Source organism: Akebia trifoliata, chromosome 14 (assembly GCF_017979445.1).
Source record: "Akebia trifoliata isolate Shusen 1 chromosome 14, ASM1797944v1, whole genome shotgun sequence".
Classification (NCBI taxonomy): Eukaryota; Viridiplantae; Streptophyta; class Magnoliopsida; order Ranunculales; family Lardizabalaceae; genus Akebia; species Akebia trifoliata.
The window spans coordinates 25,514,216-25,658,394 of NC_141388.1; the positions used below are offsets into that span (position 1 = coordinate 25,514,216).

The following is a 144,179-nucleotide window of genomic DNA, read 5'->3' on the forward strand; positions in this document are numbered from 1 at the left end:
AGGAGCTATGAACTTTTTTTTTTATATAAAAAAATTGTTACTCAACAAACTTCTCAATGAGAACTTAGGTTACTTTGACTACCACATTAAGATTTCAAATTTTACAAAGAGTCATAGGGCCCACATGATTGATAATCCAATGCCACGGCTTTCTAAATTTCAAGAAAAATATTTAGATCCAAAAATAATAGTCTTAGATCCAAATATAGAGAATCCTAATATTCTACATTGAAAGAGAGAATATATATGTATATATTGAAAAATTTTCTTTCAAAATTCATTGCATTGGTGACATTGGTCATGCTAGGTGCGAGCTTAATGGCCTACAATAAAAATAAAATCTTACTAAGTGAGTTAGGTTATACCGTTCTAGTCAAAAATGCTTATTAAAGAATTTGATTTCCAAAATTTAGGGTGGGACCCACTGTAAGATTTGTGAAGTAAGAAACCTGATAGATAAAATTTAATCATTTAAAGATGTGGGTTGGTATTAACCACGGTTTCTTAAACAACAAACTTAACAGAACTTTAACCTTTTATCTTTTTGCTAAGATGTGGGTCCCAAATTGTTAAGTAAAAAACTTGTAAACAAAAATTTAATCTTTCAACATGTGGTCCCAGTTAAAGTGTCTTGAATAACAAACCCATAAAGCAAAATTTATAAAAAAAATTGCAATAACAACGTTTGCTTTGGTAAGATCTTTTTTTTTTTTTTTTTAAACATTTTTCTTTTTGTTCTCTCCTCAGCCACATGCTCACAGCACTCACTCACTCTCCTATTTTCTCTATTTGAGTTTTACCTCTCTTCTTTGTTATTCCCAACTTGGGCCCTCTCTGGTTGCCTGTGGATTAGAGAGGAATCTGAATTGGATCTGACCATTTCCCCATTTTTGATCTGGATTTTGGGGGTTAAAACAGGGATAGAGGTATTGGTGTGTTCCGGAAGGGAGTTGGGAATAAAGGACACCGTTGTAAGGCTCCACAACAAAGTGGAGACTTGAGGCGAGGGGTAAACAGTGAAGACAAGCCTTGATTTTGTGTTTGCCTCGGCCAATGGATTTGGTTTCTCTTTTCTAGCCATGCGCACATCCCAGAGCCTTATCACCCCGTCTGATGAAGCTGCTATTACTAGATATGGGTAATCAGCATCATCACTACCACCACTCCTGTTAGCGAGAACAACAATACCTTTCACACGGGTGGAGTGCGCATTCTCAATGCAATATGCAACCTTCCCACTAGCTGTGTCCCATGCTATGACATTTCGGTCTTCTCCACCAGCAAATAACAGTCCATTCGCTGCAGATGCAATGCAAAGAACTCTCTTTTGGTTCTCCATCTCAAAAATCATCCTCGCATCCTCTGACTCATGAACCGAAACCGTCTCCTCCATTACCATAAAGAACCTCTCCCTTTCAGAATTAAATTTCACCATTGACGCCTCCTTCTCCAACCTACAACAAAAACTCCCCCGCCCTCTCACAAGATTCAACATTGCCAAACACGAATCTCTCCCAACTATTAAAACCAATTTCCCCAATGGATGTATAATGAGATCGTTAACTCCCTTCCTGTGAGCGGTGATGGTCTTGAGATGAACGAAATGATCGGCATCATATATACAGACAGTTCCATCGACGGATCCACTGAGGAGATTGCGAGGGAAAGATAGAGAGGGAGAGGGATTAGAAGATTCGAACGACATCTGCTGCTTCATTAATGGTGGTGGAAAGAGAAAGAGAGAGACAGAGAGGGAGAGAAGGAAAGGGAGTGTTTTTTTATTTTATTTTATTTTCTTTTATTTTTGAGTAAGAAGAAGATAGAAACAGTAAAACGATCCCTTTTCTAATCGCACACCAGCCATCAAATAGTCCTGACAGCAATTACTTTATAAATTTTTTTTTCTTACTTCTTTTTATTTGCTGTCAATGGGCAACATGTCTTGCCTACTAAAAAAAATTGAACACCTAAATAATAAATGAAAAATAAATAAATAATAAAAATAATGTTTTTTATTTTAAACATTATCAAATAACATATCAACCATGTTTCTAAAAAAAATCTTTTGTTATCCAAAAACGGATCGACATACCTTAAAAGGAAGAATAACTTAAAATTATCCTTTGGAATTTAATATTATTTAAAGTCACCCTAAGTGACTCTCGATTGAACTATAAAAACAAAATAATATACCAGATTAACGTACCCAAAATTGAACCGAAATTAATGATTGAATCAACAAATATATATAAAAAAAATGATAAACGAACAATAAAAAGAAACTAACTAAAAATTAAATAGAATAAAATAAAATAAAATAAAAAACTAGGTCATTGGCAATGTTCCCATACTTGGGGTTTTTCAAGTCTGATCCTCAATAGTCCCCAGTGGAGTCGCCACTAAAAGCGCCCTCGATCCGAGGGGTGCGCGGATCCGCTTTTGACCTTTGAGGTTTGGGAGTCGCCACCTAGTTATTATGGTCTAGGAATCAACTTGGATTCTAAACGGATAAAACCAACTAATCTACTTTTAAAAAAAAATTGAGTTCGGGGATCAAGTTACAGGGTTGGAAGGTGTTAGGCACCAACCCCGCCCAGCAAACGCCGGTCTCTACTAATTCTCAAATAAACTACATTGCTAGAAGACTTAAGTAAGAAAAAAAATTAAGAAATTTATACCTTTCCGAAGACAACGTTTTCGTTCCCTCAGATCTGATAGAGTAACTCCTTGTATAGTACTCCTTGCTTCGTTCTGTCTTCGGATCTGATTTCTGATCTTCGAGGCGAGATATCTCTTCCTTAGATCTAGATTCTTCGGATTTATTTATAAATTTTTGGGTATTTTTGAAGGGCTTTTATGTGTTTTTCGAGCTAAAATCGAAGTATAGGTGTTAGGTAAGGAGTTGGGTTTCAAAATTAGGGTTTATGGGAGGCTAGGGAAGCTTTTTGACCTACTTCTCTTAGGGTTTATTATTTGATACGAAAATAGGTTGTGAGGACCCCTATTTATAGATTCTTTAAGTATTTGTTTAGATAGAATTAGTGTTTAATTATAATTCTTTTAGTTAGAGTTATATTTTAATTAGAATTATTTTATGTAGAGTTATATTTTAGTTAGAATTCTATTAAATAGAGTTATTATTTAATTAGGATTGTTAAATATAATTATTATTTAATTAGAACTCTATTAGGATTTTGATTTTTGGTCTTATTTGATTGACTTTAAGATTTTGACTTCAGTCTTACTTGATTGACTTTAATATCTTGACTTTTGTCTTACTTGATTGACTTTAATTTTGACTTTAGTCTTACTTGATTGACTTTAATATCTTGACTTTAGTCTTACTTGATTGACTTTATTTTTTTGGAGAACCACCCTCTATTATATCTTTAATTCTTTGGACCCCCAAATGGAGGGATCTTTGAATAAATATCTTGGCAACCATCAACAATTTTGTCTGAGAGCCTGATTGATCGATTTTTTTGTTTCAAAATTTTAAATTAATTTTATTAATGTTTCACTTTAATTATTTAATATTTTATTTATTAATTTTAAAATTTTTAATTATAAAAATTGTAAAATTATCGTTTTACCCCCAAAAAGGACTTTTTGTGTTTCAAGTCGGTTTTTGATGTTTTAAGATGTTTTAGAATCAATTTTTCGTAAGAAATTCAATAGAAATATTGGTTTGTGTCATTTATGAAATTTTGTGTGTGGAATGGTCGTGAACTTTATGAGTGGTATTTTCGTAATTTTGTCGAATTCTTATGATAATTGGCGAAATGATTTATTTGATTTCGGTTTGTTATTTTATGTGTTTGAATAGATTTTTCTAAGCGTAACGTAGGCTCTAGGAATATTTTAAGGTTAAGGGTATTTTGGTAATTTGATCATTTTTTAGTGATTTTTATCGTGAAGCTTATTTTTGTCTGAAAAATAATGATTTCTAAGCTTTTGGGGTTATATTTTTCTATCGTAGCGTGGTCTCTACAGTTTTGTTAGTTCGAGATACCTCATCCAGATTTCTAAAACATATCTAGTAACAAAATAAAGCATTGTAATGATCATCTATCATTGGGAACCGTTGCAATCGAGTTGACGAGTTGATTAATCAGGCGAATGCAAAAGTGGGGTGTCTGCAGGCTTGTCTTGCATTGGCTCATGTCATTGGACTCATCTCATGTAAAGACGTGACATGAATTAATGAAGAAAATTGACGGTCGATATTCATTCAACACAGACATCGAACTCACAAGAAGGGATTTAGAAATGACTAAGCAAAAGTACAGTAAAGCCTTCATTGAATTCATCACCTGATAGAAAGATAAAATTACTCAATTATGGAATCGACCTTAAGAAAAAGAACAGGTCAAGATCATCCTCAATAATCTCACTCCCACATATGCCAAGTACTTGATGTTTCAGTCCCTTCCCACTTTTCAGTCCCTTCCCACTTTTCAGTCTCTTATTGAAGTTTGAAATCAGGTGGAAGATGTATTCTTTTTGGGATACTTTGATAACTCATCTAAGTCAAAACCCAACAACTTCAAACCTAATGCCAATTCTTTACAACTAGCCAATGCCTCTTTCACACCAGCTTCCTAAGATATTCAACCCTTGCAACCTAGGCTCCAAGGAAAATTTTCAAGTCTTAAAATGTCTCTTAGTATCACATATCAAAAGTTATTAAAAAAGGGTCTTCTCACACCTCTATAGCCTAGGCCTTGACCTAATCCTCTTATCTAAAATTATAGGGCCAACCAATTCTACAACTACCATCAAATGCCTAGTCACCACACTAATAGGTGTATGGATTTGTACAATGTAATTCAAAATCTAATTGATCAGAAGAAAGTCACCCTTAGTGTTATAACCAATCTTTGACCTACATATCAAAATCAAACTCCACCCATTTTGAACCTGATCTACTTAGTCCAACTCAAGTCGATTGATCCAATTTCCTTTATTCACTCGATTGATCCTAACGGTCTATATTCATTCCATCAGAATGAGTCCATCTACCTCATGACAGTGATAAAGTTAGAAGATAGAATCTATTGAAGCGAAGGGTTATTCAACATTTGACATGTTTCAAAATAGAATAGGAAACGATGAAAAAAGTAGATGAGCTCAAGTCGTCCATCATGAAGATATCTAAATGGCATAAGCTCTACTATTATATCCATCCATTCTAAATGATCTCTCAACTTTGTAGTCAAGCGTTTATGAGTTTTTCTAGTCTCAATTCAGCTGCGTAAATCGTTAAATTCAGTTAGTCATCTTAGTCATGTTAGTCCTTATTAATTTACAAGTTTTAGTTTAGTTTATTAGTTTATGTTTTCTTAATTCCAATAAAATAAGGGAGTCTTCTGATTATCATACGGGTAATAATGATTTGAACATAAAATCTAATATGAAGAAAGACTTAGACATTAATCATCGACTGGATAAATATTTAAATTAAAGAATATACTTAAGAAGTGCGATTTGATACTGCCTTGTCCCCAAAGGAACATGAGAAAATAATAAACTTAATTGAGAAATTTAATAATATTTTTGCATAATTCTATGAAGATATTCAGGTGTTAGTGTTACGTTGTCTAACATCAGACTTGGTTGTACCCAAACTGGGCATATCAAGACATGAAGGCAGAGAGGATTCTCAAAGAAAAGGTTATCAATCAATAATGATGCAGTTGAAGTCACCAATAAAGATGTCAAGATCCATATTTGAAAATAGGAGCCATTATACTTTTCACTTGTGAAAGAAAAGTTTTCATTTATAAAAAGTAAAAAGATTTTTTGAAGTTCTTAAAAGTTGAACGATTCAAAGTCAGATACAAAGAACTCAACTTCGTGAAAGGAAAATGACTTTATAACACTCAATTTCACAGAAGAAGTGTTGTCCATGTTTTTGTTTGAAAATGTTAAGGATTAAAGATTAGCTTGGGGCATGTCCATTCGTTATCAAGAAGAAACCTTACTCGACAAAGTAATAAATACATTGAGTTTTCAATACCTTGACCAAATCAATTGGTATTTCGCTAAAGGAGGCCTTCTTTGGCCAAATTATTTTTTCTTCTTTTCCAAAAAAAAAAAAAATCTTTATCGACCCCTTGTAGCCTATGTAAAATCAATGGTCTCTTCTTTCTAAACCACAACTACCAACCTTGGTAGGGTAGTTTTGTTTGAACTATGTTTTACCTTATTCTAAAGAGAAAAAAATGGGGTATGTATGCAACCTGAGAAATTACTTTAGGTCCAGTCACGCAAAAAAATAAAAATAATTTTTGAAGAAAAATGTCATTCAAAAGAAAATCTCATATTGAAATATATAAAAAATAAAAATGCCAAATTAGGGGCATTATGGGAAGTTGAGCCTTACATACTTTTTTTGGTTATGGAAATAAGGAAAATTATAGAAAAAAGTAAAAAGTAAAAAGAAAAAGAATTATACTTAGTTTTAGAAAACTAAGAAACTAAACTAATAAGCACGCTAAAACAAAAATATTGTTTACTGGAATTTTTTATGAGCCTAGGATTTTGGTGGGAATCCACATGAATTTCACTTGCTTGGATCCCAAGGCTCTTTTTGAGGGTTATGTGCTCACTTGGGAGCATATTTTTGTTGATTAAACCTTTAGGAGGTGTCCATGAGTTGGACACCACCATGAAAATTCTAAGGACCTTATGTATAAGATATGTTCTCTTTGGGACTATTTTTTCTTAGGTTAAAAAGTTAGGTGTAGATCTAGGTAGATCCTCACCTTTGGCCTTTAGATATTTTAGAAAAGTATAATGTGAAGTGTGTGTACATAGTATATGCATGTAATGGACTTAAAAAGAGAAGATTACCTCCAAAGAAGGATTACTCTCTAAATCTTATGGTATTAGAAAATAAAATAAGAAAATCTATTCTAGGAATTTAAATTTACAAGAAAAATAAAAAAACAATTAATCTAAGAATTTAAAGCTGGCTAGAATATAAATAAATAATTATTCTAATGCTCTTGAGAGCTTATTGAGAGCTTATGGGAGGAGATTACCTCTAAGAGGTTTTACTCTCTACCTCCTAGCTTCACACCAATAAAAATCTACATTGTTACAAGCAAAGAAAATAGGAAATAAGTTTACTTAATATAAAGAGGTTTAGAAGGGATTACATAGAAAAAATTAGGAAGTTACAACCACACCGCACCTTGGTTTCTTATTTTTTTTCTTGGTTAGATATTCTTAGGTGTTTTGGAAAGGATTTGGATAGAGTTTGGGTAGGCTAGAGGGCTTTGAGGAGAGACTTGGACAAAATTTTGGATCACTTAAACTCATCATCTTTTGCCTTGGAAAGATCTTCTATTTATAGAATTTTGGGAATCCCTTGGGGATAAACTTGTCATAAATCATAGGATTCTCAATATTTTCAATAAAATTTCTATAAAAAACCAAAATTACTTTTCCTCACCTTAGATTTGATGGTTTTTCATTCATTTATAAGTCTCACAAATCATGATGATCAAGAAAATAAGATTTTAAAAGATTATAGTTTCGAGAAAATTCTTTGAGGAGGGTACAAGGGTCCTAGGTCATTGGCTTTGGGTCAAATCTTAGAGAATTAGGTTAGATGACATGTAAATATGAATTGAGATCTTGAACATTAAGGTTATTTAGCCCAATAAATGCTTTAATAACCTAAGGTTAAGAATGTCTTTACTAACAAGTTTTAAAGAATTCTATGGGTTGGGTAAAATTATCAAAACCTCTTGAACTTGGTCTAATTACATTGACTCTTCTAAGATTGAGGATAAACTTGGGGGATATAATGATAATTTACCTTAGTTTATTTATAACAATATGGGGTTATGATAGTAATTATACTCATATGGAAATCAATTTGACCAAAGCTCTTGACTGGAAGAATAAGAAAATTACAAGAAGACCAAAGTAGTGGAATTGTTGAAAAATTGAAGAAAGGTTAAAAGAATATGAAAGCGCCCTCGATTCGCTTTCAACCTTTGAGGTTTGAGAGTCGCCACCTAGTTATTACAGTCTAGGAACCGGATACTGATTCTAAATGGATAAAGAAACTAATCTACTGAAGAAAAACTGAATCCGGAGATCACATTACGGGGTTAGAAGGTGTTAGGCACCAACCCCGCCCGGCTAATGCCGATCTCTACTTATCCCAAATAAGATTACATTGCTAACAAAATACCTAGATAAAAAAAAACTAAAAGAAATTTTACCATCGATACGCAAATATTATATTCCCTTAGATATTATAAAACCGTTTCTTGTACCATACACATTGCTTCGTTCTGTCTCCGGATTTGATTTCTGATCTCCGAGGTAAGATATCTCTTTCTTAGATCTGGATTCTTCAAAATTGTTATGTATTTTGGGGTGTTTTTAAAAGGCTTCTAAGTATTTTTCAAGCTAAAATCGAAGTATGGGTGTTATGTAAGGAGTTGGGGCTTCAAAATTAGGGTTTATGGGAGGTTAGGGAAGCTTTTTTACCTAATTCTCTTAGAGTTTATTATTTGATACGAAAATAGGGTGTGGGGACCCCTATTTATAGATTTTTTTAAGGGTTTGTTTAGATAGAATTAGTGTTTTATTATAATTCTTTTAGTTAGAGTTATATTTTAGTTAGAGTTGTTTTAGGTAGAGTTGTATTTTAATTAGAATTGTTTTAGGTAGAGTTGTATTTTAATTAGAATTGTTTTAGGTAGAGTTATATTTTAATTAGAATTCTATTATATAGAGTTATTATTTAATTAGAACTCTATTAGGGTTTTGACTTTTGGTCTTATTTGATTGACTTTAAGATTTTGACTTTAGTTTTACTTGATTGACTTTAATATCTTGACTTTGGTCTTACTTGATTGACTTTAATTTTGACTTTAGTCTTACTTGATTGATTTTAATATCTTGACTTTAGTCATGCTTGATTGACTTTAATTTTTTAGACCCCCAAATGGAGGGGTCCTTGAATAAATATCTTGACAACCCTCAACAATTTTGCCTAAGAGCCTGATTGATCGATTTTTTTAGTTCAAAATTTTAAATTAATTTTATTAATGTTTCACTTTAATTATTTAATATTTTATTTATTAATTTCAAAAATTTTAATTATAAAAATTGTAAAATTATCGTTTTGCCCTCGAAGAGGACGTTTCGCGTTTCAAGTCGATTTTTGATGTTCCAGGATGTTTTAGAATCGATTTTTCATAAGAAATTCAATGAAAATATTGGTTTGTATAATTTATAAAAAATTTTGTGTGAAATGGTCGTGAACTTTATGAGGGGCATATTTGTAATTTTATCAAATTTTGTAAAAATTCGCGAAATGATTTATTTGATTTCGATTTGTTATTTTATGTGTTTGAATGAGTTTTCTTAAGCGTAACGTAAGCTCTAGGGATGTTTTATGGTTAGTGGTATTTTGGTAATTTGGTCATTTTTTTAGTGATTTTTATCGTAAAACTTCTTTTTGTCTGCAAGGTGATGATTTCTATGTTTCTGGGGTCATATTTTCCTAGTATAGCGTGGTTTCTACAGTTTTATCAGTTCGAAATACCTCATCCAGATTTCTGAAACATATCTGGTAACAAAATAAAATATTGGAATAATCATCCATCATTGGGAACCGTTGCGATCAGGTTGACTAGTTGATTAATCAGGCGAATGTAAAAATGGGGTGTCTACAGATGCCCCTCTTTGGCAGAGGGTTGAAGCAAACTAGATAGCAAATCTATTTTAAGAGATAGTGCGATATCCGAATGTCAAAGCTAGTGACAGTTCATTTTACAGTCTGATTTAGCAATTCGTCGGGGTGTTCGGATCCTTGAGCGTAAAACTCTTCCTGAACTAAAAGGTTGTCTGGTCGTTGAGTAAGAGCTCTCACTGACAGTGTCAGATCCTTGAATTTTAGAAAATTTTCCTTGACTAATGAAACAAATTGCAAGTGTGTGCACTGTGTGAAACTGAGTAAAACAAAACTCGAGAAAATTTGAATAAGATTTGAGACAAATCTGAGCAAAAGTTGGGAGAAAGTTGAATGTCCTACTCTACCTACTCTGGGTGAAAGAGTAATGAATTTATATTTTTTTTAGAGTCTTACTCTACCTACTCGGAGTGAAAGAGTAATGCACTAATTTTTTTTGGGAAGTTCTACTCTACCTACCCAGAATGAAAGAGTAATGAACTATTTTTTTTTGGGAAGTTCTACTCTACCTACTAGGAGTGAAAGAGTAATAAACTAAACTTTTTGAGAGTCCTACTCTACCTGTCCAGGGTGAAAGAATAATGAACTAATTTTTTTGGGAAGTTCTACTCTACCTACTCGGAGTGAAAGAGTAATGAACTAATTTTTTGGGATTTCTACTCTACCTACTCAGAGTGAAAGAGTAATGCACTAATTTTTTTTTGGGAAGTTCTACTCTACCTACTCGAGGTGAAAGAGTAATGAACTAATTTTTTGGGAGTTCTTCTCTACCTACTCGGAGTGAAAGAGTAATGAACTAAGCTTCTAGGAAGTTCTACTCTACCTACTCGGAGTGAAAGAGTAATGAACTAATTTTCTAGGAGTCCTACTCTAACTACTCAGGGTGAAAGAATATTGAACTAATTTTCTTGGGAAGTTCTACTCTACCTACTCGGAGTGAAAAAGTAATGAACTAATTTTCTAGGAGTCCTACTCTACTACTCAGGGTGAAAGAGTATTGAACTAATTTTTTTTTTTGGAAGTTCTACTCTACCTACTAGGAGTGAAAGAGTAATGAACTAAACTTTTTGAGAGTCCTACTCTACCTGCCCAGGGTGAAAGAGTAATGAACTAATTTTTTTTGGGAAGTTCTACTCTACCTACTCGAAGTGAAAGAGTAATGAACTAATTTTTTGGGAGTTCTACTCTACCTACTCGGAGTGAAAGTAAAATGCACTAATTTTTTTTAGGAAGTTCTACTCTACCTACTCAGGGTGAAAGAGTAATGAACTAATTTTTTATGAGTTCTACTTTACCTACTTGGAATGAAAAAGTAATGAACTAAGCTTCTAGGAAGTTCTACTCTACCTACTTGGAGTGAAAGAGTAATGAACTAATTTTCTAGGAGTCCTACTCTACCTACTCAGGGTGAAAGAGTATTGAATTAATTTTCTTGGGAAGTTCTACTCTACCTACTCGGAGTGAAAGAGTAATGAACTAAGTTTCTAGGAAGTTCTACTTACCTACTAGGAGTGAAAGAGTAATGAACTAATTTTCTGAGAGTCCTACTCTACCTACTCAGGGTGAAAGAGTATTGAACTAATTTTTTAGGAGTCCTACTCTACCTACTCGGGGTGAAAGAGTAATTAACTAATTTTTTGAGGAAAACAAACGGGGGATTAACACCGCATTTGATTCTTTCTTTTGAAAAAAAAAACAAAGAGTTGGATTTTATGAAGGTCCGGTCAACATTTTAACTTGCTTTTGATCCTCAGGGGTTTTCAACAAATTGCTATCAAGAGGGTAACCTTTTAATTCAGAGTTAACCTTATCCTTTGGGGTTGGAATTGACCAAGTTTCAGAACCAGAATGCCCCTAGTTTGACAGGGAATATTGTACTGGGGATAATTGAACATAATTTGAAAACGAATGCCCCTAGTATAAGGGGGGAAACTGTACTCTTTAGAAAAAGGAAGTGCCTTGTTATGAAAATTTGAAATTCTTGATTACCACAAGCGCAATAAAGGTTTAACTTTTAATTTTGACTTTTTATATTGAAGATTTTGAGTCAGGCTCAAAGAAATTGGAGCAAAATATTTCTTTCTGAAATTCATCATAGAATTTGTTCTTTCTCCCCGTCGGTTCGCTTAGGGACATGAAACTCTTCAGATCAATCATAGACAAGATATTTGTATCCACTGAGTCTATATTTGGTTCAAACTTAGTATTGAAACTTAATCATTCGGACTTCTGATGTTTCGGCTCGGACAGCCTTTTCAGCTTCTCAACTCAACGGAGATTTTCTTTTATTGGTTGCTCTGAGTTTTGCCTAGATTGCCTTTTCAGGTTTTCAATCTAGCAAGCATGCTCTAGCTTTTGCTTAGATCACCTTTTTAGATTTTCGATCTAGCGAGCTTACAATTTTTTCTCTTTTATTTGCTCTGATTGTTGTCAAGGTGGTCCTTTCAGATTTTTAACCTTGCGAGCTTACCTTAATTTTTGCCTAAGTTGCCCTTTTGGGTTTTCAACCTAGTAGGCATCATTTTTCTTTTTCTTTCATTTTGCACTTCTGGAGAGTTACTGCCTGATCAAGCTTTGCTACCTTCCTTGAATTTTTGCACGGTACTTAGGAGGACTTTCAGGGGTATGCTTAGGACTGGGTATAAAAAGAAAGGAATATTGAGGCTCAAAAACCCAAATGCCCCTTGTGTGGCATTTTTTTTAAAATTATTTTCTTTTTCCTTGAATTTTCTTCCCCACTTTGACAATATTTTTTCTTTTGAATTTTTTTCATTTAGATTTTTTCTTTGTCGAGGAATCTATTTTTTTATTTTGATGTGGTCGGGCCTGAAGTAACTTCTCAGGTTGCCTACGTACCCCAGAATTTTGGGATCAGACCAAAACGTAGTTTGAACTTTTCCCTCCCCTGGGTTAGGTGATTGGGCTGAGAAATAAAAAAGTTTTTTTTTCTTTATTTTTTGAAAAAGGCTGCAAAGGGCTGAGAAATGAGATATTGAACTTTTGAACTAGGTAACAGGAAATTGGTTCGGTCAACAATGGCCTCCTAAAATGTAGTACTGTTTGATTTGGTCAAGGTTGGTTGGTTCTAGTAATTAAATTCCATCATGATCTTGAAGTCTAATAGTTTTTCCAAATAATATTTCTTTAATGATTAAATCTCTCCAATTGGGTTCAAACTTCCTCCTATGATTGAGGAAGAGTGCTCAATTTTTTTTTGGTAGTCTGATAGTTAGATCCTTGACTTATAAGTGATGAACTTTGACTTTCTTGTCAAACATGCGAGTGACTCCTCTCCATTGACAAACCCAATCTGTTTCTAACAATTGACTTCCATCAAGACCTTAAGGTACAGGATTTTCCCTTTTAACCGGTAAGATTGCTTCCATATCATACACTAGAATGACTCTAGTGGAAAACTGTATTAAAGTGTAATATGTCCATAACGCGAATGGTAACTTCTCTGGCCAATCCCGGTGTGATGTGTGATTGACACATTTTCACGATGATTGTCTTGAGATTTTTACTGACTGCTTCAACTATTCCATCGATTTTAAAAGTCCAACACTGATACATTTTGTAATCTCTCCTCTGACTATGTGAGTCTATTCTGGTTTGTATATGTGGTGTTCTCAAGGATGGGTATATATTTCATGTTGAACAACACTCCAAATTTAATCGACATATCCTCATCGGACCATGTAAGCAAGTCTTTTGAATTTTCTGAATAAATTCATCATCTTTTTGTGCTCCTCTAGGGATAAGTTAGTTCCAATTTGAATTTCTTGGGAATTATTTTTGTTCCGAGGTCAATGACCTTTTCTTTCTCATTCAAGAGGGGGTTCCTTATTAGAGGAATTTCTCCTTGAAGCTAGTTATTAGTTAATTCGTTAATGCGCTCAAGGTATTCAAAAATTTTCTTTATTCAATTAAATTTAGATGGGGCGATTAACACCATTGCAGACTCAACAAACTAACTTGACTAGAACCAAAATAAGAAATAAAAAGACAAACTTGATTACTAAATTGATAGAAAGAACTGGACTCAAGACTCATAAACAACTAAAGACAATTACCCACAACGGGCTTAATTACAGACTGAGAACTCGAGAAACTATTTCCAAGCGATTGGACTGAGTCTTCTTCTTCAGATTATTTGCATTCTTCAAACTTACTTCTTCTCTCTTGGCCAAGACTGCATTTGGTGGTGAAAACTTCATTAGGGACCGTCACTCTGGTAAGAGGGGGACTAGGAGGTTTATGATTGACTTATCGGATGAGAAGGATTGGGTCAAACGAGAGTTGAGTATTGGATACCATGTTCAAAGTCTGAGGAGGTTGGTAAATGGGTAGAGAGTTTGTAGTAACATTTGGCTGCTCAGGGGCAGGGACAGTAACTTTTTTGACGTCAATGAGGTCTTGAACTGTATGACGAAGAACGACGCAACGATCAGTAAGATGACCGGAATTTTGGTGAAACTCACAAAATAGGTTGGGATTGTGAGAAGTGGGGAGTGGATTTGGTAAAGGTCAAAGTTGGAGAGGTGCAATGAGCCCTTTACTTAATTGTTTTTGAAAGACAATGCTCAAAGGCATACCAAGATTGGTGAATTTCCTACGTGGTCGAGGTTGATTAGGGTTAACTTGGTTACTAGGCAGGATAGTAGATTGGACGGGTGTAGTAGACGTATTGGCTACATAGGCGTAATCAGCGTTAGACTTGGAATTGGTGAAAGGCTTTTTGAACTTGTTGTCATACGGATTGGAAAGGATTCTGGAAGTGAAAGCATCTTCCAATTGGCTACCAGCTTGCAATAGAGACTTGAATGTAGGAAGATATTGGGAGACTAGATGTCGGGCATACCCTTGCAAGAGGTTATTTAAGATAATAGCTACTTGTTCTTTCTCTGAAGGCCTATCCCACATTTGTGCAGCCTTGGCCCTCCAACGACCGATGAAGTCAGTGAATGTCTCCCCATTTTTCTGTTTAGTTGCCTCCAAATCCCTTCTTGAAGTCTCAATCTCGGTACTATATTTATACTGATGCTAGAAAACTTTTGACATGTTCTCCCATGTACCTACTATAGTTGGGTCTTGAGACATCAACCATGGCAAAGCTGACCCGAATAGAGTTCGTTGAAATAACAATGTCATCTGTTCATCATTGAGCCCCATATTGCGCATGTTAGTAACATAAACCTTAAGATGCGTTTTTGCACAACCTACCCCACTGAACTTGTCCATTTCTAGCATTACAAGCTTCTCTGGCAAATGAATTCTAGAGATGCAGTTTAGAGCTTCAATGCCTGCTGCAATTTCATCGATACCCTTTATATTCTTCAGAACTAACTCCAGTTGAGACATTCTGTTGGCTAACACTGGATTTTCATCAACATACTCTTCGTCTCCATCGAGTTCGAAGACTTCACGTGGACGTTTCTCTTCTACCTTATTTCCTTTTGGGTCATCTAGGGGATTGCCCATTGATTCCGAGGTCTGTTCTAACACTTCTACTTTGCTTCTTATACTGTTGATATCATTGGCAAAGGCTGCCAAGATCTTATGGATCTCTATGAGCTCAGATTCTGAAGTCATTTTTACTTGTTGACTTAGTACTGACGTTTGTTCTAATTTACTGGACTTACGACTCCAACTAGGAGGTGAACGCTTGAGTTTGGGTGCAATGATAACCCTAAAAATCCCATCGAAGGTGGATTACTAGTTACGAACCCTAAAGTAGACTTTTAACAAATAAAGGTTTCTTTTGATAGCATGGGTTAAGTTAACCCCTAGATTCAAAATCTCTAACCAATGAAATATTTCCATCAAGAAATATTACATGAAAATGATTTACTGATCTTGTTAAGTATGAAATATTCAGTCCATAGAATTAAATTGGCTGATGCAAGGTGATTGGGACTATGTTCCCATTTGAGTTTGGGCCGGTTCGACCCAATGGATTTGAGTATTTCACTTGCATCATTTTATCCAATATTTTTAAGCCAATTAGTTCAATCGATCTATATACTGATCCATAAGATCCATTTACCAATAGGCCTAATTGGTTTAACTTGATATTGACCAGTATGTCTCATCAATTAAGTTTATTGGGTTGGATCGATATTGCGGGTTTGATTGGAGCGGTGTGGACCGGTCCACCTACTTAGCTTTTGGTTGGATTAAATAGAGCAACCAGGGAACACCCACAATAAGTTCGAGTCGTGGCTTATAGGGGAGGTTTCTAGACTCTAAGCTTACTATATGCAATGCATTTTTATCTGGCTACCCTTGCCCAAGTACACCTATATACCTCTCGAGCGTACTCAATCAGATGGTACGTGATGACTTGATTTGCTATACCGTATAGGTGATAATCTAAAACTTCAACTCACTTCTCTGAAACCAAAAATAGCCAGTTTGATCTCTAGTTGAGAGGTGGTGCACGATGCTGAGCAAGGGCCCACTTAAATACCTCTCGTCTAGAATAGACGTGGTCTATCCCCCTCGTACAGTAGGGTACAGCGGGGCAAGATTTCACTTAGGCACCGGTTTTGACCAAGAAGTGCAATTGATATACTTGGATTATCTTTTACATACCTATGGGTACGAGTCAAGAGTTGTAGCTTTCATAAATGGTTTGGCATCCCGCAAGGGGACCGACCACGTATTAGTACTACATTGGCAATCGGGACATGTGACTGTGTGGCTTACAATAGGTCAAAGGCTCAGGTCGCTCCAGCCTAGGTGCATCGATATACCTTTCAGAGTTACCTGATCAGGCGGTACTAATGCCCCAGTTTGATATACCCTAAGGTACGTGACTAGAGTTGTGGTTTTCATTAATGATGTCGCATCTCAGAAGAGACCGGGCTACGCACTAGTGCCACGTTGGCTATTGGGACGTGCAAACGTACAAAACAGTAAACGTGCATGTGGTATGTGCAAAATAGGGTGGGGTGTGCCTGGGGCCTTTTTCAAATAAATGGGCCTATGGGCCTGATCATATCTTTACAACATTGATACCACATAAACATGAATCAAAATAAACATAATTCCAATCACATTATTAAAGATACGCACATCAAACCTATCAAGATCATAGCACCGTTAGATAGGCAATTGGGACAACGAATAATAATTGGATCCAATCATTGGCAAAAGCTCATTATTTTTAGTCCAAACTAAGGAGATTCTTTTTATAGTCCAATCAAGGGTGATTTTGGGTGACCCGAAATAAATCGAGGCTTCAATGAACATTAAATTGAAGATAACATGATAGTTGTTGTGATTTGGAGTGATGAATCCCTTTTTTTTTAATTTTGTTTAAAAAAACTTATAAAAAAAACCTAATTGATTTTAAAGAAAAGAAATTCTTTTTTTTTATGGTTTCCAACACACAATTTTTTATTGCTGCCAAAACATCAAACATGCCGTCAGCACATACAACACTCATTTTTTTCGTAAATGTTGCTGTCTAGCAACACACAACAACAACAGCACAACAGCAACACACAACATACAACAGCAACACCCAACAGCAACAACAACACACAACAGCAACAACAACACAACAACAACACCCAACAGCAACACCCAATAGAACCAACACAATTTTTTTTTTTTGTTGCTGCCAACAACACACAACAGCACATTTTTTTTTAGAAGCAATGAAAAAAACAATATGCTGCCAAAGGTCAAATCGACACGTACCTAATGAACAGTCAATAAAATTTTCTTCTCTTATGTATACCATCAAGGAACAAATCGGCACACACCCAAAACCTCTTTTTTTTTAAAAGGACAAATCTAGATAAAAAATAAAAAATAGAGAAAAAAAAAATTAAATAAATAACCTGATCCGATAATCATTATTCTACCATCAACAAAAACCACCTCTTTGCAATCTCGCATTATTTTGGATCATCTTAAACGACCCTCAATTGAACAACAGAAATAATACTTGATTGAACCAAAATAATATGCTAAAAAAAAAAAAATTTGCCGAGAGAATATAATACAAACCTAAAAAATAAACGAGTCAAATAAACTAAAAAAATAAATTAAAAAAAATTTAGGTCTAAATGGCAATGTTCCCATACTTGGGACTTTTTACGTTTGATCCTTAAAAGTCCCCAGTGGAGTCGCCACTGAAAGCGCCCTCGATCCGCGGGGTGCCTAGATCCGCTTTTGACCTTTGAGGTTTGAGAGTCGTCACCTAGTTATTACAGTCTAGGAACCGGATACTGACTCTAAACGGATAAAGAAACTAATCTATTGAAGAAAAACTGAATCCGGGGATCACATTACGGGATTGGAAGGTCTTAGGCACCAACCCCGCCCGACCAATGCCGGTCTCTACTTATCCCAAATAAGACTACATTGCTAATAAAAAACCTAGATAAAAAAAAATTAAAGAAATTTTACCTTTGATACGCAAAGATTTTATTCCCTCAGATCTGATAAAATCGCTCCTTGTACCGTACTCCTTGCTTCGTTCTATCTCCGGATTTGATTTTTGATCTCCGAGGCAAGGTATTTCTTTCTTAGATCTGGATTCTTCAAATTTTTTTATGGATTTTGGGGTGTTTTTGAAGGACTTCTAAGTATTTTTCAAGCTAAAATCAAAGTATGGGTGTTAGGTAAGGAGTTGGGGCTTCAAAATTAGGATTTGTGGGAGGCTAGGGAAGCTTTTTGACCTACTTCTCTTAAGGTTTATTATTTGATATGAAAATAGGGTGTGGGGACCCCTATTTATAGATTTTTTTAAGGATTTTTTTAGATAGAATTAGTGTTTTATTATAATTCTTTTAGTTAAAGTTATATTTTAGTTAGAATTATTTTAGGTAGAGTTGTATTTTAATTAGAATTGTTTTAGGTAGAGTTGTATTTTAATTAGAATTGTTTTAGGTAAAGTTATATTTTAATTAGAATTCTATTAAATAGAGTTATTATTTAATTAGAACTCTATTAGGGTTTTGACTTTTGGTCTTATTTGATTGACTTTAAGATTTTGACTTTAGTCTTACTTGATTGACTTTAATATCTTGACTTTGGTCTTACTTGATTGACTTTAATTTTGACTTTAGTCTTACTTGATTGATTTTAATATCTTGACTTTAGTCTTGCTTGATTGACTTTAATTTTTTGGAGAACCCCCCTCTATTATATCTTTAATTCTTTGGACCCCCAAATGGAGGTGTCCTTGAATAAATATCTTGGCAACCCTCAACAATTTAGCCTGAGAGCCTGATTGATCGATTTTTTAGTTCAAAATTTTAAATTAATTTTATTAATGTTTCATTTTAATTATTTAATATTTTATTTATTAATTTCTAAAATTTTAATTATAAAAATTGTAAAATTACCGTTTTGCCCTCGGAGAGGACTTTTCGCGTTTCAAGTCTATTTTTGGTGTTCAAGGATGTTTTAGAATTGATTTTTCGTAAGGAATTCAATGAAAATATTGGTTTGTGTCATTTATGAAATTTTTTGTGTGAAATGGTCGTGAACTTTATGAGGGGCATTTTTGTAATTTTATCGAATTCTGTGAAAATTGACGAAATGATTTATTTGGTTTCGATTTGTTTTTCTATGTGTTTGAATGGGTTTTCTTAAGCGTAACGTAGGCTCTAGGGATGTTTTATGATTTGGGGTATTTTGATAATTTGGTCATTTTTTAGTGATTTTTATCGTAAAGCTTTTTTTTGTCTGCAAGATGATGATTTCTATGTTTCTGGGGTCATATTTTCCTAGCGTAGCGTGGTTTCTACAGTTTTGTTAGTTCCAGATACCTCATTCAGATTTCTGAAACATATCTGGTAACAAAATAAAGCATTGGAGTAATCATCCATCATTGGAAACCGTTGCGATCAGGTTGACGAATTGATTAATCAGTCGAATGCAAAAATGGGGTCTCTACAGAGTAAAAGAGAAGGATTTTCTTAAGGGAAAATTCATTAAGGAATGGGTTAAAGGGTAATTATCTCTAATCAAATTCGAGTACACATGGGCTTGTAACAGAATTGGCATTAGGTGAACCAAGGTTGATAAATTAGGCCTTCAATCTAAGTCTGACAATACCGCGATTGTATCACCTCAAGTTTGACAACATCGAGACTCCAATTAACTTGAGTCCAACAATACCGAGGCTTTAACTTATCTGATTCCGCCAATATAGTGGCTTCAACAACCTCAAGCCAAACAACACCGATGCACTAACTATTCTGAGTTTAACAATACTGAGACTCCAATCCAGAGTTCGATCATCGATGCTTCAACTAATCAAAGTCCTACAATATCATGACTCTAATCATTTTGAACCCAATCATACCAAGGCTTCAACCATTTCAAACCCAGTCATACTTGGATTTTAACCATCTCAAGCTAGACAATACTAAGGTTCCAACTATTCTGAAGTCTAACCATACTGTAGCTTCAACAAATCCAACTTCAATATCATATCATTACTTTCATTATACACGTGCACTTTAATTTTGTGAACAAAAGGACACCTCTAGCAACAGACAAATTTCAAATCGAAAAGAGTTCCGGAAGCATTGCATTATCACACACGTATACTTTTACATCAATCAGATAGAATCCCTAAAACTCAAAGACTTGACATCCTAATTGTCAGTGAGAGCTCACACTCTAGGACCTAACATCCTCTAGTCCGAAGAGAGTTTTGCACTCAAGGATCCGGACGTCCCAACAAGTTGTTGAATTAGGTTGCAAAATGAAATGTCACTGGTTTTGGGATTCGGATGCCACACCATTCACCAAAGTGAATTTTCCATCTAGTTTGTTTGCATCCTTTACCAAAGAGGGGCATCTGTAAATACCTTATTTTGCATCGGCCCGATCTGACAACTCGTCACCCGTCACCTAGTTGCTATGGTTTCCTAATGATGAGCGTAGAATGATTCAAAAGTTTGAAAGTTGGTAAAAGTCCTTTCCTGATTTTTCTTTAATTCCTTCCCAATCCTCAAAGTTCCCAATGTTTTCTACAACTTCATCATCTTTTTTTTGACACACTCGACATGGAGATTATGCACTCCTAGGATCGTCGCCACATTTTTCATTTGATTTAGAAAGTACGCACGCTTAGGACTAAGACCCATTTCGACAACCCTAGAAACCTTGCAATGCAAGAAAAATGGGATATCGAGACTTAGAAATAATCATATCGGGACCAAACGAAGTCTTTCACAAAATTTTGATAAACTTTAAAAAATAACCAAAACACCCCCATACTCGACATACCCTTGGAGGCTATGCTATGATAGGAAAAATCAACTCAAAAATTAGAGATTAACACTAGAAGCCTAATAAGTTTTACGTCAAAATCTAAGAATTTTATAAAATGATGAAAATGTTTCTGACTCTTGAATTACAACTAAAGACCCTATTGCACTCAAGAACACACTTAGGACAAAACCAACTATTTTACAAATTTTACAAATTGTCCTTCGTGGGGTCCACACTCACATTCCACATCAAAAAATCATGAAAAACTCAAAACCATTATTTTAACAAAATCGTGATAACAATAAATATACGTTGAGACATTTAACCCCCACCCCCTTAAAAAAAATCTATCCTAAGCTTAGGACCACTATCACTCAGGCTGAAGATTAGCACAACCTAAGCTTATTCTGCTAACAGCTTAACAATCTTGACCAAAGATTAAAACAACTTAACAAACTGAACCAAATCCTACTTGACCAGATCTTCTCCACGTCTGCACTTCCAGTTGGCATGTATTCATTGTAGCACATATCATTCCCCCCACTTAAAAATCCTTGTACGCAAGGATGAAATCATGGTATGTTCTGGTAAAGTGCCATTTATTTTCCCACGTTGCATCTTCCACTGGTGCACCTGCCCATTTGACCAATATTTCATATTTGGGACGGTATTTTCCCTTTTAGATCACACGTCGATTGAGGATAACTTCTTACTGTGGAAGGATGGTTGAAGATTTTGTGACTGGTAGAAGTTGAGGAAGATAGGAAAACTCCAGCGTTAGTAGTCCCAAATATTTCTGTAATTGACTCACATGGAAAATATTATGAATTTGGGAGCCAGGAGGCAAAGCAAGTTTATAAGCCACCGAACCTATTTTTTCCAAGATCTGATATGGACTAGAAAAATGTGGGGCTAGCTTCATGGAACCTCAAGAAGACACAGAATTCTATCGATATGAATGTAGTTTTAAATACACATAATCTCCAACATCAAAGGAGACCTCACGCCGATGTTGATCTTCCTAGCATTTCATTCGTTCTCGAGCTAACATAAGGTTGTGACGCAGCTCACGTAAAATGGTATCGCGGTCACATAGGTATTCATCTAGTACTTGGATGCAGGAAGTGTCTGGTATATAAGCAGTAGACTTGGAAGTAGGATGCCATAGATAGCCTTGAATGGCGTCATCTTGGTGGAGGAGTGAAGGGATGTATTGTAGCTATACTCAGCCCATGGAATCCACTCTAACCATTTTCATGGTTGGTTCCCTGCAAAACATCGCAGATATTGCTCGAAGGTGCAATTAACAACTTCAGTTTGTCCGTCGGTTTGTGGGTGGTAACTCGAACTCAAACACAGCTTGGTCCCTTGCAGTTGGAACAGTGTTCGCCAAAAGGAACTGATGAACACCTTGTCTCGGTCACTAACAATTGACGTTGGAATGCCGTGGAGGCGAATCACGTTGACAACAAATGCCTTTGCTATTGTGACGACAGTAAATGGATGTTTCAAGGCCACGAAGTGAGTATATTTTGTCAAGCGATCCACGATGACCATGATGACAGTATACCCATTCGAAGATGGTAACCCTTCAATAAAATCCATTGAAACATCTGTCCATATTCGAGAAGGAATTATGAGTGGCTGAAGTAACCCCGCTAGCCTCATACAGTCAGTTTTGTACCTTTGGCAGGTATCACATTGACTCAAAAAATCCTTCACTATCTAGCGCATATTAGGCCAAAATAAACTTTGTTTGATGCGAGAGGTTTTATGAAATCCAAAATGCCCACCAATTGGTGAAGAATGATAGTCCTCAAGTATCTTTGAAATCAATGTTGAGGTGGGGCCCAAATATACTTTGTCTCATTTGAACCATACCCCATCTCTTTGAAGCAGATGGTGATATAAACGTGAGGGACTATTTTGACCAAGTCTTTATAATATGAATCATGTTGGACTTCTTGTTGAAGAATCGGTCAACAATCTACATGTGGTATAGAAATGGATAATACTGAAACTCAACTACACGTGACAAGGAATCCGCACCTTGGTTTTCAGGCCCTTATTTATACTCAATTTCATAATTGTATCCAAGTATCTTTGGTAGCCATCGGGTTTGTGCCAGTGTAGTAATCCATTACTCTAACAGGTACTTGAGACTTTTCTGGTCAGTGCGGACTGTAAAAGGTTTTCCAAGCAAATAAGGATGCCATTTTTTGATGGATTTAACAATAGCTAACATCTCTTTCTCATAAGTGGATAAAGCCAAGGCTGAACCCTTCAATATTTCGCTAAAATAAGCCACCGATCAATTATGTTGGGAAATGATTGTACCAATGTCGATGTCGCTTGCATCACATTTGATCACGAAGCATTGAGAAAATTTTGGTAGGCACAAAATAGGTGGTGAAGTGAACGCCTCTTTCAATTGTTGGAAAGCCATCTTTGCAGTCTCACTCCATTTAAACCCATCATTGGACAAGAGTTGGTGCAAGGGAGTTGCTATGCATCCAAAATTGTAGATAAACTTCCGATAGTAGCCGGCTAGGCCGAGGAATCCATGAATCCCCTTTGCTATTTTTGGTGTTGGCCATTCAATAACAACTTGTATTTTGGTTGGGTCAACCGCTACTCCTTGCTTTGAAATTACGTGACCCAAATATTCAACTTGTAAAACACCGAAGCGGCACTTCGATTCTTTTGTAAACAAACGATTAGTTAATAGAATCTGTATAATAGTTTGCAAATGTGACAGATGGTCTTCCCATGATTTTGAATACACAAGAATGTCATCAAAGAAAATCAAAATAAATTTTCGGAGATAGGGACGGAAGAGATCATTCATCAAACTCTGGAAGGTGGCAGGGGCGTTAGTGAGGCCAAATGGCATTACTAGAAATTCGTAATGCCCTTCATGTGTATGAAAAGCTATTTTCGGAATATCATCCTCTTTTACTCGAATTTGGTGATATCCAGCCCTTAAATCCAATTTAGAGTAGAATTTAACTCCGTGAAGTTCATCGATCACAGGAATTGGATACTTATCTTTGACTGTAATGTTGTTCAGGGCTCGATAATCCACGCAAAACAGCCAAGCTCCGTCCGCTTTCTTCACTAACAGAACCGATGAAGAGAATGGGCTGTTATTCGGCCTGATCAACCCAGATTGCATAAGCTTGTTCACCAACTTCTCTATCTCAAATTTCTGGTAATAAGGGTACCGATACAGCCTTATACTCACCGATTCCGTGTTCGATTGCAACAAAATTTGATGGTCATGTGACTATGACGGAGGCAAGCCGGTGGGTTGTTCAAAGACATGAGAAAAGTCAATTACGAGATGGGCTATGTCAAGTGGATATGTGTGTGGTTGAGTACTGCTAATAGAAGGAATAATTTGAAAAAAAATCCGGTACCTTTTAAGGCATTGAATTCTTTGTCAGATAATGCTTCCATGCCAGCACGTCTCAAACCCTTGAAGTTGTGAGAAACCTTTCTGACTTTGAACGTCATGCTTAACTGTTTGTAATCTGTCTCGATGGGTCCCAGAGTTTCAAGCCATTGCACACCTAGTATCCAATGGTATGCTGCGACAAGAAGAATGTAAAAGTCTGTTGTAATGGGATGCCCTCGAATGATGAGGTTGAGTGCCTGACATTGCCCAACACAATCTATTTTTTCTCGATTTGCGACCATAACTTGAAATTTCTTGTCCTAATTCACTGGCAATCCGAACTGAGAAACTATGGTCTGATCGATGAAGTTGTGAGTGCTACCGCCATCTATTAACACTACAACATTCTTATTTTTCAATTTATCTAAAATGCGTATGGTTTGTGGATGGTCGGCTCTTACAAGTGCATGAAAAGAAATTTCAGGTAGATCTTCATGGTTTTCTAGTTTTGGGGAAGTGTCGTTGGCATCATCGATGGTGGAATGAGGTAATTCTTCTATCATGAATAGCTGTCGTCGTTCACAACGATGGCTAGGAATGAATTTCTCATCACAATAGTAGCATAATCTTTTCTCCGACGTTCTCGTGCCTCTTGATTGGTGAGTCGACGGGCTGTTGTTGGTAGAGGAGTTGAGCTTTTGCTCATGTGCTGAGTTGGGAAAGGTTCGAGCACTCCAATTGTTGGGTGGGATGGTGCCTTCTGTATTGCTAAAGCAGATTGATATCGAAATTGCTAGCTGGGTTTTCGTTGTAATTGGTTTCGTTCCTCGATCAGCCGAGCCACACCTATGGTATCTGCCAAGGTTCGAGGTTGTTTAATTTTGACATTGAGGCGAATGTCATCTCGAAGTCCTGCAATAAAATAGCCAATTAGAAAACTTTCAGGCAGGTTGTCAACTTGATGGGAGAGGTTTTCGAAGGCTTCTTGATAAGCTGCCAAAGTGGAGGTGTGTTTAAGATGAGTCAAAGCTTCTGACGGGTCCTTGTAATATGTTGGGCCAAAATGAAATAGTATAGCTTTGGTGAACTCATTCCATGTGAGTGGTCCATGAAATTTTGTCAACCACCTGTGCCACTGTAAGGTGATGCCCTCTAGATGGAAGGAGGCCAGTTGAACTTGTTGGGGAGGTACAATATTTTGGAAATCAAAATATTGTTCGATTTTGTAGATCCAGCCATTCGGGTCTTCACCATTGAACTTTGGAAAGGACAACTTGAGTCCATGATTAATATGACCATTGCTGGTGTTGGGACGACCCATAGTTGGTGAGTGTGAGGTTTCACTCGAAGCAAACGGGTTAACGTTGGGTTGAAAGCCTCGGTTGGCTCGTAGAGATTGTAGTTTCGTCAACACTGTTTGTAAGGCAACATGAACCTGATCGAAGCTGGATTCATGTCGTGCCAAAATTTCAGTGACATCATTGTGGAATTTTGCATTTGATTTGCCACAGGTGTCCATGATCGTATGGCTCTGATACCACTGATAAGAATGAATTTGGGTAGAGAAGAAGGAGAACAAAATTGTGTTGGAAGAATAAGGATTCTGGAAAATTAACTTGCTTTATTCAATACTTTTGACTACTTAAATAGCCTTAAGTCCTGAACAAAATACAACTACTAAGCTGGAAAATAGGACCACTATCACTCAGGTTGAAGATCAGCACAACCTAAGCTTATTCTGCTAACAGCTTAACAATCTTGACCAAAGATTAAAACAACTTAATAAACTTGACCAAATCCTACTTGACCAGATCTTCTCCACGTCTGCACTTCCAGTTGGCATGTATTTATTGTAGCACATATCATAATCCAACTTTCTACATTAAGAGATCAACAGCTAGGCCTCCATTGTCACTTTTTTCAATCTCCTACAAAGAATCTCTCTCTCTCTCTCTCCTCTATGTACATCGGCCTCTCACCCTCATACAACTCGAACCCCATACTCCCACTCACCCGTCTCTTCTTTTTCGACTTCTTCTAATTTATATGTCTCCCGCAATCTCTACATCTGTCACCACTCCTTTATGTGATTTGAAGAAAGAAGTAGAAGCTTTGCACAATTAACTCTGAAGGGATACCATAACATCCAATTATTTTCTAAAATATTCACAGTTCATACTTGATCAGAACCAAGAATGAATTTTCTATTTTAGAAGAATCGCAACAATCATATAATTTCAGGTCTTAAATCTAATCATAGGTGAACTTCATTTTATTGTATGATTTTCTCATAATAAGGCACTAACTCAAGTTTACTTACAGGTTTGGATTTAGATCGAAGTTTGTTTCAATTTTAAGTTGAAGGCTCAACTTGATATTAATTAAGTTCTCGAGTTTGACCTGCAAGGCTGAGATGCCGAGGGTCCTCGAGAGACCAAATTCGATATGAATCTTGTGGTTTCTTATAGCTTCTCATTTCTAATCGATTTAAAACCATGCATAAATCATCGAGTGGCTCGAATTTCCAATTTGAAAGACATTGTATTTTTTTTATTTTTGAAATGGTTAGTAAGTCAACTTGATGATTTAGCATGACGTTTCCAAACTCTCCCCAAAGTCTAAGTGATTTCAATGGATTACAATGATTTGGATAATTGTTGAGGGAAGTGGTTCTGTTCGGTCAAGAATCTCGTTAACACATTTTTTCCTTTTTAGGGGTATGTTAAGTTTTTTGTTCAAGATATTCATAAGTCGGCTCATTTTTTTATATCAATTAAACCTCTTTTTTTTAATTGGCCAGGTTATACATTGATTTTTTTTAGGGATTCGTTTAGATCAATTAAATTAATTTCTTCTCAATATTTAAGTGAGTGAACTAACTGATTTTTGGTGGCATGTTCATTGATCTAATTTAATTGATTTTTTTTTATGGTAGTCGACCCATTGATTTTCATGGCTATGGGATCGATTAAATCAAAATGGGTTTTCTTTGCAAGAACGATAAAATTAATTCATTGGTTGCGGGGGTATGATAAGAGAATTGGGATGATTATTGAAATTTTTGCCACATGAAATTTACAATATTGCTCAATAATTGAGGTTTTTTCTAATTTTTCTATGCACAAAATTCGAGAAATTTATGTGGTGAAAATTAATCATAGCTGTAGATGTAAAACTTTGCTCTATCTCATGATCCTTTCTGCCAAAAGAGTTCTCCATATTCCAAAAATAGTTGCAACAACACTACACCAACGCTCAAGTTGGAATTTCCAGGTCAAGTGGTGTAGTATATTTTCAGAGAGAAAATTACATACCTTTTTGGCGTATTGCACCTTTGTATTTAGATGGGTTTCTTCCCTTAGATTTTCCCGGAGTTCCTCCATTATTCACGTTCAAGAGGTTATGCCCGTTTAGGGATTCGCCTTGATTTTTGCAAAAATAGTTATACTCCATATTCCATACTTTACGTGATTTGTTCTGAGATCCACACCATTGAAGCTTGGTAAGTCGACTTCCCTGGTAACTCGGATGATTGGTTAGGTTATCATGTAATTTGGTTCTTCGACTATAATTCCTCGAGATTGTCACATGTCACTTGTTCGAGAAATATCCTCCACAATACCCCTTCTCGGGGTTTTTGATTATGATCTGAGGCCCTGAGACAACATAATTAATGGTGGACACATGGTGATCTCTCGCTGGGTAATTGATCGCTAGACTTCCATTTTCGATCATGTTAATAGGTAGGTGGGAGAACACACCTGGGGATGAATTTCCCCCATTCTCATTCAATAGAGTTGGTAAGTTTTCTTCCTTTAATTCTTTTACAATTACTCATTCTATTTTTCGAGCTTTAATTGTTGTTTTTTTATGGCTGTAGGTTCGGGCAAAGATAAGGGTGTCGGTGACTCGATGATCTTAACACATATTCTTTCCAACTTGGAGCTGTATCATCGTGTTACTGAGTTCCTTACGTCTGTCGATTCCCATGCAAAAGGCGAGCAGGTTCGATGGTCGAATTCATCTCACCAGCTTACCAATGACAAAGACATATCTCTTTGATCAAACCTACTGGCCACCACTCTCAGTTCCGATGCCTCTGATGATGAGGTGGTAGAAGTGCTGCCTTCTCCCCACCTCGAGGTGGACAAAGATGAAATAGATAAGCAGCCTCTCTTGAAGAGGCTGAGGAGGGGCATTAATCCCCAGCCTTCCAATACTGGGCCTATAAGTCCTATCGAGTTCCTACTCCTACTTCAACCACTCCACCCCCCGTCCTTATTAATCCATTGCAAGCCTCAGCCTCCACCACTGGGTGGCTAAGGGAACCGACCTCCTAGGCACTTCCTGGGTTGTTTCCCCATTTGTGGCTAGCTGCTGGTCATGGACCAAGATTTTGTGCTATCAACTTCTCGGGTTGCATGAGCAATGTTCGAATCGTCGTGTTTTTCGAGAGACATGGCGATCACTAATAAGCATTTCATAGATAATCTAGTTCGGTTCTTCTGTGATATGTTTTGAGCTTTGGCTATGGTGAGCCTTCTTGTTTTCCTCGACTTCTTAATATTTATTTGCCAAGTTCTAACCTTTGTTTTCTTTTTTAGGTTTAGCACAGTGTCTTGAGGTTCAGACAATCTAGAGACATGACCCTTACCGATCGCGGCAATGTTGAGGCATCTGCGAAAAGGTTGCAAAATGAGAGGGATGCGGCCACCTCCAACACTTTGAAGATCCAGGTGACCTGGATGTCGTGAGAGCTGATCTTGAATAAGTAAGAAAATATCTTGCCTCGGCAGAGGGAGACGTCATCCTGGTCAAAGGGCAGTTGGAGACTAAGGAAGTAGATGAGGAAAAAGCGTTCAAAGACCAGCTCGCCATCCTCCAGGCCCAATTAGATGACTCGAAGTTGTCTTGGGAGAAGGCTTACAATAAGTTAAAAGCCAAGTTGAAGAAAGCCGAGCTGGCTCTAAAGGACGCTTTTGATTCTACCAACTTGTTGAGTATTGAAGATGCTCCCAATGAAGTTGATCCCTTCCTAATGCTTTGTAAAAACTTTTGTAATCGACTATAATGGATTAGGTTTCTATTAATGAAAGATGAATTTTTTCTTCTTTCTTTAATTTTGCAAAGCAATTTCCTTGAGCCCCATAGTAAACTGAATAAGGTACACCAATGAATTGACTGAGAATCCAAACCATACTTAGGTAAGTAGTAATTAAATCTGATCAATTGAAGTCCCAGATCAGGTTTGGATATCAAAATGATCCAAGACTTAGATAAATAATAGAATAACCGATCGAAGTCCCGGATCGGACTTGGCACCTTTATCGGGTGAAGGCTTTTCGCTAAACTAACCCCATACGGTCGGGCTTAACTTCCATGAAGGGCCAAAGCTTTTGCTAAACTAACTCTATATGGTTAGGCTTGACTCCCATGACGGGCCAAGGTTTTTAATAAACCAACCCCACATGGTCGGATTCGACTCCACTGACGGGCCAAGGCTTTTGCTAAACCAACTCTTTAGTTGGGCTCAACTCCTATGACGGGCCGAGGTTTTACGTTAAACCAACCCCATATGGTCGGGCTCGACTCCCATGATGGGCCAAGGCTTTCACTAAACTAACCCTTAGTTGAGCTCAATTACTATGACGGATCAAGGTTTTACGCTAAACCAACTCCACACGATCAGGTTTGGTTCTCATGATGGGCCAAGGTTTTAGCTAAACCAACCCCATACAGTCGGGCTCTACTCCCATGATGGGCCAAGGTTTTCGCTAAACCAACCCCATATAATCGAGCTCGGCTCCCATGACTGGCCAAGGCTTTACGCTAAACCAACACTACACGGTCGGACTCAACTCCCATGACGAGCCAAGGTTTTCGCTAATCCAACCCCATATGATCGAGCTTGGTTCTCATGACGGGCCAAGGCTTTCGCTGATAGAAGAACCAATTGAAATCCAAGATCGGGCTTAGATTTTAAAATAATCCAAGACTTTAATAAATAATAGAGTGCAGTAAATTTAAAAGGAAAAAAATCTTTATTGATAATATGTTTTAAGGTTAAAGGCATTTCATGGTGCTGTGATTACATCTCTTGTTCTAGTTTTTAGGTAATAGACTCCAACTTCTCTAATTCAATGTACAATATATGGTCCTTCCCAATTTGCTTAGAGTTTCCTACTGTTGAGCTCTCGTGTGTTGGAGAACATCTTTTGTAACACCATATCCCTGACCTTGAACACCTTTTTTGTACTTTTCGATCATAGGATCTCTTTAATTACTATTGATATTGGCCAAGCCTTTCCACTACTCTCTCTCTAGTTTCATCTGACCAATCAAGGTTCTATGCTATCAACTCCTTGTTCATGCTTGTCTCGACAACCTGTATTCTTGTTGTAGGGACTTGTACCTCGGTAGGGATGACGACCTTCGTTTCATATGCTAATGCTAACATGTTTATCTCATGGCCCGTCTAGTCATCATTCGTTATGCCCACAATACGTTGTGTAATTCTTTCACCCATCCTTTCTTATGGTCGGTCAGTCTTTTCTTCAAGTTATCCAATATTGTTTTGTTGGAAGCTTTTGCCTGTCTTGTGATGACTGGAGTGAGCATATCTTGTACGTTCTACAATATGAAAACACTCAATTTCCTTTGAACTGGGTGCCGTTATCTGAGATTACTGCATATGGGATCTTGAAATGTGTTATGATGTGTTCCCACATAAATTTGATATCCTCTTCCTCCTTTATCTAAGTGAGTGGTATGGTTTCTATCCACTTTGTGAAGTGGTCCATTGCTACCAATAGGAACATCTTAGCCCCTCTTCCCTGAGGTAGAGGTCCAATAATATCCATCCCCTAGATTGCAAACGACCAGGGAGATGCCATCGGATAGAGCTCGTTTGAAGGTAGAAGACTCAATCGAGCATATCTTTGGCATTTGTTGCACGATCTTACGTACCTCTTGCAATCTTATTGCATCATCGACCAGAAAAACCTTTGAGTTACTACTTTGTTTGCCAATGATCACCCCTCTCGAGTGATTCCCACATATTCCTTCATGTATTTTTGCCATTACTAACTCGGACTCTTCTAAATTCAAGTATTTTAGGAGTGGTCCCCCAAATGACATTCTGTACAATTCTCCATCGACTAGCGTATATCTTTTGATTTTATAGAGGAGATTCCTAGCCTTCTTTTTGTCTTCGAGAAATTTTTTTGATTAAAGGCATTCTACATAGTCGTTTATCCAATCTATTGTTCGGTCGATCTGCATACATTCTTCCAACTGATAATCAATGCTCGTTTTTTGTTGATATTCCATGGGTATTGCTCGCTACTCCGAATCTTTGAGCATTGAAGTAATGAATGCTAGTGAGTTAGCGTGACTATTTTCATCTTTCGAAATTCTACTTATTTTTATCTCTGTAAACTTGCCGACTATTTCTTCAATACTGCTAAGTATCTTGCCATCCGCTCATCCTTATCCTGGTATTTCCTACTGCATTGATTCATAACTAGTTTGGAGTCGATAAACACCAGAAGCTTGTTGATCTTCAACTCTTTTGCTATTTTGAGCCCAATTATAATAGCTTCGTATTCCACCTCATTATTCAAAGCTCTGTATCCAAGTTTCAACACTTTCTCAAGCCTATTATTGCTCGGGGTTACCAGTATTACACCGACCCTTGACCCAATGCAATTTAATTATCCATCCATGAACATTCTCCATCTTGTTTGGGCGTCCATGCGTTGAACTCTTCCGCTTCCACGTCTTCTTCCTCCCAGTTGGGGTCCTCAATTGGAAAATCAACTAGGAAGTCTACCAATACTTGTCCTTTCAACGTTGTTCGTCCTTCGAACTGCATATCATGTTTTCCAAAAGTTACTGCCCATCTCATCATTCTCCTGGATTTGTCCAACCTATGTAGCATGTCTTTCAAAGGGTGATCGGTTACTAACTAAATTCGATGAGACAAAAAATATGGTTTGAGCTTTTGGGCCGAGTAAACTAGGGCTAACCCAACTTTTTCAATTCTTGTGTACTTTACCTTTGATGGTTTGAGTGTTTTGTTGATTAAATACACCAGATATTCTCGTCCAAGGTCTACCTTGAACAAAATCGAGCTCACCGACAGTGTTGTGGCTGCCAAATAAATCCCTAATTATTTTCCTTCCTCTGGAGTACTAAGTATGGGTGGCTACCTCAAATACTTCTTCAGGTTGTGGAAGGCTATCTCGTATTCTTTGTTCCATTCGAACCCTTTCCCTTTCTTCAGTAAGCTGAATAGTGGTCGGCATCTATCTGAGACTCTTCAAAATGAACCTGTTTAGGACTGTTATCCTTCCGGTTAAAGTTTGCACCTATTTCAGGTTCTTCAAACTCGGCTTCTCAATCAAGGATAGTATTTGATCAGGGTTTGCCTCGATTCCTCTCTTTGTGACCATATACCCGAGGAATTTCCTAGAAGATAACCTGAAAGTGCATTTTTTCGGATTTAATTTCATCCAATATCCCTTCAAGCACTCAAATGTTTTGTCGAGGTCCCTTAAGTGATCTTCTGTCCACTTGCTTGTCATTAGCAAATCGTCGATGTATACCTCTACCATCCTCCCGACCATGTCTTCGAACATTCTGGTAACCAATTTTTGAAGGTTGCCCCAATGTTTTTTAGCCCGAAGGACATCACTTTATAGCAGAACAACCCCTGCTCCATTGTAAAATATGTATTCTCCTAATCTTCCACTGCTAGAGGGATCTGGTTATACCCAGACTATCTATCCATAAAAGACATCCTTTCATGCCTAGAGGTGGAGTCAACCAATCTGTCAATCCTCGATAGAGGAAAACTACCTTTTGAACAGGTTTTATTGAAGGTGGTAAAGTTGATGCAGACTCTAATTCTTCCGCTCGTCTTTGGCATGGCTACTACATTAGTTATCCATTCGGGATACTCGACCTCCCTGATGAATCCCACTTTCAGAAGTTTGTTAATTTTCTCATTTACCCCCTACCTCAAGCACGGAAACAATCTCCTCAGTTTTTGTCCAACTAGTCGGGGATGCCTTGTCTATGTTCAATCGGTGGCACGCAACTAGAAGATCTATCCCTGTCATATCTTCCAAGGACCATGCAAAAACATATTTGTTAGCCTTTATAAATTATACCAACTTATCCCGTTCTTCCTTTGGTAGTGACGTCCCAACATTACTCATCTACTCTTCACTGGTTTTGAGATTCACCTGTTCCACTTCTTCAATCATGGCCACCCATTCTTTTGATAATTTTGTCTGCAATTGCTAAAATTGCTCGGTTTTAGTAGGTGGTTCATTCGTTTTCTTCCGAGGCTCGATTTCATCATGTTTCTCGACTTTGAGTATCGTTGCAAAGTATCGCTATGACATCTCTTGATTTTCTTTGATTTCCATTATTCTTTCCCCACTTGGGAATCATATTACGTGATGGTAAGTTGATGAGACAACTTTCATCTTGTGTATCCACCTCCTCCCAAGTATGGCATTGTACGTAGAGTCTGCATCGATTACTACAAATCTTGTCGTTGAATCCGTACACGGTGGTCTGAGTTGGTTCAAGACTTTCTGACACACCCATTCTTCTTTACTGCTTCTAAGAAAAAGATATCCACCGTGTTCCCTACATCGACCAAGATTATCCGGAGATCTACATTCCCGGTCAGTAATGCTATTATTAGGACATTTTGGTAGGGGATAGCTATACCACGAAGGTCGTCTTCTGTAAATACTATTGCTTGTTTTCTTGAGACATACCCTGATTTTCGTGATCCACCGACCCCTATGAATACCTGTTTAACACTGATCTCATGACATATTTTTTTTATCATTGCCTTTCCTGTTCGTCTGATCTGCTTGTCTGAGTAGTACCTCATATTGATCGTAGACACTACCCTTCGTTCTTCAAGTTCTTGGTGCCTCTTTTTCCTTGGGGGTTGGGGGTAGGTCTCCGATCTTCACCCCTCTAGTTTTTTCATCTCTCCCTAGTGGTGGTTGCTACATACCTTCTGAGTTTTCTATCCTCAATCATATCTTGGATGATATGTTGTAACCTGTAGTAGTCTTCGGTCAGGTAATCCTCTACTCTGTGATATTTGCAGTATGGCTTTCCTAGTTTTCCTTAGTAATCCCGAGGTGGTTGCCCAAAACTTGGGTCATTGCGGATGTGCCTCAATATCTCGGATAATTTTTTGTTAAGTGGCGTGTACACCTACCCTCTTTTCCATTTTGATCGCCCTTTCGGTTCCTAACGTCGTTTCCTGCCATCCCTATTCCTTGGTTCAGCTGTGACTTTTGAGGCTTCAAAATCTATCGTATTGACAACGACTGTATGTGCTACTTGTCCTATGTTTTTTAGTAATTCTTCTACCAGGATATACTTTTTCACCTTTGTACAGAGGTCTTCAAGTCGTGATAGGTTGGACTTGATCAACAATTCATGTAACCAAGTTCCAGGGACAATCACTGCTATATATGCTACATAAGTGGCCAGATTCTTGATGACTAGTGTCTTCGTCCAAAAATGAGTCATGAAAGATCGGATACTCTCCCTGACCTCTTGTCATAGGTAGAAGAGCGTGTTTACTCCTACTTTCCTTTTTCGTAGGTGTATGAACTATTCGACGAAGACTTCTTCAAGCTCGAAAAAATTCGTTATCGATCCTATAGGCAATCCTTGAAACCACGACATAGCTCATTGCCTTAGAGTTGATGGGAAGAGTTTGTAGAGTAATGGATCGTCATTCTGGTACAGGACCATTTGACTCCTACAATGGAGGATATGATCCATAGGATCCCTTGTTCCGTCGTATGCTTCGAACTTTGGAGGATGGAATGCCCTCGGAGGTCGGATCCTATTATCACTGGTGAGAATGGTGTCCCCCCGAGTTCTCTAATTGCATTCCGAGCTCGTTGTCTATGATCTCTTCCTCGAATGAGTTCTTTACCTCTCTTCCATAACATTTTTTTCACTTTTCCTATCGTCATTGAGTTCTGATCTTTGGAGCTTCCCTGCTGCGCTCTCATAGCTTCCGAGGTCACAGTACGTTTACCCTAGGTTTGTTCTGTTGCAGGGGATGGAGGTCCCTGTCTACTTTCCCTTACCAGATCTCCTTCCATTTCAATCTCCTCACCCAGCCTTTGTTTGAGCTCTTCATTTTCCTTCTTTATTGTTGTGATCTCTTCATTTTGTTTATCCAATCCCTTACACATTTCTTCTCTTATTTCTATTAGCAAACAGTGCAGTGCTGGTGGTGGGTCCATTGGTAAGGGATTTACCAACACTTCACATTCTTTACATCTTGTTCTCACCATGTTATTTATTTTTCTCCTTATAATGTTCCCACAGATGACGCCAAATTGTAGATGCAAAACATTTGCTCTACCTCATGATCCTCTCTCACAAAAGAGTTCTCCTTTTTTGTTCTCTTGGGGGGCAGCAACAACACCACTCTGATGCCCAAGTCAGAATTTTCAGCTCAAGTAGTGTAGTATATTTTCAGAGAGAAAATTGCATACCGATTTGGCGTGTTGCACCTTTGTATTTATAGGGGTTTTTTCCCTTAGTTTTTTCCAGATTTCCTCCATGATTCTTGTCCAAGCAGTTACGCCTGTTTAAGGATTTGCCTTGATTTCCACAAAAGTAGTTATATCTCATATTCAATACACTATGGGATTTGTAGTGAGCTCCACACCATTGAAGCTTGGTAAGTTGGCTTCCTTGGTAACTCAGGTGATCGGTTAGGTTATCATGTAATTGAGTTCTTCGGCTACAATTCCTCGAGATTGCCACATGTTGCTTGTTCGAGAAATATCCTCCACAATAGCCATAAGGATTTGATTGGCTAACATAGTATAAAATGATGATGATGAAATGACCATTAACCATAGTTTGACTCTTGTTTTCTTCTCTCGACCTTAGGTTAGTTTTGGATCGTAGTAGAGACTGATCACCTCGATTAGATGAGTTCGATGCCTAACACCTTCTGAGACCCACAACTTGACCTCTTACCCTTTACCCGTGGACCGACCGATTACATATTGGAGTATCTTTGGTTCTTAGACCTAAACTAGGTGGCGACTTCCAAATTTTCTAAAATTCCCCCAAATCCCCAATACTTTTTATTTTATCTTACAAAATGTTGAGGTACTTTGAACTATATCCAACTCTAAAGCCAACAAAAAGACTATCCCCTAGTAGATAACATCTTATGCATAAGGTCTTGTGATCCTTTCATGGTCTTATTCAACTCATGAATATTTCCTATGGATCAAACCAATAAATAAAGGCTCCTAAAAGAGTATAAATTTTAAAATTGAAGCTTGGGCACTCCAAATGATGAAATCCAAGTAGATTTTCATCGAAGTCTCAAGTTCACAAAAAATATTCGACAAACACCTACTTCTAGTAGGGGCTTGCTCATCATCTACTTTTGTCTATTTTGCAAAATTAGAGTATAATCGATTTTAAAATAGTTTTAAAATTTTATTTAATGGCCATTTTAGTAACCATCAATGGATGGGAGGGACAAGGTTCCTAACACCTTCATTGTTCCTCAACTGATCCTTCTTACCTAGCTCTCTTGGTAGAATTTTACCCTTACCATTGAAAGTGAATCACTACAAGCCTAAAAAGTATATTAAAAATAGTTTTAGTTGTGTCCATTAATAGCCAAACTCTTTGAATGGTGGCGACTCCAAAAATCCAAGTAGATGAGATCAAAATGCCAAAAGATTTTGAATCCTCCCGTATCTACATGAACTAAAAGAATTTTGAGGATAATATTAGAAAATTACCACACTAATTTTTAGTAAGGGCACCCCAAGATGTGCACCATATTCTCTTTGGTATCACATGAATTGGGGTGCTCTTAGTAGGCAATAGAATGTCTATATTAAAAACCTTACTTGAATATAGGGTCAGCCAAATTGACCTTGATTATATAAGGTTTAAATGTGGAAGTAACAGGCACTTGTGGGATTTGGATTTGTTAGATTTTTCTTGATTCATATTTAAGGGAAATATGCAATCAAACACTTAAAAATTGTATTTTCAAGAATCATAAAAATAAAAAAAAATCTTATTTCTACCCATTTTTAGGGAATAACTTTTGAATAGGAGTGAACAATTTAAAATTTTGGAAGGTTGAAGTTGATAGAATCTACTTGAAGAGTAGGATACTAAACATGTTTTGAGAAGCAAATCACAAGGCTTTTTTATACTTTAAAATATGGGAATTTAGGTTATTTTATTTGTGAGGGGTCAAGATTTCATGGTAAATGCCGAATTTTAAGAAGATTTAAGAAATAAAAAATAAAAATTGGGCTTGATCCACGATATTGGTTGAGAAGTTGAAGAAGGGACCGGATATGATAGGTATTTGATTTAAAAACAGAAGATGTTACAAGTATTTAATGTTAATCAGTGTCATTGTATCTTCTCTTGTCAAGGAATATTTTTAATTTTCATTTTCTGTTATGCAATTTTTATCTTGGCTCATGATGGCATTGTAATCAATTCACGATAGTACTGAAACAACTAATCTACATTGGGTATTTGTCCCATTCTTGAGAGAATCCTGTGTTTCTCATCTCTAATTGCATGGTATCCGATACCTCTCCAAGTTCATTATCTTCTTCATTTGGAAATCTACTAGTCCTTGACCTCTTTTTAATCCAAACATCGTATCTTCAAACATTTTTTTATGGGTAAAGATGGGTTAGTTGTTAACATAAGAAGTATGGATTCAAAGGGGGCTTGAACCTAAGATGTGGGGACAACTTTCCACATACCTTACCACTTAGCTAAGTGGCTCTTCTTTATATCTTCAAACATTAAATCATCCTACTAATAACAATGAAGCTCGATCCCTCCAATTTTTTGTCATGAAAAACCTAATATTTTATTGGTTTCAAGACTCATTAAATTGAAGATCTTCCCACCACGTCTACACCGCTGCTCACCGTTACCAATGAAAAATGTACATCATTTTCCAACTCTAAGCACTCAGATTGGTTGCTTACATATCAACAATTACTAAGTTGCATTTTAGCTTCCATTTCTCCTTCTCTTGTCCCTATTGATATCGGCTTCAAACATGCCAAAGTGGCATGGGATGCACTTGAGATAACTTTCAACTCTGATTCTAGATCTAATGTTATGGGACTCCGAAACAAGCTTACACCAACTTAAGAAGAGTGAATCAATCAGGGTCATTTATCTTGTTAGTGGCAAAGCAATCACTCATAAACCTATAACAGTCAAAATCTTCATTAACTAATGAAGATACACTTTTTTATACCCTAGCTGGCCTCTCCAACGATTTCAATTCCTTAAAAGCATATTTCCATTAGAACCCGACTTGGTTCTCTTTCCATTGTTGAACTCAACTCCAAGTTAATGGATGAAGAAACCAGTATGTATCATAAGGGGTCCTCCACCCATGGTTTTAAAACTCGTTTGACCAAGTCATCTCAAGTGAGATTACCAATTTATTTGAGTTATCTTGGATGAGATTTAAAAAAAAAAGGCTTAGAATTATAACAATCCATGTCTTTGAAACGACTTGTCAACTCGTCTCATTGGTAGACAATACCGAGACAACTCAGACAAGTCCTCTCGGTCTCAGATGGGATTTAAAATCATGAATCCGACCCCTATGTATGCTACACTCAATGTCACTAGATCTATTTCTCAAGGCTATAGACAATTATTGTTGGATTCATAGTTTTCTTTCATTTATTGGGTTTTGTAGGGGGCAATACTTGAACTCAAGACCTTCTATTCTTGAGTGTGGGTGGTGTAGGATTTTTCTATTTTTGTTGAAACCTTAGCTAAAAGAATTTTTCTTATTTGTGATAATTAAAAAGTCAAAGATTCTTTGATTTTCTTCTCTTGAGAGTTGTAGAGATAACTCTTTAAACTTTAGTTCCACATTGAATAGATAAAAGAATTGTGCTCAACTAATAAATGTTCCCACTCTCTTATTTGCTTGAATGTGAATGAGAAATAGAGTGGGCCTAACACACACATAAGGGCCTAAGGCACCATGGGACTGCAACCCCTTGTTTTTGGGGTCAACTCGTCGAAAAACCTTAATGCGTGCACGTACGCACATCGCACGCAATAACACACGCATGCATTGGATTGGGTTGGGTTGAGTTTCTTTTTACTCAATCTCAACCCGTTGATCTAACTAACCGTTAGAGTTAATGTGTTAACCATTTAGATCCTCCAACATTAAAAATGGGCCAATTAAGGCTCAAATGTCTCTCTCTTTAATCCATTGAGTCATTGGCTTTTTTGTATCATTGGACTTTCTACTATAAAAGAAATGTGTGCCCTAGTGTGGAATATACACAAAAACATAGATTGCATAAACGAAAACATTGTTCTGATCTCCCTTTCTTCTTTCTTTTCATTCCCATTGCTTGTACACCAACTGATTCGATTGAGTTCGTCGAAGATTTGTTATTTTTGAGTGCGTGGTTAATAAATTTTTCTTTTGCTAACCGAGTATCCAAGCCAGCTTGCGCGCACCACAACTAATCTCGATAAGGACTACCATAGCAACTCACCGCCATGGTCCCCCAGTTAAATCATGAGAAAACCCAAGAGGGGAATCAAACCCGTGACGTACGCCTAACCCACATTTCACGTGCTCGCCCTTACCACTTAGGCAACCCATGGGTGGGTACATGGTTAACAAATTTGTGACTATTGAATCTTGGAAACCAACCGATTGGGATCGATTGCACTAGGGATATCATCCTAAGGAGGCAAAATTGGTTTTAAGGACAACGACTTCTCCATGCCTCAGTTACTCGATCAAACCAATAAATTCATTTTAACTATTCTTAATGTTTGATTTAATATAACTTATTTCTGATTTAGATTTATATATTAGGTACAACAATCTTAAAATCAATTTACTTTTGTATTATCTACTATTTAGATCTTGAATCATGGACTTCAAACTTGAACATGTTAAACTAGACATGTTGAAACATAAACCTTTTAATGGAAAATTTTAGCATAGGTGGAGCCAAAAAATGTTGTTTTTCCTCGAAACCTTGAATGAAACCTTTGTACTTAAGATGGAAAAACCTACACAAATCGACCCTACTCTGAAAAATTGGAACATAGTAGATCGGTTCTGTAAGAATTATATTTTGTCTTGCCTTGGGAACGCCTTTTATGATATCTACTACATTTATGAGTCCATCAAAGAAATGTGAGATGTTTTAGAAAAGAAGTATGTCACTAAAAATGTTGGGGTTAAAAAATATGTAGTCAAATTTTTTCTAGAGTTCACCATTGTAGATGGGAAGTCAGTTATGGACCAAGTGAGCGAGTTTCAAAACATCATTCATGAATTTACTTATGGAGGTATTAAATTACCTGAGTAGTTTGTTGTTGGGTCCTTAATTGAAAAATTACCTTTGAATTAGAATGAATACAAAACAAACTTAGGCGAGAAAAAAAAAAAAAGACGAAACCCTTGAAGATCTCATCCTTCACATCAATATAAAAGAAAGCAATAAGCAAAAAGAGAACAATGGAAAGCTGAAAGAACATGTTACCAAAGCTAACCTTGTGGAAGGGAACTCTCAATTCACCAAATTTAAGCCTAAAAAGACATTCAAGAAGGATGGAACTAAGGCAACGAACACTGGTGGATTTAAAAAATCCAAAGGGAATTGCTATGTGTTTGGCAAGCCTGGACACTTCCCTGGAGAATGTAGGTTCAGGAAAAGAAAAGAAATACCAAAACAAAACATAGTGAATTTGACAGAGGCAGACGGAGACACTATAGTGGCAATTTTTTTTCAGAGGTCAACCTTGTGGAAAACACATGGGAATGTGTTGTTGACACTAATGCTACGAGGCACGTGTTTGGAAACATAGAGATGTTTACTTCCTATACTCTAGTAGGGGATGAGGTGGTCTACTTAGCAGACTCGAGGACATCTCAAGTTGTTGGAAAAGGTAAAGTATTGATCAAACTGACTTCTGGAAAGACACTAGCGCTTATTGTTGTTCTCCACGTCCCTATTATTGGAATGAACTTAGTTTCTAGTTCTCTTTTGAACAAAGCAGGTGTAAAACTTGTATTTGAATATGATAAACTTGTATTGACAAAAGTGCGGTATTTTTAGGAAATGGGTATTGTAATCAGGGGCTATTTATATTGAATGTTATGAATGAAAGTATTTCTTCTTCTGCATATCTTGTCAAGTCTACTTTTTCTTTGGCATGTTAGACTAGGCCATAATAGTATAAGAAAATTAAAGAAATTAAAGAATATAGGGATTCTATCCAATCTAGAAATTAAAGAGTTAGAAAAATATGAAATTTATGTAGAATCAAAGCTTACCTGCAAACCACATCATAGCGTATCTAGAACCACTTAAGATCTTTTCAATCTTATACATAGTGATCTTGGAGACTTTAAGAACCTTAAGTCTAGGAGAGGTAAAAAGTATTATCTTTATAGATGATTATTCTAGATATACGAGAGTTTATCTTCTTAGAAGTAAAAAAAATGAAACGAAAGATATGTTTTTGAAGTATAAGAATGTGGTAGAAAATCAATTTGATAGGAAAATAAAGAAATTAAAAATAGAAAGAGAAGGAGAATATGAGTAAAATATTTTAAGTCAAATTTGTGAACAAAATGAAATTATTCATGAAGTAACTCTTCCATACTCACCTGAGTTAAATGGAATAATAAAAAGAAAGAATGAGTCACTTAAAGAAATGTTGAATGCCTTATTTATTAATTCAGGAATGACTATTAACATGTGGGAGAAGCTATTTTGACTGATTTCCATATAACTAATAGGATTCCTTAAAGGAAATTAGGAAAAAATCCTTATGACCTATGTTACCTCAAAATATGGCGGTGTTTATGTATTGTAAGACTCCTAGAAACCAAAAAGAGGAAGATATGTCCTAAGATGGTTGATTGTGCCTTCTTAGGATATTAAAAAAATAACACTTCATATAGATTTTTAACTTTGAGGTCAAATGGAAATGATTATGAAGCTAATGTTATAATTGAAACTAGGGATGCTAAATTTTTTGAAGACATTTTTCCAATGAAGGATAAATATTCTTGGATATTAAAAGGAAAAATATTCTTGTTGAGGACATTAGTAAAATATCAATAGTTGAATCTTCTTCACAAGATCCCAATGAGGTAGTAGAATAAATAAAACCTAGAAGAAATAAGAGGGTTAGAAAAGAAACTAACCTAGGAGATGGATTTTACACTTATGTGAATGTGGGAGTGGAACTGCTCCCTATAAGTACTATAGACAAGTACTCTAGAGCATTCATGAAAGGAACCAAGATTCGACACATGACCGAAAAATGTTAAACCATAAGAACTTGATCAGTCTAAGAAAGAAAGATATGTATATATGATAGTTAACTTACACAAAAAAGGAAAGGGTTAAGTAACCTAATTACACCAAATCCTTGTAAGTTCTGTTTATTCATACTAAATGTCAATTGAGTCCAAAAGACATCAATATTAGAGATCCGTTATTTCACCTTTACGAGCAACTCTTCTTATTTCTTCTAATTATGAATTTGTGGGGGATTGTTGTTTGCTTCATAATTTTCTTTCAATTATTGGATTTTGTGGGGGACAAGACTTGAACTCAAGACTTTCTACTCTTGAGTGTGGTTTTTTCATTTTTGGTGAAATGTTAGCTAAAAAGATTGTCCTTATTTGTGATAATTGCAAAGTCATATATTCTTTGATCTGCTTTCTCTTAAAAGTTGTAGACATAACTCTCAAAATCTTTAATCCTACATTGAATAAATATAAAACTTGTGTTCAACTAATAAATGTACTTACTCTCCTACTAACTTGAATGTGAATGAGAAAGAGAGTGGGTCACACGCACATAGGGGCCCAAAGTATCATAGGACTGCAGTTCATTGTGTTTGGGGTCAATCCGTCAAAAAACTTTAATGCGTGCACATGCACATGTCGCGCACGCAATAACATACACACATGTGCACGTCGGGCTGGATTGGGTTAGGTTGGGTCTTATTGATGTTCTTTTCACTCAAAGATCTATTGCTTTCTTTTTTCTCCAGTCCCAACTGTGTGATCTAATTAACCATTAGGCTAATTAACGTCCAAAATTCTCTCTTCAATCCATTGAGCCATGGGAATTCTTTGTACCGTTGGGCTTTTACTATAAAATAAAGATGTGCCCTAGTGTGGTAGATACGCAAAAACGCAAATTCTATAAACAAAAATATTGTTCTAATCTCCCTCTCTTATGTTCTTCTAATTCCCACTACTCGCACACCAACTGATTCGATCGAGTTTATCGAAGATCTGTTATTTTATGGTATGCAGGTAATAGGTTCGTGACAGTTGAATCTTAGAAATTGCCTAAGACTAATTGTATTATAAGGGAGCGAAATTGATTTTAAGGACAACGACTTCTCCGTTCATCAATCACTCAATCAAACCGATAAATTTATTCCAACTATTTTTATTGTCTGATTTAAATAACCTATTTCTGATTCAGATTTACGCATTAGGTACAACAACAATCTCATAGTTTCAGTCCTAACTATGGTCGCAACAATCATGGTGAAGGTCTTGGTGGCCATCAATATTACCACCACTAGTGTGTAGTGCCAACAGCAAACCCAATCATTCTATTGTTGATTGTTGGTATAGACAAGATCATCCCTCTCATAGTTCTTCTCCTTCAAATACTCAATCTGCCATGGTTGCCTCTAGAACTTCACCAAGTGAGTCCACTCAGTACATTGATTAATTCAGGGAAAATAATCATCTAACCTCTGATCTCTCCAACATGAGCTTCAACAACTCTTACTATAGCAATGGCATAGTGGCCGTTGGTAATAGCCACACTCTCCCAATTCGTCATACTAGCAATGCTATCCTAAACACATCTTAAAGCTTAACCGCACTATGATATGATATTGATCAAGTACCTTTCCACCAATGATAAAATAATTACATAGGTTAAGTGGGTTGACATCCCTAGTGTAGATAAGATCCATCTAATAATTGGGCTAAGATGGGTCAACATGATCATGCCCAAGCATGATTTGGCTTAACCCAAATTCATTAACTTTGTGTCGTTTTCAAGTCATGTTCGTGTTAAGATTTTCACCCCTATCTGAAACCTAAGATATAATTCAATACACTTGAAGGGGACTTTCATAATTTAAAATATTAATTAGGATAATTTTGAATTTGCATCAAACCCTTATCTCATTAAAATTTAAAAGGATTATTATTATTATTATTTTTTTCAATTTACAAATTAACTAACACGATTTGAGAGTCATGCCTTGTAATTTCATTTGTTTTGACCAAAAGGATCCTAATAATTAATAAAGCTTAAATGAATAGTAGAGGCATTTTTTGAAGAAAATTTTGTTTATACAAGATAAGGAGTAAAACCACTATATTTGTTTTTAACAAAAGGATAAATGGATTGTGGACCATTTTTTGAAGAAATTTTTGCTCATCTTTACCATTAGAATGAGAGAAGGCAGAATAGAAATGGTACCACACCAAAATTTGAGTTACCATAATGCCGCCACTTTTATATTTAAATTTATATAATTACTGTCATTTTAATAAATAAAAAAACAAGAAAATTTTAATCTACCGTTACTTAATTTTTAAAATTATAAAAATATTTTTTTTTTATTATATAATCTTCAAAAACCCTTTAATTAATTATTTAAATTATAAATAAATCCTTTTGGTACATGTGCTTTTGCAGGCTCGATCTTGAAGGTCACTCCGTCATTAGATTAAAGAATAGAGAAGGCAGAATAAAGAGGTTCTACACCAAAATTTGGAATCTCAAAGTGCCTACAATACAACTGACATTCGAACGAGAAGATCATTTTCAGCAAAACCCATAATCATCACAAAATAACAGTCAGTTAATTTTCTAAAATTACAATACAAAAGTTAATTAATTGTCTAAAATTACAAAAATACCTTTTTCAAAATCACCTTAATTAATATTTTAAATTATAAAGACAATCACAATATAAAACTACAGCCCACGCCCCTATAAGTTAAGGCGTTCTAAAAATTACAAAGAAATCCTTATATTATGTTTTCATTAAAAATCACCTTACTTAATATTTTAAACTTAAAAAATAAATAAATAACATCCATACCACATACTGAATTATAAAATATGATATAAAATTAGATTACCTATTAGAAAATTTTCAAAGCAATTATAAAATATTTAATAAAGTTTAAATCCTATTTTCTGTAATGCACGCTGAAAGATTTTGTATAAGCTATAAAGGAGTAACAAATGATTTTTATTTTTTTTATGTGCTCACTGACATTTTCTAAAAATGTTTATTAGTAATTATAACAATATTTATCACCAAAAGCTTAAATACCTTACTTTTTTGCACTAAATAACAATATTCAATACAAATAAATGAAATTTTAGAAAAGTGTAAATTGTAGAGAACTTACGTTATATCGAAACACAAAATCCCAACCATTAAAGCACGAGCTTTATCTTTAGATATCTAGACTCAATTCTTCATGCTTATACCCACAAACATCCAGCCCATCCAGACAGCATCACACCCTACCTCTCTGGCTCTCCTTTATATGATTTACAAACATTTGTTGGGAAAACTAGCTCAGAAATCAGATTATGGATGGGGAAGGCAAAAAAGAAAGGAAAAATGTTCGATTGCCTCTTTAGAACCTACATGTGGGGGCCTCGGAAAAGAGACGCACAATCACCTCCACCCACCAATGGAATTAATAATAGAGACTAAGCCCAAAAGATTGCCCAAGTCTGTCCACACTCCAGGATGGGGTGCTTCTAAAGTCAACCATCAGACACATATGCCTTACCCTCGTAATACCTCCTCTCACTTGCTGCCTTCTTCTCGTTACGTTTCTGAAAAGTAAAGATAAAAAACACAACAAATATCAAGCCACATGGCCAACGTCGGATTTAAGCATTCAAGATTACACCTACAAACGTGTTTCCTGGGGAGCCTAAACTCGATCCCATAAGGGTTCCAAGTGTAAGATTTGTGGTTTCAAACCAATATTGATGAAATTCAAGTCATCCATGAGAACATGTAAATAAACAAGCAGAATAACCTGATACGCCTCGTGATTTGATACAATCCTCTTAATTATTGTGGTAGTTGTGATATCCAACGGGCTTTCTAACAATTGATAGATTCCCATACTCATTGGAACAGCATAAGGGTTGCATTTCCCCTGAAACATTAGCAAACCCAAAGTCGTTCATAATCACAATAATTATGGAATTATATCTAATGTCAGAACTCATTTTCCGATTTACCTTCTGAAAATCATTATTCTCTGCAACTGTTCCATGGACAACCAATGAGATGTTGAATGTTGTAGTCTGCAGTTATCAGATTTTTATGACAAGTTAAAGCCGTATGCTGCACCTTAATGAGATCCAGCTTATCTTTTGGTTGGGATCAACAACAAAAAATCATCATAGTTGCATAAACAAGAAGACAAGTCCATAATCCATAATAAATTTTACAGTGCATGACAATGCCTGCAAAGAATGTTCTTTCACTTTCTATAACTACTTCTCATTGTGCTTAGATATGGTGGTGCTGGAAGGGTTTGATGGGTTTCTCGATGGGGCTAGAAGATTCTTGAAGGGTTCAAAACAGAAAATAGAAGGAAAAGAAAAATTTTAACGAAATAATACTAGATTTACCTTGAAATCACCCCCAATGATTTCCATGGTATCACCAAGTTGAATGCATCAACATTCAAACAACAAAGAATAAAACTTCAGTAATTTTTTTATTTTATTTTAAAAACTACACAAAATCAATTACAATAGCCATATATATAGGCTCTCATGTTTTAGACTTTGTTTATTCTTAACATGACTTAAATACTGACGTTTTTACTTCGACAAATCAATCCTGTGTAAAATCGATACCATATCAGTATTTTGACCATAATTTTCTCAAAAGTAATCAAAATTACAAAATCTAGGGCTCGTTTTGACCCCTCAAAATAAAGTCTAAAGAAAAATGACGTGAATAGTTCCTAGACTCAAATAAAATTCTTAAAATATTCTAAAACAAATAAACAAAAGACTCTTATATCTCTAAAATCCATCCAACCCATTAATGGCCTATAAAACTATAAAATTATGATTCATGTTATCCCCATCACAAACTCTCTTGATCTCTCTCCCTGCCATTTCCGTCTTCATATTTTTCCGAAAGTATATTTAAGTAAGACACATTGCATATCTATAATGTGGGAAATGATGGGATCCCTTCAAGGTATGCCTCATGGTTGAAACCATAGTCACCAAAGTCTTCAACTTATTGAAAAAGTCACGATAATCATGACTTTTTTCTTCACCTATTTAATTGTAAATTTGTAATAAGATACGACTTTCAAAAACTCACAGTTAAATCATGAACTTTGTGCGATTAAATCAGGAAAATTGAAATATGACATTGATGCACTAGTAAGAGAATATGACCTTGATGAAGATGGATGATGGTGATCGTTTTACCAATAAAACATAAGACATTAATGATGTAAAAGAGGATAACATTGATTTTGATGTTTTTGACCAGTCGATGAATCCTAACTCGGGCTTATGACTGTTATCTTTTTTCTATTTTGAACAATATAAATCTTGACTATATTGTGGACCTGTAGTTACTTGTTGTGCATGCATGGATGAAATCAATATGGGATTTGGTCATTGATTATTATAGTTCAATATAATATTTATAAATAAGTGTTAAAGGCTTAAGGAGAGTTGATTCCATGACCTAGGTTCAAATCCCATTGAACCCATCTGCACCTCCAGTAACCACTAATCCCTTGCTTGCTTAGCCAAAAAAAAAAAGGGAATTATTATATTATCTTAACCCTAACTTAATTTTTTTTCCCATTGTTACCGAATTTTTTCGATTTTTCCTCTTGCCGACTTATTCACGCAATCCAACTTGGGACTATGGTTGAACCCATCCTTTTAAGGTATTTCCCATGTAGGAAGGTACCATCAGAAGGGGGTGCCTTTTATTTACTCTTAGTTTGGGAATAGATAAAGATGCTAAAATGATGAGTAATTGTGTTTATTTCTTTACATTCCATAATTGTTATTATTGGATCAATATGTCAATATATGGCGTTATAAAGTAATAGAAAGTGTCGGGACTTGATCCAAAAGGATGGTTAATTAAAAGAATAAAGTGACAAGGGGGCTATATGGTATACCTTACGAACAAAAGAAAAAGAAACAAATCTACAAGTAAAGGAAGAAGTTGAATCAAGAAAGATGTAACAACATGAAAGTGCAAAGTGAAAAGACACATTGACGAACATTTTATGAGATAGATCATGAATCTCAAGATAAATGGACCATTGGCTGGCAAGTGTATCTTTTGAGTCTAACCTTTTACGGGAAGGATTCAAGAAAGATTGAGCAAGGATTATTGTTGGGTAACAGCTGGTATGAATTTCATACAGGACAAACTCCTATTTGATAGGTAAATTCCAAGATGGTTATGAACGAGCGATGTACCTCTCCAAACTCTAGGGCTTGTAGGAAATAAATTAATAAAAGTTAGAAATAAAGATAGAAGAATAATAGAAAAAGAATTGTCAAACCTCAATGAGGGCTTTGCAGTGTATTTATAATAATAATAAGAGACATAAATGCCCTTACAAAGAAAAAATAAAAGAAAAACATAACATAAAGACAAGAAACTAATATACTCCCTCTCAAGTTGGAGCAAATATATCAACTAAGCCCAGCTTGACAAGATGAGAGTTAGTAACAGAAGGGCCAACAAACTTTGTAAGCATGTCAGCAAGCTAATCTGAAAAAGATACGGATACTGTCTGAATGACACCAGATCGAACTTTCTCCCAGAGAAAGTGGGAGAAAGTGAACATCAACATCTATATGCTTGGTTCTCTCATGAAGGACAGAGTCAGAAATAGGCATAATAACAAACTTATTGTTGCAAAACAGTGTGGAGAAACTAGAAACAGAAAATCTCATCTTTGTCAGTAAAGATCGAAGCCAAATAAGCTCATACACACCAAGAGCCATAGCTCGATACTCAACTTCAACAGAAGAAGGTGAAATTATACTTTGTTTCTTACTTTTCCACAAGATCAGGTTACACCATGGAAAGTATATAAACCAGAAATAGATCTCATATCCATAATAGAATCAACATAATCAATGTTATTGAAGCAGGACAAATGAGGTTGAGCTATGGATGAATAAAAAAGCCCAAAACCTGAACGTGACTTCAAGTAGCGAAGAATACGATAAACATCAAGATGAGAAGTGTGCGAAGCATGCATAAACTGACTGACCACACTAATCGCAAAAGTAAAATCTGATATAGTGTCAGCCAGATAAATCAGACGGCCCTACGAGTCTCTAATAAGATGGATTAGATAATAAATCGTCAGATTCAGCATGAAGGCGATAATTCTGATTCATAGGAGAATAAGCAAAATAACAACCAAGTATATCAGTGTCTTGAAGAAGATCCAATGTATATTTGCGTTGAGATAGTGAAATACCACAACAAGAGCGGGTCAGTTCTATCCCCAAAAAGTACTTAAGAGGGCTCAAGTCCTTGACCTCAAAAACACTACCTTTTCAATCCACTAGGCCTCATCTCTAGTCAGGATAAAATCATCTACAAAAATCAAAACAATAACACAATGACCATCCAATCCTCGGTGAATAAAGCATGTATGATCTGAATGGCATCTGGAGAATTCCATAGGTAAAATGACCTCACAAAAGCATTGAAAACAGGCTCGCGGAGATTGCTTCAGACCATATACAAATTTGAGAAGGCGATATATCCTTCCCAGAATAACCTCAGTCAGATCACCATTCAGAAATGCATTTTTCACATCAAATTGGTGAAGAGGCCATGAGTGACACACAACCAAAAAGATAATTAGAAAGTTTAGCTACAAGGGAAAAAATAGTACTAAAATCCTTTCTTGGAGTCTACGTAAATCCCTTAGCAACAAGGTAGGCCTTATCGATCAATGATATCATCCACGAGATACTTGACAATGAAAACTCATTTATAACCAACAATCGCTCCCCCGAGGGAAGGGGAACACGCTCCTAGGTATGGTTTTACAAAACATCCATTTCAACAGTCCACTGAGGATCTCGTAAAGTCTTTGAAACAGACCGAGGAACTCGAATAGAATCAGTGGCAGTAAGGTAGGCCTGATAAGACGAAGAGAGTCCCTGATAGGAAACAAACTGGGTAATAAGATGATCAGTAACACCACTGCATACCTTTGCGAAGTGCAATAGGTTAGTGAGAATCAGATACAGAAGGGATATGTGCATGGGTAAGAGAGAATATACCTGAGCCCAAGGAGGAGGTTGGCAAGGTTGGAAAGGGGCGAGGGTGACGAGAGTAAACCTGAAACCAGGAGCAAAGCCAGGATTTTCTTGTAGTGGGGACAAACTATGGTTAGGTGTATAGTTGAAGAACTTGAAGATAAATAGTTTTAAGGAGAAATTTCTAAATTTTTTGGTTAGAAGTTGAAGAAAATGATATTTAGGTCATTTCCAATTAGTATATGAAAAGCCCAGTCAAGAGACAATGTCATCAACAAAAAAGAGAGGGGGGGGGGGGGGGAAGGAGCAAAAATTTGAGGGAGGTGAGGGTGTAGGGGCAAATGGGGAGAGAGGTGAGGGAATGGGGACAAATAAGGCAAGTAATTAGTTGAAAATCTAGGGGTGTCTCAAAGTTTTGTGGGGACAATTACTAGCTCCACCCCTGCCTGACACGTTGGTAAAAATGGAGAGAAAACTGGAAAAGGCATCCCTATAGGAGAATGATCTTACAAAGGAAAGAATCCTGCAAAGAAGATGTGGCAGGAAAGTAGGGAACATTTTCAAAAAAGGATACATCGAGGGAATATTTGACACAATGAGTAACGAGATCATAACACTGATACCCCTTCAACATAGAAGAGTAACCCAAGAAAACACACCGAACAACTTTATTATCTAATTTCATGCGATGAGTAATTCTGTCTTGAACACAACAAGTGCACCCAAAGAATTTAGGTGTAATAAGAAAGAGGGTGATATCAAGACGAAGAACATGTAGAGGCACCTGGCTTCCTAAGGTGCAACTCGGAACGCGGTTAAAAAGGAAAGCCGCAGTGAAGACCATCAAATTCTAATATAACTTAGGAACATGCATTCCTCAAAGAAGACAATAGACAATGTTCATAAGGTGGCGATTCTTGCATTCCGTCACCCCGTTTTGCTCAGGAGTGTAGGAAAAAGTCAACTGATGAGATATATCATTCTCATGAAAATGAGAACGAATCCCATCAAAAATATATTCCCTTCCATTATCAGACTGAAAGTTCTAACAGTAATGTTGTACTGGGTCTAAATCATTTTAAGAAGGTTAACAAAAAATAGGTAGTACCTCAGAACGAAAACGCATTAAATAGACCCAACTACAACAAAAATAGTCATTTATAAATGTAACATAGTACCGATGACTAGTAAAAGTAGTAACAGGGGAAAGCCCTACACATCAGAATGAATCAAATCAAACATTGTATTAAATCGATGCATTCGATGAATATATGAAGTACTTGTGTGTTTAGAAAGCTCACACAAAGCACTCAAAACTTGTGTTGAAAATTAGCATGTCCTAAGCGAGCATTCTATAAGTTTAAACACTAAGAAGAAAACATAAAACCCAAAAGAGGGAAGCACAGAAACCAGAACAGCAGTATGCGGAGATCCAAATAAGTACAGCCCATCCCGCTCATACTCATGCCAAAAATCCTCTTTAAAGTCGAATCCTAAAAAATACAGTTAATAGGAAAAGAGATCACTGAACAATTTATAGATTTGGTAATACTACTCACAGAAGAGAGGTTAAAAGATAGGTGAGGAACATGAAGCACAGAATCAAAAGAAATACCAGAGGATAAAGGTATGGTACCCTTATTGTGTATAGGTGCAAGAGACCCATCAACAAGTTGAACCTCCCTAGAAGTAGCGGAAAAAGTAGAAGGAACAAAATGGCTAAACTTACCGATTATGTGATTAGAGGCGCCAAAATCAATAACCTATGTCAGGGGAGCAAGACTCAACTGAGTGACATGAAATGCAGAAGATGTATTGGAGGCGTGGTAACTGAGGCCACAATCGAAGATGATCGAGTATGGGCATGGATCTGATCCCGAACAATAGTGGTAATCTGGGTCTGAAGTTGCTACAAATCAATAATGCCAGGAGAAATAGGAGGGTCAATGGTAGAAACTGGTGATGAATCTACAATGGCAACACGAAAAACAAATTGCCCCAAAGGAGTAACAGTAAATCGTAACGAGGGTGGAGCTGAAAGCAACAGGCCTTCATCGCTAGTCTTCCCATAATGACTACAAATAAAACTACTCCCTCGACCACGACTCCCAGCTCCCTGACCACGAGAGTCGGAGAAACTCGAATTGGCTGCAAGAGTCATCTAATCTATTGCTAAACTAGAAAGAATACTGGGAGTTTAAGTTTGAGATGGATCTACATACGATAACACTCATCACTATCAATAGTCACAAGTCTCAAATAAGGAAAACAAAGGAGCGGTGTTAAGAATCTGTGTCCGAAGTGCCACAAACTCGGGACGTAAGCCAATGAGAAACTAGTATGTCTGATGTCGAGCAATTCTCTTAACCACATATCCGATTGCCTCTACAGACAACTCAGCGATAGACTCATAATGAGATAGCTTTTCCCATCGGGATCGAAGAAATCTAAAATAATCTACTACACTCTGAAACCCTTGAGTAACCTTGGCAATATTTCGATAAAGTTAATAAATCCGCAAATCATTCTTAGCATGCGCATATGTCTGAGTGAGAGTTGACCATAAAGATGAGACAATCTCATGGTACATAAACATAATGTAGATGCATTGCTCCATAGAATTAAACAACCATCTGAGAAAAGAGCAATTATCGATTTCCCATCGTTCAAATTTGGGATCAATAGTAGGTGGCTTGTTAATGGTACCCAAAAACCATCTAGATTTGCCTCGACTTCCCAAATAGAATCTCACATACCGAGACCAAGACTGAAAGTTTCGACTATCCAAAAGGGCACTAATACTGCGTTGGGCTGAGAAGTTGTGCCCAAAAGAAGTATTTGATTCCTTATTCTCTTGATTCGATGTCATAACTCTCAAAGACAAATAATAAAAAGGAGTAGAACAAGAAGAAAGTGTAGGAAGACTACATGAGATCTCTAGATAACTGGAGGAGAAGAGGGAGAAAAATCGAGGCAAAGAACTGAACTCACAGCAATCTCATATAAACAAAAGTTCTCCAAAACGTTGAAGAACAAAACAAATATCTAGAGATTTGATTTGAAGGGAGGTCACATGCAAACCTATGCCTAATCCTCTCCCTCTAAATTGGGACAATGGGCAATTCTATGAATTCCATCAGATGCCTGGCCATGTTCTTGATAGATGTATTACCCTTCGTCATGCTATTCAAAACCTCATTGAGCAAGGGAAGATCACCATACCCGCTCGTAAAGCACCTAATGTTAATAAGAGGGGAGGGGACAACACTATTCCATAGCAGCCACTTGCAAAACAGCATCACAAAACATCACACAACACTATCACAAGGCACACACCCTTGTCGCACAGCACAGCACTATCACACAACCCTAATCAAGAGGCCAATAGCCTTATCGCAGTCACACAACACTATCACAAGGCCCTCAGCACTGACGCACAACCCACAATACTCTCACACAGCCCTAAACACGAAGCCAGAAACCCTATTGCAGCCCACAGCACTGTCACAATAACCTCCTGGCAGCATGGAACACAGCCTACAGTGCAGGCTTATCGCAAAAAACAGCCGACCAACCCTATCGTAGCATGCAATTAGAACACTTAGGCCAAAAAGGAATAAAAAGGAGAAGAAACCCCTGAAGGAGAAGCCCTTAAACGAACCTGCTGCTAGGTGTGTTTGGTTCCAAGAGCAAACAACAAGGTTGGAGGAGAAGAGAGTAGGGTGATGGTGCTTCAAGGGACCAAAACCAAAGAGAAAGAAAAGCCCAAGGGGAGCTATCGATGGGCTCTGATACCAAGAAGAATAATAGAAAGAGAATTGTCAAGCCTCGATGAGGGCTTGGCAGTGTTTTTATAATAATAATAAGAGTGAATAGATATAAATGCCCTTACAAAGAAAAAAAAACTAAACATAAACATAACATAAAGACATGAAACTGATCATAACATATTCGAATAAAGATAAACGTAAATGAGAAAATATTATGCAAAGATAATAGAGGTTAGCGGTAAATTATAAACATTAAGTTTACTCTTGTTAAACTTCACCTCTTATCGATGTTTTACATCAGTAGATGACGAAAAAGTGGGTGGCACTGGATTGGACTAGAAGTTGTTTTACTGTTTCTTTTAATTAGAAAATACCTTGGATCTGTATAGAAGAATTTGTTGTTGAAAGGGTATGTATATAATGTCATGAAAGACAAAATCGTTTGATGCTCAAGAATACATTTCACATCCAATTAATGTATTTAGTCCCTTTCTAGTAAAGAATCCAGGTATAGAAATTGGGGTCTTGACACAAAGCTTAGCTGAAGCCTAATCGTTTTACTAATTTATTTACCAAAAAATAAGAATAGTACGCAAAACTATTGAAGGAAAAAAGTAATAAATCACACAAATCTACAAAGCAGAAATAGAAATTAAAATAATAATAATAATACGCTAAATGCAAAACCAGAAGGTACTAGCTAGCTTAGTTGGTAAAGTTTGTGGGTGCTGATACCAAAAACCTGGGTTCCTACACCCAACATCACTGGACTTACTGATCTCATTAAAAAAAGGCTTACCCAATGGTAACACAAAATGAATGTGCCATCTTGGTAAGTTGGTTAGATTGATAATTACTAACCCTTTGCTTATCCCAAAAAGAAAATAAAGAAAAAAAAAAAGCAGCAAAAGACCAATAGAAACTAATCAGACAACAAAAGGAGTATTTCAATGTTTCAAATACACAAACCCCACCCTAAAACTCAAAAAAAAAAAAATTTAAATGGCTAGAAGCACAATAAGATCAATTTTTTTTGGTGTGGATGTCTACAGAGTGTTGGTCAAACATTCATAGATTAGTGGAGCCACAGGAGTGCCATGTTTTACAAGATCCAAACTCTTCCATTGATCAAGGTCAAATGTTTCAAGGAGACCTCTCTTTTTTTAAAATCAAGGAATGTATGTCAAATATCATCATTCAATGAGGTAGATAAAAATAAATAAATAAACTTTGTTACTTTGTTACTTATCAGGACAATACTCCCAACATAATTTTTTTTTCCTCTTATTGAAGGTTGCATGCTTCATTTTACCGTTTCAATTAAAAAACCAAATATGAAGTATGCAACCAAAAAGAAATAAGATGGTACGATTAGGGACTGAAAAAAAACGTGTAAATTATCAAAAAAAATAAATATGAGCTCAGCAGATAGACTAACCATGTCTTTTGAAACTTCCCAAGGAGCACCAATTATCACCTCATCAACATATTGACAAGCTAAAACACTCAAGCTCCTCTCGTGAAGGTTCATAATAGGGCGATGTGCTCCTCTATTAGTACTGCAGGAGCCATTATAACAAAAATGAGCAGAAATACTAACTCATTAGGACTTCCTGTATTAATTATAAGACTAACAATCACCATATTCGAAATATTATCAAATATAAATAGTCATTCAATCCAATACACATACTAATAAATTCAAGTATTATATACAAAACCAATGAAGTTATTAACAAGTAAACCAGAGAAACTGGAGTTGTAACTAGTTTGACGAAAGTATGCAGAATCTCAAATTTCCACCCACAAGGGGAATGGTTTATAACCTTCCATCGAGACGTTGTACCAGTTAGAAGAAAAACTGAGTCTCAGACATCTCAGCCAAGACATTGGGATGATACAATTTGCATCTCATCCTATTTTGTACTACTTATAGAGAGAACAACTGCTTACATTCAAGTCCTTTGGTGTATTTTCTTTTGAAAATAGGAGAACTTGGAATCTGCGGTTAACTAATTGTTTAATAAAATTCTGGAGACTAAGAAAATGCCAGATGAACAGAGAAGTACTATAGTCCTTGTAATAACCATAAGCAAGAATTGCAAAATCACATTAACTATTTAGGATAGAACTTATTTGCCAAACAATGAATTTATGAGTGACTGACACATGGTTAAGACCTAGAAAAACAATGATTATTATTATTATCTAAGTGACCCAATCCTTCTGTCAAGGGTGTCGCTCACACTCTCAAACCTTGCTTTGGCGCTTTCGAAGCGAATCCTTCTCCAATCCCTGCTCTCAAAATTTGAGAACCCACTTTCAAAATGTTGAAACCCGCTCACATAAAGAATCTCATTTCATCTATCAGATTAAGTACTTTGAATTTCTTAAATAACTATTAGTCATGTACGTACTAAAAAATAAATAGGATAATGAATTATTACTGAGTATTACAATTAGAAACAACAATATTGTAATGACCAAAAAATTAAAATATTATTGTAATCATAGAATTAATTTGAATCCTTCAAAATGAACGAGCTTCAATCACTAAAACATATGTTGATTATTTAATTGGTAATAATAATATTGATCAAGAATTATTTTGTCATAACTAATTGGAGGTGGTGAGTAGCATAGTATTGGAAATACTAGGATAGTTAGTTCTAGTTTGACTTTCATCAGTTTATTTCTATTCTTTCTATGTAAGGGCATTTATGTCCATTCTCTTATTATGAATTATAAATATATATCAAGCTCTCATTATGAGACTGGTACTTTTTCTCTTCAAAAATTCTTCTTGGTATCAGAGCCAAAAAAAAATAAAAAATCCTACCACAACCTCTCTCCGTTCCTTTTCCCAACGTCCTTAATTCTCTAAACCTAGCAGGAGCCTCATTCGGAGTTTCTCCCCTCTGGGGGGCTCTTTTCTTCTTTAATTCATGTTTTCTTAATCGCATGTTGCAATAAAGAATTTATTAGCCCTTCACATGCTGCAATAGAGATTTGCGCTATGAAAATTATTTTTTTTCCCCCTACGATAAGGTTTCTCTTGGCAATCAATCCTTGAGCTTTTTGGTGCACGTTAATCAGCCCCATTGGTGGTGCGATCAGCCTTCAAGCTCCTACTCTTCTCTTCGACAGCAATAGCAGATAACCTACAGATCTGAATTTGACTTGCGAACAGCTTCTAGGTCTATATTATTCTCTGCGACAGCAACAATAGGTCTGAATCTCACCACCGATCAGATCCACATGCCCTATAATGCCCTGCGACAGTAGCTGTAGCTCTCTACAGGCCTAAACCTCACCTGCGATCAGATCCACATGTCCTAAAGTGACTTGCGATCAGATCTACAAGCCTCAACCTCACCTACGATTAGATTTACAGGCCTAAAACTCACTTGCGATCAGATCTACAAGCTTCTACCCCCCCTGCGATCAAATTTACAGGCCTAAAACTCACCTACGATCAGATCTACAAGCCTAAACCTTACCTGCGACCTGATCCATAGCAGCAGTAGGTCCCTATCTGTGTTGAGATTAGATTTACATGCTTTAGAGTGACTTGCGACAACAGCAGAAGACCTATACAGGTCTGGTTCTACACAACTTGCAACAGCAATATACAGCAGTAGCCAGCTGTTGTGTACACTTCGATTAGCCCTACAGGGCCTAAACTGCTCTACAACAGCAGTACACAGTTGTTGGGTGATTGGTGATAAGCCCTACAACACTTCTAAGGTTGTGCGAAGACCTGCGACAGCAACAGGGGTTGTTTCTGTAACCTACGACATCTCTACTTTGGTTGGTTCAACCTCACGACAGCAGTAGAGGCTATTTCTGGTGTTGCCAACAGTAATCAACAGGATTATCTAGCGTTAGACAGGACTAATACGGGAGATCTCCCTTCAATCCAAATCTTCTTCCTGTTCATAGTGTGCAATGATGACTCACAAGCTTAAGGACTTTACCACAACCCTTAGCACCAATTTCTCAGTTCAACGTATAACCAATGCCCCACTAGATGGCTGTAATTTTCAGAGCTGGTCCCGGTCTGTGCGACTTTATTTGGGTAGTAGAGGAAAATCTGGTTGGCTGTCAGGCGTTATTCCTAAACCACCCCTAACTGATCCCAAATCTGACCAATGGGAAATCGATAATTGCACCATTCTTGGATGGCTATTTAATTCCATAGAGCAACGCATTTACACTATGTTTATGTATCATGAGACCGTCTCCTCTTTGTGGTCAGCTCTCACTCAGACATATGCACATGCTCGCAATGACTTGAGGATTTATGAACTGTACCGAGATATTGCTCAAGCTACCCAAGGAAATCAGAGTGTTTGGATTTCTTTAGTCCCGTTGGGAGGAGCTCTCACACTATGAGTCTATGGCTGAGTTATCTACAGAGGCAGCTGGGTATGTGATCAAGAGGATTGCTCGACATCAGACATACCAGTTCCTCATAGGTTTACGCCCTGAGTTTGAGGCACTGTGGACCCAAATCCTTAATACCACTCCTCTACCTTTCTTATTTGAGACATTCGCGACTATTGATAGCGATGAGCGTCGTTGTCGTGTTGTTCCCTCTCAGACTCAGTCTTCTGTCATTATCTCTGCTCCCGATACAGATCAGATGGCTCTTGCGGCCAATTCGGATTTTTCTAACTCCCGTACTCAAGAATCTGGAAATTGAGGCCGTGGGAGCTGTGGGCGTGGTAAAGGAAGTGGCCTTACGTGTAGTCATTGTGGGAAAATTGGCCATGAGAAGGCCTGCTGCTTTCAACTCTATCCCCACCTGTTGAGATCTTCTGGGGGTCAGCCCCATGCTGCTATTGTGGAATTTACCTCAGTTGATCATGCTTCTCTTGGTACTATTGATCTGCAACATCTTCAGACACAGATTTCAGCTATTGTACGAGATCAACTCCAAGCTCAGACTCCCTCATCCTCCATAGTCGCATCTGTTATCACTCCTCCCAGTACTTCTACATTTCATGCCACTCAGTCTGGCTCTGTTCCTCTGACCTGGGTCATTGATTCTAGTACCTCTGATCACATGACCGGTGAGTCCACTCATTTTATTTCTTCTATTTTTCCCACTACTCATAAGGAGGTTCACCTTGCTGATGGGTCCCTTACCCCTGTTCACAGTAAGGTACTTTATCCCTATCCCCTGGTTTTCCTCTTGATTCTGTTTTTTATGTTCCACACTTATCACTTAACCTTATGTCTGTGAGTAGTATTACAAAATCACTTAATTGTTCGGTATCGTTTTTTCCTACTCATTATGTTTTTCAGGACCTGACTTCGATGAGGATTTTTGGCAAGGGTATGAGAGGGATGGGTTGTACCTGTTCGAAGCTCCACCCATTGCTGTCCCAGCTTCCGTGCTCCCACTATCTGGAAATCATACTTTTTGTTTTTAGACTTCAGACTTATGGCATGCTCGCTTAGGACATGTTAATTTTCAGCACTTATGTTCATTATTTCCTACTTTAAAACAATCTTGTAGTAGACACAAATTTCAGTGCTCTGTGTGTGAGCTTTCTAAACACACTCGTACATCTTATATTCCTCACATGCATAGAGTTAATGTTATTTTTGATTTAGTTCATTCCGATGTGTGGGGGCTTTCCCCTGTTACTGCTTTTAATGGTCATAGATATTATGTTACATTTATTGATGACTATTCTACTTGGGTTTATTTAATGCGTTCTCGCTCTGAGGTACTACTTATTTTTGTTAATTTCCTTAAAATGATTCAAACTTAATACAACATTACCGTCAAAGCTCTTAGAACAGATAATGGCGGGGAATATATTTCTGATGGGATTCGCTCCCATCTCCATGAGCGTGGTATGCTTCATCACTTAACTTGCCCATACACTCCTGAGCAAAACGGGATGGCAGAACGTAAGAATCGCCACCTCATGAACGTCGTTCGTTGCCTCCTGCGAGGGATGCATGTTCCCAAGTCATATTGGAATATGGCAGTTCTTACTGCTGCTTTCCTCCTGAATTATGTTCCAAGTAGCACTTTAGGAGGATGGGTGCCTCTTCATGTTCTTCGACCTGATAGCACTCTCTTCCCTATTACACCTAGAGTTTTTGGGTGTACTTACTTTATTCAAGATAGAACTCCTCATCGCACCAAACTAGATGACAAGGCTACCCGTTGTATCTTCTTAGGTTACTCTTCCATGTCAAAGGGGTATCGATGCTATGATCCCCTCTCTCATCGTATTATTCATTCCTTAGATGTCACATTTTTTGAAAATGTTCCATATTTTCGTACTTCATCTTCTTTGCAGGACTCTTCTCCTTTGCAGGATTCTTCTCCAATAGTGCTACCTTCTCCAATTTTCTCTCCATCTTCATCTTCGCCGCCGCCACTGCAAATTTACTCTCGTCGCCTTCCCCCCTCTCAAACTTTGCCAACCTCCTCCTTGGACTCAGGTATATCCCCTTCTACATTTACGCCTACTCCTATTTCTGACTCACTTACCCATTGCACTTCGCAAAGATAAGCGAGGATGTGTTACTGATCACCCTATCGCTCAGTTTGTTTCTTATCAGGGTCTTCCTCCTTCCTATCGAGCCTATCTTGCCACCACAGACTCTATTCGGGTTCCTCAGTCTGTATCTAAGGCTTTCCGTGATCCTATGTGGACTAGAGCTATAACTACTGAGATGGATGCATTGCAGAAGAACCACACTTGGGATCTTCTTTCTCTACCTTCTGGGGAGCGAACTGTTGGTTGTAAATGGGTTTTCACAGTCAAGTATCTCGCAGATGGTATTGTTGATTGCTACAAGGCTCGACTTGTCGCTAAGGGATTTAAGCAAACTCCGGGAAAGGACTTTGGAGCCACATTTGCCCCTGTAACCAAACTGTCTACTATCCGTTTACTTATCTCTTTAGCGGCCTGTCATTCATGGCCTCTTCACCAGGTTGATGTGAAGAATGCCTTTCTAAATGGTGATCTAATAGAGGTTATTTATATGGACCCCCCTCCTGGGTTTTGTCTTCAGGGGGAGTATTCTGGGAAAGTATGTCGCCTCCTTAAATCTCTGTATGGCCTAAAACAATCTCCGCGAGTTTGTTCTAGTGTTTTTCTGAGGTCATTCTATCTATGGTGTTTTCCAGATGCCACTCTGACCATACTTGCTTTATTCGACGAAGAATAGATGGCCGCAATACCATTGTCTTGGTTTATGTGGATGATATTATAGTAACTGGAAATTATACACAGTGGATTGACAAGGTTAAGAAGCAGTTGGGTAGTACTTTTGAGGTTAAAGACTTAGGTCCCCTCAAGTACTTTTTGGGATTAGAGGTAGCCCACTCATGGCGTGGTATTTCGTTATCTCAATGTAAATACACATTGGATCTTCTTCAGGACACTGGTATGCTTGGTTGTCGTCGTACCTCTACCCCAATGTATCAGAATCATCATCTTCATGATGAATCTGGGGAACTTTTATCTGATCCTTCATCTTACTAGAGACTCGTAGGCCATTTGATTTATCTGACTAACACTAGACTGGATTTGACCTTCGCAGTTAGTGTAGTCAGTCAGTTTATACATGTTCCGCGTACCTCTCATCTTGATGCCGTGTATCGTATTCTTTGCTACTTGAAGTCTCGTCTTGGTCTAGGCTTATTTTATTCATCTACTGCTCAGTCACATCTGTCATGTTTCACTGATGTTGATTATACGGGTTTTCTTACAGATAGGAGATCTACATCTGATTTTTGTACCTTCTATGGTGGTAATCTTATCTCGTGGAAAAGTAAGAAACAGAGTGTTGTTTCTCGTTCATCTGCTTAAGCGAAGTATCGTGCTACGGCTCTTGGCACATGTGAACTTCTTTGGCTTTGAACTTTGCTAACAGAGTTAGGATTTCCTATTGATGGTTCCTCCTCGCTGTTTTGTGACAACAAGTCTGCTATTATGCTTACATCTGACTCAGTCCTCCACAAAAGGACTAAGCACATCGAGGTTGATGTTCACTTTCTCAGGGAGAAAGTTCGATCTGGTGTACTTAAGCCAATCTTTGTCCCTTCTTCAGATCAACTGGCCGATATGCTTACAAAGTCTGTTGGATCTTCTGTCACAAACTCTCATCTTACCAAACTGGACCTAGTTGATATATTTGCCCCAGCTTGAAGGTGAGTATTGGAAATACTAGGATAGTTAGTTCTAATTTGACTTTTATCAGTTTATTTCTATTAATTCTATGTAAGGGCATTTATGTCCATTCTCTTATTATGAATTATAAATATATATCAAGCTCTCATTATGAGACTGGTAATTTTTCTCTTCTAAAATTATTCTCATAGTAACAACAATAATATAGTCAAGCTACATAAATAGCACAAAAAAATACAAGAAGCAATGGATGTAAGGCGTGTGAAAATATAACAACTATGGACCTTGGTCGAGTCATGTAAAGAATCTATTACAAAAGTGTGTTTATTCTATTGAAAATTATTAATTCTTTTTTGCAAAAGAAAGTATGTAGTGATGGATTAATTAAAGCAAATAAAGTATACAATGGTAAAAATGATATTTGAATATATTATATATAACTCAATTCATAATGCTTTGGAGGCGCTCTCAACCTTAAGATATTTTCAACTAGGCATTTTCACGTTCCCGCTCCCACTCCTGCTCTCGCACCCGCACCCGCTCCGCGCACTGGTCACTAAGATTATTATTATTATTATTATTATTAAGTGGTAGTAATAATAGTAGTAGTAGCAGTAAAATCTCTTAATGTTCTATAAAAATAAAACCTCTAGAGGTAGTATTTTTAAAACACTAACTAATTTATATTATGCCCATCAGAATTCATGTTAGAAGATGGCGGATTTTTACACATGCTGCCTGTTGAGTTTAGTCCCATATCAGACACTTATTGCCTTGTCTCTCTCCTTATAAGCTCCTGGGCGCCTCTCTACTCATTGCCAATTGGTTTGGAGTTCGACCCCCAAACTTATCACGATATCAGAGTGGGCCTTTCTCTCCTCCACGTGCTTTGGCCCAATCTAGCCCACACGTGCGGGGGCATGTTGAGTTTAGTCCCACATCGGACACTTATTGCCTTGTCTCTCTCCTTATAAGCTCTTGGGCCTCTCCACTTATTGCCAATTGGTTTTGAGTTGGACCCCCAAACTTATCACTGCCAACCTAACACAACCCTCCCTCTTTACTTAAGCTTAGGACTGGCAATGCAGTGTAGAAGTAACAGTACATGGGAGCTTAATTTTATATGATGCCAAAGAAGCAAAAAAAGTATTTCATATTTGAAGTCCTCCATTACTTGTTCCCATATTTTTTTAATGAGTATAAAGATTTTATAAATTAAGAGAAAAAGTACAATGAAGGCTGACATAGCCCAGAAAACAGAAAAAGACAAAACATGGACAAACCAAAACACTAGCGAAGCACAAACAAAAGGCAAAGAAAAACAATAAGCAAGTAACAAAACTAATACTAAGAGCTACACAAACTGTCCCATATAAACATGAAACTTCGAAGAAAACCCCGGCGAATTCCTTGTTTAGCTTGGTCCAAAAGAACACCAACCATGTTCCCATATGATATTTCTTATCTTTTTCTTCTTTTTTTCATTTGGGGGGGAGGGGGGGTTGGACAAGACTCGAGTGGTTGACCTAATAATAATAACATAAAGTATATATTTTGCTAAAATAAAAAAGAAAAACCTCCTTACCATATAAACACAAATATTTGGATTAAAAGTTTTTCTTGGATATTTTATGCGATTTTCTCACAACTCGTATCCATCTTTACCATTGATGCATACATTACAAAATATTTATTCAATGCTTGTTCTGGTTGTACAAATATCATAAAGAAATCACATGGAGAAAACCGTTCCACCATAATTCTAGATTTGATCAATCTAGATGCATGCATAGAAGATCATAAATCTAAGAAATTATGAATCATTCCGTAATCATCAACAACTGCAGGATACAATGAATTCCAAAATATATTTCATATTTACAGCCAATCATGACAAGTATGTACAAAGGGAGTAGGGAGTGATGGGAAATTGCGCATCAAATGTTTAAAAGATTATCACTTAAAGATCAATATTAGGATATTTAATTTCAGAGTATAAACTTAAATATTAAAAGGAATACAAAATGATATTTAAAAACATAATATTAAAAGACTATCACTTAAAGATTCAATATTAGGATATTTTATTTGAGAGTATAAACTTAAATACTAAAAGGAATACAAAAAGATGTTTAAAAACATAATATTAAATATGGTAATTTATACATACTTCATCCTATAAAATAACAACAAACAACTGAATAAAACAAAGGACATAAAAAATGAAGAAATTTTTTTAATAGAAAATCAAGTAATAACAAAAGCAAAAAAAAAAATTAAAAAAGAAAGAAAGCAGGTGACCTGACTGTTTGATCAGTGTGAATCCCAACGAGTAGAAAATCTCCAAGCCCTCGAGCAATCCTCAATATCTTTGCATCATGGTCAATAAACAAAACCAGCATAAAATTTTGGGTCAGATATAAATGATAAAGAAAGAGTATTTTCATGGAAGAAAACAAATAAAATCCAACATCACATGTAAAGTGAAATAGATACTAGGAGGGGTAAAAACAAGAAACAAAAACACAATATTACCCAAGAATCATTATCATCATCAAAGCAAAGCCTTATTCCAACAATGAGGGATTGGCTGAACAAACCTTGGCCACTCAATCCAAAGGCAAGAAACCACAAACAATGCTATATTTTTATGAGAAGAGTCATCAAGGGGTATAAGAAACAATCATATGTTCACCGAAATTCCGTAGTGCAACATAGACCATAATGAAAACCAGTTTAGACCCTACAGTAATAAGTTGATACAGCACCCCCAACAAATTTGCAAATTTTTCATCATAAACTATAAGAGTTGGGACCCTAGTTTCAAGCCCATAATGAATAAAATCTCAAATCCAATGTCCAAAAACACCAATCAGGCAAGTTTTTGGCGTGCAGATCCATGAATTTGTTAAGGACCAACCCTTTATTTCTATTATATTAGACTATAGGCTCCTAAAAACATTAAGATTCAGAGCATGCACTGAAATTGATAGAGTTGAGACTTTTTCAATAACAAATTTTCTAACATATTGGCATTGAATCTTGAAACCTATGGTCTCTATGGAAGTTTTATCACATGATACTGTAACAAAGAGCACAACCTTTGCTAGTTTTTACTAGTGGTGCAACTCAGTTCGGTTTGGAGCCAAATTGAAACCAAACCGACCTAGGGCTCCACCATACTGGAACCAGAACCAAACTAAGTTGACTCTGGAACCAAACCAAACCAAACTATGGTTGGTTCGGTTCTTAGGTTGAACAAACATAGACACTAACCCCTTTTTCTATTTCAAATAGCAATCCGAAGGGCAATTTAGTAATTTTTGAAATTATACAACTCAATTACTATTTAATCATACAAAATTACAAATAACGAGCAACTCTCTGAAGTCTTAATTATTTAATTTATTATATATTTAATATAATTATGTATCATAATGATTCGATTTGGTTCAATTCTATATTAGTCTTGAACCGAGAACCGAACCGAATTGATTGGTTTAACATTTTCGTAACCCAAAACCAAATCAAAATGTGTTTCAAGCCGAACGGTTTGGTTTGGATCTCGGTTTGAACAGGACCAAGTTGCACCCCTAGTTTTACCACTTATAACGGTTTTTTAGTACATATGCAAAAAAAAAAATGTAAGATTTTTTATGCAGGACATCTGCAATTCTAATTAGAGTTTTAATAGGATTTCTATTTCTAATTCTAGAAGGATTTCAATTTCATAGTTATGTTAGGAGTACAATTTTTTACTAGTTTCTAATTTGTTTTAAAATTCATTTTTATTATTTAGACTCTAATTAGAATTCCTTAGAAGTATCCAAATTGAGTTGCAATTGGATTAGAAAGTTTCTATTGTACTTTCCACCTGTGTGTACCGTCTTACTTGAATTCTACAAGTAAATCATTCAGGGGGAACAATACTTAAGAGAGAGTGAAGCTGTTAGAATCTTAGGTTTTTTCTTTTTAAACACTTTTGTAAGATTTTAATCGGGTGTAAGTTGTGTTAGTCATTCTGGGAATGTTTTCCAGTCTTTTTGGTCTAGTTTAGGGTTTTGTCACGTAATTGACAAAGGGGGAGATTGTAAGTTCCATATTTTGTTAATCCCGAGACATATGTTGAGTGTCGGATCGATTTTCCATTAAAAACATATGAAGACTTCGTTAAAGCTGCCCAACCACATGCGCTCAGCAAAAAGATCCCATGTGTGTGCACAAAGCTTAAAAGGTAATGAGACCACCTAAGACCATTCCCCAACACTTAGATAATTGATAAGTCGACCCGTAGTAATTAGGAAGACTCTTTCCTCGACCCGTTCGCTCATTGGATCGTTCAGGAACCGAAACTGGTCATAGATGGGACATTAAATATTTGACCACCCTAAAATCATTTTCTGTCCTTAAGTGTTTTTTTTCACCTTTGAACCATTTTGACACCAGACTTCCTAAAAGTTCATTTTGACCAAATCATGAATTTTTTGAAAATTTGAAAGCGATGAAACGAGTTGGAACTAAGCAAGGAAATTGATTGGAACTCAAGAATGAACTGGGGAGGGGTCTATGAACCCGAATCTACCAATAATCCCGAGTTCGAGAGGGGTTCAAGCATCGATGACATTGCTCGAAAGCACAATGTAAAAACGACTTAAAAAAAAATTTATGCAAGAGAGGTCATAACCTAGGATATGACTAGAAAGCATAATGGTAGAGCTCAGGGAATCGAGTGTGCCCATATTGGGCGAGAAACCGAAAATTGAGAATTTCCGAGAGTGCAATGTAGCACTCAGCCAATTATCTCGAGCTGGAGGCTCACGTGGAGCACATCCAAATGGATTTCTGAAGATGTTCAAAACATATCGAATCCAAAGGTTTTGTGAGAATGATGGCAAGTTGGCTCTCGGTTGGAACATATTCAAGAGAAATAACATAATCTTCAACAAGTTCATGTATGAAATGATGACGAATATCGATATGTTTTGTCCGAGAGTGTTGGACAGGGTTCTTTAACATATTGATGGCGCTAGTATTTTCACAGAATAAGCTCATCATCTCTTGAGATAACCCGTAGTCCAGAAGCATATGCTTCATCCATAGAAGTTGTGCACAACTTCTAGCCGCAATGTACTCAGCCTCAACGGTGGACAGGGAAATGGAGTTTTGTTTCTTGCTTTGCCAAGTAACGAGACAGTTTCCAATATAAAAATACCCTCCACTGGTGGATTTACGATCATCAATGTTGCCGGCCCAATCGACGCCGGAGTACCCAGCAATAACATAAGATGAATCAAATGGATAACATAAGCCATACTGGGAAGTGCCAGCCACATAACGGATGATTCGTCTAACAGCCGTTAAATGCGATTCCTTAGGATCGACTTGATAGTGGACACAGGTTCCAACAGAATAGGAAATGTTTGGCCGACTGGCTGTCAAGTAGAGAAGGCTACCAATCATACTCCTATAAAGGTGCAAATCCACACTTTTACCAGACATATCTTTAAAAAGCTTGAGTGTGGTGCTCATTGGGGTGTGGTGAGTTCTACCAGATTGAAGACCGAAACGATTTACCAATTCATGAGCATACTTAGTCTGAGAAATAAATATACCATCCTTGAGCAGTTTAACCTACAACCCTAAGAAGAAGTTGAGCTCACCCACCATGCTCATTTCAAATTCAGATTGCATCAAGTGGGCAAACTTGTGGGCCATCTCTTCATTAGTGGAGCCAAGCACAATATCGTCCACATAGATCTAGGCAATAAGGGTATGACCCTTGACCTTTTGAACAAATAGTGTTTAGTCAACACTGCCCCTAGTATAGTTATGGCTGATCAGAAATTGAGTCAATTGCTCGTACCAAACACGAGAGGCTTGTTTAAGACCGTAGAGTGCCTTTTTAAGTCTTAAGACTTTGTGAGGATTTTTAAGGTCAATGAAACCTTGGATTGTTCAACATAAAGTTCACCATCAAAGATGCCATTCAGAAACGCACTCTTAACATCCATCTGAAATAATTTGAATTTCATGGAGCATGCTATGGACATCAAAATCCGAATCGACTTAAGCCTGACAACAGGAGTAAATGTTTCATTAAAATCAACACCCTCAATTTGAGAGTATCCCTGATCTACAAGACAACCTTATTTTCGGACAACATTGTCAAGTTCATCGGATTTGTTTTTGTATATCCATTTGGTTCCGATGACATTCTTATCAGATGGTCTTGGTACTAAGTACCACACCTGATTCCTAGTGAACTGAAGAAGTTCCTTTTACATGGCTAGAAGCCAATATTCATCAGTGAGGGTTTCATCAATATTTTTGGGCTCCATTTTGGATGTGAAGCAAAGATGACTATTCAACGTCTCAAGTTGTCGTCGGGTTTTAACACCGGTACTAGGGTCTCCAAGGATTTGATTGGCGGGATGATCCTTGATGACAGGTAATGTTTCTGGGACCTAAGACGTCGAGGAAGGTGACGGTGAAGCAAGAAATACTCCCTCGTCCTCAACCTCGAGGTCAGAGGGACCATTGTCCTGAATGGGTTGATCATCGATCACCACATTTATGGATTCTTGGATGGATGACATCCTTTGATTAAAGACTCGAAAAACACAATTGCTTGAGGAATATTCTAGAAAGATTGCTTGATCGCTCTTCAAATCGAATTTTCCCAAGTGTTCATGGTATTTTAGAATATAACATTTACTTCCAAAGACTCTGAAGTGCTTGACACTAGGAGTTTTGCCATTCCACAGTTCATAAGCTGTTTTGTTTAAACTTGCTCGAAGATATACTCGATTGATAATGTGGCAGGCAATATTTACAACTTCGGCCCACAGACTTTTGGGAAGATTTTTACTATGAAACATGACTATAGCCATTTCCTGAAGAACGCGATTCTTCCTCTCAGCAACTCCATTCTGCTGAGGGGTCTTAGGAGCTGAGAATTTATGTCGGATTCCATTTTCATCATAGAAATGTGTGAACCGACCGTCCTCAAACTCCCCACCATAATCACTTATAATCCTACCTACGATAGATTCTTTTTCTATTTGGATACGCTTGATAATCTTTTTGAATTCATCAAAAGTGTCAAATTTTTCTCACAAAAACGACCTAGGTGAATCTAGAATAATCATCAACGATCACCAAGAAATGTCTCTTTCCTCCTAGACTTCTAATTTTAGTGGGACCCACAAAGTCCATGTGTAAAAGAGCTAGGAGTTTTGAAGTGGCAAGAATTGTCTTTTTGTGGGTACTTCAAATTTATTTACCAATTGGGCACTCAACACAAACATCTCTTGCTTGTTTACCCAACTTGGGTAATCTTCTGACCAAGCCTTTTGAGGCAAGAAGAAACGAATTCTTGTAGTGAACATGACCTAGTTGTTGATGCCACAGCTGGACTTCATCAACTTGAGCCACATTGCTCACATAAGGGACGGTGGTTTCTCCTGTGTTTTCGATAACATAATAGTTATCAAAAATGCGAATACTTCTCATAATAACTTTGCCATTGGGGGTTGAGATCTCGCAAACTTCACGATTGAAGCTCACCTGGTGATCTTTGTCACATATTTGGAATATGCTACGAAAGTTATGTTTCAAACCATCAACACATAGCACATTTTCCACCGTGGGCAATCCTGAACCACTGACGATTCCTCTTCCAATAATCCTGGTCGTACTGCCATCACCAAAGGTAACGGACCCTTCATCAAAGTCAACCATGTGACTGATTTGACTTCGATCACCCGTCATGTGTCGGGAACAGCCGTTATCAAGATACCATCGCGCAACATTGCCAGCCTTGAGAGTTGTGTGAATTACGAGGCACTTGTTGTCCCCATTATTTACTTTCCATTGTAGAATTGTCTTAAGGGGTTGAGGATTATGTTTAAAAAGGGAAGGAATTTTCCTTTTTGGCTCTGCTTTCTCCTGGACAGATGAGTTCCTCTTAGGGGACCTACTTTTCTTGGGTGATTTTTTCTTTGGATACCTTCTGTCATCTTGATTTCCTCCACTTGACTTAGCAAGTTCTTTAGCTTTTAGGTTCAGGCGAGCGATCTATTTGAAGAGTTCCCCAATATTATTGTTCTGCTTGAGAGGTGATGAATTTTTCGCTCCCTTCCACTTTGGAGACTCCTCTTTCTTAGCATTTTCAACTTTGTTTTGCAGCAGAAACTTCCTTTCATCATGCTTCTTTTCAACCGATTGGGATTTTCCAATAGGGACCTGTGAGGTTGTTTGGTAGATGGTATTGAATTCTATGCATTCAAATTTCATGTAACCCGTTCCACCACAGAAGTTGCATATGATGACTTTCTTGGAGTTCTTCTTAGTGTTAGATGATTCTTCATGAACAAACACAGTAGAAGATGGAAGTGATGTAGAAATATACCTATCATAACCCAACATTCCTTTATCTCCATAAGGTTTTTGAACTCCTAGAAGTTTTTCTAACTACAAACTTCCTTGAGTGTAGTTACGCTCAAGTCTAGCTTTTTTGCTTTTGCAACTCATTGACGTCAAACTTGAGAACTTTGTTTTCATCACGAAGATTTGATAATTCTAAGTTTTGACAGGCTATAGTGGAGTTTGCCATAGTAAGAAGAATGTTTAATTGTTGAAGATTTGAGAGCATTTCATTCTTCTCATTCGTGGCTTTCTCAGATATAGAGTGCATGCTAGACTATCTCTCTAAGGTTGTTGCAAGTTGAATTTTAATGTCTTCTAATTGAAGCCCCAGGGAGTGTTTTGCCTTACTAACTTGATCATATTCAGCGTACCACTGTTATTTTTAAAGTTTCTCAGGACCATTTTTCTTAGTCAGTTTCACATGACTAACGAATAGTTGATCGAATGCTGACTGAAGTTCGAGTTCATTGTCATCAACACCTTATCTTTTCTCATCCGAGGAAGAGGCATCTTTAAGGTGATTCTGATTTTCAAATTCCAGTCCTTCCTCAATTTCATCATCATCAGGGATGAAGGCTGTGGTGGAGGCCATAAGGATTCGAATGGTTTTGTAGTCCTCAGAATCCGAAAATCTTTGTTCCTCATTTCTCGACTTATCTAAGTCATCATCCCAAGTGGCTTTTGTAGCCATAGTATTTCCCTTAGGCTTAGGCCTTTGAGGACCTTCAGATTTTGGTTTGGAGGGACAAACGGTGGAATAATGACCTTTTCCGCCGTAATTGAAGCACTCAATGTCTTCCTTGGATTTGGATGAGAATTTTCCTATTGTTGATCGTCTATCCATGGGATAGACTCTTGGGAATTTATTAAATTTTGAAGCAAGCAAGGCCAAGTCCTCTTCTTCAAGGTCATTCTCATAATCTTCCTCATAAGTGATTTTACTATTATCTTTGAAGGAGGATTCGATAGGAGGACATGATGGCCGTTTAGATGGTACCTTGGACGAGGAGGTTTTAAGGACTAATGTCTTCCATTTAAAGGGAAGACCTTCGAGATGGAGCTTAAAGGTTGTAAATGACCCCATGAGTTCCTCAACTGTCATCGTCTCCACATCTCGGTATTCCTCGATTGAGGTGACTTTAGAGGCGAACCTCTTAGGTAAGGATCTAAGAATTTTAGCACAAATTCTACCCTGTGAGACAGACTCCCCCACATAAAATATGGAATTGCATGTCACTTAACCGTGCATAGAATTCCTGGATAGTTTCACTCTCCTCCATCTTAATGTTTTCAAATTAAGTTCTGAGGACTTTGAGTTTAGACTTCTTAACAATATCAATTCCTTCGTGCGCGAATTCTAAGATTTTCCAAACTGTTTCGGCCCACATACATGTGCATATCCTTTAATATTCATCATTGGAAATGGCACTAGTTATAGCATTAAATAGTTTGAAGTTATTGCTACTGTCAATCTTATCTTGTTCGGACCAATTCTTTGATAATCTCGGAACAGTAGTGGAGACACCATTAATTTCTATGGTGTCAACAGGAGAGTCTCAACCTTCCTCTATCATGTTCCACACATCCCTACTTAGGGAGTTTATGTATATCATTTTATTTTTCCAGAAGGCGTATTTAACACCATCAAACATGGGAGGTCGAGTAGAGTTCCATTTCTCAGATTTATACATGATTCAAAGCTGATAAGATTAGCTCAAGGTTGTTAGACCATTCAAGAGCAACCCGTTCTTATACTAATTGAAATTACGGACTTTGTACCGTGTCTAAACCTAAAGGGGGTGAATAGGTTAATTAAAAATTTCGTATTAAAATCACCCCACGAAGTTACGAATATACTAAAATGGATACAACATAGAAATGCACAAAATTAATTTCTTTTGAGTTATAACATACAACATACAATTATAAAGTTGACATTTTATCAAACACTTGATGTGCATGTCATGGCATCTATGTCATTCACGTAAAATCAAGTATAATGCATAATCAGAAAATAGACATAAGATTTATAGTAGTTCGGCAACTTGCCTACATTCACCACCAAGAACTCTTTTCTTGGGTCTTGGGTTTCACAATCAAATAAAGGTTTTTTGTTCACCTTGAAACCTTACACATAATTTTTACCCTAGGACAAATTCAAACCTTTAAGATCGAGAGAGCGACGTTCTCTCGAAATGTGTGGATTTTGTTTCTCGAAAATCCACTAACCTCTAATCTTGTTACGAATCTTTGATTCGAAAAAGAGTTTGGTCTTTTAGAGCTGAACCAAGTAACCACCTTTTGTTAAAGAAAGAAAGTAACAAAATACTCACAAGGACAAACCTAATTAGATTTATTTGCTAATGTCTTGCACGAGTTATCCATGTCCTTGAGAAGTTCTTCAATCCTAGATGCTCCTTGCTTCAAGTGGGTGCTTTGAGCTCCATGAGGTTCACCAATGTGCGTGCAAGCAAGGTAGATGGAAGAAGAGGTTCAGCTGTGGGAAGGGCTGGTTTTAAAAGATTTTCAACTAAGTTTGAGGCTTTCCATGGCTAGAGAGAAGGTTAGAATGGTTTGGAAAGGGGAGGACTTCTTCTCTAAAGCTTCAACCAACTCAAAGAAATATAGTGAAGTTGGTATTAAGGAGAAGGGGGAAAATTCGTGCCTTAACGATAAAAATTATGACCGTTGAGCGCTTGCTAAAGGCGGCACCATCAGATCCTGACAATAGTGCCATCATACACAAGGGTGGCATATTAACAAATTACAGAAATGCCCCCGAATAGTATTTTGGACATAACTTTCAAACAGAAGCTCCGTTTCACATGTCGTTCAGGGAACTGATAAATCTTACTATGTATAACATCCCCAAACTGCCACCAAGGGGTGGGCCATGATAAAAATGGGTGAAATGACCAAAATACCTTTCTTGCCATTTCTGGTCAAAATGAACTTTCGGAAAGTCCGACGACAAAACAGTTTGAAGGTGTACTAAATTTTACTTATATAATAACACCAAAAAAACACCAAGGATAGAAAATGATTTTAGGGTAGTCAAATCTTTAATGTACCCTCTATGACAGTTTTGGTTCCCGAACGATCCGATGAGCGAACGAGTCGACCTATCAATCATCTAAGTATTAAGGAATGGTCTTAAGTGATCTCATTACCTTTTAGACTTTGTGCACACACATGAGAGCTTTTTGTCGAGGCGCGTGCAGTTGAGCAGATTTAATAGAGTCTTCATATGTCTTCAATGGCAAATCAATCCGACACTCAAACATGTGTCTCGGGATTGATAAAATATGGAATTTACAGCTATTATGTTATAGATAGGTTAGGAATACTAATTTTTAATATTTTAGTAGGATTCTAAGTTGTTATGATGGAGTTATCTATATAAGGAGCTCCAAATCCGAAAATTGAAAATAATAAATAAATAAATTCTATTTTTTTCAAAAGGTTTCAGACCTTTTCCTCTTGTGGGTTCTAGTAATCCTACTGGTTGAAAATAGTGATCTTTTTCCTTGTCCATAATCGTGATTTACTTCACGCTCCGCTACGTCAATTGGTATCAGAGCGAGAATTCCTCGTTCATATGGCAACCAAAGACAGATCAAGTTCGACAAATCTCATGGATGATGCTTTAGACCATCGAGTCGTAGCCATAGCAACCTTCGAATCCTTCCAACGAGAGACTCAACGGTCGTTGTAAACTATGCATACCGCAATTTAGCAAGTAACTTAGGTTTTGCATAAGAATCAAATCCAAGGTAATAAACGAATCATACCTAATGATAAAGATCAGCATGTTCAATGACCGAGGGTTATGAATTCGTATGCGAGCCTGTGAAAGTGAGTCTAATGATGAAGAAATTGATGACATAGTTCTTCAACATGATGAACAAAAGGGTGCAATGCAAGATCGAGACTTCTGTATTAAGGTTGATTTTCCTTCTTTCAACAGTCAACTTCATATAGACGATTTTCTCGATTGGCCTTTGGAGGTGGAAAATTTTTTTTATTACATGGATATTGCAGAAGAAAATATAGTTACGCTTTGTAGCTTACAAGCTTAAAGGAGGAGCTTTAGCTTGGTGGGAGCAATTGCAGTTGTCACGGCCTCAACAAGCCAAAACACCAATACAAACTTTGCAGAGAATGAAACAACTATTGAGGACACGTTTCCTCCCTATGGACTATGATCAGGTACTATTCCAATAGCACCAAAATTGTTGCCAAGGAAATCACTCAATTCAAGACTATGCTGCTGAATTCTTTCGACTATTAACCTGTAATGATCTTACTGCAACATAATCACAAGTAGTTTTTGCGTGGATTGCGCGTGACCATCCAAGAAAAGGTTTTGTTACAACCTGTTTACACTCTGAATGATGCAGATCAGTTAGCAACAAGAGTTGAAACCCAATTGGATTGTCCAAGTTTGCGGAATCAGGCCTTTGGGAAGATTGTGACCACTATGACAATATCAGAATTGAAACTAAATCGAGGTAAAGCACTGTTTCGAGGAAATACCTAAACACATGTTACAAATCGAGATTCGGGGAGTAGTCAAGCTAAGTCAATTGCAAAAACCAACACTAATCGTGGTTCATCTTCAAATCCTTATGCCCACACCCACGCACAACTGAATAAGTGTTATTGTTGCAATCAACCAGAACATCGTTCTAACGAGTGCCCACAACATCCAGCGGCCAATCTAGCAACTCATGTTGAAGTAGTAGATGATGTTGAATCGGATCCTGAAGAAGAAGTGAAAGAAGTAGAACAAGAGACTTGGACTCACGAAGACGAAGGAGTTTCTCTCGTTGTTCGTAGGCTAATGTATACACCAAGACAAGAAATCGATCCACAAAGACATAACATCTTCAAGACTAGGTGTACAATCAACCAAAGGGTTTGTGATATGATAATAAATTGTGGCAGCAATAAAAACATTGTGTCTAAGACCATGGTTGACAAGCTACAGTTGAGGACCAAGAAGAATCCTACCCCATACACAATCGGTTGGATCAAGAAGTAGGTGAAACAAAGATAACTGAAAGATGTCAAATTCCATTTTCAATTGGAAAATTTTATAAGGATACAATTACTTGTGACGTAGTTGATATGGATGCCTGCCATATGCTACTTGGTAAACCTTGGCAGTATGATGTAGATTCTACCCATAGAGGCAAGAGCAACACTTTCATGTTCTATAAGGTGGGATTAAAATTATTCTTACCCCCATGAAAGTAGAGAATCGTCCTAAAATTACTAAAGTGGACGGGCAATCATTTTTAATCGTTACTGACATCTTACAAGAGTCCAAGGAAACAGGAAAGATGTATGCCTTAATAGTGAAAAGCGAAGAAGATAAGGTTCTGGAAGTCCCTAAAAAGGTGAGACCTTTGGTGGTTGAATTTGAGAGGATTGTACCTAAAGACCTTCTAGATAGGCTTCCCCTTATGAGAGATATTCAACACCATATTGATTTGGTTCCTGGTGCAAGCTTGCCTAATCTACCACATTATAGGATAAGCGCAAAAGAGTTTGAAATCCTGCAGAATCAAGTTGAAGAATTAATTCGTAAGGGATTGATCAAGAAAAGTATGAGCCCATTTGTTGTCCCAATTTTGTTGACTCCAAAGAAAGATGGGAGTTGGAGGATGTACATAGATAGCAAAGCCATCAACAAAATAACCGTGAAGTACAGGTTCCCTATACCACGACTAGATGAAATGCTTGATATGCTAGAGTGGTCTAAGGTGTTTTCTAAAATAGATCTGAGTGGGTACCACCAAATTCGCATCAAACCAGGTGATGAATGGAAAACAGCTTTCAAAACCAAAGAGGGTTTGTATGAATGGTTGGTGATGCCATTCGGGTTGTCCAATGCACCAAGTACGTTTATGAAGGTGATGAATCAAGTACTCAAACCCTTCATTGGACGATTAGTGGTTGTTTATTTTGATGATATATTAATTTATAATCGCTCTATTAGGAAACCACCATTTGAGATTATGTACAGTCGACTTCCTACTCACACATTGGATTTAATTCCACTACCAAACTTACCTGGCATGAGCATTATAGTAGATCACATAGTTGAAAAGATTATTTCAATTCATGCTAATGTCAAGAAGTAGTTGGAGGAATCAGCTAGCAAGTATAAAGCTACCGCTAATAAACATCGTCGGCTAAAGGTTTTCAAAAAGGGTGATAGGTTATGGTTCATCTTCACAAGGAGAGATTTCTAGCAAACACGTACAACAAATTAAAGTAAAAGAAAATTGGACCATTCAAGATCTTGCGAAAAATTAACTATAAAGCTTATGTCATTATTCTTCCTAATGACATGGCTATCTCAAAGACTTTCAACATACAAGATTTGTTTAAGTAATACGCACCAAATTCTCACCGGTTACCATTAGTTAACTTGAGGACGAGTTCTTTTCAAGTGGAGGGAACTGATGTAGGACAACTGCAATTCTAGTTAGAGTTTTGGAAGGATTTCTATTTCTAGTTCTAGTAGGATTTCAATTTCATAGTTATGTTAAGAGTAAAATTTATTGTTAGTTTCTAATTTTATTTTTTTTTAAATTCATTTTTATTATTTAGACTCTAATTAGAAGTCCTTAGAAGTATCAAAATTGAGTTGTAATTGGATTAGAAAGTTGTTATTATGTTATAAATAAGTGAGGAATACTAATTTTAGTAGGATTCTAAGATGTTATGATGGAGTTATATATATAAGGAGCTCCAAATCCGAAAATTGAGAATACTAAATAAATAAATTCTATTTTTTTTAAAGGTTTCAGACATTTTTCTCTTGTGGATTCTAGTAATCCTACCAAATGAAGATGGTGATCTTCTTCCTTCTGCATAATCGTGATTTACTTCACGCTCCACTACATCAATTTTATTTTTTTGTTTCAAAATAGTTCGAAACTTTTCAAATTTTCCACATCTCAAGGTTTGTCCATAGTAGTAGAAATCTTCTACTTAACACACTGCTCCTCTGAAATCATGTTCTCACCTCCAAAGATAAAATAGTTCAATTTCTAGTAAACAAGAGTTTATCGCAATTTTTAACTTGACCAAGGCAAAGGCTTGAGACAATCATCTTTGCACGTGTAACATAAACGTAACAACTTTACTATGTGTCCGCTTGTAGTCCTTCTATTGTGTATAGTGACTACATCTTCTCTATCAGGAAGCATGAGGTCAAATATAAGATGAAAGACCTTGGCATGAGATGATTTTGGTTATTCTTGGGTTGTGGTGTTATTGGTGTAAGGTGGATGTGGCCTTCAAAGCGGTCTTTTTTTAGAAGTTTGTGTTTTTAGATGGGATGCTTTGTGCTCCCTATAGATCCTTCTTTTGGTTTGTTTTTGTCTTGTATTAGTCTTTGTACTTTGTGATTGGTCATCTCGATCGCATCTTTCCTTTTTATATTAATATATTTTTGTTTACCTATAAAAAATACATAATATTAATTTTCAAATATTCTACTTCCAAGAAAAAATTTGTTGTTTTCTTTAAGATTTATTTCCGTTCCTCCAGCCACATCTAGCACCTCTTATTGATGTGTCACTAGTGACTCCATTGTCTAAACAATCGGGTTATGTTTGATCTAATGTCAAGCAAATTGCATTCCCCTTCTATGGAAACTGAATTTGTGTCCGGTAGACAGTTCTCCAAATCACATCAACGAAATTCCCATAACACATGACAATGACAACGAGTGTGTCAAGCCTCAACAAATCAAGAGTCATCCCTTTAGACATCAATGGTCTAGGAAAGGAAGGCATAAAACTTCAATAGGGACATGTAGCCTAAATAAACAACATAACTCAACCGAAAGCAGGGGTGTTGGGAGATTGACTCGTAAAGAAACTAATGAGAAATCCAAGGACAAAGGAAACAAGCAAGAGTGGAATGTATACCTCTACATGTCCTGCATGAAAAAGATCAAATGCACCATCTATGTAAACTATACGAGCATCCAGTCCAGGGCCCTGCAACCATGAGCATGAATCAATTCACCAGCTAAAAGCAAGATAAATAGGTTGGTCAAAATTGTCAATCAGTTAACGACATTAAAATAACAAATAAGAATGTTCAAGCTCCAACATCTAAGTCAAGAGTGTCCTAAAATTACAATAAAAGACAAGTTGACTCCCTACCTATATAAGATATGACAACAAATAAGACTTTCACAATACCTAGTAAAAAAAATTAGAAAATGGCAACAAATTATGGGATTGTCTACTATAGCTAACTTTGAAGATTGTAGTAATTGAAAAATAAAATAAAAATAGGTGAGTTCTTTATAGAATGCTCTTAGACTAAGAAGTCTATGAAAAAGTTTGTCTCGATACTGAAGCCTAATTTACCACTTTCCAAACTATGGCATTTATATCTCTCATCACAAGCACATAAAAGAAGTTAACATTAAAAAATAAAAGGGAAAATTACTTAATGGTCTCGGACGCAAACTTTTTCTTTCTAATTAGTCCTTGACTTTTAGGGGTGAGCTAAATAGTCCATTTTATAAATCCCTCTTTTCTAAGCAATCCCTAAACCCCACTCTAGACATTTCTCACGATTGAAATGTCGAAAATAACTTAACCATTCAAACTCACCATTTTCTTTAAAAAAAATTGGATTTCTGACATCCCAATCAAGTTTTGGAGACTTCATTCCAATGAAAAGAAATTAAGAAAGAAGGAGAAGCCATTTTCAAGGGTTTTTTCAAGCATTTTGAAAATGTATGTTTTTTACATACATTTACTTAGTTTTTATCAGAATCGATCAAGGATGGTTCTTTTTATTTGAAATCATCTACACAAATCGTTATGTCAAGTTTTAAGTCGATTTTTCCATGTATTTTAGTTGAAAAAACTCGAAAAAACGAACTCGGGTAAATTTTACAATGCCAAGGTTGGCAATTTTTATTTTTAGGTTCAATATTTTTATTCAAGGTCGACAATTTTTTTTAATTATTGTGAACCTCGAACATAATTATTATCCACCTCAACAGTTTTATTTATTGTCGGCCTCACCAGTTTTAATTAGTGTCGAGGTCGAACAATAATTAAAAACAAATTGCCTACCTCGACACTGTAAAATTTACTCGATTTCATTTTTTTTGAGCTTTTCCAACTAAAATACAGGGAAAGATCAACTTAAAACTTGACATAACAAATTTTGTAGATGATTTCAAACCAAAATAACCATCCTTAATCGATTTTGATCCATGAAAGAAGTAAAAGAATTGAAAAACCCTAGCTTCATTTTTTGCTATAAATCATCAAAATAAATGAATAAAAAATACATTTAAAAGTTCAAAATAAGAAGTATATCATTTCCATTCGTCATTCACAAAAAAAAAATCATCGGAAATGATTAGAATCGCCATTGGAAAACCTAAGTATGTGAAGAAGAAGAGAAAAAGGGGTAGTTTCGGTATTTTAAAAATATTAAAACCTAAGATGAGGTTAAGGGACTGATTAGAAAAGAGAGATTTACTAAATGGACGATTTAGCTCACCCCTAAAAGTCAAGGACTAATCAGAAAAAAAAAAAAAAAAGTTAGCATCAGGGACCGTTAAATAATTTTCCCCATAAAAAAAAATGTTTTTTAACACAATTCTAATTGACCTACCCATCATAACTAGAAGAATCGTGTTGGAGTGACCTCAAGCCGGAACCTCATATCGCACTTCTTGACGTGAAAGTGGATAGCAACCATAGATGATTTTTCACTCATATCTCAATGAAAAGCATCTATGGTTCCCATACACTTTCACGTCAAGAAGAGCAATATGTGGTTCCAACCTGAGGTCACTTCAGCATTATTCTAACAAGAATCAAGTTAAACTTTGAACTTGGTGTCTATTTCGTTAAGCCTAGAAATGAAAACATTTCATGGAAATAATTAAATCAATGAGGAAATAATTAAAATTTCACGAAGCAATGGAAATATAGTGGAAAATTTTGTTAAATAGGAAATGAGGAAATAAACATGAAACGCAGTCCTAAACCATCAAACTACAATAAATAATTGTTTGGAGCACGTAAATGAAGATCAATAGTATTTCTTTTACACACTAGCATATGCATTTGAGTCTTTCAACTTACAATAGTCATAGTTATACATGGAAATGATCATAAATTCATCATCATATCACACTACCTAAATAAATGCAAACTAGAATATCATGACACATGGGAACTAGAATACTATAACCACCAGGCATCCTCGTCATCAATCATCATCGTATCTAGGGCACTAATATAATTGTTGCCCAATATAACTATAGCCACTGTGTAACGGCCACATCATCTGTCACCTAGAGTTAGGTGTAAGCTCGCCCCGGAGCTACCCCGGAGCACTCATGTAACAGTATGTAAGGCTCGTTATGAAGCCATGTCAGCCCCCGTACCAGGGCATATCTGTTAGCTTAGGGTACGTGTCAGCCCCGTGCCAGGGCACACTTGTTAGCTTAGTGGCATTTTAGTAATAAGGGAGTATGACCGGCCTCTACTTTTGATGTTCCCTTCTGGAAATCTAGTAAAGACTTAGCATACACTTTGTAGGAAGGGTGTCAGTGCTATCCCAATCCCCGGCCTACACCCACGTTGTTGAAGCCCTTGAAGCCCAGCTCCGTGGAAGTCCCGCGTGTCATAGGATCATCATTTGCTTGTAACGCATCTATTTGCTTTTATAACGCGTTACACCGTGTAATCAATATTATATCAACAAAGTTGCCTCCGGGCTTTATCTCGTGTTGCCTCGTTTACTTGTTTGCTAGCTACGTGTGTGTGGTGTACGATCATTTTACAGGCTTGCAAGTGGATTTGACCCTCTTGCGCCGCACGACCCCGCTTCGAAAGAATAGGGACGTGACAGTTGGTATCAGAGCAGCAGTTGTTTGAGCACAGTAGGTATTCCCCCTAGCTATTCCCCGAGATTCCATTTGGTTCACGCGAACGATGGTAAGAGGAACTACTAGTACCGCGGATCTACCCGCTCCAAACACACCAGCACCACGTACAAACAAGGAACACATCGAGGTATTGGAGAAAAAGATAGGTATGCTATCCGGTATTGTTGATGGTATTGCACGAATAGATGATCGCCAGAGCACGCTGGAGGAAGGATCCGAGACATTCAGAGCTAGAGTGACAGCCCTCGAGGAAGATACCCGAGACAGTCTAGCCGTCTTACAGGAACAGATTACAGAACTCACTACAAAAGTAGGCCTCCTGGTCCACGCCGTCGGTAACGAACGGCCTACCAACAGTGAAGCTTCTTCCTCGCGCTTGCGAGTACCCGAGCCACGTACCTTTGATGGTGTTCGCGATGCGATAGAGCTCGAGAATTTCCTGTTCGACATGGAGCAGTACTTCCGTGCAGCTCGTCCAGATTCCGAAGAGGTAAAAGTAACAACTGCTTCTATGTATCTTGCAGGTGACGCCAAGCTATGGTGGCGGACAAAGTACACCGAGATGGAAAGTGGCCAATGTTTCATCGATACATGGGAGGACCTCAAGAAAGAATTGAAGCACCAGTTCTTACCAGAGAACGTGGAGTTCATTGCCCGCAGAAAGTTGAGGCAACTCCAACATACAGGTACAGTTCACGAGTACGTCAAGCAGTTTTCCGCCTTGATGCTTGATATCCGTGATATGTCAGAGAAAGACAAGCTGTTCTCATTCCAAGAAGGACTCAAGCCTTGGGTTCAAACAGAACTCCAACGGCAACGTGTGGAAGATCTCGCGTCTGCAATTGCAGCAGCCGAGCGGTTGACTGATTATACTCCCGCAGGAGGGAGCCAACAGTATGTACATCCTCAATCGAAGGGTTACTACCAGCAACCTGAGTACACAAAGAAGTCTTCGAATGGCAATAATGGAAGGCATAGAAAGAGTTCCAGTCCGGGATCATCACGGAACTCCTCTCCTTCACAGAGCAGAAGTACCTCGCCAGTCAAGCGTCGTCACAAGCATGGATGTGTTTTGTGTGGTGGGCCTCACAAGACAGTCAAGTGCCCACAGCGAGCCAAACTGACTGCACTATTAGCTTCCCAGAGTGACCCTAGTCACGAGAGTACGAGTGGGCGAGATTATGAAGATTCTCCTCACATGGGAGCCTTGCATCTTTTGAATGCAATGAAACAGACATCTGAGACTCAGAATAGCCGGAAACGGAAGGGTCTAATGTATGTCGATATTGAAGTTGGTGGGAAGACCACCCAGGCAATGGTTGATACAGGAGCTACTCACAGCTTTATTACCCCTGCAGAGGCGAAGCGTCTCAATATCCGGCTCGATAAGGGTTCAAGCCGTATGAAAGCTGTAAACTCCCAAGCCACTCCTATCCAAGGTTCGGCCAAGTCAGTGTCCGTCAAGATAGGTACATGGAAGGGTAAGCTTGATTTACTCGCAGTTCCGCTCGAGTTCAGAGTTGTCATTGGGATGGATTTCATGCGACAGAACAGGGTTGTACCAATGCCATTTGCCAACACCTTGGGCATGCTAGGTGAATGTCCAAGCTTTGTTCCCGTCTCCACAGGCAAGGAAGAGGGAAATTTGATTTCAGCCATTCAGGTGAAGAAAGGGTTGAAGAAAGGTAAGCAACCGTACATTGCTTCCTTGAGAGTTGAAGCCGAAGAAAAGGACCATAGTTCAACTCCCACACCAGTTACACAGGTTTTAGCAGAAGTTGACGACGAGAGAGCGAATTTGCTTCCGAAGACACTACAGCCACGTAGGTCGAATGATCATCATAATGAATTGCTACCTGTTGCCACACCTCTTATAAAGAGGCCTTATGTAATGACCTGAAAATCCTAAAATGTATCTCGAGGAAAAAAAATTTAGATCCGTGCATTGATTTAAAAGTTATCAAATCCTCGAGTTTCGCGTTAGATATTTTACAATAGGTAAATGACACCTTAGAGACGTAATTTGAGGAAACCGATCATATCATTAGATTCGTGTCGAAAAATCACCCGAAATAGAGTATAAGTTTGTCCAATTCGGCATTTGGGAAAAACAATTCCCAAAATGACAAATATGTCCCAACTTAAGTGATATAAATATCTAAATTCTATTAGAAAAATCAGATTTTTCTTATTCTCCTCTCTAAACAAATCTCAACCATTTTCCTTCAATATTTGAAACTCAGATCTACGTTAAACGAGAACGATCCGAGCTTAGGCGCAAGAAGGAAAGTTGTTCCTCTCGCCGAGGGTTACGCGTGGACGCAAAGAAATCCGATTTTCGCCGGAAGAAAATTTTAGAGATTGGCCGGAGGCGATTTTAAAGTTCGTTCAACCGTTGAAATTAGCTTGAGGTAGGTTGCCTTCCCTTCTACCTTCTAGTTATGCAATAATTTCATAGAAAATCCATATGATTATTGATAAATCGATTATTTCATTAAGTTTATACATATTTGAACGATTTGAATCATGTTTGCATGCTTATTTATGATTGGTTTTAGTTCATTTGATGTAATATAATCATTTTATAGTTAATATGATATTTGGATCGATTTTGGTCGAGTTTCGACGAAAAATCAACAATTCGGAAAAGTATCCGAATGTTGAGTTTGGTTTTAATTTGTTTTGTGTTGCTTCCATATAGTATGTATACCCATTTCCTACATTTATTTCATTAAAAACAATTACGTATTACTTTAAGTTCTTTAATAAATAAATAAATAGTTCATTTTCAATTTCGACTTTGAAAAAAATTATTTTTCAACACTTAGTTAAATTTGCATAGATTTCCAGCTTTTATGTCTTATGGTTTTATCTTCGTTTTCGAGTCTTTCTACTCAACCAAAACCATCGAATGGAATTGGTTGATGCTCTATGGATTTCGAATTTCTTTAAAAGTAAAATTACTTTGATAGATATGTAGGAAATTAGATGATAGATTGATCGATTTAATCGATGGATGGATAGAGAGAACGTATGTTCTCGACTGATTGATGGGACAGTGCCTCCAGTTCTACGTAGTGGCCATGCCACGTAAAACGTGATAGATAGATAGAGGGATGAGATGGTTGATGGATGGATATGACAGATAACTGTCACTGGAGGGCACTACCAGATTTTGTTTGTATTTTCGATTAAAAGAAGATATATTGTATACAAAATAAATTATTTTGTTTACCAGTAAAGATTTGTAGAAAACCCATAAAGAATGACGCGTTGCTATGTATCCGGAAGCGGCGAGTCAATCTAGGATAACACTAGATGTCATATGCTCTTCGGTAGTATGGGATACCTTAGAGCATATTACAGCTTATGAAATCCGGGAATTTCTCCTACTTATTTCCTGGGAAACGTTGTGTGTAAAGGCGGTCTCTGTATAGTGTAGAGCTAGGCGGGGTTCACATGCATTGCCTCTTGATAGGCTTCGACGCGAGGGGTCTCCTGGGCTAGTTAGTGATCACTATTAGTCTGTAGTCGTCAAACGGTCGACCTCACCGTTAGTTGAACTCAGTATTGGGTTCTTGGTCAACGGCCAGTCTGAGCCGGATAAATGGTCATCCAACCGTGGTATGCTAGACCGGCCACAAAATCAGATTAAACGATGGGATTCCACATCGGAGGTTAAGTTTGGAATATCGTATTGCCATAGCCGAGGCGGTTATATCGGCGTGTTCCTTTGCTCTCTTATCGATTACACCGCCGTGTTTTATTATGTATCTTTTTCTTATTTTGTAATGATTGATAGATGTTTTCATTTAAAAGATGCATATGTTACTTTAAATGATAGAAATGATAGGTTGAAATTATTTAACTGTTTATTGAATATGCTTAGACATTTATCGTATGTTACATTATGAAAAACTTACATTATTTAACTGTTCAACTGATTACTCGTGCATGTATGACTCGTTGTTAGAACGGCGTTCATCCTGCTGAGTAACATTCCCCTGTTACTCACCCTATCCTTCCCCTTTCAGATTATTCAACTTTTGAAGAACCGTTCTTTGAGGAGGTCTTCGAGGAAGATCAGATTGATGTCTTGCCGCCGCCATGTCTTTGAGGACTAGTAGAGGATCTTAGCGGTTTTTGGTTGTAGATAAGAAACATGGTAGTTTAGAAATTTTTGTAACCTGATGAATTATAAGATTAAAGATCTTGACTTATATCAGTGTTTGTCGATTTCTTCTGTTTACTCTAGACTCTCGTATAGATGTTAGTTAAATGTTTATTCCGCTGCGTATATTTTCTTTTCATAAGTATTATTATTTATGAATGTTCTGTCAGATTGTGTGATTGATTACCTCACACCTCGAGATTCTAACCGATGAATCATAGGGATTCGTGTTGGGATTTTGGGGCGTGACACCTTACAGGATGAATCATCCAAGACTAGCTGAGTTGAGCAAGCAGCAGTATGGGTCTTCAAGACTTTGTATCGATTATCGAGCAGTGAAGAAGATCACCATCAAGAACAAGTATCCTATCCAGCAGAGTACCGACTTGTTTGATAAGCTTGGGACAGCCAAGTGTTTTTCAGAGTTAGGTCAGAGATCAGGTTACTGTAAGATTCAAGTTGCCGAAGAAGCCCCTCAGCCATTTAGTCAGAGTGTCAGCAAGAATTGTGATGTACCTCAGAGTGTTGTCAGCGTCAGAGATTCAAGAGTAACAGGGAAGTTATGGAACGGACCATGCAGACTACTTAGATTCCAGCTTGATTTTCCGAGCAGTGTACATCATCAATCAGTTTGGCCAACGGAGAGATTCAGTTCTGCGTTGGAGTATTTTAGGCATCTTGCCAATGCCGATCATCAGAATTGGGCGAATTTGTTCAATTCCACCATTCAGAAGAACTCTTCCTCCAACAAGAGTGCTTTTGAACTTATATCAGGCCAACAGTGTTTAACTTCTCACACTATTATTTCAGGCTACAGGAGACACAGTCCAAGGACGTACAGGTTTGCTAAACTCTGGTTACCGTACAGGTTACACAGCATCTACTCTGTCATCCATGCAAGAAGTCTCAAGCCGTACCAAGCAGATCAAGGAGATCCCGCGCGCAGCATTCCAACACGTACCACTTCTCATTCAGCTTTTCAGCCAGAACGTGTTGTCGACAAAGTTCTTGAAGACGTCATTTCAACAACAGTTCCATCCAGCAACAGCAGCAGCAGCACGTGGAATACTTCGTCACACAGGACATGCCAGAATTTGAAGCTACACAGGAGAGTGCAGAGAACCTACAACCTTTCAAGCAGTCGATTGAAGAGTTTGCCAGGTCAATGCGACGAGGACGTCTGCAGAATAAGTGGGGGAGACTGTAACGGCCACATCATCTGTCACCTAGAGTTAGGTGTAAGCTCGCCCCGGAGCTACCCCGGAGCACTCATGTAACAGTATGTAAGGCTCGTTATGAAGCCATGTCAGCCCCCGTACCAGGGCATATCTGTTAGCTTAGGGTACGTGTCAGCCCCGTGCCAGGGCACACTTGTTAGCTTAGTGGCATTTTAGTAATAAGGGAGTATGACCGCCTCTACTTTTGATGTTCCCTTCTGGAAATCTAGTAAAGACTTAGCATACACTTTGTAGGAAGGGTGTCAGTGCTATCCCAATCCCCGGCCTACACCCACGTTGTTGAAGCCCTTGAAGCCCAGCTCCGTGGAAGTCCCGCGTGTCATAGGATCATCATTTGCTTGTAACGCATCTATTTGCTTTTATAACGCGTTACACCGTGTAATCAATATTATATCAACAAAGTTGCCTCCGGACTTTATCTCGTGTTGCCTCGTTTACTTGTTTGCTAGCTACGTGTGTGTGGTGTACGATCATTTTACAGGCTTGCAAGTGGATTTGACCCCCTTGCGCCGCACGACCCCGCTTCGAAAGAATAGGGCCGTGACACACTGGCACATGCAACCAAACCAGTTCCAATAATCTTGAGCGTATGGCCCATACTTTTATAGATGAACACCAAGAATGCTCCCATGAGTGGGTGCTCGAAGTACTACATTGCCATTGTCAACAGCACCTCCATATGTGCACAATAGAAATCATGAGGTCCATAGTGAACCTCAACCCCCAAAGTTGAAGCCAATGGGTGGTATGGCATAAAAACCAACTCCCTATCAAGATGAATGTAATTGTGTCTTAGCTGTGACCACAGACACCACTACCAAAAACTAAAGTATTCCAATGCCCCTAAAACTTGTTGACAATAGCTCCAACAAGAATGATGATCATCATTGTCTCTGCCTCCCTTCACTCTCAGTGTTGTTTGCACCATCCCCACCCTCACTCCTATTAGTGATGTCATGGGTGAGGACAACGTTAAATTAGATTTCTCGACAAAATGTGCCTCATCTCACATAGGCAATCAAGGCATGTGGCCATTACATACTAACATCTATGCTCCTCTTAAGTTCAATCGGCGAAGTTGGTCTATCACATGGCAAGTGCAAAAAAAATGTTTCAATCTCTTTAAACCACTCATGTGGTGGGATATCCTCACCATCGTTGTGAAGACCCATCCGGAATATTGCGTTTCTCAAGGAAATGTTTCGATAAGCACGTGAGGTCAGAGGATTGGGAAGTCTAGCAGAAAATAAGTTTGGACTAAAACATCTTTGGAAGATTTGCTAAAAAGAAATGCACTCGGAAAATTAACGAAGAAACTGAGACAAGTGGGACTAAGACTTATTAACAAAAGATATAAGGGTTGGGAGTTTTTGAAAATGGATGGTACCATTAGATAAGTCTCGGAAAGTTACTCAAAATAGAATATTCGCACATCGAAATCCCCGATAAGAATCAAGCCCAATCAAGAGTATGGAAGCCCGGATTCCGAACCGATCAAACTTGGTCAACCAATGTTGATCGAAGTCAACGTCAGCAAATCAAACCCTAGCCATATTGGGGTGGACCCCACCAACTGAGTTAACTATTTAACTAAACCTAGAACTAGGGTTAGAAGTATAACCTAGATCGATTGATCAAGTCAATTAAGATTTATTTGGGTCAAGGATACATTAGTAGGATAAGACACCTCATCTAACCATGTGTTGTGTGGGTTCACCCATAGACGCATATCAGCTCCTACTTTAACCCCATGCCACATGGAATGCCAATTTTTTTTTTTTTTGATAGATAAAGATAAATTTATTGAAAAAGAGAACGAGGGGGTCGAGATGACCAACCCAAGAAACAAAGAGAAGCAACAAGAAAAAATAAAACAAGGAAGAAAAAGCAAACACGCAAATGACGAGAAACTCTCACGCCAACGAACAAACCCTATCCCATCTCACAATAAAGTCTTCAAAGAAAACCCCCTTAAATTCCTTATGGAGTTTGCTCCAAGAATACAAGAGCTCCAAAATAGACATAACTAGACCTTCCGTTGAAAAACCTTTCCCCTCAAAGATGCATCGATTACGCTCTATCCAAATACCCCGACAAATAGCAAAGGGAGTCAAAGACCAAAGAATTCGTTTCGAAGCCGAGATGAAGCTCCTCACGTCAACCACGATTCCAATGCCGACTTGACTGAGTAAGGAAAGCAACCCAGTACCCCAAATAAAGACAAAAAATATGACCACAAGTGATGTGCCACCCGACAATGAATGAATAAGTGATCCACCGATTCCGCCTGGATTCTACACATACAACATTGGTTTGATGAAATAAAACCTCTTTGTATCAATTGATCTAATGTTGCCAGTCTCCCTAGAGTCGCCATCCAGATGAAGACCGAAATCTTGGGAGGTATTTTACCGCCCCAAACACATGCATGAGAGAAACTCTCTGTGCTACTTAGAGCAATGTTGTCATACATGGATTTAACTGTGAAATTCCCATCCTGAGTTCCAACCCACACTCTCTTGTCTTCTGAGGAATTCTGTGTGTAGTTGTTCTCCACCCTAAGAATTAGTCTTCCAAATCTATCCACCTCCCAATCATTAAAAGTTCTTCTAAAACCAAAATCCCAATTAAGCGTGTCATTTTCGAATCTCTTGAATGCAAATACAACTAGATTCTTTTTCAGGGATAAATCAAAAAGATCCGGAAAAGAGTCCTTGAGAGGACTATTCCCACACCACCAGTTTTCCCAGAACCTTACCTTGGTCCCGCTCCCAACTTTCCATTTAACTCTGCTCTTAAATGCCGTTAATCTTCTTAAAATGCCTTTCCATACTCCGCACCCCAACGCACCTCTCGCCGGGCCACTCTCCCAACCATTATCTTTAACTCCATATTTGTCGACAATTACTTTCCTCCACAGACTTTCCCCTTCCTCCCCAAACCTCCAGAGCCATTTCCCCAGCAACGCCGAATTCATAGAACCAAAGTTACGAATTCCCAATCCCCCATTTCTCTTGAGTAAACAAACCTTGCTCCAACTCACCCAATGATGTTTTCTCACGTCGTCTTTGCCATGCCACAAGAAGTCTCGGCAGATTCTCTCTAATTGCGCTTCAACAGTCCTTGGCAAGGAAAATAAAGAAAAAGTATAGATGGGGAAGCTGGCCAGCGCACTTTTTATAAGTGTGATCTTCCCTCCTCTAGACAGTAACTTAGCTTTCCACCTGCTAAGTCTCTTTCTCGTCCTTTCTACCACTGGCTCCCAAATGTCTTTACTAGTATAACCCATCCCCAGAGGAAGACCCAATTATGTGGATGGAAGGGTCCCTGTCTGGAATCCAATCAAGGCTGCCGCCGCTTCCAACCCTTCCACCTCACCTACACCAAACACCATGCTCTTGCGAAGATTTACCGGGATACAGGTGATTGCTTCAATACACCCAATACTACTGCTTAAAAAGCTCAACTGTCTCGGTGAATACTCCAAAAAGATTATGGTGTCATCTGCAAACTGTAGATGGGACACCACATGACCACCCACACTGGTGGAAAAACCAGAGAGTTCCCCTTCAACTACCGCCTTAGATACCATTCTTCCCAAGGCTTTCATGACAACCACAAACAAAAAAGGTGATAACGGGTCCCCCTGGCGAAGGCCTCTCAAGCTTCTAAAAAAATCGATTGCTGATCCATTGACCAAGACTGAGAACGTGGAAGTCGAGATGCACTTCATGACCCACCTGACCCACTTATCACCGAAGCCCATCCTCCTCAATAGGTATTTTACTAAGTTCCAGTTCACATGATCATAGGCTTTCTCTAAATCCACTTTGCAGACTAGTCCTGGACTTTTCGCTTTTCTGCGCGAATCAATACATTCATTAGCTATAAGAACCCCATCTAGAATTTGTCTCCCTGCCACAAAAGCTCCCTGTGACGGACCAATAATGTTGCTTAACACCGTCTTGAATCTAGAGGCTAAGACCTTAGAGATGATTTTGTAAACTGAAGACACCAAACTAATCGGTCTAAGGTCCCTGATGTCTTCTGTTCCCGTCACCTTAGGAATCAAAGTCAAGAAAGTACAATTAGAGCCCAAATCTAAGTAACCTTCCCTGTAGAAGTCCTCAATAGTCGCCATTACATCTTCCTTCACCGTCTCCCAACATGGAATGCCAATCACATGCATGATTAACTCAAGTTAATCAAACCATGGTTAGTACTAATCATAAAATTTATTTAAAACCTTCAAGAGACATTTTGCCTCTTTCATTTAACAAAGATTCAGCAACTTCATTTCCTCATTACCATCTCATGAATCTTAGCCAAGTCTTGCCAAACAAACCAAGAAAATCATGCTCAAGTTTTAATCTTCGACGATTTTACGACAATTTGAAACCTAAGAGCACGAGGTACTGAGTTAGTTTCAAAGAAATTGTCAAGTTCTAAGGGAATTTGAAGAAAGATTACATGCTTACTCAAGGTAGAATTCTTTCCCTCTTGGTTCAATCGAGAAGTTCACATTTATGTCGTAGATATTTTCTAAAGATAAAAGCATCTACGTTGATTTTTTTCTTATTAAAAGTTTCGCTTTATATACTTCGACGATAGAATTCTTTCCCTTTTCGAATCCATTCAATAATATTTGCTATATGATTGTAGTTTATATTATGTATCTCAAAGTATATATGATATCTTTCTGAATAAACTTTCATTGAACATTTACGATTGTATGATATTATGATTTTGCTTGGTAGTTGTGATTGATTCTTTTAAGAAATGAATTTCCAAACTCAAGTGTTCTACTATCACCATATTTGTCAAAATCATTGACAAATGATGTGTAGAACACAAACAAAACAAGCACCAACCCAGCTGCAAAAGATAGCAAGTTTATGTGCAGGTCTGAATCTACGAGGTTGGAGTCATGGTGGTACCCCCACCCACCGTAAGTCACATGTGGGGACAGAAAATGACATTTTTTGTCAGGAGCTCTGTGGGACCCATAAGATCCCCAAGTAGCGTAAAACCACTTATAAATAAAATTTCTTATTCTACGAAATTTTAAAGATCAAGTTTTCTTTGTTATACTTGTGATGTAATATAATTATGAATGATCGATTTTCACGTTAAAACATGAACAATATGTTGGCATAAACTCAAATATATTTAAGAAAATACTATTATGTTCTCTATGACAATATAGAAGTGAGTCTAGCTTGATTTGATTGGGTAATATGGAACGTGAGTACAAATAAGGATTCTTTGCAGAATACATCTCATCGGAAATACATAACTCGAACTCAAACTTAACGAATTAGCATAGTTACAAATCAGGAAGTTAATAGGGACAGGTTAAAGACTTAGTTAGGTATTAGGATTAAGGTGTCCTAATCTTTGGAAAATGGTATTAATCAATATTGTAAGAATGATTATGGTTGTGTACGTCAAAGCTTACTATATAAGATTTTCTATGCTAGAAATATTAACAAATGGGTAGTTGGGATCAGTTAGTACCTAGAATCATTGACTTTGGATGAGAAAGTGCTTGGTGTTCATTTTATTTCGGATCAAGAGTACCCAGTGTTATTTAGTTTTGGCTAGGGAGGGCCCGTGCATTTATGTTTGGATCAAGAGTACCCAAGATGTGTTTATTTATTTTTGGGTTATAATAAGAAAGGAAAGTGGGTGTATAAGATGGTGATACTTTAGATTTCACATGCTAGCATGATAGGCACGACAAAGACTACTGGTCCCCGTGATCGAGGGAAGCTCATAGTAGTCAATCCAATTGACCCAGGTGAAAAAAGATCCCCGTGATCATGGGATATCCCAGTCAAAGCTAAGCCATACAAAGGGCAAACCACTTGCAGTCAGACCAACCATCGAATTAGGAACTAACGTTGATGTCCGTCAACGGTAATTATGGGAGTCCTTGACTGAGGCATAAATATTAGTCGTAAAATCTATTATATGTTTTGGTATACAACATCATACTTGTCGGCATTATAACGCCAGTGTGATAGATGTGTTTATTGTTCTATTGATAAGATGTGGAATGTATTTATATTTTAAGAATACTGGAATCTAGAAGTCTAGACATTTGAACCGAGGAATTTAATTTCTAACTACAAATTGTAAACATGGAAGCTGGGAAATAAAGAAATGACGTGTTATACGTAAGGTGTTAAGGAAAGTTACAGTATTATTACGTAAGGGTATTAGATGGTCTAGATAGAATGTGTTGATATATTTTATAACCAGTCATGGTAAATTGTGTAAATAGTATATAATTACTCAGATTAATCAATAAACCACACCATATTGTGATGAGATTTTCCTACATATATAACAAAAAACTATATTGATATTGAGCCTATAAGTTATGATTTTAACATGGATACTTGTTCATTCTACAAACATATTGTGATCCAATTCTACTAGGTAACATTACCTATTACTCACCCAATTCTACTCCTCAGTTGCAAGTTGGTGATTTCATTTTAAATCCAAACTAGTCAGGATGCCGGCTTGGTTGGATGCGATGGAAGATTTCGCAAGAAGGTGTTTTGAGTTGATACCAAAGAATGGGAATATAGTCGGTTTTGTGTGCATGGTTATGGTAGAGATCCAAGAGGATGATTAAGCAAACGTATCTAACAGGACGTGGATTACTATAGAATATTAGTAGTACATTAGAAATGTAAGTTGTAAGGATGGGGGGGGAGTCGTCACTTTTTGGGATATTCACTTTTGGAGTTCTCTGTAAATCCCGGATGTTTCTTTTTTGGTTTTAGGATGTACATATACTGTTGGAGTATCATCATGTGGATATATACATAAACCTTTTAATGTTGCACTCTGATGATTTTGGAATACTTTGTGAGGATTTGTCTCTTTTAGTTCAAGATTTTAATTACCCCTTAATTGGGTCATGAGCCGTTGCTGTAATATATTTTCCCGGAAAATGACTTGTCAAGTCATGTCCCTAGAGGGGGCATGACACTCGTCAACGAACATGACAGCTAGGTTAGTAGAGTTTTGAACTTATGGCCTTCTTTCATTAAATTCTTTAGTCAAAGCCTCATGTTGTCTCTTTTATATAAGTGTAATGGGAATCTCACAGTTGAAAGCTATTCTGAGACAAACTGGGCTGCTTCTGCACAAGAGCTATTATTGGTTATTGTATATTCATTAGAGGTAATCATGTTACATGGAAGAGCAAGAAGCAAAGTGTAGTGATCACATTGAATTATGATGCTGAGTATAGATCCGTGGAAAAAAGTACATGTGAGCTTGTTAGGTTAGACTCATTTTGAATAAGAGGGGCTCATGGTTGATGCCTCGATGAGCATGTAAAATAATACTGCAATAATTAGGCTGCATCCCTTATTGTCATTAATTCAGTGTTCCATGAATAAACATTCATTAAAGTAGATTAGCGCTTCATTTTTGACAAAGTGGCCACCAGGTAATCAAATCTCTACTCCATGTGTTAAATATGAGAATCAGCTAGCAAATAATAGATCCACCAAAGTGCTTCAATAGAATCAGTTGGATTTGGCTCTTGTCAAGGTGGCATTGATCATATTTACACTCCACCTTAAGAGGGAGAGTTTGAATTTTCTTTGCGTCCTATTTTACAATAAGTAGGGGTAGTTTTGGCATTCTGCTTCTATCTGCTAAATGGTGGAAATTTTGTGATTTAATAGAATAAAAGAAAAGGAGAAAAGGGCATCCAACAACTTGGTTCACCCCCTCATTCTTTTCTCTCTTTTGTTATATTCTCTTCTTCTTTTTCGCATATAAACTCTAAAACCTAATCTCTACTTCACCTTTACAGATTTTAATCCAACATTACCCTTGAAGAAATGTGTTGTGCAAAAGGAACATGAGGCGAGTGTCAAGCATTTCACCCATTTTAGGTTGGTTAATGTGTCTCTTTCTTCCTTGTTCAGCTTTAATTAATAATTCCAAGAGATAATGGGCTTCAATCGAAACTTTGTGTATTCTTTGATGCTCGGGGAAAATCCTCAAAAAAGATTCTCCCTTTAGCACTCTTCAAGGTGTTCGGAAAGAATGTAATGGCCATATCTATAATAATTTTAAATCAAACATTACTAGAGGTTCTCAAGGATATCAGGTGGCTTATGATAAACTATAAAAAAGCATCTGTTTAAAAAAGAACTCCAAGTATTCGAAGTTTGTTCTCCATGTAAAATTAGCCAATTAGTGATTTATTTGTTTTCTTTTTATAAGTCCAATTAGTGATTTATTGACAATGAGTTGCATTATACTTGCATATTTATCTATACTTCATCATAAATACATTATATTCTTTTCATTTAAAAACCAAATAATATGGTTCTTATTATTACCTCTTTTTGAAGATCAAAATCCAGAGAATAATAAAAGGCATGGAATAAAAATACGATTAGTTTGATTCATGAGAACCAGAACTCACAACATACCTTCCCATTTGAGAATTGCACAATCCTACGAGATGTTGGAAGAAAATGAGAAACCCGAGTTCCACTACTAGATCCACCATCTTCAACTTTTTGGTTATGCCCGTGGCTGAATTGCCTTTGCAAAGAAGAATGATTATGGTTGTCACTAACTGATCTATCTCGCACACAAAGAAGCATACGACCTATTCAAACCAAAAGATATACAACTTGGTAAGACTTGAAAAGCAATTCTTAGGCATCAACTATGATTTGTCTCAAAGTTCACCAAATCAACTTGAAATTTCCCAAAAAAAAACGAGATAACAACTATTAGACAATATGGCCAAGGACAGCTATATATGTTCAAAGAAATAAAATTATGTCGAGAACTTTTTCATTTTCCAAAGTGTGTAAGAATAGGAGGTATGCCCTTGAAACTTTATACTTTTTAATATATTATTTTCCTCGCTAAGAAAAAAAAAAGTTGGAAAATTTTGCTTCTAATATTAGTCAATGCTAAAACTACAACATCAGCTTCATAAAGTTCCCTCATCTTAATACTATTCACTAGAAACAAAGTAGGCAGCCAATTAATAAGAAGGGCAAGATTGATACCAACAATGTCAGTGCTTGAAACTCCTTCTGTACGCTTGATCTGCTTATAACGACCAGCCTTCTTAGCAAGGGCATAAGCATCGGTTCCATCAGGAAGAAGGCAAGGGTCGTCCCCATGAATTATGTAGTCTATGTCATACTCGTCAAATAGCTTGTGCATAAACTCTTCAGTGATTGCATAAGGCGCATCAGGAATGACCTCATCTACCCATTTCACAGCACTCACCATAATCATCCTACAACAAAATTCAAGTGATAAATAAATAAATGAAATTTTTTTCCTAGAGATTCTTAAAGACATAGACTCTAAACCAAAATTGATTATAATATAAACTTTTGAAAGGCAAAAAATTTTAATATCATATAATTGAAATGACATTTCACAATTATTATTTGTGATTGATAAAATATCATATTGAAGGATAAGAAAGTTCTTAGCATACAATGAATCACCGAGGTTTTATTTATTTCAAGAATCCAATTTTTTTTTTTTTTTTTTTTTTGACAGAAAAAAAAAAGAAATTTATTGAAGAAAATGAGAGGACCAAGAGGCCTCCAATACAAACAAGAGAAGAAACAACTAGCTATTTGAGGGGCTTAGACCCATTGCTAAATTGGTTCGACACATTGCAAAACAACTTTGAGATCGTTGTTTCAGGTCCAGCTTACCCATAAAAATAAATAAATTAAAAAGAAAGAAAAAAAAAAAACTAGCTATTTGTCTAACAGACCAACACCCATCTAAACAAAAGATCCTTAAAAACAAACATTCAAACCCCACAAACAAGTTACATCGGGAAAAAAAAAGAGGGTGGGGGGCAAGACTATTGATAATAATCTCTTGAAAGGATCTCTTATTCCCTTCAAAGATCCTACGATTCCTTTCCTTTCCTTCCAAGTGCCCCAACACACAACAAATGGTGTTAGATTCCAAATGATCCTCTATCCATGACCAAAGACTTTCCCCCAACATTGAAACAATGGAGGCACAGAGCTAGGGAAACACCATGAAGTATGAAAAGGGAAAGAAAATGGGTGCACACACAAGAGAGAGAGAGAGAGAGAACTTAGATAAAGGGTAATAAGATTGATGAGGTTGGCAACATCCACGAGCTCCCAATCATTAAAATCTTGACTGAATCCAAATCCTAGGATATCTCCCCCCGCCCCCTTGCTTGAACCATAAACCTAAGCACTGGCATCATTATTTTGAAGATAAGGAAGACCAATCTAGGAAATGTACCTTCAAGGGGTTCTCACCACACCAAGGATCCTCCCAAAAGAACACTCTATTCCATTACCCTACATTGAACACAATCCATTTAACAAAATCCAAGACTTCAAGAATACTCTTCTAAATGCTACACCAAAAGGATGATCTCACCTCCTCACTTTCTGACCCTAGGACATTCTTAGCATCCAAGTAATTTTCATTGACAATAAAACTAGTATCCAAGCACAACACAGCCATGAGCTGTAGAACCGTACAAAAAGGGCTCCATACTCGATGAAAACCCTAAAAATGCTCAAAGAGGCATCTCATGACATGTGAAAATTTCATTGGACTAGTAGCTTAATCAGAAAGGATAAGATCAAGTTGCTTGATAGGGAGGAGGATCTTATTTAGTTTTAAAGATTAAGACAAATAAGGTGAACCATTGAGGGGATGTTTGGAAATGTGAATAATCTAATTTTAACAATAACACTATCTGATATGATTAACCATTTGAGGTAGAGCCATTCAACCTACATGTAGTTTATTTCACTGGAAAAGCCCTAGAAGTGAAGCAAGGAAACAGGTTTGGCCTAACTAGGGAGAGAGAAAGAAAAAGATGACTTTCTTTAAAACATCACTCATGGATCTGATCACTAATTTTGGTGACATCCCATTACCTGTCCTCACTAATACCTTGCATGTCATTGATTCTTATTCCTTAGTAATCCAAAATCACATCAAAACTTGACCTTTCCACTTAAGGATAACTGAATGGTGATCCTTCACCAATATCAGAGTTAGAGTGAAAGAGGGGAGGAAAAAGAGGAAGGAGAAGAGTTGAAATGGTTCTATAGAAGCCTGAATAACTTAACTAGCACATTTTAATGAAGTTACTTCTAGATTTCTGAATAAATGAAATAGCCTTCACACTTAAACTTATCAAATAAATAAATGAAATTATTTTAATTTTGGTAGTCGGGTGATGACTTCATTTACAAATCATGCCATTTTGAACATCCAAATGTGCATTCATTTTGGAAATGCACTCATTCAGTACACACAAATTTGCACGATCAAATGTGCCTAGTGTTTTATTTACAAATTGGGTACATCGAAAAAATTTAGTTTTTAAGAGTGTTTAGAGGTCATTCCATATGTCATGAGACTCAGAACAAGGTTAGAGAACTTCCAAAATTCTATGGAGTCAATAAGGAGATGATATGAAACTGATATCAGCCCCTTCACTACAGGTTTTAAACAGGTAAAATGTTTATCTCTATGCAAGCCTTTTCACCTTTTCTAGGCTTGAGATCTTCAAATATTGACCCTTCCAGAATGTACACACAAAATTTGTCATCAATAAATAGGAATATGATTAAAGAGTAGAGTTGTGAAGATTAAATTCTCAAAAGTGTCCCAAGGGCCCGATTAGATTTCTGATTGACTAAAACAACCTTCTAGCGAGTGAAATCAATTTTTTTTTAATTCTTCCTTCACTAGATTAGAATTAAGTACATTGAAAAATTACACGTCAAAGACAATGTCTAACAAGTTGGCAAGAGCTAAAGTATAAAATTGCATCCCCAACTATGCCATTCACGTTGAACAAATAATATGAAAATGATCATGAATTATTACAATTGATAAAATATAATCAAGTACCTATAAAAGTAGCTTGGGTTTTCTATTTTTGAAGAGCTTTCAATGATTGGGAGGTCAAGGCCGTAGCTAGTTTATCATCTTGCATTTCAGCTAGTTTAATTTTTGCAAGTGTTGAAGAGCATCACATATGGGTGAAAGCTGGGACAGGTTTTTTTTTTCTTGTTTAACCTTTTTACTTTTACCTATCAAACGAATCCACCTCTCAATTTCCTCACGTAGCAATCTAGGGTGCATTCAAAAATATCATTTTTTTTCTTTTCATTTTTCAAAAATCAGTTGGGTCTTTAGAAATCAAGGTTGGATGCGGCTGATTTTTTAAACGAACCCAGTGGTTTCGAAGATATCAATGATGGCACCATTTTTCCCTTCTTCGACGGAGAACGGTTTAGACTCTAAATCGATGAAAGCGTAGGTTGAAGAAGTCGAAACCCCCGTATATGGTTTGGCTGTTTTTTGAATAAAACGTGGAGAAAGAGAAGAGAGAGAAAATAATGGACTGAGTTTGTAGAGTTCGACGTCGTGGACAATTCTTCCTTCTTTGCCGACAGTCGACGGAGTCCAGTTCGCAACAAAATAGCAGATCATAGTTGGTTGAAACCCAACGTTTTAAAAAAAAGTAAGTGACTGCTGGTTTGACAAGTTAGGGATGACAATGAAATAAATAAATAAATAATTTAAGAATTCTTTATATAAAAATATCGAGACAAAATTGGCATTTTTAAACTTGTTTCGTTTTTACGATAATTCGACTTTCTGGACTCCGAAACTGATGAGTGAATACTTCATTCTTTATAATTTTTTGTTACAGACGTAATATTGCGATCAGATTCTTCCAATTCTCACTTGAACAAAAATTCACTTTTTTAGCCCCGTCCGACCCAAAAATCAAGGATTTTGTAACTTTTCTGTTCTAACTCGAATTTGAGCGTGCTTACAAGCTAAAGTATGTTTTTCAGTCATTTTGAACCCAATGGTGAAGTCAAATTTCATTAAGAGTGAACAAAACAAAATCCGAAAATTTTACCCTAAGTCCCACTTTTAGAATTTTCTCAAAATTCTACTATTTGATTTTCCTCTAAATACAAATTAACAACTCGAGGTATTGCATTCTCCCCCCCCCCCCCTTAATAAAAATTTCGTCCTCAAAATTGAAATCATACCTTAATCTCGGAATAGTTCTGGATACTTGGCATGTATCTCTATCTCTTTTTCCCATTGCCATCAAAATTTATTTCCTATTTATAACACAACTCAATAAACATACTTACTTCCCACATTACATTACACATCAAATTAATTTCACCATCATATCACTACCTACATTTTAACAACCACCTTCAAACATTCTTACATAATACCAACTTCACACTAACATAACTTTCTCCTCATTTCAATTCTACATAATTTAGGTGTTGTAAAAACCTTACATATTGTACTTAAAACCTCCATCAATACGTACAACCACTCTCGATCTTAATACGTATGTACAAATAAATGTCACTTGCAACAATCTATCACAGTCAACAAATCTCATTTTTATGATTAATACCACTAAACTTTAGTGAACTAGCTTCGCATCAACATTATCTCTGCAACAAACCTCTTACTCCAACAACACAACCACACATCTTATTCTTACCTTTCATACCTTAACTCTGTTTACGCATTTTATTTAGTCCCATCCAATTTTCAGGTCGAACGAGGGTAAGAAGGTGAATTTTTTTTAAGTGAAAATTAGAAGAATCCGATCGCACCATTAGGTCCGTAACGAAAAATTATAAAGAATGGAGTATTTACTCGTCAGTTTCAGAGTTTGAAAACTCGAAGTATAGTAAAAAATGAAACAAGTTTAAAAATGCCAATTTTGTCCCAATATTTTTATATAAAGAATTCTTTAAAAAAAAATTATTTATTTCATTGTCTTCCCCAATCTATCAAGCCAACAGCCACATACATTTTTTTTAAATGTTGGGTTTCAACCAACTTCAATCCACGATTTCGTCGTATATGGGACTCTGTCAACAGTCGACAAAGAATGAAGAATTGTCCGCGACGTCGAACTCTCCAAACTCACCCCATAATTCTCTCTCTCTCTCTCTCTCGTCTCCTTCTCCACGTTTCATCCAAAAACAGTCAAACCATACACAGGGGTTTCGACCTCTTCAACCTACGACTTCATCGACTTAGAATCCAAACGTCATCCGCCGAAGAAGGGAAAAAGGACGCTATCATCGAGATCTTCGAAACCACTGGGTTAGTTTCAAAAATTAACCAAAATCTACACAATGGGCTAGGACTGGAAACGAATCAATTCGGTATCAGATCAGTATTATACCATTACTGATCAGGAATTTTTACTTGATGAACCGAATCCAATCCGATCGGATCAATGTATTGTTGAACCGAATCCGATCTAATTGAAAATTTGCTCAATCTAAATCCAATCCAATCTCATCCGAACCAACACCTTATATAATAATAAAACTAAAACATGGGTTTGGGGGAAACCTAGGTTTGGATTCATCTTGTTTTTCCAAAACATTGACTTTAAAGGCAAATCTATACTTTATATGTTGTAGATCTTAAATTTCGAACCAGATCTATGACTTTGCAATCTTAGTTTCACTCACAAGAGAAAGAAAAAGAGAGAGGTCCCTTCTTCAAGCCCACAAATAAATGAATCCGAGCAATCCAAAATCCTAATTTTGCAGATCAGCCATGGCTTCCTCTAAAGAATGTGAGAACTTTGTTTATATCGCCAAACTTGTAAAACAATCGGAGCGATTTTTTTCTCTCTAGATCTCAAATGTCAAGTCGATTATGGTTAGGGTTTGAATCATTTGAGAGAGATATGTCTATGCATATGTAGAGAGAGAGAGATAGGGAGAGCCATACCTGGAGAGGGTGGAGCAAAATGGGTTTTGGGGAGACTCACGCATTGAAGATGATTGGTTTGGGGTGTTTTAACTTTAATGAGAGGTGATGGGTTTACTTAAAATTGGTTTTCATCAAAAAAAAATAGAATTGGATATAGATCGGATTGGGGTTAATCCAAATCTGATCTGAAATTTAATCGGTTTTTTATATTTTGATCTAAACCCATTCCGAAAATCCAAACACTATTTTTTTCAGATTGGATTGGATACCGGATAAATGCCAGGTCATTGTCAGCCCTACAATGGACAACCTCACTCGTTGGGATATTTTTTGATAAATAAAATTTTCATTTCAAAAAAACAGAAAAAGGGCAATCGAGGAAGACTTGCCCAAATACTACCACAAAAAAGCACTACATGATAGATAAATTACAAACCCTTTCCCATCTAAATAAAAAATCTTCAAAGAAAACCTCTAAATAACTTGAATAGCTTACCCCAAAATTGAAATAATCATATCTTCCCCAGCTTGCTCCTTATTTTCGGAGATTTAATTGCTTCTCTCCTTCTACATGGTCCAACAAATTGCAAAAGGGGTAAGGTTCTACAAAATCCTCTTTGTCGTCCCAAAAGAAGACCCCCAACAAATAACACAAGGAAGAAGGACAACACCCAACTACACCAAATAAAGAAAGGAAATAGACAACCTCATTCGATGGGATTTTATGTCAACAATTTTTACCCCCCTTTTCAAGATCAAAGAGGAATCCATTGATCACCCCCTTCTTCAATATTCTTTTGTTCAAAAGATTTGGTCTCATTTTTTCTCCATTTTCAATGTTTCTTTGTATGCTATAAGTTTTGTCTCATTTTTCTTTTATTTCCAAAAGCGAAAAGGATCCTATAAGCTATAACTCCTTGCACCATATGGTGGAGTATCTAGAAGGAAAGGAACGTCCGATCGTTTGAAGGGCAAGAACATCTGATGCAGGACCGTAAGGGAAGATAAGAAAATAGAATTTGAATTAAGAAAAATAGGGGATTTCAGAAAATATGGTTAGGGATTGGATAAGGATTTGGGTAGGATAGGATAATTTAATTTTGGATTTTAAGTAAGTATGACCACAATCTCAATGAAAATGGTTAAAGAATAAGATTTATAAGATAAGAAAGGGATTAATGATAAGGTTTATTGGGGTTTGATTAAGGGATTGCGGTTTGCAAGTTTCAAGAATCAAGAAAGTAAAATAAAATCAAGAAAAAAAAACAAAAGAATAGAAAAGAAAAATAAAGATTAAAAGAAAAAAAAAAGGGATAGAAAGATAAAACCTTGGAATCACACCAAGAATAGTAGAAAACTCACTTCAATCCATCAAAGAAACTCATTATTTATTCATCAAAATTATCATTGTTCATTCCTTAATAATAAAAAACCCTAATACAATCTATATAAAGAAAAAAACAATTTAAGAATCCTAATCAACCTAAAATACCAAATAAATAAATCTAATTTTCGTAACTTTCTTTCTCCTAATTTTCAAACCCCAATAAACTTAAATAAAAGACAAAGTAAAGTTACTAAACTGCCCCCAAATATTACTTTAAGACCATAAGTCAATAAAACATCAAAATAAGCCCAGAAAACATGAAAATAAAGCCCTAAAATAGAAATATAAATAAAAACTAAAATCTACTCATTAAGATTTGATGTCCCCATCAATTCTCCTCAACCGGAAAGATTTCTCCACTGGCAAAATAAAATTGTGGTAATTATCATCATTGGTTGCATTCCGCATTAACATCCATATTAGGACTAGGAGATAATAATTTTTATTATGGGATTCCTTTTTTTTAATTTATTGTTTGGTGAAGTCTTTAAAGAGTTTAAAGTAATTTTCTTTTAAGACATTTTATTTAGATGGGAGAAGGTAAGGGTTGGCCTAATGGCAAGCCGAGCCTTGATAAGCTCCTCAAGAAGGGTAGGTCAAGTGTTCGAAACCCCACGAAGCTATGAATATCTTGGGGCCACCCTTCAAGGTCCGGTTGACCCTCAACTCAACCAGTTGCACGTAGGACTTTCCGAGGGGGGGCGATGCGTGTGACCGTGGGATTAGTCTCACCCGAAGGGTGGGGACACCCACGATAAGCAAAAATAATAATAATAATAGCAAAGCATCGTAGCGTGTTCTATAATTAGGGGCGATTGCTTGTATTTTTTTTTTGTTTCTCTAGTTCATCCTTCACCTGTATTGGATCATCTCAACCTTTTTCCAATTAATATCATTTTATTACTAATCAAAACAAAACAAAAAAATCAAGCAACAGAAAAAGGTGACTAAATAAAATCGAAACATTTCGTTTTATTTACTAAATGCAATAAAAATATAGAGAACCCATTTTGCAATTCAAACAATATTAGATGATATAATAAGATTTCTATTTCCATGTAATCCAACCAACCTCTCGTCAAGAGGAGTAACGGGAGGGCCTTTATTGGCAGTAATCTCGTCGTCGCTGACAACACCGACAACCAATTGGTCACCAAGAGCACGAGCCTGTCGCAGGGCATTACAGTGCCCGTAATGCATCATGTCAAAACAACCGTCCATGTAAACTCTAATGGGTTTCTTTTTCTTTCTCCTGATGATGCTGACCGCGGGCAAAGGGAAACCTAAATAGAAACCCAACACGGACGCCCCAAGGACGAGACCTCCTATCAAACATGTGGTAAGAAATTTGGAGCTGTGGAGAGCTTCTGAATGCCAGATATCAGAACCACCCATTGTTCAGAATCAAACCCCAAATACAAATGTGAGAGGTTATATATGTATATATAGGTCAGGTGGAGAAGATTTTTCTAGGGTTTGTAAAGATTATTTTAATTCCCACTATCAGGAACAACCGTGATTCCTACTGGAAATCAAAAGAAGGAGATGTTGAAGAAATTGAAGAATGTCCTCTCTTACTTTTCTATTCTAGGGTTTGATAAATTTGATTATGAGAGGTGAAGAAATTGGGGAGATAAGGTGTTCCTCTCGAAGAAGAATTAGGACAGATGGATGGCGATTAACGATGAGCGAAGGATATGTTGTATTTGGAAAAGAAGCTTTCCAGCGAGTGGCCTTTCCAAAGAATTGAACAAACTGTTTCTTCACATGACGCGTGGCCTTCTTATGTTTTCAAATGGATGACATGTTCTCTTCGTGACGTTATCCCCGTGAGCCTGCTCTCATGAGTAAATTAATGAAAATGGTCTGAATGTCTCACCATTTAATCTATTAAAAAAAAAATCTTAATTTTTCTTCTCAAATTCTAAATCTGTCTTATATTTATAATAAGGTAGAAGGTGGCATCACATATATCTAAATGACTTATTTATAATTTAAAATTTAATTTAATGGTGATTTTAAATATTATATAGATATTTTTATAATTTTGAAAATTAACCAATGTATTTTTAAGGATTTGCGATTGTAATTTTTTTATTTTTTGATCAAAATGACTTTCATTATATTAAGTTTAAGTGTTAAGATTAAAGCATTTTTTAAATCCAAATTTTGATGTCGAACCATTTTTACTCTGTTTTCTCTCATTATAATAATAAAGATTATTTTTAATATGTTGAAATTACTGTTTTCAACATTATTTTAATCCTTTAGAGAACTCTTGATTTTTCTATTCAAAATGTCATCATCATTTGCTTCAAAAACCTTTGATATATTTAAAGGTTAAAATAGATAGAATCTTAAACTTGAAGAATATGCTAGTTAAAAAATGTGTCCACAAAGTCAAAGATGATTAGCTTTGAAAAGAAAAATCGAAAGTTTTTATTACAAGTTGAAATAAGAACATTTAGGTCAATTTTCATGCATAATACATTTCCTCCAATACTTACATATTAGTACCACTTTACGAAATCAAAAAACTTAGGAACCTAAAAAGACCTCGAAAAATTCAAAACTTCAGCTTAGTATTTAAAAATAAGAAAAAAAATTTAAGGGAAGGGAGGTCCATGATAGTCTAAAAGAAATCTAAGAGCCAAAGTGAAAGTTATTTATATAAAAAAGGGGTCATTGAATGTCTCTCAACACCCTTTACACTTTCAGTTTGATCACATCATGTGCAAAATACAATAATTATTTTTTCTAATGGCTTTCAAATGTGTTCATCATTTTCCATCAATCAATCAAAGATCTAGAAGATTTTGTGTCTAGTCGCATGGCTAGCATGTAATACAAAATCATGATAACATTAAATGGTCTACAACACCATTCACTAAGAAAAATGTGTGAATGGCCTTTGTAGAGGGTAAAGGTTGTAATGCATATAGACCCTACACATGTCTAGATGTGGACAGAGCAGATAGATTGAGTAGAGCAGTCCCCATCTATTCAAAGTGATACCTAAGTCGGCCTAGTCCAGATGTAGAGCAAGATATAATACCTACCCAACTCTATATAGAGAGTAGAGCAGGGTAGGGTCACATAAGCAACACACAAATCTGCCAAACCTCCTAATTTTGGGGGTTATCCCAATAATCTCATAGGAGGATAACTCGATTAGTATGGACTCCTCCAAGATCAGGTAATTTCCTCGAAAAGCAAAGGGGATTCCAATAAAGAAATCCTTGAAGATCAGGGATCACGAAAAGACTTTTATTCTGAGAAGATTTTGGGGAAGAGAATAAATAATGGAAAAGAAAGGGAATCGATAATTCTTGGAAAGATTGAAAGTTCATTACTATTTTATAAGAGTTAATTTGGTCATCGGAGAGTTTTAGTAGGTACCACACCATTGCCACCATTCGGTTGGAGGAGCAGGTATTGCATAACGGAACGACGAAGCTGAGTTGTCAGAGGTAACTAGAAATTACCTTTACATCTTTGGCACCATCTGTGGGAGCAAATAAAAACTTCGATTCGATTTCATCTTCTTATCAAAGTAAGAAAGATGGGATGGTGAAATCAACTTGTTCCGACAATAACCAACCGCAAGTCCCTTCTGTCATTCCAAACGTTGAAGACCAATTTGTAACTCAAATAAACGAGATGAGAAAATGGTCAAAAGAGATGCAACAGAAAATAGATGCTTTGGCCAAAGTAAATCTGGTGCTTCCTAATGTTAGGAAGCTCAAAAGAATGCCAATTGTGGAGAAAACCAACGTAAGACTGTAGATGGTGATGATAATGTCTCCTTGGACAACAATGGCTTGAGGCCTAGCCATGAGTAGGGTGATACAGAATAAGTGATTCCGCCAATAATTCAGACAAGAGCTCTAGCAAGACAATCGGAAGTCCCAACACCATTAACTAGAGAAATGGTCAAGGATTTGATCAAAAGAGATAAAGAAGTCATCAGGAATGATGAAATTGGCTTGGTTGTTGTGCAAATCATCATAGGAATATAGTTATCTCCTTTCATCACTAAGTTGTCGAAAAAGTTCATGGTGCAAGATTCACATCGTTCACTGGTATGAAAGACCCAGTAAAGCACTTGCACCATTTCAGACAACTTTGACTTTGTGAGAAAATTGAAATCCTATTATGCAGGTTGCTAGCTTACAGGGGAATGCCCTGATGTGGTTCCACAGGTTGCCTTGTAGGACCATAACTTCCTTCGAGGAGCTCTGCTCAACGTTTATCAAGTAGTATATTGGCAATAAGAAGTTGGGCGGAGATGTCAACACTCTGCTCAACATGAGAATGAACTCGGGGAAAAGCCTTAAAGATTTCGACAAGAGATTTAGAGAGGAGGCTATGTCAATGGAGAATTGTGATGATGAGATAAGAGTAGTGGTATATCAAAATGCCCTACCTCCGGAGTCAGACTTGTATAAGTCATTGTTGAAGAAAAGACCTTTGACTTTGGCCGAGTTAGCAGAGAAGATTGAGAAGTACATCAAAGTAGAGGATGACCATTGCAGGACAACCAATAAGAATAAGGTTGTCCACATGATAACAAAAACTAAGAGGCAACAACAACAGAAGAAAAAGAAAATACAAGAGCAACCGAATAGAAAATAAGAGCAAAATAGGAAGAACACATACTTCTCGATCCCTCTAAGTGAGATCTTACCACTGATCCAAAACGAACCATACTTTGAACAGTCGATAAGGAGTACTGTAACTATCATAAGTTCGAGCTCACAAGACAAACAAATGCCAAGCACTTAGAGGTTTCCTTCAAAAGTTTGTTGATCAAGGCCTCTTAAGAGATTTCATATGAAAAATGAAACCTGATACAAGACTTGAAAGGTTGAACAGGGAAGAACAGCATCAAGAACCTGAATGAGAAGGTAAATAGGGTAGAAAAATAACAATTATCCACTTCATGCTCAAGCAAGATGGAAAGAAGAATTGTAAAATCTCGAATTTTTAATTCGTATCTCGAGAAAAAAAATAGTGGAATTTTAAGAAAATCTTGAAAGTGGGACTTAGGGTAAAACTGTAGGACCTTGTTCTGATCATTTTTAATGGAATCTAACCTCACCATTAGTTTCAAAATGATCGAAAAACATAGTTTAGCCTATAAGCATGCTTAAATGCGAGTCCGAATATAAAAGTTACAAAATCCTCGATTATCGGGTCGGACCAGGCTAAAACAGTGACTTTTTGTTAGAGGAATAATTTTTAAAATTCGATCATACCATTGGGTTCATAACGAAAAAGTATTCAACATAGACTATTTATTTGTCATTTTTGGAGATCAGGAAGTCGAATTATCACCAAAAACGAAAACGACATCAAGTTTAGGAGTCACATCAGGCTAAAAATGTAAAATTTTTATGGAGACATAATTTGTAGAAATTGACTATACCATTAGATCCGGAACAAAAAATTAGGTGAAATAGAGTATTCATTTGTCAGTTTTGGAGTCCGGATGATCAAGTTATCATCGATCGAAACAATTGACAAAATACCGAATTCGTCCCACATTTTATTTAAATAATAATTTTAATTTTTTTTTATATGTCATCTTCCCCAATGCGTCCATACGGCCGAGACATATAAAAACGAATTTTTTTTTTCTTTTTCTCTTCGATCTTCCACCTCAGATCTCTCACAAACGGCTCGCCGTTGACGATCGACGCAGAAGGGAGAAATGTCCGCAGCTACGTTCTCTACAAAATCCACCCAACCTTTCTTCGTTTCACTTTCTATTTCACCCGATATCGTTAAAAATCAGCCGTATTTGGATACGGAAATTTCGAAACTTTGACCTCGGATTTCGTCCGTTTCGGGGTCAAATCGCTTTCCAACGTAGAAGGGAGAAACGTCCGCCGTCTCATTCTCTACATAACCCACCTAAATTCCTTTCGTTTTCTCGTGTTTTTCACCCCGTATAGTCAAAAATCAGCCGTATTTTTATACGGAGATTTCGTAACTTTGACTTCGGTTTTCATCGATTTCGGGGTCAAACCGTTTTTCGCCGTAGAAGGGAGAAGAGACGAGCACATCGAGATCTTCGAAACCACCAAGATAGTTTCGAAAATTAGTCGCTTCGAAGTTCGGTCCATCTCGATTTCCGTGCCAATCGCCTCGATTTTCCCGCACACGCTTCGATCCTTTCGCTTGAAGATTGTAAGGAACTCTCAATTTCTATTAGTAATCGTAGATTGTGAAAATTGCATTTAAGATTTTATTAAAAATTTGTGGTGAGTTTCCAAAATATAGAATTCTTATGTTATTTAAAAATTCACGCCAGAAATTGCATGTTTGATATGTTTAATTGTATTTTTAACAAATTATACGTGGGTAGGATATTTTATCGGGTTATTTCTGCCAGTTGGGTCCTGTGCACCGCTCGGACCCTGTTTTAATATAAGTTTTGTATTTTTTTTGAGATTTTTGATAGAAATGAATTTCATAGTTAGAAAAACGATTTACTATTCAATTAACTCATGTTGAGTTGATGAATATCAGAAAATGGATGTTTTATTGAAGAGATTGAAAATTATAAAAATCGAAAAAAGGGAAAAAGGGTATGAAACGGTAAAATATCAGAGTCACACCCGAGGGGTGATGTCTGCATTTTACGTTGTTGTGCTGTGTGTAGGTTGGTGAACAGATATCCAGGGATAATATTATTGGTTGCATGTTTATTTCCTTTCTGTTAGCACGAGGCGTTGTTTACGTTTCCGTTATGTTATTTATTTTAGGCCGGGTGGCCACACTTGCATGGTAGGAAACTGGATATCCATTCTCAACCTTGTATTGTTAATTTCTCTTTTGTTTTCACAAATGAAAATAATATACATATGTAGCTATTTTGTGAGCTGTTAAAGAGTTTGTGAATGCCTGAAAGGATAGTGCGTCATATCATCCGGAGTGGTGTACTATCCTAGGATGTACGGTAGGGACCACCAAACTCATACGTGGTATGAGACGCGTATGAGAGTGGAGTCACAACTGGAATCCGGGTTTATTCCTCTCTATCTTTACCAGTGAACTTGTAATGTAAAGGTGGTCGTATACGAATGGTTTGCATATTTGGGAATCACATGTACGCCTGATAGGCATAGACGAAGATGATTGGTCAGTGATCACTAACAATCTATAGTAGTCGAACGTTCTGACACATCGAAAAGAGACCCATTGCTTACGGTCACGTCAAACGGCCAGCCTGAGCCGGATAAATGGTCAACCAAGTGTGGTAAGTGCAGCGACCGGCCACAAAATCAGGAACTGAAAGCCAGAGAGAAATTGTAACATCATGTCCCGACTGGGAGCGATCCAGTCGTGAATCCCAACACTCTAATTCCAATACTCCACCATTGTGTATTATGTATCTGTTGCTTATTTTGATATATAAAATGAAATCCATGTTTAATGTTTCCATTTGATCAATTAGATTTGTATAAAAAGATAATGTTATAGTGAATAATGATGATCGATGTAATGTGAGTTTTAAAATGTTTAGTTGCTCATCCCTGGTTATATGTACCAGTTAATCGTAGTTCTTTTATAAAATTTTACAGATTTTAAAATGATTTAGTATGCTTATTCATTCATGTAGGATGGGTTATTGGCAGAAATTGTTTGTTTCCTTACTGGGTAACCATTGTTACTCACCCTTTCTCTCTCTATTTTTTAGTTTCAGATTCAGAGTTTGGCGAGGCAGGTATAGAGCACGAGTGAGGACTATCTGGTGGGTCAGATAGACAACCAGAGTCCGTCACCTGGTAAGTATTGGGATTATACTCCATTTGTCTAGGAGTATTATACATTTGTACTGAGTAATAGGAATTTTGTTAGAGTGAGGAATTCCTGTATAATCCCGTAATTTCTTTCTTCTTCCGTACTCTGATCTATCGTATATTATTGGATGTATATAGGCTTCCGCTCGTATTCTATTTTGTATATGTATGTAGGATTGTATGTTGTTTATCAGGTACAGGTTGAACGCTTTGGAATGCTAACATAAACAGAGGAAACCATGCCGAAATTTCGAAGTGCTACATAATACCTCGAGATCTGACATGGGGATTTGTGTTAGTGTTCGGCGGGGCGCCACAAGAATAGTATTGAAATAAAGATAAAGGTGTGCAGGATAGAACATATGAAGCATGTCTACTCTATTCAAAGTGGGCTAATAGATGGAAATCTTGTGGAAAGTGAATTGACAATGGCTTTCATTGAAAATGATCTAGAAGAGGTAGTCTACCCACACTAAGATGCACTTACAATTACTCTCCAAGTCGACACTCTTACGTTGAAGAGAATATTGATCAATAACGAGAACTCGATGAACAGTTTATACTTATATGCCTTTAGAAAGATGGGTCTAACTAAGAGTATGCTCAACCCTACTAGGGTACCTCTAACAAGATTTGATGGGACATCAAAGCAACCTTGAGAGCAAATAGTTTTGCTAGTTCAGGTAAGACCAATGATATTGATGTTGAGGCTCATAGTAATGGATGTGCCCTCTCCCTATAGTGCAATCCTGAGAAGGTGGTGGACTCATGAGATGAAGGTAGTTCCCTCGACCAATTATCAGGTTTTAAGGTTCCTAACCCCCTAAGGTATGTGGGATATCCGAGGTGACCAAACGCTTGCACAAATTTGTATAGTAAATGGGGGGATCTACCATACCCAAAGGATGCCCAATAGTAATTGCAATGGGGTTGGCCGAGGAAAGTGGCCCCCTAATTTAGACAACGTCTAGATGGTGGATATTGGGGATGGGATGTAGATAGGGATTGGGTCCGAGCTAGGACCACAGGAGAAAGAAGAGTTGTTAGTGTTCTTAAGGAAGAACAAATATGTCTTTGTATGGTCATTAGAAGATATGCCTAGGATCAGCCCAGATGTGATCAGCCATCAACTAAGCATGTTGGACCAGATGAAGCCAATCAAGCAGAAGTCGAGAAGACTAGCACTACAACTTAAAGGGGAAGTTAATGAGGAAGTCAACAATCTAATTAGAATAGGATTCATCAGGGAGAATCAGTTCCTTGATTGGATAACAAACATTATAGTAGTTCTGAAGAAAAACAGGACGGTCAAGGTCTATATAGATTTTACAAATCTAAGCAAGGCTTGCTCGAAGACAACTTCCTAATATCACGCATCAACTAGCTTGTAGATGCCATAACAAATCATAAGAAGATCATTAAAGAAGATCAAGAAAAAACAACATTCATCACCAAGTAGGACTTGTACTGTTACAAAGTTATGTCGTTTGGATTGAAGAATGTAAGGGCGACTTACTATAGGCTTGTGATAGGCTCGTTTAGGGATCTACTTGGAAGAATAGTCGAGGTCTATATTGATGATACTACTGGTGAAAAATAGAATGAAGGATGATAACATAGCATACCAGGAGGAAGTGTTTGCTTAGGTAAGGCGAGATGGGATGTGTCTTAACCCAGAAAAGTATGTTTTTGCTATTACTTCTAGAAAATTCTTGAGATTCTTAGTAACAAAGAGAAAAACAAAAACTAATTCTGAACAGATCAGAGTGCTACTAGAAATGCCATCTCCAAAGATTAAGAAACAATTACAAAATCTAGTAAGGAGAGTAACTTCATTAAATTGGTTCATCTCGAAGTATTTAGATAAGTGTAAACCATTGTACCTTCTATTCAGGAAAAATACCAAGTTTGATTAGACAAAAGAATGTAAGCAAGCTTTTGGTCAATTGAAGAAATACCTAGGGAGACTTCCAATCCTTTCGAAATGAAATGATGGAGAACAACTTGGGCTATATTTGGCAACATCAAAATGTGCAATCGGTTCGATATTGGTAAAAAAAAGAGTAGTTAGAGAACAGTCACAGTTGATCTATTTTTTGAGCAAAGCCTTAACTGATGCGGAAACAAGGTATTCGAAGTTGGAGAAGCTCAGCTTGGCCCTGATCCACTCATCTTTGAGACTGAGGTCATACTTTCAAATGCATGGAGTGCAAAGTGATTACTAAGTAATCTCTTAAGACCATATTAGGCAAAACGAAAGAATTTGGTAGGATGGCTAAATGAGCATTCAGTAGCAGACTTTCTAGTCGAAGAAAATACAGAGTTAGTTGTGGAAGAATTACCAAAAGAAGATGATTCATATCTTATAGAGTTAGAGCTAGAATGAAAACTAGTCATAGATGGGTCGTCAAATTCCAAAGGATCAAGAGTGTGAAAAGTATTTGTTATTCTAGATAACACAATGATTGAAAAAAATGGTGAGATTAAGATATCAAACCTCGAACAGTGAAGTAGAGTATGAGGCAATGTTAATTGACATCACAATGCTAAATGAGATAGGGGTAAAATAGGCCATAGATTACAATGATTCCCAAGTCATTATCAATCATGTAAATGGAAAATTCAAAGCAAAGGATGAGAGAATGTAGTTGTATCTAAATAAAGTCAGAGAAAGATTGAGAAGAGTTGAATATATCATAGTAATGCACATTCCATGAACAAAGAATAGGCATGGAAATGCTCTAGCATTTGCGGCTTTAATGCTGATAGCCACCAAGAAGATGGAACTCCTATTCAAATTTCAAGAAAGGCTAGCTATTGAAGAGCAATAACAGCTTACACTCACCACAACAAAAAGGGATCCAAACTGGATGGATCCATTAATCAATTTCGTAAAGATAGGGTTGTCCCCTAGTAATGCTCGGAAGGCAAGGTAAATCAAAAAAAAATCCATAAAATATACCATAATCATAGATCAATTTCACAAGAAGTCCTACAGAGAACCATTCTTAAAATGTTTGACCCTAGAAAAGATAGAGTAAGTTTTGGAGGAAATACATGAGGGAAATTGTAGAAATCATTCATGGGAAAAGTTTATTACTCATAAGGTACTCTTCCAAGGGTATTTCTAGCCGTATGTTCAGAAGGATTCCCTTAAGTATGTAAAGAAGTGCAATAAATGTCAGAGACATGCTTGATTAATCTACAGCCTATTGTGCAACTAAAGTTAGTAGTAAGTTCATGGTCGTTTGTGTAATAAGGAATGGACTTGGTGGGACCTCTACTCAAGCTTCTAGGGAACCTGATCTTTCTCTTAGTAGCGACAAATTACTTCATCAAGTGGTTTGAAACAATTCCCTTAGTTTAAATCAAACAACAAAAAGTAAAAAAAGTTCATTTGGTAGCATATCATATGCAAGTTTAGAGTACCGCACAAAATTGTATCTAGCAATAGGAAATTATTTTCAAGGAAGCATACTAGAATTTTTTGTCTATAGTATGGGATTAGACAGATCTTCTCCACTCTACAATACCTCAAAGGAATGGGTAGGAAAAAGTTACAAATAAGGTTTTGATTGACATACCAAATACAAGGCTGAATGAAGCTAAAGAAAAGTGGACCTTTGCTCTACATGGTGTAATGTGGGGATATAGAATGATAGTCAGAGTATCCATAGTAACATCTCCATTCGTTATGGCATTTAGAATAGAGATAGTCATTACTACAAAAGATAGTTTTCTCACAACCAGAATACAAGTGGTCACTATCAGGCATAACAACCAATAGTTGGTGATAGAGCTAGAACTTCTAAATAAAAAAATGAAAGTTGCTCGGGTCAAATACTAAGAAGGGTGTTCCAAAATACAATGGGGTTGAACAACAGAAAGTTTAGGCCAAATTAGGAAGGGTCATACTTGATAACCATAGTAGGGATGAACAAAACTTACTATTTAACATCTATGGCAGACTAGGATTTGTTTAGACCATGAAATAGATGTAATCTGAAGAAATACTATCAATAAAGTTTATTCAGCTTCATTCTAGAGCATCAATCTTAGTTAGACTATCCTGTAGGGCAGGGTCTTCATGACCTTGCTCTATCCTAAGTGGTAGAGTACAGAGTTGGGTCCCTTGTGGATCAAGGTCTTAATGACCTTACTTTACCTTGAGTGGCAGAGCAAAAAATTGGGCTCTCTTGTGGGTCAGGGTCGTTGTGACCTTGCTTTGTTTTGAGTAGTAGAGCAAAAAGTTGGGCCTTCTTATGGGTCAGGGTCTTCATGACTTTGCTCTATCCTAAGTGGCATAATATAGAGTTGGGTCCTCTTGTGGGCTAGGGTCTTCATGACCTTACTTTATCTTGAGTAGCAGAACATATAATTGGACCCTTTTGTGGGTCAAGATCTTCATGACCTTGCTCTGCCTTGAGTGACAGAGCATAGATTTGGTCCCTCTTCTGAGTTAGGGTTTTCGTGATCTTGCTCTACCATAAGAGGTAGAGCATAAAATTGGGCCCTTTTCTAGGTTAGGATTTTTGTGACCTTGTTTTACCCTAAGTGGCAGAACACATAATTGGGCCTTTTTTGTAGGTCAAAGACTTTGTGATCTTGCTTTGCCTAGAGAGACAGAACTGACATTTAAGTCTACCTTAGAGTAAGGATCTTAGTGAACATGCCATGTACTAAGTAGCCTAAAGAATAACTCTTAGAAAATGAATAAAACATTTACCCAATTAAAGACGATCAAAGTAGACATTGGGGGGTGGTTGTTAACTTACAAATCTAGGTTCCTTAAAAATAAATAATTTATTAAGTATCTACTTTACTTACCATAGATATTTGGGGGAAAGTTGAATAGACTTCGACTGAATTTGAGCTGAATCTGATTGGGCAGAAGAGTCAATCTTTATAGGAGCTTGGTGAGAATGTAAAATAGATGGGTCAGTGACTAAGATAGAGGAATTGATCTATGAGTGGCATGAGCAGACTTGTCATCCACCTCGACCACCTAAGTGCCTCCAATAGATTAGCCAACTTGCTTAATAGAAGTAGAGGGGAAGAAAGTCTTAGATGTGCAAGTATTCCATTTTGTCATTTGAACGGAGTTTGAGAAGGGCTCGAGTGCAAGCTCTTCCTTTAATGATGACTCCACTTCATACTATTCTTAAACATCACGAAAGCCCTTCTAATAGCTAGTCATCTGAGCAATGTCCCAGATTGAGGTATATTCCATCATTAATTTTGACAAGAGTTTCGTGGTCTGCTTTGTATCTTCAATTATCTGCTCCTTCTTAGTCTACTCAACAACACGACATATTTTCTTTTTTCATTATTATTTAGAATGAATAGAAATATTTTTAGTTTGAAGGCAACTTGTTGACTTTGAAGGGCCGCAAGAACTTCTTGACAATCCTTCAGTTAAGCTTCTCAATAGAGGATGCACTTTTTTAGCTTAGATTTCTCAGGCTCCACTACCTTGTACTTCCTCTCTAGATGAGAATGCTTACTTTTTAAAACCCTTAAGAGATCAAAAAATTGTTTGTTGACTTTTTGAAGGTCTGTAATTTGAAGCTCAATAGTTGTTATAGGTCAAAATGAGCACATATCAAGATCATGGTCAAGCTTTTCTTATATAGAAATCAGACACAGTTTTGGATGTTCAAAGTCTTATGATCCTTATAGAAGAGAACTTGGGATATGAAGAATTAAAAAATTCGAAGCACTAATCGAGAAGAGAGATTACACATGAAGAATACATCGATATCATTATTTCATAAGAAGAATGTATCAAATATCGTTGTTCTATTAGAAATATTATATTACTATACTATTATGAGCGACATTTGGTTCTTTAACTTAATGGAACAATTCCCCATGTGTCCTTATTGAAGAATGATACATTTTCACACATGTGCAAATTGATTGTAGACTTCTTTGTAAATATGTCTACTTTTAGACATTGCCTAGATATTACGTTTTTACTCTTTTAGGAAATATTTGATTTATAAGTTTTTTCCTCTTATATTGTTTTTTTATAAATAAAGGAAAAGACGATGATTTTAGGGGATGAAGTATTTTCTGGATCTAACAAAGAAGATTTAACCAAATTAAGTCTAATATTTTATTTTTTATTTTTTAGGAAAGTTTAGACTTTGAGAGGAGAGAGAGTGATATCTTCCCATTTTACTGTGAAGGTCTATTGTAACTCAAGCTTAATTTTATCAATAAAGGAATCACATAAGAAAATTTAATCAAATTTGCAGAAATTTTCCTAATTTGAAGGAAAAGTGAGATCAAATTCATGATATAATTCTTATCATTTTCATCTTTCGTCATAAATTTTAAATTTTTAAAAAAATATTTATAAATTTCACAGTTAAAATTAAAATTCATTCATGAATTTCGTTAAATTCAATCACAAAATTGATTTATATAGGTAAAATGATCTTTTAAGTAATAAAATATGATTTTCTTTCCATTAAATCTTAAGATTTAAATATTTTGATAAATAATTTGATTCTAAAAAAATTGGAGGAATCTTGAGATCTAAAATGGGACTAATCACATTGTCGTATTGTGAGGTTGGGTTCCTAACCCTCTTCCTTGCGATGAGGATACGATCAACAAAGAACTCATTATTGTCCCCCAAATCATTCTAAATTTAAAAAATATCTCGAGCAATCGTACTTAAAAAATTAATTTTAGATCCAAAAATCTGAATCAAAATTCATGATTTGATATATTCAATTTAATCAATCAGCGTGAAAAATAAAATGTTGCTTTCATTGAGAGGATCTTGTTTGTGATTAGTTTCATTATTATTTTTTATTTTCAAGATTTTCTAAGCATTTCTTTGATTTTCTCTCTAGTTCTTGAAATTTAATAATTCTTATTCAATTTCATTCTCTCAAATCAGTTGTTTGTTTATTTGATACATCTTCGTTATTTAATTGTGATTTTTCTCAATCTTTTATTTTCTCATCTTGTTATTTCTTTATTTCACGTTTTTAATTTCACTATTTCTATTGCCTTAATTAGCATTTATTACTTCTTTCAACTTATTTAAAAATTTCATTTTATTTTTTAAGAATATTGCTTTGTTCTTTTTTCCTTCAAAATATCATTTGACTTTTTCTTTCGAAAATATCACTTTTGTTTTCGTTTAGAACATCTCTTTAATTTTTCTTTTGTATATCGTTTTAATTTTTTTTTGCTTTAATATTTTGTTTGCATATCGCTTTAGGTTTTCTTAACATATATCGCTCTATTTTTCTTAGCGTATATCGTCATATTTTTCTTAGTGTATATCTCTTTATTTTTCTTAGCGCATGTCGCTCTACTATTTTTAGTGTATAACGTTTTAGTTTGCTTAGCGCATGTCATTCTACTATTTTTTAGCGCATATCACTCTACCTTTTCTTCATGTATATCGCTTTAGTTAAATTTGTGCATATCGTTCTACATTTTTTTTCATGTATATCGTTTTAGTTATCTTTGCACATATCGTTTTACATTTTTTTCACATATATCATTTTAGTTGTCTTTGCGTATATTTCTCTAGTTATCTATGTATATATCATTTTGATTATTTTTCATGCATATTGCTTTGACTTTCTGTACAATTATTTCTATATTTCTAATTACTTCTTTTCTTTGTTTTCTTAATTTCTTTTTGTTTATCTCTGTGATTCTGTTTTGAAACGAGATTGAGGATTAAGTAATATCCCACAATTTGTTTTTTGAAAGTTTTTAACAAAATAAGGTGTTATACTGCCTAATTTTTTTTTAAACTATAAAATCATATTGCATTATTTCTCATATTCTCTGTATTCTGTAGTCTAATGCTTTTGATATAAATGTTAGCTTTTTATGCTGATCTAAGTCTTTTTGTTCTAGAAATCATACATAATCCTAATTATTATATGAACTATAATCACTATTTCAATTTATTCAAAAATCTTTGGAATGTTTGAATTTTTGACTTAAACCATGGTTGATATAATACATGTTTGGATGTTTTAGCCGATATCTTTGGAATGTATGGATTTTGGTTTGAACCTCATTACATATGACGTATTACTATTTGGATCAAATACTTGTTCATTTCTTTCTGCCTATTTGAATCATACTTAATACGGTATATGCTTGGATTGTTTTACTCGATATATTTGGAATGTTTGTATTATTTTTTTTAAGACGCTTCACATACGACATGTGACGCCCCGCCAAACGCTAACACAAATCCCAAGGCCCAATCCCGAGGTACTAGGTGGCACCTCGAAATTTCGGCATGGTCTCCTCTATTTATGTTAGCGTTTCACGGAACTCAAACCTGATAAACCAATTTATAACAAAACCTGTATATAAAAATGTAGATACAGGAAAATAACAGCGGAAGACTAATTACATCTAATATGTAAATAGATCAGAGTGCGGAAGATTTAATCATATACAGGCTTACAAACTACTCTCACTCTAACATAGGCCTAAACTCTCAATCCAAAAACTACATACATCCTGGATGAAACTGGCAATTCTAAGGGATGTGGCCCTAGTGCTCACCAGGCAATAAAATCTGATCGTCGATCTGATCGACCAGATACTCCTCAATTACTGCCTCTACGCCTGCCTCGACAGCTGCAAGTGCTGAAACTAAAAAAAATAGGAGAGAAAGGGTGAGTAACGAAAGTTACCCAGCAAGTCCACAGCCAATTCCTACTAATAACCCTTCCTAAGCATGATCGAATAAAGCATACTGAACATTTTAATACATGCAAGGTTTTACAAGATAAAATACGATCAACTGGTACATATAGCCAGGGATGAGCAACTAAACAGTTTAAAGATTACACATGGCATCAATCATCCATACTCATTATACATTTTCCATTCTATGCAAATACCGTTGACAACATTAAAATAATAGACATGCTTTTCAGTTTATAATTTGAAATATAACAACAGATACATAATACAAGTGGTGGAGTATTGGAATTAAAGAGTTGGGATTCACGACTGGATCGCTCCCAGTCAGGACATGATATTCCCCAATAACATCGTAGTTCCTGATTTTGTGGCTGGTCGTGTCTACCACGCTTGCGGAACCATTTATCCGGCTCAGGCTGGCCGTTTGACGTGACCGTAAGCAATGGGTCTCTTTTCGATGTGTCAGAACGTTCGACTACTACTAGATTGTTAGTGATCACTTACTAATCATCTTCGTCTGTGCCTATCAGGCGTGCATGTGATTCCCAAATGACACTCCACTCGTATACGACCACCTTTACAAAACACGTTCACTGGTAAAGATAAGAAAGGAATGGACCCGGATTCCAGTTGTGACTCCACTCTCATACGCGTCCCATACCACGTATGAGTTTGGTGGTCCCTACCGTACATCCCAGGATAGTGTACCCCTCCGGATGATGCGACACACTATCCCTTCAGGCATTCACAAACCCTTTAACAGCTCACAAAATAGCTACGTACATATATAATTTTTCATTTAAAACAAAAGAGAAATTAACAGAACAGGGTTGAGAACGGATATCCAGTTCCTACCATGCAACCGTGGCCACCCGGCCTAAAATAAATAACAGTACTCAGCGCAAGCGCTAACATAATCGGAAATAAACATGCAACCCTTTCATTAATAACCTGGATATCCTTTCACCAACCTACACACAACATACAATGTAAAAGGCAGACATCACCCCTCGGGTGTGATTCTGACAATTTACCGTTTCATCCCTTTCCCATTCTTTCAACATTCTCATTTTTCGTCTTTTCAAATGAACCATCCATTTTCAATATTTCAAAGTCATTCTTTTGGTCTTTCCATTAAAAACCCTCAAAGTTTATTTAAAAACAAGTCCCAGCGATGCTCGGGACCAAGGCTGTTAAAAATAGAGAAAGCTGGTGAAAATTTGGCTAAGTGTCAAAAAACTCAATTTTTCAAAGTTCTCGGAATTGAAAACGGGTTTTTCGAAATGAAAGTCTCGATCATGAGATTCGACACCATATAGTTTTTGTAATCTAATTCAAAGGAACGCGAAAGTTATTTCATTTTGAAAACTTGCCGAAAACGTCGAAAATTACGTTTTGTTCTTTAAACCAAAATTCGGATTTTGATCCTTTGAGATTTGGATCTTGAAACCATTCCCATTGTTCCGAAATGGGGGGGTAAAACCTTAATTTCATTAAAGAACTTAAAGTAAATGAAAAGTAAAGAGGACATTTACTTAAATGTTTTTACTGAAATAAAGGGTGAGAAATAGTGTATAAGGTGTGAGGAGGTCAAGCCAAGAGTCAGAACACTGTTCTGAAGAGAACTGTGTCTGTCGGTGGCTGTCGGCGGCAGGAACAAGATGCTGTCGGTGGAACCGACATAATACACATCGGCAGATGTCGGTGGGACCGACGGTCCTGCCGACAGTGTAAAATTTCTCGCGCTGTTTAGCTTCGTCGGTGGCAGAAGCTCCATTCTGTCGGTGGGACCGACAGAATGCCTTCGGTAGGTGCCGGTGGCACCGACCCTACCCGCCTACAGCCTGAACCTCACTCGCGATTTTTGGGTTTTTCAATCCCTTTTTCGATTTCCTTTTTCATTCTTCGAACCATTCTACCCACCCACGATTTTGTTATCAAGATTCGATCAAACATAAGCGAAACACCTACTTCTACCATGAATTTGAAATCGAACAACAACTTTCTACGATTTAAATGCAAACAATAAGTTTTGTTTTAAAACCCTAAATGCACATTTCGGAAATCTAAAGCTACCAATAAGAATTGGAAGTCCCTTACTTGGTTGTGGACGTCGAACGTGATAAACTCACACAATGATCAAGGTTGGTGGCTCGAAGTCGAGGTTGGTAGTTGATTCTGACTTGGATGCCAAATGAGCAAGGGTTCGCAAGGTATCCGACAATGACGTTCTCCTTCTCCTCTATAATGAAGCATAGACCTAGCTCCTAACTCGATGAAGCCCTCGGATGGAAGATGTGGAGGTTTACTCGAGCTACCCGACTGGTTTTTGATGAAGGATGGGGAAAACGAACAAGAATGGGTAAGTAAAGATGGTGAAGTTGTAGCTCTCGACGTGGCCGACAACTTTGTCTTCTTCGTCGAGGTTCAACTCGGCTTCGTTCGGGCTAGAACTTGATGACAATGGGTCGAAACCCTTGGATTGAAAGTGGCTGTCGTTTGGGTTTCTTAGAGAATGAGAGAGAAATGAAATAAAAGAAAATCAGATTTTTCTTTTATAACACAGCTAAGGGCATACTTGTAATTTTCCCTCATTTCTAGTTTCGATCGTAACTTAACTATTCGGACTCGGAAAACGACAAGTGAATATACCATTTCGAATAATTTTTCGATTCTGATCTAATGGTGTCATCAAATCTTTTCGATTCTCGCTCTAACGAAATTCTACTGTTTTGGGTCCCACTTAACACGAAATTCGAGGATTCTATAACTTCTCTATCCGAATTCGAATTCGGACTTGCTTACAGGCTAATGTATATATTTCGATGCTTTTGAATCTAATGGCGAAGTTGATTTTCCTCAAAATTAATCATAGCAATATTCGAGTATTTTACTCTAAGTCTCTCATTCGATATTTTCTTCCAAATCTCACCATTTAATTTCCTCGAGATATGAGTTGAAAATCCGGGGTGTTACACGACATATCATTATTTGGATCAAATGTCTGTCTATTTTCAAAAACTCAAATACATGGATTTCCTTTTATCACAATATTGGCGAAAATAAAAGTTTTTTAATTTTTAGCCTGAATGATATGATTTTTAAAGCTAAAGAAATTATAAGTTTATCCGAACATCACAAAGACAATGCTCGGATATATGATTGTCTAATGGAATTGATTAGTGACATAGTTGACGAGGAAGCTAATGGAGCACTACAACAAATGTGGGATTTGAGTGAACTTAAAGATATGTTCCGTATGTGGATACAAGAAGAAAAGGAAAACAAGAAATTTTACATGAAAAGGACAATGCTTCTACTTCAAAAGCACCAGTGATTGACAAAAGGACAGATAATGATATCTTAGAAGAAAATAGAGCCTTGAAATCACAATTAATACAAATAAAGGAAACTATGGATAAGATCATGAAAGAAAGAGAAAAACTATACCTAAAAGAAAATGCGAGTTTTTCGAACCTCGAAAACACCAAGATGACTCAAATGAAAAATAGTTGTAGGACAATTTGTCCTTAAATAACATGGCTGACATAAAAAATGGAGGCAAATAATGATGGAAGCATATGGTAAGCTCAGAGAAAGGAGAAGGAAAGAACCATAAAAGAGTATTTCAAAGATAAGTAATTTTGCATCCATTCCCGAAAAAGTTTACCCTATTGATTTTTTAATCGATCTACTATGCCAAGTGAACATATTTCTAAATTTGAGATACAATTTAGGGAGCATGCTATGGACTCTATGCTAATGCTGAAGTTGTTCGTGAGTAGTCTAGCATTTACATGGTTTTTCAACCTCTCAACAAAAAGTATGGGAGATTGGGAAGAATTTTGCAAATTATTTTGTGAAAGATTTTTCTCTTCTCGAAAGATTGTGATAATTGAAGATCTTCGAAGATGTAAGCAAGAACCTAGATATTCATTGACTGTTTATTTTAACAACTTCTAAATGCTTATCTACAAACTTATTAACTATGTATCAGAAAATAGCATAGTAAGTACTTTTATCAGAGGAGTATCTGTAGAGTTTTGAAAATATCGGATTGTTAGTGCAGCTAGAATAATGATAGACCTTCAATGAGTGATTGAAAGGCTTCAACAATATCATAATCAGACACGAGTATACACACATGCTACGGAAAAAGGATTTCAATCTAATTACAAATAAGGAAGATGATTATTGCGAGGAAGAGGTCGAGGAAGAACTGGAGGAAATAACAGAAAATTTCAATATAGACTAATGAAGAATTGAATTATGATGTTGACAAGATAGATGTAATTTGTTAACATTTGTTGGAAAAGAATTTGATCACATTACCACCATCAAACTTGCAGGTTAAACCCACAAATCTAATCGACGAAGTTAGGTGATATGAGTTCTGCAGAATGCTAGGACATGAAACTAAATATTATTTCAAATTACAAAGTATTATTTACGATCAAGTAGCTAATGGTACTTTGGTTAAGAAAACAAACGACCAAGGTCTAGAAAGGATGGAGGCCTATCATATTTCTATGGTAATGAAAATAAAAGACAATAATGAAAAGGACGAGATAAATGAAGATTTGATGATAGCAGAAACACAAATAAAAAATGATGAGAATAATAAAGAAGAAAACAAGAAAGAAACATAGAAGAAAATTGTCGAGATTCAGAAAAAAGCAAATATGAAAGAAATACAATGGAAGATGATGCCAACAGAAATTGATAGTGAAGGGATAGTCGAACAAGTAGCCCGTTTGAGTAAGATGAATCACACATCTATGGAAGAAGATACCTGAATTACTACATCAAAATTCCTTTACGATAGCATTGCACACTTAAATAAAATTCCCGCAACGGTATTTATCTTTGATATTTTAAAGTTTTCTCTTGGGACTTGTTTAGAGTTTGAAATAGTCTTGGCTGAAGTTTTACTTCAAAATAATGAAGTGTAAATTCTTTTTGCTGAAAAAGCTTTACACTCGCCAAAGACACTAAAGGAAACCTTGCTTGTTGAAGTAAAGGAAAAGATAGAAAAACTGATGACAAAAATGAAAATAGAAAATGTATTTATTATAGATAGTTGGAAAGACAAATAGAGACTGATTTACTTTTCTAACAATGATTTAATGATAAACAATCTCCATAATCGACCCTTATACATTTAATAGGAATTGACGATGTCTTGATTAAATGAGCATTGATTGATACGGTGAGTTCAGTAAATGTATTACCTCTGTCAATATTTGTGGTATTAGATATTTTGAAATGCAAAGTCCGTACCCAAAAGGTTTAAATTATTTAAAGGGTAGGAAAAATATTAAAACATACTATGGGGACAATATCATTAAGAATCATTTGTGGAGAGTTAGATTCTATTTACAGATTTTGGGTATTGGATGCTGTTGTTTCTTATCACGTTTTATTAGAGAGACCCTGGATTCACTATCATGATAGAATAGCTTTATCTTACCTTTAGTGCTTCAAATATTTCGTGAATGGACATTAAAAAACTATATAGGCAGAAGAATCCTTCAAAGTATGGGAAGTCAATTGTGTTGATTCAAAGTTTTATTTACCGATAGACAATGCCAATGCTCTCATTGGAGATCCAATATAGTTCCATGTACCCACAACTTCAAAATAGACTTCTAAGAATGGAATGACGATGACAACCTTCCTAGAAGATGATTCAAAAGATAAAAAATGAAAAAGTAACCCCATTAACTCAACCACACCCTCACTCGGACAAGAAAGTATGTTATGTTCCGTCTGGACGGCTTAAGAAGTGAGAGATAACCAATAATGTTTTGAATAATTCCTAGCATGAAAAATAATTTTCTTATTTTCTTTTCTTTTGACTATGTATGATTCAATTAAATAAATAGATTTTCGAGTGCGTATAATTGTGATAAAAGGAGAATTGTCTCATTGAGGATAGTGTTGATCATTTTTATTTTTCTTTATAAATAATGTATTTGTTCTAGTGCTATCAAGAATAAAAAATGCATGTTGATTCCATAATGTCTTCAATGTGAATTCTTTTTATTTTGAAACTGATTATTGAAAAGTGAATGAAATAAGAAATGAAATTAATAATTAATAATGAATAATGAAAATGAATTGTTTCAAGCATTTTTTAATGTTTCGATATGGTTGGATGCATTTGTAATGTTCATGCTGGTACTCGTAATGTACAGGGTGCTTTCACAAATGGTTAACACTATTGAAGGTGTTTCAAAAGGAATAATGTGTTCAAATGATTTGTACACTAAAAAATGTTTTCAAGAATGTTTGCCAAAGAAAAATTGAAATTCAAAGGCACCTACAAAATATTTACCAAAATTGTTCAAAATGTGTTGTATTTTGATGTGATATTGCAATGAATGTTGAATGTTGTGAAATTTGAGTGAAATATCTGACGTAAATCATTCAACGAAAGATTTGGATGATAATTGTTACTTTCAATGCATATAATATTAATTACATGCATTGACAAAACGACTGTAGACACCCCATTTTCGCACTCGCCAGATTAATCAACTCGTCAACCCGATTACAACGGTTCCCAATGATGAATGTTTATTCCAATGCTTTATTTGTTACTAGATATGTTTCAGAAATTTGGATGAGGTATCTTGAACTGATAAAACTATAGAAACCATACTACGCTAGAAAAATATAATCCCAAAAACGTAGAAATCATCATCTTGCCGACAAAAAGAAACTTTATGATAAAAATCACTAAAAAATGATCAAATTACCAAAATACCCCTAATCTCAAAACATCCCTAGAGCCTACGTTACGCTTAGGAAAACCCTTTTCAAATACATAAAACAACAAATCGAAACCAAATAAACCATTTCACCAATTTTCACAAAATTCAACAAAATTATGAAAATACCTCTCATAAAGTTCACGACCATTTCAAACAAAAAATTTCATAAATGACACAAACTAATTTTTCCATTCAATTTCTTACAAAAAATCGATTCCAAAACATCCTAGAACATCAAAAGCCAACTTAAAACGCAAAAAGTCCTCTCTGAGGGCAAAACGATAATTTTATAATTTTAATAATTAAAAATTTCAAAATTAATAATTAAAACATTAATTAATGTAAAGTGAAATCCTAATTAAAATTAAAATCAATCAAGTGAGACTAAAGTCAAAATCTTAAAGGCAATCAAGTAAGACTAAAGTCAAGATCTTAAAGTCAATCAAGTAAGACTAAAGTCAATCAAGTGAGACTAAAAGTCAAAACCTTAAAACAATCATAATTAAATAATAAATCTATTTAAAATAATCCTAATTAAATAATAATACTATTTAAAACAATTCTAATTAAAATATAACTCTACCTAAAATAATTATAATTAAACAATAACTATTTCTAAAAGAATTATAATTAAACACTAACTCTATCTAAACAAACACTTAAAAAAATTTATAAATAGGGGTCCTTACAACCTATTTTCGTATCAAAAAATAAATCCTAAAAAAAGTAGGTCAAAAGCTTCCCTAGCTTCTCATAAACCCTAATTTTGAAGTCCTAACTCCTTACCTAACATCCACACCCCAACTTTAGCTCAAAAAATGCATAGAAATCCTTCCAAAAAATCCCAAAAATTCATAAAAAATTTAGAAAAATTTACAAGGAGATATTTTGTTTTAGAGATTCGAAACGAATCCGGTGACAGAACGAAGCGAGGAGTTCTGTATCAAGAACTATTCTACCAGATTTGAGGGAACAAGACCGTTGTCTTCGTAAAGGTAAATATTTAAATTTTTTTTATTGATTAGGTCTTTTTAGCAATGTAGTTCTATTTGAGAATTAGTAGAGACCGACGTTTGTCAGGCGGGGTTAGTGCCTAACACCTTCCAACCCCGTAATGTGATCCCTGAACTTAGTTATTTTTTAAATAGATTAGTTATTTTTATCCATTTAGAGTCGATGTTCGGTTCCTAGACCGCAATAACTAGGTGGCGACTCCCAAACTTCAAAGGTCAAAAGCGGATCCGTGCACCCCACGGATCGAGGGCGCTTTCAGTGACGACTCCACTGGGGACTTTTGAGGATCAGACTTGAAAAATCCCAAGTATGGGAGCATTGTGAAAACGACCTAGACTATTTTTATTTCTAGTTATTAGTTTGCCTGCTTTTATTTATTTATTTCAATTATTGATTGTGTGTTTGGATTATGGATATTCTATTGTTGCATATTATCAATTTTTGTTATGGTTCAATCGGAAGCCATTCAGAATGACCCTAAATAACGCGAGATTTCAAAGGGGTCGTTTTATTGAAGATGGGATGATGGTGGTTGAACAATGATTTTTTTTAATTTTTTTTATTAGATGCGTGTGTAGGTTAATTTTTTTTTAAAAGAGATTTTTTTTAATGTGTGCAATCTGTCTTTCGACAATATTTTCTTAATTTTTTTTAGAGAGTGTACGATTTATCTTTCAACAACATTAGTTTTATTTATTATTATTATTATTTTTTTTTTTTTAGTGTGTGTTTTGTTGATTTTTTTAGGCAAAGACGTGTCCATTGACAGCAATAATGCAAAAAAAAAAAGTTGGTTTTTGAGGTTCTGTTAGCAACAACCCATTGTTTTCAATTGTTTTTAGGGTGGTGTGTCCCCAGTAGAAATCTATTTTTAATGGTCAAACCCTTAGTGTTTTAATGTGATGGGGGGTGTGGTTTTAATAAAAACGTCATTTTATTTTCTAAACCCTTATCTATTTTTAACTTTCAACTGGTTTTTTCCAAATCCATTGTCTTCAACAGAGAACACCTCTCTCTTTCTGAGCTCTCTCTCTCTCTCTCTTCAACCACGTTCGTCCGTAATAGAATAGATCGTGGGTTTAGCAGTTGAAATAGCTGATTTTTTTTCTCTAAATTTTTTTTTCTTTGTGTTTAAAAAATAAATAAATAAAGAAAATGGAGGACTGGGAGACTTCGTTCTCTATTACTCAACCTTTTCTGTTTAGAAAGTAGATATTGTTTTGATTTGGATGAGAGATTAACATGAAAAACAATGGTTTTAAGATCAGATCAGTTTACCTTCCGAGTTCGGTTTGAATCGTCTGATCCAAATCGGTTGAGTTCCCCCATGGGACTCAATTCAAAATCAACAAGCTTTTTCTGATAGGAATTTGTTTTGATGCAAATTTGCATTGTCAGTCTTTGAATGTGTTTGGGGAACTGATGTAGTGTGGGTGATTTGTTTGAATGGATCAAATTGGTAACACAGTTAGGTTTTCAAATTGATCTTCTGATTTACTGCATTTTTGAATTTTTTTTTTTAAAAGGGGCCGTGTGAGTTATGTTGTTGGCAGCAACATATATAAAAAAAAAGAAGGATTGCACTATTGGTTATGCTGAAAGTAAAGGAAGAGAGAATGAGTGTGGTGTGGACGTGTGTGTTTGTGTTTACTGTTGGTTATGCTGAAAGTAAAGGAAGAGATAATGAGTGTGGCGTGGACGTGTGTGTTTGTGTTTGATGGCAGCAACAAGATATTGAAAATTAAAAAAAAAAAAAATGAGTTGAGTATTTTGCATGCTGCTAGCTACATAAAAGAAAAAGAAATGATTATCTTTGTGACATAATGTGACTAATGTGGCTGGCAGCAACACATTAAAAAAAAAGGTTTTTTTTTTTGTTTTGTTTTGTTGAGAATGTTGTGTGTGCTACCAGCAATAAAACAAAGAAATGCATTTCTTTTGGGTGTTGTGCTGGCAGTAATAAAACATTTTTTTAGGATGTCATTTGCTTTCATGCAGCAATTAAAAAAAAAAAAAACAAATAGGCTATGTTGTTGACAGCAATATATAATTTTTTTTTTTGTTTTATAATTTTTTTTAGGGGTTAGTCTTACTAGCTTAGTAAGATTTTGTTCTTTCTAAAAGTCATTGACCTCGCTACGTGGCGCTCAAAAAGATGATCCAACGTTACGTGCTTGTGGCGGATGAAATTCTGAAATTTTTTAAAGAAAAATTTTCAAGAAAATTTTTTAAATTGATTTTTATTTCGAACTTTGATTTTTAAATTTGAAATTTCAATGCCACCCATTTTCAAAACTTTGGATCTAAAAATAAAAAAATAAAAAAATAAATAATTGAATTTTATTTTCGGATCCAAATCTTTTCCAATCAAAATTGTAAAAACGATGGAATTAGATTATCAATGAGGGAGCTACGTGGCCTAATGACTCTTAGTAATTTTGAAATCTTAATGTATTAGTCGAGATAACATAAGTTCTCATTGAGAAATTTGTTGAGTCATAAATGCAAAAAAAAAAAAAAAAAAAGAGTCATCACTCCTCCACAACTATTAATCTGTCCTCAATTCAATGAGAATCTCGATTTGTGTAGGGTCACCCCAAAATAACCTTGATTGGACCATAAATTTTTTTTTTGGTTTGGACTAAGAATTGTATGTTTGTTTTAATGATCGAATATGATTATTAGTATTTGCATTGATTGCCTATCTAACATGCTATGATCTCGATTGGAATATACATTTGATGTGCTTATGTTGATCTCGATATGATGGGTTTGTGTATTATCTTCATTAATAGTTTATGATACCCATGTTGTGATAATATGATCAGGCCCATGGACCTATTTATCTGAAAAAAGGTCCCGGGCACACTCCACCCTGTTTTGCACACACCACATGCACGTTTACTATTTTGCCCGCTTGCATGTCCCAATATAGCCAACGTGACACTAGTGCGTGGCTCGGTCTCTTCGGAGATGCGACGTCATTCATGAAAACCAACACTCTAGTCATGTACCTTAGGGTATATTAAACTGGGGCATCAGTACCGTCTGATCCGGTGACTCTGAAAGGTATATCGATGCACCCAGGCTAGAGCGACCTGAGCCTTTGACCTATTGTAAGCCACACAGTCACGTGTCCCGTTTGCCAACGTAGTACTAGTAAGTGGTCAGTCCCCTCGTGGGATGCCAAACCATTTATGAAAGCTACAACTCTTGACTCGTACCTATAGGTATATCAAAGATAATATAAGTACATCAGTTGCACTTCTTGGTCAAAACCAGTGCCTAACGAGATCATGCTCCAATGTACTACGGTACTAGGAGGATAGACTACGTCTATTCTAGAAAAGATGTGATTTAAGAGTGCCTTTGCTCAAGCATCGCGGGCCACATCTGATCTGGAAATTAAACTAGTTGCTTTTGGCTTCAGAGAAGTGAGTTGAAGTTTTAGATTATCACCTATACAGTATATCAAACCAAGTCACCACATACCGTCTGATTGAGTACACTCGAGAGGTATATAGGTGTACTTAGGCAAGGGTGGCCAGATAAAATTGTATTGCACGTAGTGAAACTAGAGTCTAGAAACCTCCCTATAAGTCACGACTCGAACTTATCGTGGGTGTTCCCGGGTTGCTCTATTTAATCCAACCAAAAGGTAAGTGGGTAGACCGGTCCATACCACTCCAATTGAACCCACAATATCGGTCCAACCCAACAGACTTAATTGATGAGACATACTGGTCAATATCAAGTTAAACCAATTAGCTCAATTGGTAAATGGATCTTATGGATCAACATATGGATCGGTTGAACTAATTCGCTTAAAAATATTGGATGAAATGATGCAAGTGGAATATTCAGATCCATTGGGTCGAACCGGCCCAAACTCAAATGGGTATATAGTCCCAATCACCTTGTATCGGCCAGCTTAATTCAATGGACTGAATATTTCATACTTAACAAGATCAGTAAATCATTTTCATGTAATATTTCTTGATCGAAATTTTTCATTGGTTAGAGATTTTGAATCTAGGAGTTAACTTAACCCATGCTATCAAGAGGAACCTCTATTTGTTAAAAGTCTACTATAGGGTCTGTAACTAGTAATCCACCTTTGATGGGGTTTTCACTGTTATCATTGCACCCAAACTCAAGCGTCCACCTCCTAGTTAGAGTCGTAAGTCTAGTCGGTTAGAACGAACGTCAGTACTAAGTCAACAGGCAGAAATGGCTTTAGAATCTGAGCTTACAGAAATCCGTAAGATTTTGACAGTTTTTGCCAATGATATCAACAGTATAAAAGGCAAGGTAGATACTTTGGAATAGATTTCAGAATCAATGGACAATCCCCTTGACGATCCAAAAAGAAAAAGGGTAGAAGAAAATGCAACGAGACGTGCACATGAGACCTTCGAATTTGATGGAGATGAAGAACATTTCGATGAAAATCCGGTGTTAGCCAACATGATCTCTCAGTTGGAGTCAGCTCTGATGAGTATAAAGGGTATCGATGAAATTGCAGCAGACATTGAAGCTCTGAACCATATCCCTATAATTCATTTGCCAGAGAAATTTGTGATGCCTGAAATGGACAAGTTCAGCGGGGTAGGTTGTGTAAAAACGCATCTTAAGGTGTATGTTACTAACATGCGTACTGTAGGGCTTAGCGACGAACATATGACATTACTATTTCAGCAAACTCTATCAGGATCAGCTCTACGATGGTTGATGTCTCAAGATCCAACTACAGTAGGTACATGGGAGCAAATGTCAAAGGCTTTCTAGCATCAGTATAAGTACAGTACCTAGATTGAAACTTCAAGAAGGGATCTGGAGTCAACTAAACAGAAGAATGGGGAAACATTTACTGATTAAGACTGCCCGACATCTGTGGAGGGCCATGGCTGCACAAATGTGGGATAGATCTTCAGAGAAAAAACCAATGGCTATTATCTTAAAAAACCTCTCGCAAGGGTATGCCCGACATCTAGTCTCCCAATATCTTCCTACATTCGAGTCTCTATTGCAAGATGGTAGCCAATTGGAAGATGCTTTCACTTCCGGAATCCTTTCCAATCCTTCTGACAACAAGTTGAAAAAACCTTTCACCAATTCCAAGTCTAGCGATGATCACGCCTATGTAGCCAATACGTCTACTACACCCGTCCAATCTACTATTTTGCATAGTAACCAAGTTAACCTTAATCTACCTCGACCACGCAGAAAATTCACCAATCTTGGGATGCCTTTGAGCATTGTCTTTCAGAAACTATTAAGTAAAGGGCTCATTGCACCTTTCCTACCTCGACCTTTACCAAATCCACTCCCCACTTCTCACAATCCCAACTTATTTTGTGAGTTTCACTAAAATCCCGATCATCTTACTGATCGTTGCGTCGCTCTTCGTCATACAGTTCAAGACCACATTGACACCAAAAAAGTTACTATCCCTACCCCTAAGCAGTCAAATGTTACTACCAACCCTCTACCCACTTACCAACCTCTCAGACTTTGAACATGGTATCCAATACTCAACTCTCGTTTGATCCAATCCTTCTCATCTGCTCAGTCAATCATAAATCTCCTAGCCCCCCTCCTACTAGAGTGACGGTCCCTAATGAGGTTTTCGCCACCAAATGCAATCTTGGCCAAAAGAGAAGAAATAAGTTTGAAGAATGCAAAGAATCTGAAGAAGAAGACTCAGTCCAACTGCTTGGAAATAGTTTCTTGAGTTCTTAGTCTGTAATCAAGCCCGTTGTGGGTAATTGTCCCTAGTTGTTTATGAGTCTTGAGTCCAGTTATTTCTATCAATTCAGTAATCAAGTCTGTCTTTTTATTTCTTATTTTGTTCTAGTCAAGTTAGTTTGTCGAGTCTGCAATGGTGTCAGTCGTCCCATATGAATTTAATTGAATAAAGGAAATTTCTGAATACCTTGAGCGCATTAACGATTTAACTAATAAACTAGCTTCAAGGAGAAATTCCTCTAAAAAAATTAGTTCATTACTCTTTCACCCTGGGCAGGTAGAGTAGGACTCCTAAAAAAATTAGTTCATTACTCTTTCACTCCGAGTAGGTAGAGTAGAACTTCAAAAAAAAAAATTAGTTTATTACTCTTTCACCTTGGGCAGGTAGAGTAGGACTCTCAAAAAGCTTAGTTTATTACTCTTTCGCTCCGAGTAGGTAGAGTAGAACTTCCAAAAAAAAAAAAATAGTTCATTACTCTTTCACCCCGAGCAGGTAGAGTAGAACTTCAAAAAAAATAAAATTAGGTCATTACTCTTTCACTCTGGACAGGTAGAACAGGACTCCCAAAAAAATTAGTTCATTACTCTTTTACTCCGAGTAGGTAGAGTATAACTTCCCAAAAAAATTAGTTCATTACTCTTTCACCCTGGGCAGGTAGAGTAGGACTCCCAAAAAGCTTAGTTCATTACTCTTTCACTCCGAGTAGGTAGAGTAGAACTTCCAAAAAAAAAATTAGTTCATTACTCTTTCACCCCGAGCAGGTAGAGTAGAACTTCAAAAAAAAAAATTAGGTCATTACTCTTTCACCCTGGACAGGTAGAACAAGACTCCCAAAAAAATTAGTTCATTACTCTTTTACTCCGAGTAGGTAGAGTATAACTTCCCAAAAAAATTAGTTCATTACTCTTTCACCCTGGGCAGGTAGAGTAGGACTCCCAAAAAGCTTAGTTCATTACTCTTTCACTTCGAGTAGGTAGAGTAGAACTTCCAAAAAAAAAAATAGTTCATTACTCTTTCACCCCGAGTAGGTAGAGTAGGACTCCCAGATAAATAAGTTTATTACTCTTTCACCTAGGGTAGGTAGAGTATAACATTCAACTTTTTCTCAACTTTTGCTCAGATTTTTTTCAAACCTATGGTAGGTAGATTTTATGTTTTGCTCAGATTTTACTCAGTTCTATTTGAAATTTGCTCAGACCCTTTGAGATTTATCTCAGATTTCAAGTGCACACACGTGCACATTTTTTTTCATTTGTCAAGGAAAATTTTCTAAAATTCAAGGATCTGACGCCGTTAGTGAGAGTTCGCGCTCAAGGACCGACTTTTTAGTTCGGGGAGAGTTTTACCCTCAAGGATCCGAACGTCCTGACGAATTGCTAAATCAGGCTGTAAAATGAACTGTCACTAGCTTTGGCATTTGGATATCGCACTATCTACCAAAATAGATTTGCTATCTAGTTTGCTTCAACCCTCTGATAAAGAGGGGCATCTGTAGATACCCTATTTTCGCACTCGTCTGATTAATCAACTCGTCAACCTGATTGCAATGGTTCCCAATGATGGATGTTTATTCCAATGCTTTATTTGTTACTAGATATGTTTCAAAAATTCGGATGAGGTATCTCGAACTGATAAAACTATAAAAATCATACTACGCTAGTAAAATATAACCCCAAAAGCGTAGAAATCATCATCTTACCGACAAAAAGAAGCTTTACGATAAAAATCACTAAAAAATGATCAAATTACCAAAATACCCCTAACCTCAAAAAATCCTTAGAGCCAACATTACGCTTAGAAAAATCATTTTCAAATACATAAAACAACAAATCGAAACCAAATAAACCATTTCGCCAATTTTCACAAAATTCAATAAAATTATGAAAATGCCCCTCATAAAGTTCACGACCATTTCGAACAAAAAATTTCATAAATGACAAAAATAATATTTCCATTCAATTTCTCATGAAAAATCGATTTCAAAACATTCTAGAACATCAAAAACCGACTTAAAAGGCAAAAAGTCATCTTCGAGGGCAAAACGATAATTTTACAATTTTCATAATTAAAAATTCTGAAATTAATAATTAAAACATTAATTAATGTAAAGTGAAATCTTAATTAAAATTAAAGTCAATCAAGTAAGACTAAAGTCAAAATCTTAAAGTCAATCAAGTAAGACTAAAGTCAATCTTAAAGTCAGTCAATCAAGTATGACTAAAGTAAAGATCTTAAAGTTAATCAAGTAAGACTAAAGTCAAAATCTTAAAGTCAATCAAGTGAGACTAAAATTTAAAACTTTAAAACAATCTTAATTAAATAATAATTCTATTTAAAATAATCCTAATTAAATAATAATTCTATTTAAAAGAATTCTAATTAAAATATAACTCTACCTAAAACAATTATAATTAAACAATAACTCTTTCTAAAAGAATTATAATAAAACACTAACTCTATCTAAACAAACACTTAAAAAAATCTATAAATAGGGGTCCTTACAACTTATTTTTGTATCAAAAAATAAACCTTAGAAAAAGTAGGTCAAAAAGCTTTCCTAGCTTCTCATAAACCCTAATTTTGAAGTCCTAACTCCTTACCTAACATCCACACCCCAACTTTAGCTCAAAAAATACCTAGAAACTCTTCCAAAACACCCCAGAAATTCATAAAAAAATTTAAAAAAATTCAGAAGGAGATACTTTATTTTAGAGATCCGAAACGAATTCGGTGACAGAACAAAGCGAGGAGTGCTGTACGAAGAACTATTCTACCAGATCTAAGGGAACAAGACCATTGTCTTCGTAAAGGTAAAGATTAAATTTTTTTATTGATTAGGTCTTTTTAGCAATGTAGTTCTATTTGAGAATTAGTAGAGACCGACATTTGTTGGGCGGGGTTGGTGCCTAACACTTTCCAACCCCGTAATGTGATCACAGAACTCAATTATTTTTTTAAGTAGATTAGTTGTTTTTATCCGTTTAGAGTCGATGTTCGGTTCCTAGACTGCAATAACTAGGTGGCGACTCCCAAACCTCAAAGGTCAAAAGCGGATCCGCGCACCCCGCGGATCAAGGGCACTTTCAACGACAATGAGTTTCCTCGCGAAGCTTGTGTTTGTGAGGAATAGTCACGAAGTAAGGATGATGATGAAGTACCATTTCCATCATATTTAGAGGATGAGATATTATCAATGACAAAAATTTTAATCAAGCTGAATTTAAGAAAAGAAGGAGAAAATATAATCATTTATATCACTTCTTCTTTGAATGATAATGAAAAAGAGGATTTGGGGAATGTGCTGCGTGAATATGTAGATATTTTCATTTGGAATTATGATGAAATACCAGGATTATCATTAGATGTTGCAATGCACAAGTTGGTCATTTATCCTCACTTTAAACCAGTCAAACAAACGCATCAAAAGCTCAATAATGAATTGAAAATACAAATTTGACAAGAAGTTGAAAACTAATCAGAATCAATTTTGTCAGGGAAGAACAATATCCAGAATGGTTAGCAAACATTGTGTTAGTCAAGAAAAAGAATGTGCAGATTAGAGTTTGTATTGATTTCTGTAATTTGAACAAAGGACAAATTTCCCTTGCCTAACATGGATATCGTGATTGATAACACCTCTAAGAATTAAATATTAAGTTTTCTGGACGGTTATAGTGGTTACAATCAAATAAAGATAGTACTAGAGAATGTATCAAAAGCTTCTTTTATAACCCCTATGGGAGTATACTATTATATGATGATGTCATTTGGATTAGAGAACGTTAAGAGCCACATAATAGCGAGCTATGAAAAAGATTTTTGACGACATGTTACAATGAAATTGAAGTTATGTTGACGATATTCTAGTCCGGTTGGAAACTCGTCCAGATCATGAACAATCTTAAAATGAGTATTATAGAGATGTAGTGAAAAGTTATTAAATATGAATCTGTTGAAATGTGCTTTTGGAGTGATAGCTAAATTTTTTTGGGGTTTTATGATTAAATATAAGGGAGTAAAAATTGGCCCCACTAATCTCAAAGTAATTAAAGAATTGCCTCCACCGATTTCTATTAAACAGGTAAAAAGCTTCCTCCGCAAAATCTCATACATTCGTCATTTCATACCTAATTTGTCTAAAAAAGCCTTGCCCATAATACGTTTGTTAAAAAAAGATACACCTTTGGTATGGAATGATGATAGCACAACGCATTCAATCGAATTAAGGATGAATTATTTAGGCCACCAACTTTGATGGAAGGGAAGCCTCTATTACTATACCTATCTTCTACTGATAATGTAATGGGTGTTCTATTTGCTCAATAAGATAACAAAGTTGATAAGCCAATATATTATCTTAATAAAGTATTACTCGCAACAAAGAGGAATTATTTGCGCATTGAACGTTTGTATTTGACTTTGATTTTTGCTACTCAAAAGTTAGAAATTACTTTTTAGGACAAATTATATGGCTCATTATGAAACTAGATCCTATGAGATATCTCTTGAACTAGTTGATGGTAACAGGTCGCCTCGCAAGATGATTTTTGAAACTGATAGAATTCTATATTCAATACGAGAACTAGAAAATAATTTGTGGGCAAACAATAGTTGATAGGTTAACAGAATGTCTGATTGCTAATCAAGTAAATGTTTATGATTATTTGAATGATGAAGGCGACATGGTTGAGAAGCAAAACATAACAAAAGTTAATGAGTCTTTATTAGAAAAACAAGTTTCAATTTCAAAAAGTCGAAAAAGCATTTACAATTATATTCCAATCCAAATTGCCTAGATAATGCATTTTGATGGATTGCCATGATGACAAGATTGTCTCATAAATGACGAAATAATAAATGATTCGCGAGATTGAAGAATTGGAATTGTCCTCACAACCCCTATGGGAGAAGAACTGACTTTTACATATAAAATGAAGTTTGATTGCTCTAATAATGTGACTGAATACGAAGCTATGACCATGGGTTTAAAATTAGCTATCCAAGCTCAAATCCAAGATTTGCATATAATAGAGGACTTACTTCTTGTGATTTCTCAGTTATAAAAATGGTATCAAGTAAAAAAAGATTACCTTCGTACGTATGTCAAGAAGGTCAATTGATTATTGCAACATTTTTACCGTATAACCATGGCACATCAACCAAAATGAAAAAATGCTCACGCAAATTCTCTCGTTACAATAACATCTCAACTTAAAATGAAAAAGGAAGAAAATCAAGTTTCTTTTGACTAATGAAGAAGCTTGGGTTATTATAAATCGAGACGAGCCATGGTTTAAAGCCATTAAAGATTACTCCAAAAAAGAAATGTTACCTTTGGATAGATTCCAAGCGCGCAATATCAAACGACAAACTATTCATTTCTATTCATAATGTTCTATAGAAAAGAAGGTTTCAACAACATGTTGCGATGCATTATACTAGGAGAAAGTCTTGATATCATGAAAGAAAAACATGTCTGAATATGTGGAGAACACAAGAATAATGATTGTCTTGCCTTCAATATACTACAAAACCATTAAGCGAATTGTTCAAAGAACAAAAAAATATTTTGCTTGGAAGATGATCCCTGAAATTCTGTCGGCAAGAGCAAAGTAATACATACTATGGTGAAGTCCAACAAGCAGCATCAGCCACGTCAATAGAGTAGAAAGAGACCACTCGAGCAGGACAGAGAGCGAAGGAGAAATGAGACATATTTTTTTATGCCCCCTAGTGAGATTTTTCCATTCATCCCGAATGAGCTTTATTTTAAATGGCCATCATTATTTCCTCGAAATCAGATAAATAGATATGAACGATACTACGAGTATCACAAGGTACGGGCAAACACCACTGAAAGCGCCCTCGATCCGCGGGGTGCGCGGATCCGCTTTTGACCCTTGAGGTTTGGGAGTCGCCACCTAGTTATTATGGTCTAGGAACCAAACTGACCCTACAATGGATAAAAAAGAACTAATATACTATAGAAATCTGAATCCGGGAATCATGTTACGGGGTTGGAAGGTGTTAGGCACCAACCCCGCCCGGCCAATGCTGGTCTCTACTTATTCCAAATACAACTACATCGCTAATGACAAAACCTAGATTAAAAAATAATGAAAAATCTTACCTTCGATCTGCAAAAGTACTATTCCCTCAGATCTGGTGAAAATAGCTCCTTGTACCGTACTCCTTGCTTCGTTCTGTCTCCGGATCTGATTTCTGATCTCCGAAGCAAGGTATCTCCTTCTTGGATCTGGATGCTTTGAATTTTTTGTAGATTTTTGGAGTGTTTTTGAAAGGTTTCTAGGTGTTTTTTAGGCTAAAATTGAAGTAGGGGTGTTAGGGAAGGAATTGGGGCTCTAAAATTAGGGTTTTGGAGAGGTTGTGGAGGCTTCTTCACCTACTTTTTCTAGGGTTTTTTCTTTGATACGAAAATAGGGTGTGGAGGCTCCTATTTATAAAGTTTTTAGAAGCATTAGGGTTTGATTAGGGTTTCTTTTAGAGTTTTAATTAGGATTTTGACTTTGGTCTCATTAGATTGACTTGATTAGTTTAGATTAGGATTTTGATTTAGGATTTTGACTTTAGTCTTATGAGATTGACTCGATTAGTTTAGATTAGGATTTTGATTTAGGATTTTGACTTTAGTCTTATGAGATTGACTTTAATACTTGACTTTAGTCTTACTTAATTGACTTTAATTTTCACTTTAGTCTTCTTTGATTGACTTTAATATCTTGACTTTAGTCTTACTTGATTGACTTTAAATTTTAGAGAACCCCCCTCTATTATATCATTAATTCTTGGGACCCCCAAATGGAGGGGTCCTTAAAGAAATACCTTGCGAACCATCAATAATTTTTCTTGAAAGCCTGATTGATCAATTTTTTATTTAAATTTTATAATTAATTTTATTAATGTTTCACTTTACATTTTTTAATGATTTATTTATTAATTTTAAAAATTTTAATTATTAAAATTGTGAAATTACCATTTTACCTTCGAAGAGGATTTTTTACGTTTTAAGTCGTTTTTGAATGTTTCAGGATGTTTTGGAATCAGTTTTTCGTAAGGAATTCAATGGGAATGTTGGTTTTTGTCATTTATGAAATTTTTTGTGTGAATTGGTCGTGAATTTTATGAGGGGTATTTTTGTAATTTTATTATTTTTAGTGAAAATTGGCGAAATGATTTATTTGGTTTCGATTTGTGGTTTTATGTGTTTGAATGGGTCTTCCTAAGCGTAACGTAGGTTCTAGGGTTGTTTTGATGTTATGGGTATTTTGATAATTTGATCATTTTTAGTGATTTTTATCGTGAAGCTTCTTTTTGGTCTGCAATATGATGATTTCTACGTTTCTGGGATCGTATTTTCCTAGCGTAGCGTGGTATTTAAGGTTTTGTCATTTCGAGATACCTTATCTGAATTTCTGAAATACATCTGGTAACAAAATAAAGCACTGGAATAAACATCCATCATTGGGAACTTTTGCGATCGGGTTGACGACTTGATTAATCAGGCGGATGCAAAAATGAGGTGTCTACAGATGCCCCTCTTTGGCAGAGGGTTGAAGCAAACTAGATAACAAATCTATTTTGGTAGATAGTGCGATATCCGAATGCCAAAGCTAGTGACAGTTCATTTTGCAGCTTGATTTAGCAATTCGTCGAGGTATTCGGATCTTTGAGCGTAAAACTCTCCCCGAACTAGAAAAATGTCAGGTCCTTGAGCGCGAGCTCTCACTGGCAGTGTTAGATCCTCGAATTTTAAAAAATTCTCCTTGACTGATGTAACAACTGTGCAAGTGTGTGGGCTCAAAATCTGAGATAGATTTCAAAGAGTTTGAGTTGGAAATGAGTCAAATCTGAGCACTGAGCATAAACTGAGCATAGTTCCAAGAAAACCCTTGGCGGCATCTGAGCATAGTTCCGAGAAAACCCTCGGCGGTATCTAAGCATAGTTCCAAGAAAACCCTCGGTGGTATCTGTGCATAATTCCAAGAAAACCCTTGGCGGCATCTGAGCATAGTTCCAAGAAAACCCTTGGCGGTATCTGAGCATAATTCCAAGAAAACCCTTGGCGGCATCTGAGCATAGTTCCGAGAAAACCCTCGACGGTATCTGAGCATAATTCCAAGAAAACCCTTGGCGGCATCTGAGCATAGTTCCAAGAAAACCCTTGGCGGCATCTGAGCATAGTTCCGAGAAGACCCTCGGCGGTATCTGAGCATAATTTCGAGAAAACTCTTGGCGGCATCTGAGCATAGTTCCGAGAAAACCCTCGGCGGCATCTGAGCATAGTTCCGAGAAAACCCTCGGCGGTATCTGAGCATAATTCCAAGAAAACCCTTGGCCGCATCTGAGCATAGTTCCAAGAAAATCCTTGGCGGCATCTGAGCATAATTTCAAGAAAACCCTTGGCGGCATCTGAGCATAGTTCCAAGAAAACCCTCGGCGGCATCTGAGCATAGTTTCGAGAAAATCCTTGGCGGCATCTGAGCATAGTTCCAAGAAAACCCTTGGCGGCATCTGAGCATAGTTCCGAGAAAACCCTCGGCGGTATCTGAGCATAATTCCAAGAAAACCCTTGGCGGCATCTAAGCATAGTTCCAAGAAAACCCTTAGCGGCATCTGAGCATAATTCCAAGAAAACCCTTGGCGGCATCTAAGCATAGTTCTGAGAAAATCATCGGCAATATCTGAGCATAGTTCCGAGAAAACCCTCGGCGGTATCTGAGCATAGTTCCGAGAAAACCTCGACGGCATTTGGCTGATTAAAACTGAGAACAAAGAAATAAATCTGGGAGAGAAACGATTGAAAATGAATCTGGAAAAGAGTGGTTGAATCTGGGAATGAATAGATTTGGGACATAATGGATGCCCTATCTCCTATGTGAGATTCAGGATGCATTTGTTTGAACCTCAAGGTTTTATCAAAAAAGTTTTGTGAATTTAAAACCTGAGTTTTTATTTCTTTTGAACCTCAAAGGTTTTTTTTTTTCGAAAAACTGTTATCAAAAGGGTAGCCTTAAATTTGGGGTTCCCATTACCTTTAAGGATTAACATTGCTCAAAAATAAAATGTCCCTAGTTTGACAATAAACATGGCATTGGAAATAATTGAACACATCATAAGGAAAATGCCCCTAGTATAAGGGGGGAAATTATAATTTTAGAGGAAAAAGAAAAATGCCCCTTGTATGAAGGTTTGAAATATTTGATTACCACAAGCGCAATAAAGATCCAACTTTTAATTTTGATTAATTTTATTGAAGATTTTGAGTCAGGCTCAAGAGAACAAAATATTTCCTTTTGAGACTCATCATAGAATTCACCCTTCTCTCCATTGGTTCACTTGGGGAAGTAAGAATTTTCAGATCGATCGTAGACAAGATACTTGTGGCTTCTGAATCTATGCCTGGTTTAAGCTGAGTATTGAACTTGATTATTCGGACTTCTGATGTTTCAGCTCGAACTGCTCTTAGCTTGGGATTTTTTTTTATTGCTCTAACTTTTGCTTACATCGCCTTTCCAGGTTTTCAATCTATCGAGCTTGCTCTAATTTTTGCCTAGATCGCCTTTTCAGGTTTTCGATCTAGTGAACTTTTTCTTTTTTCTTGGCTCTGATTGTTGTCAAAGTTGTCCTTTCAAATTTTCAACTTTGCGAGCTTGCCTTAATTTTTGCCTAAGTCGCCCTTTTCGGGTTTTCAACTTAGCAGGCTTCAACATTTTTTTTTATCTTTTTCTTCTCTTCTGACCTTCTAGAATTACTGTCTGATCATGTTCTACTACCTTTCTTGACCTTTTCACACAGTACTTAGGAGGACTTTTATAGGTAGGCTTGGGACTAGGCAAAAATGAAAGGGATTTTGAGGTTCAAAAACCCAAATGCCCCTTGTGTGGCATTTCATTTAAAATTTTTTCTTGAATTTTCTTCTCCATTCTTTTGAATTTTTTTCTTTTTAGATTTTTTCTTCGTCGGGGAATCTATTTTTTTATTTTGGTGTGGTTGGGCCTGAAGTAACTTCTCAGGTTGCCTACGTACCCCAAATTTTTGGGATCAGACCAAAACGTAGTTCGGATTTTTCCCTCCCCTGGGTTAGGTGATCGGGCTGAGAAAGAAAAAAGGTATATATATATATTTTTTGAAAAAGGTTGCAAAAGGCTGAGAAATGAGATATTGAACTGGGTAGTAAAAAAATTGATTCGACCAAAGATGGCCTCCTTAAATGTAGTACCGCTTGATCTGGTCAAAGTTGGTTGACTCTGGTAGTTCTATTTCATTATGGTCTTGAAGTCTGACAGCTTTTCCAGGTAATATTTTTTATGATAAACAGATCTCCCCAGTTAGGTTTGAACTTCACTCTGAGG

The 144,179-nt window shown here is 36.5% G+C and overlaps 3 protein-coding genes across 3 annotated transcripts; all 3 read right to left on the reverse strand.

Annotated features, from left to right (window-relative positions):
- Positions 1-796: 796 nt before the first annotated feature.
- On the reverse strand, positions 797-1,765 carry LOC147386613 (uncharacterized). The gene has a single exon (XM_086424587.1). The coding sequence runs from the start codon at positions 1,715-1,717 to the stop codon at positions 797-799; it is 921 nt and encodes a 306-aa protein (XP_086280713.1). The 5' UTR covers positions 1,718-1,765.
- A 20,454-nt stretch (positions 1,766-22,219) lies between these two features.
- LOC147386614 (uncharacterized) lies at positions 22,220-25,881 on the reverse strand. The gene is made up of 4 exons (XM_086424588.1): positions 25,209-25,881; positions 24,385-24,555; positions 23,303-24,160; positions 22,220-22,578 (listed from the first exon to the last, which is right to left on the reverse strand). Exons 1-4 carry the CDS (start codon positions 25,879-25,881, stop codon positions 22,220-22,222), a joined length of 2,061 nt encoding a protein of 686 aa, XP_086280714.1.
- A 19,935-nt stretch (positions 25,882-45,816) lies between these two features.
- Positions 45,817-105,515, reverse strand: LOC147386615 (ethanolamine-phosphate cytidylyltransferase-like). Its single transcript, XM_086422223.1, has 9 exons — positions 104,829-105,515; positions 96,615-96,850; positions 96,021-96,202; positions 79,136-79,207; positions 65,061-65,128; positions 56,033-56,153; positions 46,775-46,840; positions 46,567-46,689; positions 45,817-46,357 (listed from the first exon to the last, which is right to left on the reverse strand). Exons 1-9 carry the CDS (start codon positions 105,149-105,151, stop codon positions 46,286-46,288), a joined length of 1,263 nt encoding a protein of 420 aa, XP_086278349.1. The 5' UTR covers positions 105,152-105,515; the 3' UTR covers positions 45,817-46,285.
- Between the last annotated feature and the right edge of the window lie 38,664 nt (positions 105,516-144,179).

Coding starts and splice junctions, on each gene's coding strand:
- LOC147386613 (XM_086424587.1), bottom strand. CDS start 1,717: ATGAAGCAGCAGATGTCGTTCGAATCTTCTAATCCCTCTCCCTCTCTA.
- LOC147386614 (XM_086424588.1), bottom strand. CDS start 25,881: ATGGACACCTGTGGCAAATCAAATGCAAAATTCCACAATGATGTCACT. Junction 24,556..25,208: donor AACCTTGGCAGATACCATAG/GTGTGGCTCGGC, acceptor TTCTTGTCGCAG/CATACCATTGGATACTAGGT. Junction 24,161..24,384: donor AGAATTCAATGCCTTAAAAG/GTACCGGATTTT, acceptor AATTTGAGATAG/AGAAGTTGGTGAACAAGCTT.
- LOC147386615 (XM_086422223.1), bottom strand. CDS start 105,151: ATGGGTGGTTCTGATATCTGGCATTCAGAAGCTCTCCACAGCTCCAAA. Junction 96,203..96,614: donor TTCAAGCACTGACATTGTTG/GTATCAATCTTG, acceptor TGGTTTGAATAG/GTCGTATGCTTCTTTGTGTG. Junction 46,690..46,774: donor AGAATAATGATTTTCAGAAG/GTAAATCGGAAA, acceptor CTAATGTTTCAG/GGGAAATGCAACCCTTATGC.